Source organism: Calypte anna, chromosome 4A (assembly GCF_003957555.1).
Source record: "Calypte anna isolate BGI_N300 chromosome 4A, bCalAnn1_v1.p, whole genome shotgun sequence".
Taxonomy (NCBI): domain Eukaryota; kingdom Metazoa; phylum Chordata; class Aves; order Apodiformes; family Trochilidae; genus Calypte; species Calypte anna.
In genome coordinates, this window is record NC_044248.1 from 42,891,108 (window position 1) to 43,006,593 (window position 115,486).

At 42.2% G+C, this 115,486-nt stretch overlaps 3 protein-coding genes and 1 long non-coding RNA gene across 9 annotated transcripts; 3 read left to right on the forward strand and 1 right to left on the reverse strand.

Annotated features, from left to right (window-relative positions):
* The first annotated feature begins 513 nt into the window (after positions 1–513).
* MANBA (mannosidase beta) lies at positions 514–42,970 on the forward strand. Its single transcript, XM_030449752.1, has 18 exons — positions 514–776; positions 8,680–8,774; positions 9,268–9,373; positions 11,238–11,408; positions 14,072–14,195; positions 16,520–16,695; positions 20,065–20,175; positions 24,425–24,576; positions 25,613–25,730; positions 28,464–28,550; positions 29,085–29,252; positions 30,358–30,576; positions 31,834–31,998; positions 33,276–33,420; positions 36,360–36,502; positions 38,252–38,509; positions 41,763–42,205; positions 42,891–42,970. The coding sequence occupies exons 1-17, from the start codon at positions 531–533 to the stop codon at positions 41,985–41,987; spliced, it is 2,709 nt and encodes a 902-aa protein (XP_030305612.1). The 5' UTR covers positions 514–530; the 3' UTR covers positions 41,988–42,205; positions 42,891–42,970.
* Positions 42,971–44,419: 1,449 nt separating this feature from the next.
* LOC115598248 lies at positions 44,420–48,500 on the forward strand. The gene is made up of 3 exons (XR_003987525.1): positions 44,420–44,502; positions 46,593–46,678; positions 48,436–48,500. It is a non-coding gene; the product is annotated as an uncharacterized LOC115598248 (long non-coding RNA).
* NFKB1 (nuclear factor kappa B subunit 1) lies at positions 47,281–99,747 on the reverse strand. 4 transcript variants are annotated; one of them, XM_030449809.1, is made up of 24 exons: positions 99,537–99,747; positions 90,650–90,702; positions 89,465–89,549; positions 82,812–82,852; positions 80,283–80,381; positions 73,060–73,208; positions 71,414–71,577; positions 70,173–70,331; positions 68,538–68,642; positions 66,560–66,651; positions 65,878–66,016; positions 63,452–63,574; positions 62,436–62,525; positions 61,523–61,708; positions 58,721–58,862; positions 56,180–56,294; positions 53,992–54,193; positions 52,676–52,845; positions 51,833–51,935; positions 50,833–50,957; positions 50,020–50,086; positions 49,521–49,693; positions 49,204–49,381; positions 47,281–47,993 (listed from the first exon to the last, which is right to left on the reverse strand). In XM_030449809.1, exons 2-24 carry the CDS (start codon positions 90,692–90,694, stop codon positions 47,806–47,808), a joined length of 2,940 nt encoding a protein of 979 aa, XP_030305669.1. In that variant the 5' UTR covers positions 90,695–90,702; positions 99,537–99,747; the 3' UTR covers positions 47,281–47,805. The 4 variants fall into 4 exon arrangements, with proteins under 4 accessions (XP_030305669.1, XP_030305668.1, XP_030305672.1 ...); XM_030449808.1 differs by lacking the exon at positions 99,537–99,747 and adding an exon at positions 99,014–99,276; XM_030449812.1 differs by lacking the exon at positions 99,537–99,747 and adding an exon at positions 98,642–98,716.
* Positions 99,748–111,425: 11,678 nt separating this feature from the next.
* Positions 111,426–114,373, forward strand: LOC115598247 (formin-like protein 3). 3 transcript variants are annotated; one of them, XM_030449813.1, is made up of 4 exons: positions 111,426–111,502; positions 111,602–113,333; positions 113,411–113,758; positions 114,202–114,240. In XM_030449813.1, the coding sequence occupies exons 2-4, from the start codon at positions 113,289–113,291 to the stop codon at positions 114,223–114,225; spliced, it is 417 nt and encodes a 138-aa protein (XP_030305673.1). In that variant the 5' UTR covers positions 111,426–111,502; positions 111,602–113,288; the 3' UTR covers positions 114,226–114,240. The 3 variants fall into 3 exon arrangements, with proteins under 3 accessions (XP_030305673.1, XP_030305674.1, XP_030305675.1); XM_030449814.1 differs by lacking the exon at positions 111,426–111,502 and having other exon boundaries at positions 112,246–113,333; positions 113,411–113,524; positions 113,673–113,758; positions 114,202–114,373; XM_030449815.1 differs by lacking the exon at positions 111,426–111,502 and having other exon boundaries at positions 112,248–113,333; positions 113,411–113,524; positions 113,679–113,758; positions 114,202–114,373.
* Positions 114,374–115,486: the final 1,113 nt, after the last annotated feature.

Consider the following 115,486-nt stretch of genomic DNA (forward strand, 5'->3'; position numbering starts at 1 on the left):
CCAGGAGCTCAACCCAAACTTTAATTCCGTGCTGCGCAGCAGGGGCAGCACCATCTTTGTGTCAGTCACACTTCATTCTTACACGATTCGGCGTGCGAATTGCACGTTGTTCCAGCCCCTAACTCCTTAGCGTCCCGTCTAAGCCTTCTATCCTCTTCTTAACTTTACATCCCTCCCCTCAGCGCCATCTTCCCTTCCCCGGGGTGGATCCCATGGGCAGCTCACCGCCGCCGGGAGATGGATGAAGGGAGGGGAGAGAGGGGCGTTATTTTCCCGCCCCTTTCCCTCTGCTAACGGCCCCAAGCGCCGCCTCAGCCCTCTGTCCCTTCGTCCCTCAGTCAGTGTGTCAGTCAGTCTGCCTGTCTGTCAGTCAGTCTGTGTCAGCCTGTCTCTCAGTCAGTCTGTCCGCCTGTCTGTCAGTCACTCAGTGTGTCCGCCTGTCCGTCGTTCCCGCCCTTGTGTGGCAGCGGCGCCTGCGCGGGCGAGGGCTGTGAGGTAGCGCGCGCGCCCGCTCGCTCCTCCTGGCGGCCATGAGGGGAGGAGGAGGAGGAAGGAGCGGGGCGGCCATGAGGCGGGCAACGCCGCTAGTGTTGGTGCTGATGATGGTGGGGAGGGGGATGGTGGTTGTGGCTGCGAGCCGAGCCGGCGCCTCGACCCCGGAGGTGCAGAGCTTGCGGGGGAAATGGCGTCTGTGGAACGGGAACGGCTCGGTGGTGCTCGGAGGGGAGGTGCCGGGCTGCGTGCACACAGCCCTGCAGCGCCAGGGCCTCATCCAGGTAGGGCGGGCAGCGCCGTCACACCAAGCCCGGCCTCCCCCTCACACCCCAAACCCCGACCCCACGGTGGTGTCCCGGCTCTGGGGACGGGTCCTGCCCTGCCCTGCCCTGCCCTGCCCGGGGGCGGTGGGGAGCGACAGGCCGGGCGCTGCGGTGCCTGAGGAGAAGCCTCGTACCCACCAGTGCTGGCTACGAGGGGTTAAAAAAAAAATAAATCAAACAACAAAATCCAGGCACCTCTGTGAGACCTCCAGAAGCCAGGTTAGAGGCAGTCCTCTCACCTCTCCTAACATTGCTTCAGCCTCTGCAGGTTTTGGTGTCCTTTCCCCTCTGGCTGTGAAGGGTTCAGGAGCCTGTGTCCAGGATACTCTGTATCCTGAGGGAAGAGGAGTCCAGTCCCATATTGGGCCAGGGGTACAAGTGCAAGTCCGTGCTCTGCCCTGTGAGGGTTTTTGTGGTTTTAACACTGAACCAAGGTGCTGAGACCAGGTAGCTGCAGTATCATCACAGCCTTTAGGTTGTGTTTGCCTCCACTGGTACTTCAAAGGAAGGAAAAACTCAGTCCACCCTGTTGAAGTTTGACTCGTCGATGCAAGATGCCCAGGGATTTTAGGCATTTCTGTCCCTTAAAAATCCCTTTTAATCAGAGCCCATCAGAGCAGCTGAGATCGTATGCTTCCATGCTGTTAAATACATTTTGAAATATGAGTGTAAAACTGGTACATTTAGACCAGTCTTTGCCTTAAGACTTTTAGGAAGCTTTGTTGCTTCTGTTTACTGTCACCTCGTTTAGCTTCTAGATCTGTAAAAAGATAGTGATCACTTCCTGGGATAGATGATCAAAACTGCAGTTCCAGATTGGTAGCAAAGTAGCCTGATACCAGCATAAGTTGCTTGTTACTCAGAAACATGGCAGTAGCTAGGTCCGTGTTTAAAGTGTGATTCTCTTTTGGAAGGAAATATTTGGAAAGAGATACTGAAAGTCCTGGACATCAAAAGTGAAATGTGTGCCCCAGAACAAGGAAAATAAAACCACAGTGAGGTTAAAATAATCTATAAAACTGATAAATACATTTCTGTACATGCAGTACTGTCATACATGGAGTATTTCAGACATAACTGTATATTGTGGGCCAAATGTTACTTGTGCAGCATTTACTTAAAAAAAATACATCCTGGGTACATGCATTTTATATCTTCTATTATTTAATTGTTGGTCTTCAGGTTATTACCTTGCTCTGCACTGCCTCAAGTTAGAGAAGTATAAGGAGAAAGTGTCACCACTTCAGGCAGGTTAAGTTGAGCATTATTCTGTGTTGCCATGACTTGGGAATCTGAGTCCTAATAATAGATTCCAAACAGCGTCAGTGCCAGACAAAAGAAATAGTCAACATGAGAGAGTAAATACACTAAGGAGGGGTACACTGAGCCACAGTGATCTGTTGTATCAACATCTGTGTGCTAAGTGACGTGACGTTTTGCATATATACAACTGAGGGGTGAAAACAGCTTTTCTGAAGTATTAAAAAGTGCAGTGGGCAGGCTGACTATATACAGAGGATCAGTGAGGAGGGCTGTGCTAGTTGCCCCTGTGCAAAAGCACCTGAGGTAAACTGAACATCTCAGATGTTTGGCTGTGCTGGGAGGTGTTGCTGTAAGAAGCATGGAGAATCACTCCGTGGAGAAACTGTGACCAATGCACTGAGACACCCGAGATAGAGACAGTGAAAGACTCACATTAAGGAGCCTCACAAAGGGAGAAAAAAAATGTTATTGCTAATTTAGCTACAATGCTGCAAATTTACTTGTAATTTTAGTCATTTTAAGTATCAGTACCATGTTTGGAAATGAGGCTGTGATCATAATCTCTCATGTGCCTGGGTAGAATCCCAAGCCTGTACAGGAAAGCTTGGTCAGTTTGCTGGCCAGCAGCATGGTTCTTGCTAATGGATATATGGGTGCTGGGCTAATTAAATTCATGATGTTTGATGGTGGGCATTTATGTTTACTTGAATACAGGTATGAACTTGCTCCTAAGATGTGCTGCTATGGCCAGATATGAACCAGCTACAGCTTGGAAATTTGCTAAATTGGTGATGTTAGAAGTAGTACACTGGTGAGGAGCTGAGCTGACCAAAGCCACTTCACTGGTGTGTGTCTGGACTGGACCTGGCAGGTGCCTGGTTAGTTCCAGGCTCAGAATGAGCTGACTTCTTTCTATGTATAGAGTGTGTGCAGGTAACTTAAGATCAATTTAAACTCATTCAGTTTAGCAAAGCCCACTTTATAGAAGGAAGCAGTCACTCAAATATTTACACCAGGATAACTAAATTGTTTTTATGTAGTTTTTTTGTTTAAAAGACAGAATGGGGAGCGTACCGAAATAGAGGAGCAGCCTTAGCAGATTTGAAATGTATCACAGATTGTGTAAAATGTAACCAATTTCTGGCTCTAGTTTGTAGCATTTAGCTAACCAGCAAAGATGGGTTTTGGGGGGGAGTCAGTGACAGAACTCTTTACTGCAACATGTGGCTTCATGTGTGGCTCAGCTTTTTGTCCTGAGGTTGCTTCCTTGTGGTAAAAATGCTTATGACTAAATATCTTCAAATGCAGCTGCCTAAAATCATATTCCTATTTATACAAGAACATGCACAGAGCCTGAATTTTAGAGGCATAGAGCACTGGTTGATTAGTTTCTTCAGTGCTCATAATCTCTGGAAATTAGCTCTTTTTTGGGGGTTGTTTCATGTGTACAATTAGGATTTTTGTAGTTTCCTTTATACAAAAGCTTTGATCTTGAGTAATTTTTTTCATTTGCTCCTTTTGCTCTTTGCTGTGGAGTGTGGGGTTTTTATTCATCCCACTGAAAACATCACTAGACCAGCAATCCCAAAGCTTGCTGCTTGTAATGAAAAGTGAAGATTGGTCAGAAAAGCTGTACCAGGAAAGAGGAGAATGAAGCTGGTGGGAACTAAATTACTCTGGAGACCAACCCAGCAAAATCCATGCTTTGTTTTTTTCTGTGTCATTTGCAGAAATCATGGCAAATAGTACTGAATCCTTTACTTCTGTATCCTTGGGAATTACCAGTGTGTGGTTCATTTCCAAGTTAGGTTGATGCACAAATTATTTTTGCCCAGGGGTGCTCTAGCTGATTGCATGTCAGTGGCCTTACTTTAATCTGCTGTCCAGGGTGTACACTTGAGTTGAATGACACCTCTCTGACATGGAGGATTCATTATGCAGCTCTTGGGATTCTCTTGGCATTTTTTCTAGAGTTTCTTTACTCCAGACACACCTAAACTCTGAACATGTCTTTCTGAGCACACCAAATGCACATGTCCTAGAAAATGCTGTTGGGGAACACACATTTGAGTTTCTTCCTGAAGCAGTATTTTCTTCTGTGTTCAAGCAACATAGCTCAAATAATACTGTGTTAACTATGATAAAAGCTCCAAGCATCAGAGTATGTGAACAGGTGGATTTTTTTTCAATAATATTTCCTTAGGACACTCACTACTCTTTACATGTAATTTTTTTATTAAAAAGCACCTGAGAAATGCTTATGAGCAACAATAAAAGTCGCTTGAATAAAGTTAGTGCAGAGCAGGGGCATAAGCAGACATTTTATAGACTTGCAGAAAATCTATTGTTAACCATACATCTCTGGCAAAAAGATCTCCAGAAACAATTTTGTCTGAATATTTAATTTATTACTACTGACAGTGCAGGATTATCTTTCAGGCTCAGTTCTGATAAGCTAGACATATCAGCAGGTAACTTGTGTGTTAAATCTTTGTTCTAAAAGAGACATCCTCTGGCATGTACTGTCCAAATAATGCACAATGCCATTTCTGCTGGCAGGTGACTCCTATAAGTTTTCAGTTCTGATGAATATGGCTATTGTGGTTGGATTTTCTCATCTGCCAGCTGTTTGCATTGGTACAGAAAGGCTGTTTTGTCCTGATCGCTGTGGTTTTGATTTGTCAAGTGTGGGGGGTCTGCAACTCTGTTGCTAATAGAGGAGCTGGATGCCATTGTAGTTCCTCTCCTGTTATACAGCAAAGGCAACCACTGGACAGGGAAAGTTTAAGTGGTCATTCTTGGATATTAAACTATCTTAGAAGAGACAGAAGCGTAGGTATCTCAAGTGATATTTCTGCAGTTCTGTAAAGTGGTGTATTTTTTTGTAGCTTGTTCTTCATTTGTGTAAAATATCTTGTTGTCTTTTTTCTGACAACTTAGATTTTTCAGAGCAAGCCAGGTAACAACTGTGTTGGATGTCCTGTGGTTCTAACAGGGCATGCCAGCTGGTGATGAAGTAGTTGAGCATAAAGTGACATTGAGTTCACAGCTTTGTTAGGGTACCTCCTGAAAACAAACCACTTTAGGATGAACTTCCAAAACTCTTGTTCCAAGACCACGATCCATTCAGCATTGCTGTTAGTTCAGCTTGACTTCCAGCTGTAAATGTGTGTTTCTGGGCTTGCTGAAAACTGTATAGAAGTCCTGACTGCTGTCACTTGGGATACCAAAGAGTGTGTGGATATTGGTAAGTAAATTGTTTACCTTCCAGTCTGAAGTTGGAAACAGCAAAATCATTAAACTGTAAATCACGAAGCATAGTTTTAAAGTTTTATTTTAGTAATCTGTTACATCAGCAGGATTTTCTGATGGTGTATGTTTTAAAATACCAACACACTTGATTTATGAGAGGCAAGCATGCTAGGCAGGTTCAAATGAGATCATTAAAAAGTAGGGTAAGGCAAAGGAACCTGCGTTTGTTCACTTTATTGCATTTCATTTTATTACATGCTGATCTTCCACCTGGATCCAGCTTGTGTCATTCAGGTGTCCCCTGCACTCCTGGCTGGGTTGCAGGGGGGCCTGGAGCTGGCCCCATGCCTTCACTTGGGCTGTCAGCCTTACCTCTGATCTGTCCATGTCTCATCCATTTCCTGTTGAACAGGACAAGTTATTCCTTTATATGACTGTAGCTTTTCAATATCCCTGGAAAATTACTGCCAGGAGGAGTCTCCATCCATCTCCACTTGGCAGTGCCTTGGGGTTAGTGCTGCCAGTGTTTGTCAAGTCCTGCTGGTGTCCTGTTACCCCAACTGGAAATCACTTCCTTTTGATGCTCCCTGCCAGAGCTTTTGGCCTCCTCTGAGCAGGTGATTTGCTGCTTGCTTACAGCATTGTTGTTGGGAGCAGAGAACACACAGGAAAGGAGCTTGACTGGTTCAGAACCTTTCCCCAAATTGCAGAGAGCAGGAAAATGCAAGTCTGGCATGGTTGGTGGGAGCTAAAAATAGCTGGAGTTGTCTCCACCCCTCTATGACTTGCTTCCAGGAACACCTGGGGCTAATGAATGTGAAGTGTATTTAATACATGTGCAGTCTGTTTCCTGCCACCTTTCAAGTTCTCCCAGTGCCCTTGAAAGCTTTATCTTCTTTCATCTGTTTTTTTCTGAAGTAAATCTTTAATTTTCTTGTGAGCTGATTGACAGCTGGATGAAATTCTGTTTCAGATCAACCTGAACAATTTTACTTCTATAGTTACATCCTCCTGCACTCGAAACAGTGGCATTTAATAATGAAAAAGTCAATACTCTCACAAGTGTATTGGAAAAGTAATTTTCCTTTCTTACAGGACTCTGTTCTTGTGGTCATGCATTTTTATTGAACCTTCAGAATTGCCTAAAAGCACTGCTTGAGCATTGTCACATCCAGCAACATTTGTCATGCTTAAAATTACCAACCAATATTAGCATTTAGCAGATTTGTGTGTGTGTGTGTGTGACATATAAGCTGCTTTATTATGTTATGTAGCAAAGATATCAGGAGGTTAAGTTTTGTATAAAGGCAAACAGAACCAGGAGTTTCCCCATCTGAAAAGGTGGGTGCTTCTGAGGAAGAAACTGTATTTGTGTGAGTCAGAAGGGGCTGATGAGCACCTTCTGTGATACATCCTTTACCAGTCAATGCCCTTTGTAAAGTTTGAAGGCTCAGAAATAGAAAAGAAAATATCTGCATTGTGCTCTGAGGTTTAATCAAGCAGCTCTGCTTGTAAACTTCTGTAGGAGTCCACCTGGTGATGTAATTTCTGCCTCTGATGAAACAGTTTTACATTTCTCTCTGCTGCTAGACAACCAGCTTAGTGTTCTCCAGACAGCAGGTCTGTCTTTGTTAACATCTTGGTATCCACACGTGCATGGAAAAACACTGCAGGTTTCTTCTAAGCAGCATCTTGATCTTTGTTGAGGCACTGATGTTGGTTGTTTGACCATTAACCAAACTGGTTTGGGTTTTACAACCAGTTTGGGTCTGCTGTTGCCAGTGCATTTACATCTTATGCCTTTTGTTAAATATTTCACACACACACACAAGTGGCAATGACTGAAATTCAATATGCACATTTTCCAAAGCATAACCTAAAATAGAATAGTATATAAATGTTAAAGCAAAACAGTTGCTAAAAGTGTTCTTTTTAAGGGCATACTGTGGGTTTTCATGGTCTGACATTTGCCACTTGCCTTTCAATGTCTCAACACAGTAATCTTAACAGGGTTTCTCTTGTGAGCCTAGGTTTTGCATTTTAATATGTATTTATCAGGTGGACATTTTACATCATAATGAAAGCCTGAGAGATGCTTCCCAAGCACTTTGCATGGAAAAGTAATTCTATGGATCTCTTAAAATACAGGAATAGTTGTGGGAAGCTCATAATAACTTAACTTTTGGTGAATACACTGTATTACCAACACAGAGCTCACTCTTTGAGCAAGGTAACAAGACTTCTCCTTCCTGACTCTTATTCCCTTGTAGGAAGAAATATGACTGAGCATAGCAGGTAGAGGCAAGGCAGCAGCTTCCCCTCTCTGTGGGTTTGATATGAGTGATCTTTATATTGCTGTGGGGCTCCAGAAGAGATTATCCTGCTGAGGACACTCACTTGGATGTTATGATTTTGCTTTGCTGTGTAAATAGGTTTGTGTTTATACTACAGAGCCTGAGCCTATTAGTAGTAAAACAATTATGAGATGTGAAACAATGTTTTCCAGAAGATTTTAAATCCAGAAGTGTCATTCATGTCCATACTGACTCCTGAAATGAGGAAAAAAAAAAATTGAGTTTCAGCAAGAAGAAAAAAAAAAGCTGATTTTTAATTTATTTTTTTTTTCATTGTAATTCTGGGTATTCCAGAAAGGTCAGGGGCATAGCTGAGACCAATTGCTTTTATTCTTCCTGGGTAGTGTGACTTAAGGGAAAAGAACACATTCAGTATAAATGCAGCATTATTCTCAGAAGCAGTCATATAGTTTTATACAACAAACCAAATCGTGTTACTTCTTCTTTTTCTCCCTCCTTCCAAATGTAACAATTTCATTTAGCCTTACCACCTCAAGCCAAGAAACAACTGGAGTATTTGCAATGTTTTTAAACTGTGGACATTTGTTCACTGCTGTCCCTAGGGACCTAAAATACTTTCTTTTCCCTTAAAATCCTAGTAGTCTTATTTTCTCTATCATTATGAGGATGATCATGTTTCTGGTTGTCTCATTAAAGTCACAAGCTGTCATGATTTTTGAAAAATTTCCAGCCCAGTCATTTCTTATGTAAAAAACCACAAACCTGCTCCCTCTAGGTTGAGGGAGTGAGAATGATTATAGCAAATATGTTTTGATCTATGTAAGTCAAGTCAAGTTCTACCAAAACTTTGCTTTCACATGTTATTTCAAAGATGAAAAAGAGAAATATCAGGACTAACAAAATGAAGTGTATTTTGCATTTGCAGAGTGTCTGAAGGAAGAAGTGCTCCTCTGGATATTGCAATGCACTTCATGTAGTAACCATATTACCAAACAAGTCCTGTAATTTTCTTTTTCTTGGCCTGTTGTTAGGATCCATACTACAGATTTAATGATGTGATGTACAGGTGGATCTCACTGGATAACTGGACTTACAGCAGGACATTCAATACTCCTTTTGACATCAGGTATGCAGTAAAGATATGTCTGAAATGGTTCTGTGTCATCTTTCATGCAGAATTGCTAGTTAATCCATCAGCTTAACATCTGCTTAATGTTTTTGTATCTAACAAAGCAAATTAGGCAATAATGTACAGTTGCAAATCTATTGCAAAACAACACTTTTAGTTGCTTTTTCCTTGTTTTTTTTTCTTCACTTGTTAAAAATGACTCATGAGTTGCCAACTAAGGAAGAACAAATACTTAGGCTAATTGGAAGGCAGCCCATCTGATGGCTGGTGAGTATGTGAACATGCTGTGTTGCAGACTTGAGCACTTCAGCTGTCATCTTAATTTAAAATTTTAAAGCTATTATATAGCCACAGTGGGTCAGACATTTTTGGAAGTAATTGAGACAACTGCTGCTAAAGATAATGTTGACATTTTTCTATTGTCTGTCTCCTGTGTGTTGCTAACTGGAGGTACTCTAACAGCTTTTTATGTGCATGTTATCTCTTGTAGAAAGTGGCAGAAAGTGAATTTGGTTTTTGAAGGAGTAGATACAGTAGCACAGATCCGGATGAACAACATCACTCTTGGGAGAACAGACAACATGTTCATCAGATATGTAAGTGAGATGTTCATTTCTGAAGGTGCTTCTGTGTTTTCTTCAAAGCCCTTTTGTGCTGAGCACTTTCAAATACACATAAAAACAGGTCCTTGGCTGCAGAAAGTGTTGACCTGAGGGCTGCGTGTGTAATCAGGTAACTGAAAGAGAAGTGTACTTACCTCTTCAGTAGCAGCAGGGGCAGCTCTAGAGGTCAAGATGTCTTGTTCTGAATGCAAGAGGATCAGTTCAGCTAATAAAATAAGTCTTGCTTCTTGGGATCTGTCACAGCTCCAGGAAAACGTAAGCTTAAAGCTGTTATATTAGCTGTAAACCTGCTTACTAATTGGTATTAGCATGGTTTACGTGTGGATTCTGAAATGAAAATGCACACATTGCAAAGCTTTTGTTCCCATATTATTGGTTTTTTTTATGTTGGTCTTTTCTTTCTAATATTGAGCTTTTGGTAACATTGCCTTGCATTTTTGGGCTTAGCCTATGTCAGCATGAAGGGATCATTATAGAATGATCTTGAGAGTAGCAAAAGCATTCAGGCTAGTTTGATAGCTTTGAAATATAACATTATTTTGGGTACTAGGAAAAGGGACAACCCTTGCTTTTCTTCTAAAAGAATCATAAGAGGAAAACTGAAAAGGAAAATGTCAGTAGAATAACTGGAAATCTGGTGTCTTCATATCTCAGTGTTTAGCATTCTGGCAGATTTTATTGCAGAGGTGCTGGCCTGAGATATGAGAGCTGGATTCTGCCACCCCTCTGTGTCACTTGGGACAAACCACTTAGTTTCTCTGTGACTTAGTTTTACCATCTGTGAAATAAGAAATTTCACTTACCAAATTGTAATTATTTACTCTTTGGAGGGTATCTAAAGGGTTGCCAGTAGCAGACTGTGTAGAGGTGGGAAGTGGTATTATTTTGCCCTTCTTTCAGCAAATTCATTCCGTGTCAGATTGCAACAGTTCATCGAATGGCCTTCCCTGTAAAACCAGGGTGAACTGTATTAGATGGATTCCAGGATTACTGTGACCCAGAATTCTGCTTTGCTCACCTGTTCCACATGACCACTCTGTCTGTGGGAAGGAGTCTGTAAAGGCTGCTGGAGAATGCTATTTGCTTTGTTATTTTCTGCAGGATGCCACAGATACAATGATCCTAACTTGGCTGCTCACAAGTTGGAAAAAATTGCCAGGGCTTTTCTTATCACAGATGAACAGTGTGAAGAAGAAATGTGAATTAACCTTTGGGATGATATTATTTTGATAGCCCAGGATAATTCTGAAAGCAGACACTTAGCATTCTGTCCAGCCACACTGAAGAGGATTTTGTGAGGCAGTGAGGAAGTCCCCAGATGCTTTATTTTGTAGTGGCATAGAATGTGTGCCTGTACATTCAAGGGATGAGAGTAGAGGTGGCACGAAATGGAGCTTTACAGCTCTGCCACAGAGGGCAGCTCATTGTGGTAGGTAAGCTGGCAGTGTGTGTTGGAAGGACTTGTGTACAGCCCAGCTTTCTGAGCTGGAACAAGGTATTTTCCTGAGGATGCAGATGAATTCTGAGTGAGGAAGGATTGCAGAGCCTCTCTTGCCACCCTTCAGGCATTTCTGAGTGCAAGCAGAGTGCTGCAGCCTGCAATGGGAGCTCATTATGGGGGAAGTTGTTTGCCCAGAAACATTATCTTGCATCTGGAATGTTACTGTGTATTTCTGTTTTCAGCTGAAGAAGTAACTTTGCTTTTCCTTCAAAACCAGAGCCTGTAGTTCAAATGCTTTTGAACGTGTGTGGGATTAAAATCCCAATGTAACAATGATTATAAATCTCATAAGCAAATGTCAGTGCTATAATGACTTTTTCTGCTTTCTTGCCCTAGAGCTTTGATATCAGCAGCCTGATCAGGGAGGTCAATGTTGTCGAAGTGCATTTCTCATCAGCCATTTCCTACGCAGCAGAGCAGAGCAGGAGTCACAAAGGATACAGCATCCCCCCAGCGTGCCCTCCACCTGTGCAGCAAGGAGAGTGCCATGTGAATTTCATCAGAAAGGTGAGGGCAGAACTGCCTGGCTCTGCCTTCAGGCTTGGAATGAGGAATGCACCACATGCTGTCCTTACAGATGTATCCTGTGAGGAAACCTGCAGTGTCATAAGTAGGGCATTTTTTTCATTGCAGCTTCCTTCTCCTGTCCTCCCCAGAAACCTGTGATTTAGCACGTTGAAAATACAAGAGGCATAGGCCAGGCTTCATATCTAGGTGATAAGAATGTTTAAAAGGCTGTTTTCATCAAGGAGTCAGCAAGGAGACTTGCTGCTAAGTGCAGGACAGTGTTGGGTAATGTGTAATCATTACATTTGGATTCACTGGGTGGTTTTATATGCCAACAATAGAGTTCATGCTTGCAAACACCAGTGTAGACTGCCATGGCTTTAAAAATCTTAGTGAAGCAGCTTTGTGGGAGTTTGCTGTTGCTCATGTGCTGTGCTATTTATACTGGGCAGCTCAGGCATGGCCTGAGAAGTGTTACCTTAAGAGGGGACCTGGTCTCATCTTATTAGGGTGTTGTGAGGTGTGGTTTTTAAGCACATATTCAGTGAAAAAAACAATGTAATATGCAAGGAATAAAGCTCAGAAACTCTGATTTAAGACATGGCTTAGTTGCTGTTAAAACTTACACAAGGCAAACTATCAGTTGAGCAGTATCATGTATTTCTGGTATCTTTGCAGCAGCTAGGCAAAATGGCTAGGTGATATTTTGTAGTTTCTCTTTTTGGGTGTTTTTGCATGTTTGTCTCTACTTAAATGCCTTTCTTGTTCATCATATTTAACCTTTTTTATAAAGTAATTTTAGAGCCTCCTGAAAAAGAAAACAAAGAACAAACAATTGGAATTCTGTTAATCTAAACCTGGATGTGATTTCCTTTAAAATTTTTAATGGAAAGGTGGGCTCCTTGTTGTCCTGGGAAGATCCTCCAGGATTAAGATGTTGCCTTTATTACTACTTGCTGCTACTTTGACCTTCATTACATTTTTAGAAATTTAGTTAATTCTTCTGAGTCCACCGTGTTTCTTAGAAATCAGTGCAGGGAGGAGCTTGGAAGGAAGCAGGCACTTAAACAGCTGTAGTCTTATTTATAGAGCAAAATTGGCCAGGAATGTTTTTATGCTTTACTGAACTATACCCATAAATTTGTAAGAAAGTAACACAGTGGTTTTCCTCAAAGGAGTTTTTTGACTTGTACTTGGAAGCTGCTCCAGACATTTCCAGGAACAGTTTTAATTCAAGTAATATGGCAACAACAGTAGCCATGTCACCTCTAAAATAAACAAACAGCCTAGAACGTGGCACATGTGAGCTGACTGCTTACATTCTTAGAGTAATGGAGAGCTGTTTACAGGTTTGAGGTTCAGTGTCAACTGCAGAAAAGAGATCTAAACCTTCACAGGAGTTTGTGGCAAGATGCAAGCCTTCCATGGGCAATGTGCCTCAGTGATACAAGCATATTGATGCTTAGGACACACTATTTCTGATAACCATCTCTGCAGGATTATTAGAGATAATACACTGATCATCTGTCAGCGTTTAATTTGTTTGTTTTGTGTAAAGGGAACATTACTTTCGATCTGACTTGTTTTCTAAGAATGTGTTATCTCTGTTTTTCCACTTGAAACAGGCACAGTGCTTGCTCCCTGAAAGGCTCTTTTGCAACCTGATAGGCAGGCAGGCTGACTCCAGCAGTTCAGTGGGTAGGCTGGACTTGTGCAGTGTGGTTTCCCAAAATTAGTATGCCTTAGCTGTAAGTTATTAATCTCTAAATTTAGAACTGTAGGTCACTGTAGAAGATTTTAAGGAGATCTATTGTATTTTCTTTGGGGGCTGGGGCTGTATGAAGCTTGGAGGGCAGCTGAATTGATGTCTTCAAGGGGTTTGTTAAATGGAGGTCTGACCAGGGTTGAAAACAGCTAAAAGGGAAGCAGTGTTGGTTCCTCTCAGTCTGAACAGCATTTTGTAATTCTCACAGTTATTCTGATGTTAGAACCAGAACTAAGCTCTTTCTTAACTACCTTCCCTTTGTATCAGAGAACCATAAAAAGGAGAGAAACAGTGAAACAGTAAACATGACTGAACTACACCAATGCACCAGATATACACATATCTTTACTTGTACTAATCTGGTGTTCTAACAAAAAAATAGGGGTTTAAGTATTCCATCTATACCCACGATTTTTAATTTGATATTTTTCTTTTACAATACTTTAACATTTGTAACCATCAGTTCCTTGCTTAGTCTTTTAGGTATACAATTAAATACTGACACTACAAAGTAAGATAATTCAGTGCTGAACTGAGAGTAACCTGCTTGAATTTTAGATAATTACTGTTAGGGTTTTTTGAATTTAGGTATTTACTGTGGGTTTTTTGTTTTTTTTTAAGTGGTGGGCTAGGTGGTGTTTTGCTTTCTTACAAATATAAAATGCTGCTATACATGGATGTTGAATACAAAACTACATGTTAATTTTTATAAGTCGTAAAAGTGGGGTTCAGGTCAAGAAAGAAGAACTGTAGGTTTTTCTGGGTTTATGGAAACTGGAAAAAATATTCAGCACAGGGCTGTATTCACTTCTAGATGGCAAACAGTTTTTATTTCTGGCACAGCATCAATGTCTGTGTGAAAAACAGGGAATTGTAACATCATGATTCTGTATTCCAGGAGCAGTGTTCATTTAGCTGGGACTGGGGGCCTTCTTTTCCCACTCAAGGAATCTGGAAAGATGTTAGGATTGAAGCCTATAACCATTATCACCTGATTTACTTTTCTTCAACTCCTTTCTTTGGTAAGTAGTGTTACTTCTTCTTACTGTTTCATCTTTGGAATGCAAACCATTTTATTGTTATGCTCAATTAAAAGATTCTCTCCTTTTGTGTCTAGCTTTTAGCACACCCATTTAGGTCTTGAAACAGTTATTCAGTACAAACAATAGTGATTAAAAATACTGGAATTCAGAATCGTTTTTGGCTTGAAAATCCCCAAATAACTTCAGAGCTATATGAAATATAGCTGAGGTTAGCTCCTGTTCTCCACTTTTGAATCTTTTTTTTCTTTAATTGGTGTGTTTTCACCAAGACTTCCAGTAAATCCATCTCACTTCAGTCTCCATGTAAAACAAAGGCAAAGCTGCTGCGGGAATTGAGTTTTGTCTTGGGGAGACAAATGCACAGTGAGGAAAATTGCGGGAGGGCTGAGTTTTCCAGGACACAACGTGAAGCCCGGGGGAGAGCCGTGGTGCTTTGCAAAGACACTTTTATCGAGGCTGCAATTTGAGCAGATCACCTCCTGCCTTCCTGCCACCTAACTTACCCGACCGGTTTCCTCCCTTGACGTGGTCTTTGATTTTTCTGCTCCTTTTGTCCTGAAGGTGATCGCAGCTGTGCAAAAGTAGTTTAATTTGCTGCTGAAACTTTCTGTAAAGGGGAACACGCCTCACTGCAGACCACCCGTGTGCTTTTCTTTCACTGCCTGTTGAGCAGCAGCCTTCAGTGGAGGGAAGGCTCAGCGCAGGAGTCCTCAGCACTGGCTTGAATTGCAGCCCTTGGGAATAGAGTATGAATAAAAGGGGAAGACGTCACTCACTGGCTGCTTTTAAAGCTTCCTGAAATAGCTGCAGGTCTTAGCTAGAATTAACGTGACTGGAATTTCCATGGAAAGCCCCAGCACAGACTCTGTGTGCTCTTTATAATTTGAGTTACAGTAAAAAGTCTTTTCTGGTCCCTCCCACATTCCCACAACTCCACCTTCTGGTAGGCAGTGTCTTGCTCTCTGGAGAGGAAAGCAAACCTCTTTGGATCAGCAGAGTGATTTGGAACCTGTGCCAGAGCTTATTTAGTATTCAAGCATAATAGCATTTGAAAAATGAAGAGTAAATTAACAACTGGAATTTAAGGTGCCTCTGTGGTTGTATTGCTCATCAGATTGAGTATCACATTCTTTTGACCACTGAGTCTGTAAAAGATATGTTGTTCTCAGTTTCTGGAACACAGTTCATGCAGCTAAAAGTGGGCTGGAATTTCTCTGTGCCTTTGGAGGGACTGTAATGGCTGAACCTTGGGGGGTGTGGTGGGTGTTTTTTTAACCCCTTCCACATTTCTCAAGGTTGGTGTTCCCTGAGTAGGGCTGGGGGTAAACTTAGGAACACATTTATTGCTTTTGTTTTACAAAAGACAGTGAAGATCACATCAGGGCTGAGTGTGGTTCTTGGCTTTTGAAGAGAGCTCTCTCTCCTGAAGGAGGGAGGGCTAAAATATAGAGGTGAGAAGAGAAAGTATTAATTAGTAGGTTGTGTATACAAAAATATGTCTGAGTTCTAGATTTCCTTCTATTTTATTTCCTTTTGCTTAGATGTTCACCTATAATATTGGAACTATAGGATTAGCCAGGCTGTGTTTGTAGCTAGGTAATTTAATTGCTGTAGTTAATGGGAAATTTACACATTTATCTTGAGTACCCTTGACCCTGGCTTGCCTAATTCAGTAAGTTTTGTGAAGAAGAGGACTCTGAGCTAACTGAAGTGTGACCTCTGGGAAGTCATTACCTTGTTTCCTCCTCCACACTTAGGTGGCAGAAGGGACACAAAGATACAGCCTGTCAAGTCTAGACACAATGGGCCCAATTCATCCCCAGCATAACTCCATTCATTTTGTCTGGTGACTCTGGGATGAATTCAGCTCATTTTCTGTTAACGCTGTTTTTGTTTCGTCAGCAGAAGTGATTGTACTGCCCTGTGATTACAATCTTTCCCAAAGAGTGCCATGTTCATACGAGTGCTGACTAAAAGCAAATATAATGTCTGTGGTGGCTGGTGGGAAAAAAAATCCCTCCTAATAAAGTGACTGGTGCCATGGCCTCTCACTTTTGCACAGAACTCTGAAAAAGCCCTGGGTGGCTTTTGAATGAAAAAAAAAAGAGTTATAAATCATATTGCCTTGTTCTCTTCTGAGTCAGGAAATGCAAACACAGGTATCAAATGCAATCAAACACAGCCTGAAAATTGTTAAATTTAATCTGAGGTGTTTGAATTGTTTGTTTGATGAGAGATTGTGTTAACTAATAGGCATATAAACACAATTCCTAAATTCCCATTTTTTCTTGCCCTTCACTTAGAAAAGAGTGCTCAGCAGTGGAGTCTTGAAATCAAGGCTACTTTTGATGCAGTCAGCTCCAAGCCAGTTGCAGGCCTGGTGACTGTGAGCATTCCCAAACTGCAAACACAGCAAACATTTGGTGTGAAACTTCAACCTGGAGAAGGCAGCATTGTGCTGCTTGTAAACATCAACAAGGTAAGGAGGTGTGTCTGGAATCCTCACCAACTGCAGAATTATTTTTTTTTAAGTGTGTCTCTCTGCCTTCATGCCAGTTTTATGCCTCCCTCCCCTTCCTTACAATGTTCCTTTAACTTGAACAGCAGTTCTGACCTGATGGGATAGGAGAACAGTTCTTTTGCTCTCTAAAAATTTATGTCTGGGTGACTGCAGAGCCCAGTGACAAAAAAGATCACACACAAATCAGCACCACCAACCTCTATTAAATGAGCTTCTTAGGTAGATAACCTTTGGATAGCCTGTGTCACTTCAATTAACTGGCACTGGCTACCTTGTCTCTCCTGCTAGTTTTACTGGTCTGGTTCAGACTAGAATGTTCTTCAGTACACATGGCTGTTCCAGGAAAGAGAGGAAACACTCTTAACTTCTCAGGAGATACACTCTTTCAGGTAAATAATAGCAAAAGAGTGGTAAATCACTTGGCTGGGAGTAAGACTGGTGGAAATTCTGTGAGGTAGTGCTTCCTTACATTGGCTTGTAGTCCCTTGGGTAGACAAAACTCTGGAGGAATCTTACAGAGGTCAAGAGTGCTGTAATGAGGAGAGAACTCAACTGAAAAATTGTTATACAGCCCAGTGATGAATGAGGAAAGAATCGCTTGGTTTTATCTTCAGAGGGTGTTTGGAACCTCTGTGCTGGCAGACTTAATTCACCAACATTATTTCAGTTCTGTATAATTTGTTTTGTTGGTTTGCTTGTGGTGTGGTTTTTTTGGTTTGGTTTGGTTTTGTTTTGTTTTTTAGAAACTGTTGAGTTTTATCAAACAGATGCAATTAAGATATATAGGCTTGAAAGCTGAAGAAAATCAGTGTGTCTGTTCTACTTGACCAATAGGTGGGTGTCTTTAATTAGGCAGTGAGCCCAGGGGGGCAAAAAGAACCATGAACTTTGTTCTGGCTTCTTTCTCAGAGGGCATGGCCCTTGTAGAGCTGACTGAGCACAACTGGACCTGACCAGTGGGCAGGGTGGGAGCCCTGGCAGGCACAGTGGCTGCTGTAGCTAATGGTGTTCTCTGCTGGACCAAACAGCAAAACAGGAGCCACTGTCTGCTTTGCTGCCACAGGGCACAGTTAGAGTTGTGGCTGAGCAAGGTGCTGTGAGAAGGAATCATACAATCACCATACAGTCAGGTTGGAAGGGACCTCAGGGATCATCTGCTCCAACCCTTCTGATATTATTGTTTATATGAGATGTCCCAGCACCCCATCGAGCTGAGACTGAAAAATTTGCACAGTGAAGGAATCCACCCCTTCCCCTGGGAGACCATGCCAGTGTCTGACTGTCCTCAGAGTGAAAAATTTTCCTCTGGTGTCCAATGAGAATCTCCCCAAGAGCCACTTTGTGCCCATGGCCCCTCTTCTCCATGGGACTCCGTGTAAACAGGGAGTCTCCATCTGCTTTGGAGCTGCCCTTTAAGGAATTTAGGACTTCTGACAGTTCTGGCAGCTAATAACATTTGAGGGTCTGCCCTCAAACCTTAGTATATTTTACTGGGTGTTCTGGTTTTCTCTGTTGCTGTGTAACTCTGCACTGTTTCCCCAGTTTGAAGGCATTTTGAGTGTGTTCTCAAGTTCTTTTGTCAGTTGTTTGAGTGGAGAAAATGCCTGTGGTAAAGGGAAGCAGGGTTTTCATGTTCAAGTATGCACACCCAATGACTTGCATACTTATGTGCCTGGTTGTATTTTGACAGGACTGCATGAAAGCATGCAAACATTCAGTTTTTGTTACTGTTGCCTGACCCCTATGAGCAATGCCAAATACCCAATATCATTTCAAACAATCATTAGTCTCTGCTTTGCCTTTTCAGGGGTTACATTAAACAGGCACTGCAGTCTGAAACTTGAAAAATTATTTTGGTTTATTTAATTGCCTCGCCAGCAACCTCAGAAGAAATCTGTTAGTGGAGTATGATTGCAGGTTTGTGGGGAAGCAGAGCAGAGGCAACAGTGTTTTGTTATTCTTTGTACAAAAAAGGCTTTGCTGCATGAATTCACACCAGCTGGTTGTACAAGAAGCCCTGCAATGTGTTCTCATCTGTCTGTGAGCCCTTGCTCTGTGTGATAGACCTGTGTGGTGTGAGCTAAGGACTGAGACCTCTCCAGCAATTTATTTCTAGCTGAGGGTTTCTTGCAGAATATCTTGTGAAGTCAGGAGGAGCTTTAGAGCTCCGTGTAGCAGCCTTCCTGCAGTTGCCACACCAAGTGCTGTGTTGCTGACAGCATTTTGCTTATCAGCTCATGCTAAGCACGGGGATGACATCATTAGTGGCCAATGAGGCACCCCAGCTCTGCCAGGCAGCTGTGAACACTCCCTTGTTGTCGAGGCACACACAGATTTTTCTGCTTCCATTTGTATCTGTGCAACACAGAGGTTTGTACTTCTGCACAAGCAGTTTGGGCAGTTCTGCATCAGGGAAGCTGAAATGTTAGTGGATAAATTCATGATTGTTTCCAAGTGTGGCTAGGGCAAAACATACTGCTGGGCTGCTTCCTGGCCTCATTTCATTTGAAAAGATTGAGGCACTCCTTACATGACTCTATTCAGTGCTGATCCCTCCATTGTTTGGTTGCATGCATTATTGCTTGCTTTCCATGATTTTTGTGTTGTGCACTCAACTGGTAAATGTTGGCAATAGTATTGAGCAAGCAGGAGTAGGCTGCTGGAATTAAGATATAAATACTACTCTGTGGCTACAAGAATGAGAAAAATAAACCATTGTCATCCTAGAGGTAGGTTTTTTATGTCTGTAAAAACTGTGGAGTACTAATGATGTGATTAGAAAGGGCAGAGAAAAAGCAGAAACCACTGAAAAAAAAAGAATGAAACCTATAATTTGACTTAAAAGCTTGACATAAGTGAGGCAGTCAGTGTGGTCATATACTACCAAAGTCACAATGGAAAAGTATCACTTTTGTATATTGAATATTGTATATGATAGGTTAAAGAGTCAATGAGAAGGGGTATGATACAGGAGTTGGTGAGCAGTGTCTACTTCTGACACAGATAGTTGAATATTCTATTTCTGACACAAATATCTGAATATTCTGTCAGTGTACCTCTCCTGAAGGGTAGACATGCACATGGACACAAGATAAAGTGATAGCCTGGACTTCAGTGGAAGAGATCACACCTTTCCCTTTAAGTAATTTTCCCTTAAGAGCTGCAGCTGGAGAGATCCCAGTTACGAGGCTCAGCTGAGGCGCATCAACTCCTTAGACTTATGTTAATTAACAGAAAATAGCTGAAACTTCAGTTGCTTTTTGGGAGTCTTTTTATTCACATTCCCTTTTTTTTTTTTTTCTTCACTTCTTCTTTTATACATTTAAGAGTGCCACAGTGGAGGCTTGGTGGCCAAATGGACATGGAAAGCAAACTGGATACAACATGACTACAACTTTCTCCATGGAGGCAGGATACCAGATTGAGAAGTTTTCAAAGGTGAGTCCTTCAGCTTACTCATAGTTGGTAGGCCATTTGTGCTCCAGAGCAGGAATCCAGAGCTATTAAATATTTTACTGGCTTGCAATATGTGTGTGAAAATATTAGTGAGAAACAAATGTTTGTCACAGTGTATTGTTACCTCTTGTCCTGTAGCCTGAGCTTGTATGGATGCTTTGTATTCAGAAGGTGGCTTACAGTTAGTTGGAACCCTCAGAAAGAGGAACATGTTTACTTCTTAAGTTTTCTGTCTCATGGAAAAAGTTTTAAACTTGTTCTGTCCTGCTGATGTTTTTGTATCATGCACTGAAGAACCCTCTTAGATTTCTATAGATTATGTGGAGGTTTATCACTCAGATTTTTCTAGTTAATTTTAAAAAAATGATAAGATAGACACGTTCCTAAAAAGCTAACATACATTGATTTATTAGAATGTGATAGATGTGCTTCATGTTTAAGAAAAGTAACATCTTAAATATGACCATGAAAGTAATATCCAAGGATATTTGCATAAGTGTGTGTATCTGCAACACACTAGCTGTATAATGATGTTTGGTTTTACTAAGAACCCTGTATATGAGAGAAAACAGCTTGGTCTTTTCTCAGACTCAGCTGCCCTTAGCTTGAACTACTCTCTGGTTTCTGATATGTTCAAAATATTCTTCAAAACATTCCCTAATCCTCAGGGAAGATTTCTGGGGAACCTCCCTGTATTATAGTCCTGGGAGCTCTATAGAACTCTAACCAGCTGTGCTGGGAACCTCTTTGCCAGAGGGAAGTACCTGCTTCTGTTGAGAGCAGCACAAAACAGAATCAGAATAAAGCTAATGTCCAGGACAGGCTTGGTTTTGTTTTGCTTTTTGTATTTGAATACTTTGGCTTAGAGTTTGTTTCTCAGGATGATGTGAAACGAAGTCATAGGCAGAAAGTGTCTTGGAGGGTCTATCAAGTTCTGTTTGATAAGTTGCTTTTCTTCTTGCCATGCTTACATCAGATAATTTATTACCTCTTTGACTGCCTCATGAGGCACTTGCTTGCTTTCTTGGTTCTCTTTCCCCATCTTGCTGTATGCTTATTTCTTCAGCACTGTAATCAGAGGTTTTTATTTCATGAGGCTGTTTTAGTACTTGGATGATCCTAATATCTTGCTGTCTTCCCCTCCTTCCCTGTACACTCTCTTTTTCCTCCAGGGCTTGCAGCATGACTTCCAGAAGTCTCTCCTTTTGGCTTTCATGCTGTGTGTTAATTTGTGAGATCACTGGGGTGTTCTGTGAGCTTATTTCAGCTCCAGGCATCTCCATCCCTATTGCTTTTTCTGCTGCTACATCTGGGAATGCCAAATGTGATCCACAGATCAGTTACCTGGGTACAGAGCCTTTGTATGTGTCTCAAAAGGACCAGGATCTGTTTCTTAATTGTACACAGAACCAACTGATTGGTTTGCAGGGGCTTGGGAGCCTCTTCTGTGTGTTCCAAGACTGGGAGAAATCAGTCCTCAGGCCTCAAGGTCTATCAGACAGAGTGGCCAAGGTTTTGGTAGCCAGAAAGGCAAGTCACCAAGCATACCAGATGCTAGGTGTCTCTCCTTGCCTTTCTTTTACCCCACAAGGCAGAAGGGAAGTGCTGTAGGAAGAGGAAGAGTTGCTGTGCTGCTGAATGGGTAGCAATGGATTGGGAATGCAAAGGCACTGAACCCTGGAGGCCTGGGAATGTGAGATGGGGCTGAGGAGCTTTTTTACCTTGGCTTGTGCTGTATGGGTGGTCCTGGCTGGGTCTTTCAGCCTCAGATTGCCTTGGCTTTGGCTTAGCTGCATGACTTCCACGTGAGCATGAATAAAGCAGTATCACATTGCCTCTGTTAGGAATATAAATACTCCATTACACATGCACTCTGACACAGACCCACCCTGCCTGATGACATCCATTTAGAAGACCTTCCAAATAATTTTGAGCCCCAGCTATAAATCTCATTTAATTTTTTACCACAAAAAAGATCTGCACTCAGGATAGGAATTTTTCTCTTAAGTAATTGGATTCACTAGAGGAAGGTCAGAACTTTTTTTTGTTTGTTTAGTACACACAATGTAGCTTTTCTTTTGTAACCTTCAGTAGTTAGAATAACTGTGAAAGTTGTATGAAATATCTGTGGGTTTATGTTCTTTTTAATTCAACTCCTCATCTCAAAATGAATGAAAAATGCTAGGAATGGGTATAAGACTTGTCCTAAAAGCAAGTTCATCATCATGCTGTTCTATTTTCAGCCAGCTGTGCATGCAACAGGATCACAGTAGAAAAAGGCAGGGCACATCCATGTGCACAGAGATACTGAGCAGGGAGTCTGAAAGTCCTTTCAGTGGTCTGACTGTAGTTTTTCTCTATTTGGCAAATTCCTTTGTGGTTTGGATGCTGAGCCCCACTCACCACTAATCCACTGTTGCTCCTGGGGCAACACTGCAGGACTTGGGACCAGTCCCAGTCCCATTTTCTTATTAGTTGAAGTGGGTTTTAGTTTGAGGTCAGTGGTCTGCAGTCTCCACTCATGCATCTTCTTTGGCATGTGCATTGTTTCTGTCTAGGTATTTAATAATTGACTAAGAAGCACAAAAGAGAAAGCAAAAAAAAAAAAATTATTTATTTGTCTTCTCAACCACTAGAAATAATTCTCTGTCTGTGTGATTCTTTTTGATAAGCTGAAAGTTTAAAAAACAAAGTCCCACAGTGAGATTAGCAGTTTCTCATTTGAACTTCAGCCTTGTCTGTTGTGGAGAAGAAAGAATGATTTTTTTTTTTTTTTTTTTTTTTAATCTTAAGCACAGGTGTATCAGTTGTACTGAACTAGGTTAATTTTAGCCTGATTTACTGACAGTTGCCTCAGCTGCAGCTTGTGGCAGAGAGAACAAGCTGTGCTCTACAAGCTGACCTTTTGACAAGGTATAGCAAGTAGTTACTTGAAGGAGGAATGGTTGTTACCTTAGGGGCAGTCTAGAATAAAAAAGGTTCCTGCCCTCCTGTTGCAAACTTGTTGCTTGATGCAAGCTGGCTGAAATTTGCTATTAGCATTCCCTCACTTTATTTAATTTCCCCAGTATCATCTCATGATAAGGAGCAACCAAAAGGCACCAGAATCATCTTTCTGGTCTAGGTAGATTGAGCTGGCACAAGGATACAGAAGAAAAAGAAGTTGAAAGCCTCCCTGAAAGAGATTTTCTGTAACACTTGGCAACTGCACAGGTGCCCCAGATGGCAGCTGCTCTGCCTCTGCCCCATGGCAGGTGGGGTAAATGTCCCTACAAACAAGGCTCAGGGCACACTATTATTGCAAGCAGGTTCCTGCTCCCTCCTGACTGCTAGAACTTGCTTGCATCAGTGCTATCAGGATACCCCTCAGAGCAGCATCGTTGCTGGGAGTGAAACAAAGCCCAGAAAACCTCCATAATGATTTGCTGAGAAGTTTTCTCCCTCTGCTTTCTTTTTCTCAGCATCTGCAGCACACAATGCCAGCTATTAGGGTAGCTGTAAAAGTTTGGCTTCTGTTTCAGATGTGCTTTTATCTGGAATGGCCTTTAATACCTTACACAGAGTTAGTGGTTATTTAGCTGAACTGGTCTTTCTGAAACCTTATTGCTGACCATGCTGTTCAAACACAGCTGTGGTGGCCAGAAGGTCCATCAGTTCCAAACCAGCATTTGTGTTTGCATACATATCTTTTTAATTGCTACAGCTATTGGAAAGGTATCATATGAGGGCAGTAAAAAAAGATGTTTCTGTTTTTACTGGCTGAACCTGAAGACAGGCATTCAGGGATAAGAGTTATAGCTGAGCTCCTGCAATCTCCCTCTATAAGGAGAAAATAGCAGATAAAATGGTGTGTCTGATCTATTGCAGCCACTGCTTTCCTTTTGCTGCTCCCAGCTAAATGTGCAGCTCAGTCCTGCAGCAAGAGAACGTGCAGCTCTCATACACATATGTGTGCATACACATGCATGTTTGTGGGTGCTTTCTCTCATTCTGATAGTGACATCCAAAAGAAAGCAGCTTTATCAGAAGGATTCTTTTTAGCCCTGTTACAGTGTGTTTTAATCAAGCTGGAATTTTGAGGTGAAACCACATCTTCTTGTCTTGACAAATACTAAGCTGTTAGTGTTCAGCTGGGTCCCTTTTATAGTGGATTTCTTGATTTATTTTGTGGTTGGTTTTTTTTTTTTTGTTTTTTCTTCCTGCTTTAAACCCAAATTCCCTGTCTCCACAGGCCTATTTTCGGACAGTAGAACTTGTTCAGGAGCCTATTCCTGGCTCACCAGGTCTGAGTTTCTACTTCAGAATCAATGGCCGACCCATTTTCCTTAAGGGCTCAAACTGGATTCCAGCAGATTCTTTCCAGGACAGAGTGACCCCTGACATGTAAGCCACAGCACATGTTCTCTAAGGATGATGTTTTCCTCCTCCTGATTCTCTATCCCCCTTTTATCAAAGGATGGCACTGAGGGGTGGAACACTAATTGTGGGTTGGAGACCTCAGAGTTAGGGCTTAATTATCTTTTAATAGATTTGAATGAATTTCATGTACAATAACTGGTGGGAAAGTGGTTGTTTGCTCTCCACAGGTTACTGTCCTTACAGGTATTATTAGGGATGATCCTATTCCCTGGGGGACACACGTGGGTACTTGGAGGAAGTGCCCTTCAGCCATGCCCTAACCCACCTTGTGCAGGAAGGCATAAGTACATAGAAGCCTCTATTTTATTTTTTTTTCCCTCTCCTGGTCCAGGGTTCTTGGCTGTCAGTGACACAGCACCCCAGAGATGCAGGTGGGACAGGGGCCATGCCATACCTTGACTGGGTTTTGTTCTGGGTAGTTGGGGAACATGGGATGTTGCAGTCTGCATGCACATGCAACTTAGAGGCTCCCAGCATGGTTGAGGAAAGAACTAATGGTACCTGAACCCCTCAAAATGAAATTCAGAATCTCAGGCTTTCTCTTTTCCCTCTCACTTTCCCCCTTTTCACTGTGCATTGTGGAACTTGGGAAAATTATATAGATTTCTGAAGATGTTTTTTAAAAAAAATTAAGTCATTGGTATTTAAAGCAAATAATGTCTAAGGAGAAAAGAGCAACCTGATTAACAAAATACAGTGTTTCCAAATCTGGTTCTGCCAATATTTCTGTAAAAACACTTAACTCACATATGTCACTCCACATATTCCATAAGTGTAAGCACCAAGTAACATTTTCTGTACAAAAAATTGCTTTTTGAGAGAGCATGCAGCCTTAAAAGGTACAAAATATTGTGGTTTCTCTCAGAGTTCTAAGTCTGAGGTTGCCTGCTAATGAGGAATGTTTGGGTTTGGGTTTGTGCTGCGTTTTTTGTGTAACATTAGAAGCTTCTTAAGTGATAGAGTTTCACCAAACTTGTCTAAATCTTTTTGTGTTTGACAGATTATGGCTGCTCCTAAAGTCTGCAGCAGATGCTAACATGAATGCACTGCGGGTGTGGGGAGGAGGAATATATGAACAAGATGAATTTTATGATATTTGTGATGAACTGGGAATAATGGTAAAAACAATAAGCACTTATTTTGTTCATTTGGTTAGTTTTTAAGTGAGATAATTAATACTTAAGTTCTAGCTATCTTTCCAGAGAACAGGGTAGAGTACCAACCTGAGAAGTCAGATCAACCTCTTTTTTTGTTTGTTTGTGGGTCTTTTTGTTTTGTTTTTTTTGTTTAATTGGAATGGCTCTTGATTACTGAGATTGTCTGTTGAAACTGGAAGTGATATTTTGTAGACTTTCTACTAGAACCCCAGCTTGGATCTTCTCTTGTAACTCAGGCTTCAACTGTTCCTTCACTCGTCCTCACCTCCCTTTCCAACTCAGAATCTCCCTTTCCTTTTCTCCCCACTGCCTCTCCCCAGTTAAATTTTTCCAAAGTTAGAGCACCAGGACAGTGGCTTTAACTTCCTGTCTTCCATCTCTCTTCAGACCAAAGCTTTCATTTTTATATGCTGTACCTCTCCTAGTTCTACATTTCCTACTCTCTCAGGGAAGAAATGAGAGAAGAAATGAACAACTGAGAGACTGGTACTAATGATGTCACTGAATGCAGGAAGATGTTTACATTATAATGATGAACATGACAGAAGAATTTCTCTGGTCTGTAGGCATCATCTGGGACCTGAAACACTCAAATAGTTGTGAAACAAACAGTGTGTGGAAGGGGAGTTACTTCAAGATCAATTTTTTTTTTTTTTCCCCTGTAGCAGTCAGACTGTGGGACCCAGGAGACTTTTTTAAGGTTTACTTTTGTGAGAATAGCCCTGCTAAGGAATCTGAGTGTTTGAATATATGCCTCAGATTAAGAGGAAAGGCCTTGCAGTCTGACCTCAATGAGCCTTTAAGCCAAACTGTTTGAGTTTTGTGTTTTCAGCCACCTCTGAGTTATCAAAATGCCAAAAAAGTCTGCTGTGGAAATGGGTTTTTTTGCTTTTAAAAGTATTTCCTCCTTTATAGCAAGAGCTGAAAAGTTCTGGGGTTTTTTGGTTCCAACTTATTAAGCAAAAATATTTCACTAGACCTGAGGCTGAGCATGTAAGACCTTCTCCAAAGGGCCATTTTAAACAAGCTGTGATTGTGCCTTGCTGCAAACACTGATAATCCTAGATGAGTACCTTTGGTTATGTGAGTTTGGATACACATTTTAGTAAGTTTTGATGAAACAGTGACTACATGAGTGGAGGCCAAGTTGCAGCTGGTAACAAAATCCCAAGGAATGTGTTTGGGTTTATTCTACGGCATAAAAAGCAGGGAAACAGAATTGATACCTTGTTGCCTTCTGCTGTGTGTGCTTGGGAAAAAAAAAAAGTGTTAGATCTATTTTAGTCCTCTGAATGAGCGTCCTGATTTTCAGGGCTTCTGAGGACTTGCAGTTCTTTCATTTTTGACACTAGGCACCTAAGTAGGCCACTTAGATCCTTCACAGTGCTCAGTGCAAGATTTAGATCTTATTTAGCAGCCAAAATAGCAAGCAGATGCAGAAAAACCCTTCTTCTGGAGGGGGTGGTGCTGAAGGCTTTTGGATTTGTTTCTTCTGATGGTCTTGCAAAGGCTTAGAAGTGCATGAGACTCAAACTGTGCTTAAGGGAAAACAGTGAAGGCTCACTGAAGGAAATAGCAAAAAAAAGTTTTTTTCAGTAGAAAGTTTTGAGTCTCCAGAGTCACTGGAGGATTCTGAGTGTTCTTCAGCCATAGTTTTGCTTTTTTGTACAAAGGTGGCAGTGTAACAAATTACATTTCCTCCACTATACTGTTCTCTGTCTTCAGATTTCTTAGGGAATGTGCATTGAAAACATTCAGGGAAGTGCATGTTCTTTCTGCAAGGAAAATGCAAGTACTTGAGGAGCTGGTCTGGCTCTCTCCAGGCTTTATGTAGTGTGGTGTTCAGAAAGGTTGGGGATAATGTGTTAATTGTGGGGTTAATGACTCCTTTGGGGTTAATGTGCTCCTCAGGAGGTCTTTCCATTAATGTTTGAGATGAATTATCAGGAGTCTCCAAGTTAGAAAAATTTAAAAAGCAGAACAGGTAAACCAACAAACTTTACCCATCTCGTTGGGCTTCTTCCTTTCCCCTGCTTTGCAGTTCTCCTTGAAGTTACAAATGGAAGTTAGGAACTGGAAGGCTTCCTGTTCTCTATGGCATCTGCTTGATCTTTCTTTGAAGAGGAAAATCACTGTCTTGTCAGAGGATCTAGTTTGTTTCTGCCTCTCTTCCTGGGCAAGATTTATTCTTTTTAAGATCAGTTTGTGCATCTGGTGTGGGAGTGTTCTGTTAACAAGAACACATGAGCTTAAATCCATGCCAGAAGAATTTCTGTCTCTTTTTAATAACAAGGATTTACTGCTACACCTGCAAAATGGTAGATTAAAACTTGTTCTGTTCATCTGGAGATTGTCCCATGTTGACATGAGGGCAGTGTATGGGTTTTAATGATTCCACACAAACTGGACTCCATCTACTGAGCAATATTCCACCCAACAGTGAAGGCTGCCAGGGTCTGATTCCGAAGGGTGAATAGGCTGTAACTCTGATACTGAGGAAAACCATGGAGGTTGTGATTGTTTGGTGGTACTGTCCAAGAACAACAAATAGAATGTTTCAGTTTAATTCTTTCTGAGATAAATAGCTTCTGGCAGAAGAAAGGATTGTGCATCCCAATAACTATGTGTTTTTCAAGTATGTAAAATGACTTGCTAACAGATATTTTTTTGTCTTTTCTTTCCTTTTCCCTGTAGATTTGGCAGGATTTTATGTTTGCATGTGCTCTGTATCCAACTGACCAGAGTTATTTAGAATCTGTAAGAGCAGAAGTTTCTCATCAGGTATTTTGTCTGTGTGTGTGTGTCTCTATTCCAATTGAATTCCAGAGAAAATTTTTCACCATGACAACAGTGAAGACACTGGAATAATATCCCAAGGGAAGTTCCCTCAGACTGAAGAGTTTTAAGACTCATCTTGACAGGTGCTGGGTCACCTCATTTGAACCATATTTTTACCTGTCCTCTTCTTGAGGGTGTTGAAGAGCATTCAGTGAGTGAGCTCTGATGGTTGCAGTGTCCCTTAGCTGAGTATTTACCTGTCACATGTGGCTGAGGAGAAGGAGGTACCTCTGCATATGTTGGATATATATCAGTATATTAAAACTTTGCCCTTCTGCAAGAGTATATTACAAAAGCTTGAGCCTGATGGAGAGCTGGGGGAATAGTAAACAGAGCAGATAAAACCAGCAATTATAGTCTTAGTTTATTTAATGTGGATTTGTAATTCAAGTAGGAATCAAGTTATTTTAATTTGTTTTTATTGTGCCCCTAAGGGAAGTAATTTTGCTTGATTCCTGAACCTAAGTTGTGTTTCAGGTGAGGCGTTTAAAATCCCATCCATCAATTATTCTGTGGAGTGGTAACAATGAAAATGAAGCAGCAATTGCAAGCAACTGGTTCTCCATACCTGCTGCTGACAAAGAACTCTATATCAAGGACTACATAATGCTTTATGTGGAGAACATCAGAGAATTAGTTCTTAATGTAAGTGATCTCAAGAAATTGTATGGGGATATGGCTTGGCAAAGGGTTTTAATGTTTCCAATTGGGGCAGCTTGGGCTTTTTTTGCCTTTTTTTTTTTTTAAATCCTTTCAGGAAATTAAAACCAGCACATTATTGAGGAGTTATTGCACTTTCCAAGCTCTCGTAAACAGTTCTCAGAACTCAAGGGTTATCCTCCCAGTAAAACAAACAGAACCTCATGTCTTTAACTCTTTGTGATTGGTAAGAAAAGACCTGAAAGAATAGTGGATTGTGCTGCTTTTTACCTTCCTGTTTTTAATACCTCCACGAATGGCTTCACTTCCAGTGAAAAAAAAATTATGGGGGAACTGGACTATTTCTTCAGTTGATACACATGTCTACCTGCTTTGCTGTAGCTTGTGACTGGTAACTACCTCAGGCCTCTCTCTTACTACAAGTAAGGTGCTGAATTAATCATACCTGCAAAAGGATTCCTTCAGTGTTTTGTAGGGTACTGCTAAAAGATTTAGTGTGCTAAGTCTTCTGAGGCTATAAATAAAGGCAGCTCTGGACAATTTGACATGTAACCCCTCTTCAGCCTCATCTAGCTTCACGTGCAGAGAAAGTGCAATTCCACCATGCAAGCATTAGTAGCAGAAAACCCTGGCTTTTTTAGGGTTAAATTTAGGTGACTACTTAATAAAGAAGGGGAAAATTATGGCCTTGTTCCTGCAAAAGCAGGGCAGACAAAATGATTTTCCATAAAGAAGTCTCAGTCCTCAAATCTTAATGTTCCTTGAGTTTATTTTTCACGAGACACACTTTAAATGCTGTTCATTAAGAATTTAGAAGCATGTAAAGATAGAAAATCTCTTGATGTGAGGAGAGAATCCCTTAGAACAGCAGAACAAACAATATCATGCCCAGCTGTCCTCCAAGAAGATAAAAAAGCAGCTAATTAAGCAAGTAAAGATGATGAATGTCAGGACACAAAGGGGAATGTTTGAGGGAGGACTCTTCTCCCCACCTCACCCCCCATTTTCAAAATGGGGTCTTTTGTCTTCAGATGACCAATCACTTCATGAGGAGCATTGTGGTGGTTTTTGCTTTGTTTTTAAATCCCAGGAAGATCAGAGTCGTCCTTTTGTTGCATCCAGTCCCACCAATGGCTTGGAGACAATTAGAGAGGGTTGGGTCTCTCAGGACCCTTATGACACCCATTATGGGGACACTCACTTCTATGACTACCAGAGTGACTGCTGGAGCTGGACAGTGTACCCCAAAACTCGTTTTGCTTCAGAATATGGATTTCAGTCCTGGCCTTCCTTCAGCACCATTGAAAAGGTAAGTGAGGGTGGGCTTCCACACCTCCCTCTCCCCTCAGCTCTCCCTCAGACAGAGTAAAATTCTCTTCCTAACAAACTGCATCATCCAAACTATAGCTGGGACAAGACATTGTTAGGTGGGGTTTGGCACAAGTGGGATGGAGGGGGGTGCTAATGTGGAGGGAGGGGATGCAACTGGACTGTTTCCCTCCTCAGAGTTCCAAATGTTGCAAGAGGAATTGAGTTTAGATGAGAGACTATTAAGAGACTAGTAATATTCTCTTCAACTACAACATAGTCATGACTGGCAGACTCTTCCCTTTTGCTGTGTCTAAGGATACATTTTCATTTAGAAACAAAAGAAACTTGATAATTGCCAGAGTGTGCTGAACTCTAAAAATTTATTGATTTTTATAATTTTTACCAATTTCTTAAACAATTTGTTTCTTTATGTATTGCATGTAAGAGGATTTGGTTTTGACTTGTGTTAAATTCAGATACTCTGTCTTCTATCTTATTTATCCACCTGGAGCAGAGATTTATGCTGTTTGTCCATTTGTTTAGAGGGAAATGAAATGCAACTAAAAGGAGTTCAGAATGTTCCTTTCAGCTTGTTGGGCAAAGTATATTACCTGAGATGGAATCAGTCCTTTAATCCATATTAATAACAATGAAAATCATTCAATTTAGCCTAAAAAGGAACAAATCTAAATTAAATTATATTCTAGATACTGTAATTACAATGAAAGCTTGACAATAACTGTATGAGCTATGCTGCATCATTGTCCTTAGTTGAGAAATAAATGTTTCATTGTAGTTTTTTCAGAGGTAGGATTTTAAAATACAGACATTATTAGAATTTAAAGCCCTATTCATTTGTGTAACTTATACCTAAATGTGTCTGACTGGTGTACATTCTTCTGTCTTAATCTAGGATGTTTCTGGTCCACTACGAATGCAAGCAAACCTCTGAGATCCCTGGCCAAACTGAACCTTAGGATGAATGAGTCAAATGCCCTTGAGCCAAAAGTTGCTCTTCTGGGTTCCCCAGCAGTGTTTATTTTCATTTATTTGTACAAGGACTATAAGCAAAAGGTGTTATTGGTCCAAATAGACCAATATATAGCACTATAGAAAAATACTACCAGTTTTAAAATTGTTTGGATAATGCCAGCAGGCTGCTGTGGATATCCTTTCCTGGGTTTCCTGTCAGTTGTTAAATGTGTATTTTGCCTTTTCACTCTGATATCTCACTTTTGTTGTTTTTTTTTTTAAGGTTTCCTCCACTGAGGACTGGTCCTACACAAGCAATTTCTCTCTGCATCGACAGCACCATGAACATGGCAATGATCAGATGCTTCAACAAATTGAGCACCATTTCAAGCTCCCCCAGGGCACAGATCCCATTAAGAAGTTCAGAGATATGATTTACCTCACTCAGGTAACAGCAAGATCTTCAGTATGAGCAGCACTCAGTGCTTGTGCCATCAGATAAAACTGGTTAAAAAAAAAACAGGTTAAAACTGGGCCTATTTCAGTCAAACAGAAGATTTCTGCACTGAGGCTTAGATCTGGTTCTTCATCTGTAGTTACCTCCTGCTTGCTTCTTCCTTTGTGATTTCTGTGACTTTTAAATGGTGACTTTTTAATGCTATAAGGGAAGCTTAAAGTGCTGTTACTTTCTGTTGTGTTCCAAGAATTTCAGAGACACTCTTGATGGGAATAACTGCACATTCTCTTTGGTTTTTAATGTTTGAGAGCTTCTGTTAACAGGTTTTATATAAAACCAAAACAGCTTGAGAACTTTAGGCACCAGTGACAAGAGAGCAAGGATGGATAATGCTGTGAAATTGAAAACAGGGGTAAAATGTGCACAGTGAGGTCCTGACTCAAAAAGCTCTGGGAGTTTCTGCAGAATTAAGTCTGTCAGGGCCTTGTTAACAAGTTAAGCAATTTAAGAATACCAAAATGAGGATAGCTAAAAAGACAAGCAGAATAAATTTAGCTCTCATGGCTAACTAGAAGTGTTACCTTTTGAGCTGTCCTAAAGAGTAACTTATTCCTTTATTTTGAGACTTTCTTTTAATATCTCCCCAGCCTAGTAATATACTTCGTGAAGAAAGTAACAGGCTGTTTGGCTTCTGTTGGGAACTTGGCCAATGAAAAATTCTGAAAAGTGTTTTTAAGGACAAGGTGGTGAAGGAGAGATAAAATGAGATGAAAACAGATTACTCTTTCAGTGCACAATTTTGACTGTGTAGTGGGAATAAGTGTTCCATGTTCAGAGTATATGAATGTGGACATCATGGTAATATGAGCCTGGAAGCAGGGGAACATACCTTCATTTTCCAGATTTTAGTGGGTTTTTTATTTACATTGATTTAAACCAATATCCATTTTAAATTTATTTTTCTTTGCCTTGTCTTCCATTTGCCTTTCAAAGACCCTTTTAACCAGTGATCTTCACTGGATGGAAGGCATGAAGTAGCCCTCACACAGAGTTTCTCTAAAATTATTGCTTGTAAAGCTGTTGGGAGCTGTTGATCCCAGATCTTACTCAAACAGAAGCCTGCTGCAGTGTAGGTGTGTAGCTTTTAATGCTCAAGTTTGCAGTTCTGTGTCCTTGCTGTGAAGCATGTGTTGTATGCTAATATCTAATAAGTGAAATACAAAATAAAGTACACCAACTTTTTCTCTCTCCTGTGTTTGTTGCCCCAGGTGATGCAGGCTCAGTGCATAAAGACAGAAACTGAGTTCTATCGATTGAGCCAAAGTGAAATAATCAAGGGAGAAGGACACACAATGGGAGCTCTCTACTGGCAGCTCAATGACATCTGGCAGGCACCTTCCTGGGCTTCCCTGGGTAAGTTTTGTGACAGCCTACTAAAAAGCACCAATTTTTGTTTTTCCTCATCTGGAAGTCTTGGGATAAGAAGTAAGACCTTGCTCACTCTCTCTCTCTCTGTCTTGGGCAACCTGGAAAGCTTTGAACATGGTTCTGTCCATCCTTTAGAAATGCTCTGTAGGATCATCATAGTCTGTGGAAGTAGAAGAGGGTGAAGAGAAAGCAGTTCTTTTCCTATGGAAGTTGTGCTGTTTAAGTTCACCAACAGCAGCCACCAGCTCTTACCCTTGTTTTAGCAGTGTGTAATTCAGAGAAGTTAAAGGTAACTCCTGCTAGACTCAAGGAAATAATATAATTGAATCCAGACAAAGTTGTGATGATTAAGATTGAGGGCACAACCTCCTTGTGAGATAAACCTTCAATTATCCTTGATTTTCTCATGTAGAGCTGGATCTTCCTGAAATTTTGTGGGATATATCACTCAGGTTTTTAATATTTTTTGCCAGTTTGATTCTTTTAAAAGTAGAAAAATCAGTTGTTTTAAAATTAGGAAGTTCTAAGAAATTCTGATTCTAAAAGAGGCTGTCCTATGATCCTTGATTATATTACTGACTCAGCTGTGCAGATGCATGTACAGCACCCAACCACCCTGGTGAGAATGGCCAGAGAGGGTGCTAGTGGGACAGGAGAGGCAGAAGGAGCACCCATGTATAATTACAATTTCCATAATCTCAACAAATTTGCTTGGTTTTGTTCCAAAACCTCTCCTTTCAGTAGTGCATTGTCAAACAAAACCTGCAGAACTGATCCTGTTCAAAGCAGGCTGAGGTTTAGTATCTAAAGGCTGAGCATTCCCTCTGTGTTCAGCTGGGGGAGAGATGGTTATCTCCAGAGTGGGACTCATTGTGTCCTTAGCTGTCTAAGGAGGAGGGTGAATTGTGAATTAGCTTCTCCATCCTGCTTTTGATTTTCATAAAACTTCATTTGACACCTCTCACCCAGCATAACTTCTGAGGAGCTCTTTGCAGGAGAAAATTTGCTGAGATTTGGTGTCTTAGTGTCAGGTGAGATGAGTAACTCTTAATTATTCTGCTAATATGTAGATGTTACTCTGCTAATATGCAGTTTATGCACATGGTAGCTCCTTATATGTTACATTTACTTTTTAGCCTTTTATGACACAAAAATGGAGTAATCAGACAAGGTCACTTAGGCAGTAAAGGAGAGGGCAGGCATGTGTGGTGGCTGTTATTCACATTCCCAACATCTTGTCTAGAAGTCACTTGGAAATGGAGAAGCTGGTATGTGGTAGGACTTGAGTAGATTCTGTTTCAACTTGAGTTATTTCTCACCTACTCTGCTTTTTAAAAATCTTTATTTAAGAATTCCATGTGTGAAGAAATATGAGTACACTAGAAAATGTTAAGAGTTAGTGTGAAGTTCACAATCTGGCCTTACAACAAAGTGCCATTTGGCCCTACTTTAGGAAAAATTAGCCCACCCCATCCTCTGCTTCTTTCTCTGGGATGTGTTTCTCCCTCTCCCTTTTTCTTTTTGTTTATTTTTCCCTCTTTATTTTTCATCCAAACAAAGCAAGCAACCAAGGAAAACAAGCCAGTAGGAGAAACAGGCTATTTTATTTAAATGCTAAGGCAGCAGCCCTACTGTAGTGCTTATCTTCCTGGGCTTCTAGACTTGTGCTAGGAAATGGAATATCCCAATCTTCATGTTTGTGATTCTTCCAATGGCTGAAGCTCTCAGGCTTTAAGTGCCTGAAGACAGAAGGATGCTTGGAAAAATTTATCATTGTAAAGACAGGTGTATTGATAAATGAAGTGATTGTGGAGACTGTAAATGTCTTCTTTAAGTGCAGAGCTGACATCATTGTAGAAGAGGATATCAAATACTTGAATTATTCATATGTTGTTGAAATTAGTGTACAGAAAGGAAGCTTAGCAGAGATACAGCTGTCCCTTTGTTTTGTTCTGTTCCCTCAGTGGCATGAGGAAAGGTTTAATATTCATTTAATTAGGCAGTGTGGTGGAGGGATTTTTGAAATGCTAATGGCTGAAATTATGCAAAACTTCAGAGAAATTAGTTTTATTTGCACTTCAAAACCACATTTCTGCATCTTGTTAGATGGCACAGTAGTAGCACTTGTAGTGCTTCTTGTTTAAATCTGGTATCTCACAGAGAGTCATGGAGAGGCTCACATAATTCCCCATGCCAAGAGGAAGTGTTTTCCTTGGGAAGTGAGGAGGGAAGAAGGTAGCAATTGTTTCTTCTTTTAGCTGACCTCTAAGGCTTGGTTGTGACTGAATAAAAACACAGCATAGCACTCCTGCCAGTACAATTTAGTTCAGAACTAAACAGCTTATGCAGAATTGGGGTTTGGTTGTCAGCAGGTTGTTGTGGAGCTGATTGTGCCATGTTGAATGCTTCAGCATCTCTGTGCTGTGCACTGACATACACCTGGAAATTTACCTCACACAAGTGTCACCTTGAGGGGAACCCAACCCAGTTGTCATGAGATTTCCTTGGACTGAACTGGCTATTGTTGCAGGTTTGATATTTTGAGCTGAATCTGAGCTGAAACCACAGGCTTCTGTGAAGAATAATAGCTCTGAATAAATGAAACTGAGGTGAGGGTGTTTCTGAGGTTGTATTTAATGGTGTAAGTCTTTCTTTAACTGAATAACACCATAGCAACAATAGGACCAACACTTGCAAAATGTGATCTTTTGGTGAAGCTCAAAGGACGGCTCATGAGAGATCATTAAATCCCTTCCTTGCTTGGAAGGAAACAAGAGTAACCACTCATTCTCTGCACCTCAGAGGTGAAAAAGGGTGGAGAGGGATATTCTTTTGTCACAGCAGGAACAGAGAGCACAGGAAGGGATTGTGTGCAAGGTAACCTTGGTTCAATCTGACTCTTTCTTTCTTTTAACCCTTTATAGAGTATGGTGGTAAGTGGAAACTGCTCCACTACTTTGCCCAGAACTTCTTTGCACCACTGCTCCCTGTGGCCTATGAAGACAAAGGTGTGTTGTACATTTATGCCATCTCAGATCTTCATGGGGACCACACGCTGACTTTGAGGGTAAGTGGCACCTCCTTTAGCACTCTTGTGTCACTCCTGCAAACATGTGGGAAGCTGAAAGGAGCACATGTTTGCTTTGACAAGTTTCAGTGAGTCCAGGCTCAAACAGAATGAGAAACAATTCTTATCTTTCATCTTCTTAGGGGCAACACCATCCTAAAGGATAGTAGTGTGTACTGCTTCATGGTCCAAGGGATTAACTAGCATGAAATTAACTATTCTGTTAAAATCTTAAAGGGATTGATGGGTAAACAGAACACAGTGTGAAGAGAATGGTTCCTTGATATTTAATAAAACTGTTCTCTGGTGGTTAGAACTGGATTAACTGGTGAAGTTGAGGAGGATGGGGAAGGGATCATAGCATTGCTTGCCAGTGCTCAAACTGCCCAGATTTGAGAAGATCTAGATGATTTTCTGAAACAAAACACTTGTACTTTAACTGCAAGGTCACCTACACAATGCCACCATTTTACAATTGATGCTTTAACTGTTTCCTGATAAATCTATAGGAACTGATCTGGTTTCTTAGGCAGTATTCAGGCTGCTGAATTGTTCTGTAGAACACAGTCTTGCTTTCAAATTTGTTACATTTTGTTGCTGTTGATTATATGGCAGTCAGATCCCAAATTAATTTAGGGGTCATTTTGCACTATGAAGTACAATTCCTGACATAAAAGGTGTCTCATGTGAAAGGACTGGGAAGAATGGAAAGATAGGCCTAGAGGCTGGGAATGACTCACGAGTCATTTTGGAACTATTAGGATGAGTATGTCAGTTCCTAATTCACTGCCCTGTCTGCTGGGCTGCCATAAAATTTCAGATTTATTGGGTTACTTAAATATATTAACATAGAGTATAGAAAGTGGTTGCCATTTCTGGATGGATAGTCAGTGCTTAGAGCAGGACAGCAGTCAATGAAATTGTTTATTTCTGCTCAGAATTGGTGTAGAAGGCCTAAATTCAGATTGTCTTAACTTTAGAGAAGCATTGGCCATAGTGTAGTCCTGATAAATGGTGTGTTTCATGCTTCAGGAATAGCTGAAGCTTAGAATTTTTGAAGTTAGCTAATATTAGTTCCTGACTGCAGACCCCTCTTTGGGTCTAAAATAACCTAATATGTCTGAAGGGAGAGGATGCTGTCATTCTTATTAAGTGCCAATCTTCCAAATTATACACTTTTTATTTAGGATGAAGGCATCTTAATGCATGTGTGACCTCTGGAAAGTATATTTTACTGTATTCATATAACTCCCATAATCCCTTTTAAGATGAAGTAGCTTGCTTCTCTTTAATGATGATTGTGCAGAAGGTCTGGATTACCCAGTTGGGTTACACCAGGTAACACTGAGCAATCTCAAGAAAATCCTTTGTTTGAATTTTTTCAGTCAGGGAGGGGAGGAAAAAGAGTCAACAAGTAAGTCACTTACTAATTCTATTCCCCAGCACTCCCTGGGCAGAAATTGGCAACCCCCTCCTCTCCAGCACCCTGGAGAAAACAAGGTGCAGATCAAGAACAACAGATCCAGACTGACTGAAACTGCCTTCTTGTTAGGTTTCTATAATGATGTAATTATTATGCTGTATCCATTCTTTAAATCTTTGTGGAGTTTCTTGCTAGTTGGGAATCATCTGGTACTGTCTGGAGAAGGTACCTTGTAGTGAGCAACCTTGAAAGCTAGGATGCTGGGTTCTCTTCACAGATGTAGCTTTCATTCCAAGCTTTCTGTGTTCTCTCCACATGCTTGACAGGTTGTTGTGCACACCTGGAGTTCTTTGGAGCCAGTCTGCACCCTTGCCAAAGAAGGTGTGACTGTTAAAGCACAAAGTGCTGTCCCCATCTACAAGGAGTCCATAAATGACTTGCTGGAAAGATGCAGAAGCTGTACCAGGGAAAGCTGTGTTATTACTTTCTGTCTTGTGGGAGAAGGTGAACTGCAGAGTCCTGTGAACCATCACTTCCTTTCATCTCTAAAGGATGCTGTGGGATTAGAAAAGATTCAGCTTAATGTAAGCATCAGTCATGCTTAAATTTTACTCTCTTGGATTTTGCTACCCTTACTGCTTTGAGATGTTTGCCTGCCATGCCATGTCTGATCCCACTGAATGTTCTTTCTCCTTAGCTGGTGCAATTCTAGCTTCCACCTTAAGTTCAAAAGCAGATCTTTTGTGTGTGTGTTTGTGTGTCACTGTATGCATATGTAAACATGAGGAGGGGAGATTTAGATTGGAAATTAGCAAGAAGTTCCTCACCATGATGGTGGTGAGACCCTGGCACAGGTTGCCCAGAGAGGTGGTGGAAGCCCCATCCCTGGAAGTTTTTAAGGCCAGGTTGGATGAGGCTCTGAGCAACCTGGGCTGGTGGGAGGTGGGGTTGGAACTGGATGAGCTTTAGGATCCATTCCAACCCTGACAAGTCTGTGAAATAACACTGGTTTAGTGAGATTTGGTGGTTGGGTTGGTGGTTTGTTTTTGGTTTTTTTTTAATGGATTTTGTGTTTGTTTTGTTTTAAATAGTGCAGTGTCCATCTCATTTGTTCTGACTGTCTTTCACCTGACTGCTGCAGCATTTCTTTTCAGTCTTTTTTATCCCTAGATAGCAAACAGCACCATGGCAGGTGTTTTGGCTTGCAGGCAGTGCTGTGTATCAGTAGTGGGTGATGCTGGTTCAGTTGTGTTACTGTCAGCAGTATTTCCTCCTCAAGGAAAATACATAAATGTTAGGTAAGAACTCAGTTACCCCCAAACTGGGATGGACCTGCATATCATGAAACCAGACTGAACAGCCCCATTGCTAACATACAGTACCACATACTCCTTTTCTCCTACCAATCCCTGCCTTCCAGCCAGGGGTTCTGATTTGCATAGCAGGGATTGTTCCTCAGTATCTGACAAGTGTGTCAGTACTCTGAATAGGCACAAAAAGCATCTGTGTTGTGTAGCACTGTCATTTAGTCTGTTTGCTGCTTTTTCCTAGATTTCCCCCCCTCCTAGCAAGCTTGCTCTGTATACAGAGAGCAAGCAGAGTGTCTGTGTGTGTGTCTGTGTACACACAGAGTTTGTTAAGCCTCACTTTTTAGCATGTAAATCTCACAGCATAATCTTAATCAGTAGCTTGGCAGGACAGGGACCTGTGTGTTCTCACATTTGACTCCCAAACTGCAGCTTTGCTTTTTAGAGCAAACTGAAGAGGGGGTGATGGTAACAGAGAGCTTTAATATCTTTGAATCTGGACCAGTATAATTGCTTTACAAAAGGAAAATGGGACAGATTTTACCCTCTTATCTCTTTCATGGCAGCATGGCAGCCTCCTGAGTACACAAAAGAAAGAAGTCAGCCTGGTTTTTTGTTTTTTTTTTTTTTTCAGCTGGTGGCACAATCTGGAGTCTGAGTCATAGTGGGGGTTTTTTTTTGGGGATGACATCATCAACAGTAAAAGCTCTGCAACTGAAGCATTGGGAAATTTCACTCTTTTTTCCCATGACACTGTTGTCACTGCAATACTAACTAATAAGGCTAGCTAAAAAGGCTAAATCCAAGGTCATTATTTTAAGGAAGTATGAAGCTGTGATTAAAAACATTTATTGTGATTTGTGGGAAGCTGGTGCTTCTGTACTTAGTTACTAGTAAACTGACTAGACTTTGAAATATATCCTAATAGTGCTAATCCAAGCACAGCTCTTCTAATGTTGCTTTTAAAAGCTGTGAAGACTTTAGTGTTTCTGCAGAAAATGTAAAAGTTGTGTGTTTTTCTTAAAAATGAGTGGTTTAAGCAGGGGATGATTTCTGTACTTAACATAATTTGTCTTCTCTTTATATATAGTTGATGGTTATTTGATAATAATTTGATAATAATGATTAAGCATATTTCATTATAGTGAAATATAGAATGGTTTGGGCTGGAAGGGACCTCACAGATCCTCCAGTTCCAACCCCCTGCATGGGCAGGGACATCTCCCAGTAGACCCAAGCTGCTTCAAGCCCCATCCAACCTGACCTTGCCCTGAGGGGCAGCCACAACCTCTCTGGGCAACCTGTTCCAGTTTTTCAGCACCCTCACACTAAAGAATTTCTTCTTCATGTCTAATCCAAATCTCCCCTTTTCTAGCTTAAAACCTTTACACCTTGTCCTGTCACTTGGAAAAAGTCCCTCCCCAGCTTTCTTGCAGGCCACCCTCAGGTACTGGAAGATGCTATAAGGTCTTCCTGGAGGCTCCTCTAGGCTGAATGAGGAGTGCTGCATCAAAATGCATCCTGGTTGTGCTTTAAACCTCCCCAAGATTACCCACAGAGCTGGATGTAAAACATCCCACCTTGTCCTGATCCTTCAGAGTGTGGCTGCCTCCTAAATGTAATACAAAGAACTTGCTGCCACGTTCCATTAAGATGAGGTGACCGCCTGTGTCACTGATTTTTACCATTTTTTGCTTCTGTATATTCCTGTTACTGATGTAACTGGAGAGGGACAGCTACTTTAGGAGTTGTGAATTTATAGGTTGTGTGATTGTGTTGGTCAAGGGACAAATCTTCAACTAGAAAGTACAGGACACCCATCCTAAACAGAGGTCAGATTACCACTAGTTTGGTTATTTTCATAAGAAGATGGCCTTTTTCCACAATCTTTGTTCTGCAGAAAGGCTGTAATAACACTTCTAGTTTTTAAAATAACGTTTGTAGTTTTTGCATGATTGTTACATACAAATCCTTTTGTTCCAGAAGGGGTATCCATAAGAGGATTGCTCAGTGTGTTTTACTGACAGGGAGAGTTCCATTTACTACAGGGAACTGCTTGGGAGAGTCCAGAGCAGAGCCTGCAAGATGCTGAAGGGAGTGGTGAGGAAAGGCTGAGGGAGCTGAGGGGCTCTGCAGCTTGGAGGAGAGGAGAGTGAGGGGTGAGCTCAGTGGTGTTTATAAATATGGAAAGGGTGAGTGCCAGGAGGATGGAGCCAGGATCTTCCCAGTGATGCCCAGTGACAGGACAAGGGGCAGTGGGTGCAAGCTGGAGCATAGGCAGTTCCATAGAAATATGAGGAAGAATTTTTTCCCTGTGAGGGTGAGAGAGCAGAGCAGAGGCTGCCCAGGGAGGTTGTGGAGTCTCCTTCCCTGGAGACATCCAAATCCCACCTGGATGTGTTCTGTGTGACTGCTGGAGGTGACCCTGCTCTGGCAGGGGGTTGGACTCCATCATCTCTCCAGCTCCCTTCCAACCCCTAACACTCTGTGATTTCTGTGTTTTATTTATTTTATTTATTTTTTTTTCCAGGCCTCTGTATCCCAACAAGATGACATTTATGAATTTGTTCTTCAGACCACTGGAATTGCTCCTTTTGTTTCTCTGGATGTAGGGAGCATAAAAGGCAGATTTAGTGATAATGGCTTCCTGATGACTGAAAAGAAAAAAGTGGTTGTATTTTACCCTTGGGAACCCACCAGTGTTCAAGACCTAGAAAAGTCACTAACCTTGACCTCTCTGCTGGACATTGTCTGAGGATGCATCATTTCCTTCTAGATAAGGAGTGAAACAAAGAGAGGAAAAACTTAAGAGGAATTTGAGTAAAGTTGAAGTGATGCACAATTTGAGCTGACTGGAGAACGTGCTGTCTGTTCCTATCATGTGTGGTTTTTAACTGCTGGTTCAATGTAAAGGTACCAACAGCAAACCTGGTGTCTGATCTGTGTGGTGCAATGAAAGTGAGGCTTTCTCAGGTAATGGGAAAAAATATATCCCATGTCTAGAATGGGAGGGGTGAATTGGTGCAAGAGAACCACTCTGAGCTCTCCAGTTCTCATGGGACAAGTTACTGGGTTGTGAATACATCCTAAGACACAGCAGAAATATGCACCTCCAGCCTATGGTTGTTAAAATCCAAACTTTTCCCAGTTTCACTGTGCCATAAAATGGAAGTTCATGTTAGGATACTGGCAAGGGCAGGGAGTGAAGCTGGGACAGACCCCACAAGGATGCCCCCATTTGGAGTACAGACGTATCAGGGGAGCACTGGTCCTACCCTTTGAGATCTGTGCCTGCCTCCTGCAAGGTGGGCTTCCACACAGCCATGAAACCTGGGCTGTCTAGTGAGCCATCAGGCAGATCTGTTTGCCCTTCTGAAAGAGGAATTCAGACTTGTTTTCTTCTCTCTCCTCATGCAACACTGAGCAACAACCTCTAGAGCTCTGCATCTCCCTTTGCCTCTTCCCAGAGGGCTGGGGGTGTAGTCACAAACCTTTTGCTTCTGCTTGGAATCCTGCATGTGTCACAGGATGAGATATGCCTGGCCATGGGAAAAGGAAGAGGTTGACCTAAGGTGAGAAGAGAAAGAAAGGAATACAGAGAAGAAATGGTCATGTGAAGAGGACCACAGAGCTGCAAGTGACTGCTGTTTTGTCCTAGTAGGTGCATAGTGCAGGGGCTGCTGTTCTCACTCCAGACATTGCTGCTTGGCCATTCTCTTAACTCCTGGCATTCCTCATGAGTGGCCTTTTCCTCTACACTTGCCTTCCTGTCCTGCCAGAGAGGAGTTGGCCTGGCTTTGTTTGTCAGGCAAGTTGTGTCATAATTCTGTTATGGGTTTTTTGTTGTGCAAGTTAAAAATATGGACATCAACAAAGGAAAAAACATCTTCACTTTCCATATTTATGTGTACGTTCCCCATAGAAGACACTGTTGGCTCATGATTAGACCTGGTGGCACATTAAACCCCTTAGTCCATACAGAGTAATGGTGCTTCACCTTCTAGTATATTTCTTATTAAGTTGTCTTTAAAAATATTTAGGTGTCCCATAAAAATGTCATCTCACTTTGGCACTTGATACAAAGGAAATCAGCTTGCTTCAGCATGGGGGCTGCCACAGCCATGAATAAAACTTAACATTTAGAATATTCAGACATTGATAAAGGAATTCAAAGGATATCAGAGAGGCATCCTGGGCCAAGGCTACAAGAAAAATCCTCCATTTTTTTCCATGTCCTGGGATCAAAGCAGCAATGGATTCGATCTAAGGTAAGGATAGAAAAATGTGGAGAAAATATGCAATAAGTGAAATTGATAAATCTTGCTGAAGTGCATTAAGAATAGTCTGGTTGATGTCTTTCTCTCACTTTGATGTAGAAATGCCTCTTCCAGCAGCATCTAGATAAAATTTCAAAATGTCAGTTAATAATGTTAAATAAATAAACCTGACAGAATAACTTGTGTCAAAGAAAATCAAGAGGAGGGCTCTCTGTAGGCTGGCGATAGTTGTTCTTTGTGCACCTCAGAACATGAGTGAAGTTTCAGAGATGGAGAGAAGAACTTTTATGGCTTCTTGCAATCCAAACCATGAATTTAGAAAACTGTCACCTTGTTTTAGTGTGTCGTGAATTTTAGGTAAAATCATGAAAGAAACAATCAGGTACATGATTAATCATTGATCAAGTGGCTGTGCATCTAGTTTCTGTCAGCACTCTTATGCAGAAGAGCATTCTTTTATAAAATTTTTTTGCTGTTGCTTTCTGCAGTTACCAGATTGGCATTAAAAGGTTCAGAATATTTTTAATTATTGTTGTTTTTGAAGACCAGGAGCTCCCTGAAGAGAGGGTCCATTCTTTCTCACTGGAAAGCTTTAATAATAAAGGTGATTTTATGAAAGATTAGTAATTGCTTAAGCTCAAAACAGAATTTAATGTGGGAGGTGCAGTTCCATTATTGTTTTAATATCCTTAACATGTTCTTTTGGTTTCTGGGTGTTGGGATAAGTACATCACTACCTTGTGTAACCATTTCCCTCTGTACTTTTGCCATTGTTTACTGTGCTGTACTTGGTTACATTCTTCTGCCTTTGTCACAGATCAGGGTGAAGATAGGAACAGTGCAACAGTGAAGAGACCTTCAGAGGATCCATCACTCCCATCTCCATTCCCATCTGTAGCCATTCCAGTGCTGTTGCAGCTCCCTGAGAGCACTCTGGTACCAGTTTATCTGATGGGCTGGGGACCAGCAGCCAGACATTAGGAAGAGCATTTGGTAAGTGTCATGGTGCTTGTCCTTATTGTCCTTAAATTATTGGTGGCAGCAGTAGAGGGGAATGGCCCTATCAATATTCTTTCAGGGTGCAGCTTTGCAATGTTCTGTCCACAGGATCACTGGGTTTGCTTGTGCTGATGGATCTTGTTTGCCTCTGGGCTCCCTCTGGGGTGTTCCTCACAGATGCTAAAACACAGCATTCACTTCAGCAGGAGCCATGAAAAGTGCCCTTCCAGAGCACAACTTGAGAGCAGGTTTTGGAGGAAAGCTGGATGGCATTGGCTGACTTATCCTAAACCTGGTCTCTGGCAGGGCTTTGGCTCTGACCCAGTTCAGGACCTGCAGGGAGAATGGGATTGTGTCTTTGTTGGTACTTCCTGCCACACAGATAACTTCTTTTGCTCCAGTTTGCTGGAGCACTTCCTTGGAAGCTTTTCCAGATTTTTCTACGTATTTTCCAGGAAGGAAGCACATGTCTGTATCTTAACTCCCTCTCTAAGCAAGTGTTCACAGCTTTCTGTCAGTCTTTGTTGTTACCTGCTGTTTGAATACCTTGGGTCCTGAGCATTTTTTCTGCCTTAGAGGCTCATCTTCTTGTAGCACTGCTACTCCTAGCAGTCCCCCATTTGGTTTTGGACATGTGTAGCAGAGATGGGTGCAGAGGAATAGGCCAGGGAGTTTCTTCTTCTCCACAAATGACAGTTTGGTTTTGTAGCTTAAAAGCCAGGCTTTTAGTTCAAAATCACAGGTTTTAATCCTTACTCTGTGAGGGTAAATTGAGTCATCCAGGAACGTGAGGTTTGATTGTTTAAGGAGATGTCCCAGTCCAGGAGTTGGGTTTACACACCTCTGCCTTCCAGATAGTGAAATGAAAGCCACAATTTAGTTAAATTAGAGTGGAAAAACGGAATTCACATGAAAAATATTGAACCTTTAAATTACTTGGTGGTGTTCCTGCTGATATTGAGCAAAAACCATCTGACTGTAGGAAACAAGACAGTAAAGACCTCTGAACATCAGTTTTGATCATTAGTGTGCATCAAAAGAGAGGTGTCTTGGGTGTGGGCAGCTACAGCCAAGGAAAGCTGGCACAGGATGAAGGGAAATGGCATGCTGAGGGCTGGTCAGGAGAAAGGGAGCTCATCTGGGTGTTTGCCAGGACCTGTTCTTGGGGCTGTCCTTTAGGAAGCTGAGCTTGAGAGTTCTTGTTGGGCTCTGTGATTGCAGAGTGACTCAGTATTGCTCTTCCTTTGCACAGCTTTCTTACTGTGTGGCTGGCTGGGGACCTGCTGACTGGTGAGAGGAATGGCTTTGGTAGAAGTGACACGACCCCTGTGTATTAGAAACAACTGGCCTGGGGATCCAGCCAGGCTGAGGAGTTGTGTCATTTGGAACAGAAACTGTTCTGAGAGAGCTGTCTGGTGGCCTGGTGGGGAAGCATGCCATAGTCAGAGGCAGGAGCTGAAAGTTTCAGTCTTCTTTTCATGCTGGTGAAAACCAAAACTTTTAATTCTGGCCTCTGGTACCTCTTCACAAACATGGAAGGTGGCTTCTTCCAACCTAAACATCCTGTATTTAATGGTCTGTTTGAACTAGTGAGAATACTTTTAAATTGATCTTTTTTATTTCTAAACAAAGAAGGCAGGGAAAGAAAAAAAAAGGAACAGAGCCTCCTAGGTTAAATAGACTAAAACTAAGATGCTGAAAAAAACAGCAGGAGCCAGATTGCCATTTAAAGCACCTGAATACACAGGGCCCAGGGAATACAGAGCTGGAATGCCAAGAGAACACTGTACAAGTACATTAATTAAGCAATGTCAAAGGCACGTGGGTTTTTGTTCTTGTAGATGATACATACAGTAACTGAAAGAAAAGAAGGGCACTGCTACTATTAGGCGCTGGATCTCTGGAAGTAGTTGATGTATTCAGTAATTCAGCTGGATAGAAAATTATTTCACAAGTTGGTTATGTTGTGGTTTGTTTTTTAGTTTGTTTGGGTTTTTTTTTCACTAATCACTGTTTAGTTCATCACAGCAACTCCTGCTCGAAATGTAACAAATCTCAAGGTTTATCTTGATTTGCTTTCTCAGGAGTGACACCCAGGTTATGAAGACTGAGCTGAGCCAAGACTAACACTGTCCATGTCCCATCTTTGTGCCAAGGAAATGGGCCACAGGTGAGTGACAGTGGCACAGTGCTGCTGGGTGCATTTTCAGCATGAAATCCAGTGCCTGTTGTGTGTTCTGTGACAGTCACAGTCTTGGGATTAACATGAGACAAGAAATACTGCTCAGGAACACAGAGGAGTTTCTAGACAGCCCTCAGAACTGCCTCATCAGAGTTTTGCTGAGATGTTAAATATTAAATAGTTGGTTTCAGTGGAAATGATTCTCTGCTGCCATCGTTACAAAAAAGGGACAGTCAGAGGCTTTAGTTACAAAGCTCAGCTGCTCAGCAGTAACTGATGCTCCTGGTCTCCCACCATAAAAGATACTTAACCTTTAACACTGCTTGCAAACCTTTATTTCTTGTCCTACTTGAAAAGCATCTGTTATAAATACCTAAAGGTGATAACTCTTCAATAACTGTTGAAAAGATAAGTAAAATTCAAAGCAAATGTAGACATGGGGTGTCATTTTTGGTTTTTATTATAAAAGTAAAATAAAAATAAGCATTTAAAAAGCATTTTTTAAAGGAACAGATATAAAAAAAACTATTTACAAACAGGAAAATGCCGAACTTGAAAATAATTTTGAATAAGAGACATCAAAATTAAGTTTAAATACATTATTTGAAATATACAAGATTATTTTTTTAGGTTTCTTTTCTGAGTTGTCACTGTTGTGATTAAAGTAATGATTTTCTTTGCAAGCTATTTTATGAGCTTTTTTAAATTCAGCTGTGCTGCAAAACTTATGAAGACAGCAGCCAGAAACTGTATTCTTTGTTTGCCTGTGTCCCTTACCTCTGTTTATTAAGTGAGTTGGTGGTATTACACATTAGCAAAGAATGACTTTTGTCTGTAGAAGAAAATCCTCCCAAGCCACAAAATCTCTTGTCAGTCATTCACAGTGTCCAGTCCTGTGTATCAAAGAGCCCTGGATATTGTGTATGGGTTGTAATTAATCAAATTAAATGTCCCTGAGGAAGGAAGCCATGGCCAAGAGTCCCTGGTGGTTCTGGTTCCTCTGGGTGGTTCCTTCAGCACACTTTTGGCTGTGACTTCACTTCCCTCTGGTCAGGATGACACGAGTGTCATTGTTAATGTTGCATTTGTTCTGCATATTGCTAATTGGCTATTAACTAATTGGCTATGTAATTGGTATGCACTGAGCTTCCATGTCCATAGCCCAGGGTGACTGTGCCAAGTGGTGCTGGGGATTTGCTGCTCAGAGAGTCTGAGTAAGAGAAGCTGAGTTTTTGGAAGGAGGTCTCCACACCACTGTCACAGATGCTTTCATTGTCCTGAAATTTGCTGTTGTAAAGCTCACCTGTGGGGGAGAGAAACAGGAAACTTTCTGTTTGGTGTTGCTTCAGTAATGTTTGCTTTCAGGAAAGCCTAAGGAATGCACACCAAGGAGATAAAAGTTCTTCTCTGGGAAAATAACTTTAGATGGTGTGATAGAAAAAGCTGTGCTAAATATTTTCATTGACCCAAGTGTGGGAGTTGATGCAGTGCTGAGAGATCAGCCCCAGTTGGAGCTTGGAGGGGGATGAGAGGTTTGGTGCTCTGCTGACACTAATGCTGTCACTGCACCAGTCAGGACTTAGCCCAAGTGTTGTAGAAACAGGACAAAACATTCTTTGGCTCTCAGACTGTGTGAGTGTGCAGCTCCAGGATGAGACCCCTGAAACTTCTTCAGGTTATTTCATTTAGAGATTTCTTTTTGAGACACGTCAATTACATGTCAATTTTTAACCATTTTTATCTAGTAAGCAAGCCTCAAGTATGAAGCAGCTGCCATCTGTGCAAGATCTGCAAACAGAGTGCCTGACTGCAAGAGAACTGTACCTGAGCTGCAGGTATGATGTGGCTAAACTGTGACATATATGTTAACATATTGGAGTTCAGCATTATTTTTCTAAATAAGCATCTTAAGCAAAGTAGCCCAGACTGCTGGAGGTTCCCTGTAACCTAAACCACCCCCCATTTCTCTGCCTATAGAACACTGAGGCATTTCAGAGTGCCACACACTGTGGAAGGAGAAATTAAATTCCAATGTGTTACTGTACAAGTGTCTTTTGACTTTTTTCTCCCCTCTTCCATCTGGATTTAGAAAACGAAACCAGAATATTCTTTTTTAAATCCAGATAGGAGAGGGGAGAAAAAAGTCAAAAGGCACTTGTACAGACTTGGGAGATTATTCCCTGGCTTATCTTTTGACATCTATTCCCAGTACATCCAAAGAGTTACCATCAGGAAATGGCAGACATCTGGTTTTAAGGAAAGGGAGCCACTATAATGACAATTGTAATGCAGAGCTGTTGATTCCAGTGGTCCATTCCCCTCCCCTCTTCCAGGCCTAGAAGATGTCTGTGATGACCAAGTCCCACTGCAATAAAACATTTCTGAAACAGGGCAGCAGCTCAGGCATTGGATGTAAGAAACAATGCCTTCTATCAGCAGTGCAGTGTGAGGGGGAAGGGAGAGCTGAAAAAATGTTTTAAAGCAAGCTATTGATGTTTTGCTGCCAATTTTACCTGTCCCTCCATTTGCACAGGTGGGTGGGAGTGAGGATGGGAGAGCTTCTGCTGCATTGTCCTCCTGGTGAGATGGGCTTTCTGAGCTGGACAGTGCTCTCTCAATGACTTCAATGGCTTCTGTGTAATCCATTTGTCTCAGAGCAGCAATCAGCTCTTGAATTGTACCACCAGAAACCTAAGAGAGAGAGGACAGCAGATGCTCACCATCATTCACTCTGTCTGGAACCACAGGTCTGCACTGTCTGACTGTGCAGGAGGACAACACTCTTCTTGTCTCTGTGTTCTTTCTTTACAACTTGTTTCAACCACCTTACCTCATAGTTATCCAGCAGAGTTTTTGATGGAGAAGGGCTCAACCTGAAAGCATTGTTCAGGATGCCAAGACCCAGTTTTTGTGCTAGAGTGGACCAGTTTTTGTCAGGATTGGGTGCTTCCAACAGTCTGTAAAGCTCCATCTTGGAAGTTTCATTGAGGTCTCTCAAACGTCCTGGGAAAGAGAGAACTGTTAGGTTACTGTTATTCATACAAATCCTGCACCAGTTCATTGCTCAGCACAAAGCCAAATTCAAGAGTATCTTGGTGTCCATCAGTCCCAGTCTTTACTCATGTATTACTGTAATACTCAAAATTTACTCCCTTGTATTCTTGTGACTCACTTCTCATCAGGACCATGCTTATTCTGAGAATGAGTGGGTGCCTCTCCTCCCTCCCCAGTTCAGTTACAAGCTATTGCAGGGCAGTGGTTTCTTCATGTGCACTTTCAGTACTCAGTTACTAGAGGGAGAGTGTTAATTCTTCTTTTATAGATGTTACCTTGTGTCAGAAAGTCCTCTGCAATCACTGCTGACTCATAGGGTTTGCCATTTAATATGTCATACACCTAAGGGAATACATTAAAGTCAGTATTTAGCAGGAACCTGGTTAATATCCAATATCTTGACAAGTCTCAAGCACTGTTCTACACAGCCCTCAGTCTATCTGTAAATAGGGAATTTTTTTTTCTGTCTCAGCATCACTATGACTGAAAATACTGTGGAAGACCTGTGCAAAGCTTGAGGGGTAAAAATCTTGATAAGCTGCTTTAGCTGTGTCACCTGGCAAGTGTCCTCTGGTACAGAGGATGTCTCTGCAGTCAAGTGGCAGCAGCAGTGCCTAAGTGAGGAGTTAGTGCCAACAAGTGACCTGAAATAAAGCCTGGGCTGGATTTTCACCTCCCCCACTCCATGCTGACTGCTTGTGCCTTGCACTAACACCAACCCAACTGTGCACACTCAGTGTGCTGAAACATGAACCTTGCTCCCTGATCAGTTTTGGGGTAGGACACAAAAGTGGAGAACGTGCAGCAAAGAAGCCCCACTAGAGAGTGTCCCACTCTCAAGAGAGGCTTTCAAACTCAGGCTGCCCAACCAGATCAGTATTTTTCTGTACTGCAACTATTTCAAGAAGTGCTTGTGTAGTCTTCTAAATGGAGCTTTATTCCAATGCTGTTTCATGAGGGTTTTGTTGTGGCTGAATTAGTTTAATTTTTGGATGACAAATGAGTAGCTTGTCACAGTTGATGCAGTGAAAAGAGTTGGCTGAGAGCACTGAACTATCATTTGTGATTAAAGAAACCAGACCATGTACCTCACAGTTGGCTGCCATATCCAGTGGGGTTGTTCCAGGCACAATTCCTTCATCATCATCTTCATCACCTCTCACATCATCTAGATCAAACAAGGGCTCGAAGTTCTCAACATGAGGATTGGCACCTGGCAAACAAGTGTGCAGAAACATTCCTAAGGCTTCAAGTTGCTTTTCAACAATACCTAACATAAAATATAATTTAGCTGGAGTAGCTAAATTAGAAGATTTGCCACTCAGAACTTTGCAGACATATTTTAAGTCAGCAAATAACATTATTAACTAAAGCTGAATGCTGTGACATCTCTGTACAATGCAACTGACCATCATAAAGAGGGGAAAAAAATGACAAGCAGAGTGTCAAGGCCCAAAGAGTGAGCTATGGCTACAGAAACTGACTTCCAGTTCCATTTCTGGCTCACACAGTGCATAGCATCTAAGTGGTGAAGTCATTATCTGGGGCTTCTTTTTACAGTGTGACTCTGACTATTATTAAAAGACCAAGCACACAGAGCAATGGGAGGCCTGGATTTCTGCTTCAAAGGAGAAATCAGTTTTAGGTGTCTAAATAAAAATGAAAAAAATGGTCCAATAAGTATTCAGAACTAATTCTTCCATGGCAATATGAAGCAGGAGATAATAACAAGCTCATGTTTCAGTGACTTGGGTTTGGTTGTTCTTAAAGCAGTTCAACAACAATTACCCCAACTGTATAGTGAGGTCTATTCTTTGCTTCTTCAGCTATAAAAACTACACAGAAAATACTCAAAAAACTGCCAAGAGTGCTAACATAATTTGCTTTTTTAGCCATTAGATGGTGCTAGAGCATAATACAGCATTTAAACTTAGGTCTTCTCTGAGGAAAACCAATCCTCCTTGTTTTTAACATCCATTTCTTCTGCTCATCAAGCAAGTTCACTGGCACCTTCTTTTCTGCTTGGACCTTTTTAACCTAAACTGTCCCTGTGAAAGAAAACTGTCCAGCAATTGTCCCATTCCATACCTGCTGCTTTGAGAACTGCTGCCAGTTTTGTAGAGCCCCTTCCAGCTGCTATGTGAAGTGGGGTTGTCCCATCATATGTAGTGCTGTCCACATCTGCATCACCCTGGTTTTATTGAACAACAAAAAGGAAAGTGCTAAGTGTCTACACAATGCAGCTGCAGACTCACATCTGTATAAACATTGCTTCTGTGCAAAAAAAATAAATAACAAAGCACCACTCCATGCTTGTTTGCATAAAAACTCTTGTCATTGTCTGCAAAGAAGGAATTGCAAAGTAATGACAACCATCTGCCCAGGAACAGATGGTGGTTTGGTTGTATCCCCCAGGGTTGGAGCAGGAGGCACAGCATATAAACCCAAATAGGTCAGGTAGAGAAAAGCCACTCTGCATCCCATGTAACTGCTCTGCCATCTGCTTGCCCACACTCTCAGAACTGGGGTGCACAGAAGTTTGCCAGGTTGGCTGCACAGCCACCAAATGAGAGGGGAAAAAAATGCAACATCCTGGCATCAAGGTGTTGAAGGGAGCTGAGAGAAATACTTCTAGATGTATCCAGCTATCTCATTCTGCACAATAACCAGTGGATTGTTGGGGAGATTGCCAGGGTTCCTCAGTGCACATTACACTTTTGTGTCAGGGACACAAACTGTAAATTCCTCAAGTTGGACAAAAGTTTCACCAGCAATACTGAACAAGGAATAGTGAACACCATCAGTAATAATTTTACCATTACACCAATTGAAGTAATTAAGCCAATAACCAGGAACAACCTCTGAAGCACCTCAGAAGTTTCAAGACTTTCTAAATATGTGAAATATGTGAGAAAGAAAATCTGCCCTTACCTCCAGCAAAAGGCAGCCTGCCAAAGGGATGTTCTCCTGCTCCACAGCTAAATGCAGTGCAGTTCGTCCAGATTTTTGTTCCTGAGCATTGACACTGACTCCAGCAGCAATCAGCTGTTTCAGGCAGGACATGCTGTTTGCCAGCACCACCATGTGAATTGCACTGAGACCTACACAAAACCAAAGCCATCCATCATGTCCATTAATATATGGAAAATACAGAAGTGTCAGCATGATGAGTTTTCAAGTGGCTGCATCTATGAGGACTGTGAAATGAGAGTTCTGTATTGGAAGTGACATTTTTACCCACTTATACACTAAATATGGTATTAATGACAATGGTCATCATGCCTTAATTCTAACCAGTTGTGTTACTGATGGGGAGACAAAACCATGCTTTAAAAACAAACAAAACCAAAACAGATTAAAAGGTGGAAAGGAGAGAAGCCTTCAAAAGAAAATCTGCATCTTGGTATCAAACAAGTAGGACTGGCTTCATCTGCTACAGAGCACCTCTCCTAGAAACAGTCTGGGGAATAATTGCTATAGCATCATCCTCCTGTAAGGTCACACTGCCATATCACCTCAAGACTGCCTGCACCAGCTTAAAAAGAGAATAATGTATTGAAAAAACAATCAAACACCTACCCTGAACCAACCCAACAACAACAAATCCTGTAAGGAACTTCACAGATTTTTTTGAAATTATAACCACTCTTTACCAACTAGTAAGTCACAAACTACCAGATAGGAAACTCTAAAATAGTTGAGAAAGTGGTTTTGAGAGAATTTCATTCACTAGAAAGGAAGAAACATTTTCTTCTGTAAGGATCTTCTTAAAAAGCAGTGGTTGCATGAGGCATTTCAGGAGGAACACAGTGCTTGAAGTTTTGTGAGATTCAACAGAATATACAGTAACAAAAATTCAAATCCAGTCTCTGTCACTTTGCCATTACCATGTCCCCTATAACCAGAAAACCTCTCTGACTGCTGGCACATGGAGGCCAAGGACAGCACACACAGAACAGGGAAAGATCACAGAATGGGTTGGGTTGGAAGGGACCTTAAAGCTCACCCAGTCCCAACCCCCTGCATGGGCAGGGACACCTCCTACCAGCCCAGGGTGCTCCAAGCTCCATCCAACCTTGGACACTGCCAGGGATGGGGCAGCCACAGCTTCCCCGGGAACAGGGGCTCACCACCCTCAAGATGCTATTCCCAAGGTCTGTATCTGCCTGAGTAGAAACACTGAGTTGTCAGGAATTGTGGATTGCTTGTCTGGTAGGTAAGCATAAAATAAAGGCATCATTCCATACCTTCCCCATTGAAAAGATTGACCATTGGAGAGATCTTCTTATGCCTGAGGAGCAGACTCAGTATCCTGTCATCTCCTTCAGCAGCAGCTAAATGTAGGACAGAATTACCATGGCGATCCAGCAGGCTGACATCTGCTCCAGCCTTCAGCAGCTCTTCTACCACCTCTGCCTGCTTTGTGATCACTGCCAGGTGTAAGGGTGTCTGGAAGTAACAAACAAGCATGAGAAGATAAGCAACAGCTACCACAACTTGTACAGAAGCCTCTTAAGCCCATAAAAGCTCCAAGCATGAGAAGATGTTACTCCACTCCAAAGCCAACAGCAATGAGAAGTCTGCATACATGGACTTTTTCTTTCCTACTGCATCCTACAAACAACAGGATTTCAACTTGCTGCAAGTAAAAGCTGCCTTGCCAGTGTCAGCAGTCAGACTTGGAGAGGAACAAAAGATGTGAGCTGCTCTACAAGCTATTTTTGCACTGCAAGAGACTCAGGAAACAGAAAAACTCCTGTGCCCCTGCTTCCCAGCCCACAGCCAAGCTCATGCCACAAAGGGAGTACATGTGCTTTCCAGAGCCTTTGGCACTGAGCTGTGCTCTAATTTTGCCCAGGAATTATGGAGTTTTGCAGCCGTGGGCTTAGGATTTCCTTGCCCCCTCTCAAAAATAACTGCACAGAAAAGCAGCAAATCTTGCTGTTCTCTGCGTGTGTGGCACTGCAGTGATGCAGCACATGCCTAGCTAGCTGGTTCTATTGGCATGTTCTCCAGATTTGTGCAAAAACACCTGCAGCAGCACCCAGAGGCCATCAGGCCAAGAGGTTTTCAGTATTTCCAAAGGTTGGTAGTATTCTACATTCCTGACAGTCTTGCCAGTGAGCAGCATCAAGTAGAACGTGCTCAGAAACGCAGGTATTTGAACAGCAAAACATTCCAGTGAGCTTTGGGGAGTGATATTTTCAGTGCCAAAATAACCTAAAAATTGCACAAGATTCCATCTCCGTGTCCTGATCCTTGGATTAACAGAAGACTATAAAAAAGACTAATTCTAGCTCTGCACAGTCAGGTTGTGTTGGTCAACAGATTTGCAATTAAAATTGCTGAATCTATAGGGTAAATGTCTGATTCAGCTTTCAGAGTATCTGTACAAAAGGAAAAGTCTACCTCAAGCCTACATTCCCTCTCACCACTGGCTGGAGGCTTAAGTAGAAGGTAGGAATAGCTGTAGGTGTCCTGGTAGTTAGACATTTGTTTCTTGTGTGGAGCACAGCTTTGGTTCCTGTTTGTATTAAACAGAGGGCACAGAATTCCATTCAGAATTTTCTGCTTCCTTTCATCAGCCTCTACATTTCCAACTTGTTTTATATCAGCATAACAATAAAATGCAACAGGCAAAAAAAAGTCCAGCCCTCTGGGACCATCTGTGTAGAATAAACCCTTGCTGTTCACAGCAAAAGAAAAGGCACAAATGTCAGAGTGCTGCTGTGGAACATCCAGCTGGTAACCTTTGGGACAACAGAATGATGCACAGAGTTGAAAAGTTCCTCTTTTGCAGGCAGATTTCCATAGCTCTTTTTAAAGCTTACATTACAACACACAAAGCTCAGGCTCTGGCATGGATGAAGCAGAGGAGACAGAGCTGGGTCTGGCAGAATTCTTTTCCTCCTAGGGACAAGGGGGATAGGGTTTCTCCTCTTTAGCTATGATGTGACTCTAAAAATGAAAGAGCAATCTTGGTGCACACGTGATGGGCACAAATACCATCAGGGCTATAGGAAGGGCACAGTTTGTTACAGCTTCCACAGATGACTGATGAAACAGCAACTGACTCATGATCCTGAGTTATCCTACATCAGAAAGGTCAAAAGAGCCCAGAGCTGACACACTCTAATCTGTACTGCTGGCTTCATAACAGAGAAGCCAAATAATGAAGACATGAACTGGAGAATTCCATATTTTTGGCCTGTTCTATGAATAATCTCTGAAGATGTTTCTGTTAACATCAATGGGAGCTGTGAACTAAACCAGTGAAAAGATGCTCTTGCCCCTTACATTACATCACTGTGTTTCTAAACTCATCACAGTCTGATCTGGGCTCATCATAACAAAGAGAAGAAAAATAAAAATAAATGCAATTTCTTTTTTGCTGGCTGAGCAATCAACAAAACTCATAGCACCACAGCTGAGTACCTGATAAAGGTCATTCCTCATGTTAATGATGTCATTATAATTCAAATCAGGCATCACTTCCAAGAGGTTTTTCACCAGCTCAGTGTGAAGGTGGATAATTGCTAAATGAAGAACACTGAAACAAAAAAAACAGATTAAAAAAATCAAACTATTTTCAAATTTATTAAGAAAAAAAAGGAGAGAAAAGAAGAGGAAAGGGAAAGGGAAAGGGAAAGGGAAAGGGAAAGGAAAAGGAAAAGGAAAAGGAAAAGGAAAAGGAAAAGGAAAAAGAAAAGGAAAAGGAAAAGGAAAAGGAAAAGGAAAAGAAAGAAACTTGTAGACCTGGCTGAATTTTAACTGAAATAAACACTTGACTCTGAGAGGCCATGATTTCAGCACTAAATATCAGCACCTAAATTGAACCCCAACATTAAGAAGAGCTGCTCAGAAGGCAACTTGTGTTACTGTGTGTAACACAATCACAAAAGCAGACTCAGGATGTTTTTTGCTGGTCCTAAGCATAACTTAATTACTAGTCTAATAAATACAAACTCTGCAGCAGGAAAGAATTGTTTAGAACATGTCTGAAATCCCCAGGGTTCTTTGCTCTTTTGTTTTTTTCAAAATTTGAATTCTGCAGCACATGAACACCTTTAACTGTCAGAGCCTTCCTCCAAAATTTCCACAGGCCTCTCTGCAAGCAAAGCTGGGTTTCCCTTGGGGGTTTCCCCAGCTGTGTGGGTTTTGCTTTTCTTAGTTCTCAAACAGAAAAATGAGTGAGGACTCAGGCCCAGTGAGTCACAGCCACAGGATTTGCAGCAGCAGCCCAAGAGGGCAAAGGAAAAACCTGTTTTGGGACATGAGGGACTGCATAACAAGACACTTCACCACTTCTCCCAGGTTAATGAAATGGCTCCTCTCCTTTCCCCTGCTCCTCTCCTGAGCCAGGTCCTTCACCACCAGCCTGAGTGGCTGTACTTGTACAAAAAACCCCCAAAACCCAACAGAAACCAACTCCCAGGAAAAAAAGCAGGCTGTGAATCCCAGCACCCCTAACACCAACCAGAGCTGGAGTTGTCCTGGTTCTTTGAGAGTTCACTTCAAAATCTCCCCCTTTGTTTTGAGGCAAATCTTGCCAAGCTCTTCCTGAACAGATGCTGGCAAATTTCTGAGCTCATCTTTTGAGCAGCTTGCTGCTGACACACAGCATCAGCAGAGCACACATCGTGTGTGTTATGCTGCTCTACAAATACCTGAACAGGCTCAGATCTACACTTTGATCAGGAAAATAAAAAGAAGTTTCTTGCCTTTTGGGGAAGCATAGAGTCATCTTGAAATTGTGACCAAGTGCATTCAAAACCAGAAGATGCATTAAAAAGGGGAAAAATAGGAAAGCAAAGCAAGTGGCTATCTCTGATTTTGCAGTCCTTTTATCAGTCATCTGAAACCTATTTTCACTGAAAGCAGAGCCTCTCAGTGAGTAATAAACCACTGGGAAACTGTCTCAATTTTCCACTCAGCTGGACACATTAAGGCTTCTGTGGCTTCTCCTGTATGCAATACTGCAATTTACAGAAACATAGGGGATTGCACAGGAGCTGCCAGCTGACAAGTAACAATGGGATTAGTTTGCTTATTCAAGAGATTATACTGACAGGTTTTCAGAGCCACTTTTGCTGAATTTTCTTTTAGGTAACTACTCATCATCATTTTCTCACTGTATTTCCCTCTCCACATCCCATAGAACCCACAGAGCTGTAGAGGAACAGAATGGATTTCTGCTCCAGCTCAGGTTACTGAAGGACTGATAAGCAAAGGAGAAGCAAAGAGAAGTCTGCCACAGACATGCTTGCAATACCTTGGAAGACAAAAGTACAGTACAGATGAAAGCAGGAGCAAAATATTGTCCTCTGGGAAGAGCTTGGTGTTGGTGGGAAAAAAGCAGCATGGACTCTCCCCAGCTACTGGTTTTGTGTCTGCCAGTGGGCCTGTAACTTGCAGCTTCCTCTACAAACTTCAGGACTGACACAGAATAAAGAACAGGGCACTCTCCTCCAGTACAAAGCCAAGGTTCCCCATCAATGGTGAGTCATGAAACAAGCACAGCACCTCGTGCTCAGTCAAGATTTTAAGTAAAAAAAAGGCAAACAAACTCACACCAAGCTCAGTGACCTGGTAACCCTCTGATAGGTACCCAATCAATAAACTAGGCACTGAATCACTGAACTTTGTGGGGTGAAAGGCTTTTCTGCAAATGCAACAAAGTTCTAATGCAACCAAGAAAGCAGTCTGTTTGTCTATCCATCTGTCTGTCCATCCATTCATCCATCTATCTGTCCCTCTATCTATCTATCTATCTATCTATCCATATCTACCCATCCCATCCATCCCTCCATCCCATCTATTTAAATTGCTGCCCCAAACAGCACAAAGGAGAGTATTTCTTTGACAGGAGCAGTGCTGTAAGCTATGGTCAGCACTTTTAGGGGACTGGATGAGTTGGCTGCACCATCCTGCCACCCAAGCCATGACTGTGAGCCCAGTGAGTGCAGCCCAACTTACTTGTCCCCATTATCATCCTGGACAGCAGTGAGGTGGCGCTGAACCGCCAGCAGCATCTTCACATCTCCAGTTGCAGCATAATCAAAGAGAGCATTGCAGTGGCGCCTGGCAAGCTGCATGGCCTTCTGCAGGAACAGCCCATCTGCAACACAAAGTTTTGTCTTCATCAGGTTGGTTGTTTCCCTTGCAACACCACCTTTTCTTTTTTTTTTTTTGACAGGCTGCCAAAGAAATAGGAATGTGGTTGGCCGAGTGCTATTTACAGATTCACCAAGACAGGCAGCTCCTGAGAGGTAAGGACAGAGGGAATGTTCCCTTGGGAGAAACATAATGTGCATGCTGAGCTTTCAGGCAGCAGGAATCCTGGGAACAGTCAAACTCTGGAAACTGCCTCTCATTTGAGTGGGACTGAACTACCTGCATTGATGTGCACTTGTGTGTGATGGGATAAAAGGAGAAGGAACTTGGATTTGCTTAGATACAAACAACATCTAAGGACTCTTCTCCATGCAGCACTTTAAAGACCCTCCCATGGAGTTCAGAGTATAGTTTAGACTTGACCTGTCAAATATTGCACATGAACTCACAGAAAAGCTATGCCATGAATGCAGGGCTTTGTGTCTCCTCTCTGACTTGAGCCATGCAGTCTCTCCTGCTTTACAGGAGCAGCACAGAGAGTCTGTTCACCTGTTTAAAACATTTCAGTGTATATAAGTGTATATAAGACTTACTATTTCTAACATCTTGATATAAGAGCTATAAAATGTACAACCACTAAGTTTTCAAAAAGCTGCATTTGTCACAGTGCAGAGGCAAAAGGGAGAAAGGGGAGGAAAGAAACTAATCTGGAGAAAAAAGTCACTCTAGCTGCTTTGTCACAATACCTTTGTGGTTTTGTATCAACAAGAAGCTAGCAAAAATGCAACATGAACTTTCAAACCACAGTCATCTTTCTGGGAAGCAGTATCATCTGAAACCAGCCTCTATTTTGAAAAGTTTCCTGTTTCTACAAAACCTTGTAGGGTTAGAATTTACTAACAGCAAACCAGTACAACAGACTTTGTCATTTAGAGCACGCATAGGGAGAGAATAACCCAGGATCTCCAGCTACACAAACCCAGACAAAAACTGGGTTAGAAATGTATCCATGAACATGTAGCATCTGTGAGCCACAGATTGACTCAGCTACCCATGAACCTTACTGTTTGTTCCAGCCAATACATCAGCTATGGTGGTTTCTATACTATATGCCCAGGCTGATACACTTATTTTTACTCTTTACCTCTTAACACTAAATATATAGCATTAAACAGATGTTATGTTCAGAAGATATACCCAGGGTTAAATGTTGTTAAGCAGTTCAGTGTTTTCTCATTATGGACATCTACAAAGTCAAAAAAACTGGATGCAGAACCTCCCTGGTTTCTCATATCAAGCATACAGAAAAGATTCCCTGCAAAATACTGCAAGATAGCATCTTTTAGTTTAATACTCAAATGTTCTTCTTTGCTGCAGTGGCCACTTTATGAAGCCTGTCTGCATTTATTCTTCATACAATCTGGAGCTTGGAATTGGTTCTTTCCATGCCATTGTAATAGCTAAAGAAAGTCCACTTCTTGCCTACAATTCTTCTGTCATTTTCTGGTCATTCTTTAGAAACCAGGTCAAAAATTCAGGCCCTTCCTTGACAACTGCTAAGCAGACAGTATTTTTTCTTCACATACCAATATTTCTTCACATATCATATCATATCATATCATATATAACATATGTCTTCACATATTAGAAAACCATATTTTGCTCTCCAAATCAGTCATGGGATTTATCACAGCCAGAACTGCCAACAGCCAGTGTTTCAGCTTTCCTTAGAAGCACCATCCTCAGGTCACAAGAAGCTGCACCTTGGAGGCTTTTACAACTAGAACCCACCTGCTACGAGGCTTTGCTTTCCCAAGCCACAGCTTATAGTGTTGTAAATAGCAAGTGTCACACTGATAAACTCAAGATAATGTGCCCTCATCTCTCTGACCAAGGAGGGAAGTGGTCTAGATCATAGTGCACCTGGTAAAAAGTACACCAAAGAATTCCTTCCTGCTTAATTCCTCCCACCACCGTGTCTCTGTTAATCCAGCTGCTGGGTTTTCATTCCTTTTATGAAAAGCATGACTACTCAAATCCTTTAAGAAAGTGACCATCAACTCTCTTTAAGAACAATCCAGGAAAAGGAAGTCTTACTGTCTGGGAAACCATGACTTGTGGTGGTACCCAACAATGTTGTTGCTGTGTATTTGTCACTTTGGAAGAGATCCATGGACATTTTCAATCCAAACCTTTACCACTACATTGCATGCAGTTGAACAGTAGAATTACAGGGAAGAACCACTGCAACAATCATGCCCACATCCATTTACTCATCCATTAAAGTCTATCAATTATCAAAAGCCAAGTCAGCTGCTGAACTGTATATTATGGGTGCTTTTACTGCTTTTAGAGATCTTGGAACACCTCTTACTATGAAACAGTGTTAAATGTGCCCACCAGGCTGAGCTCTCTCATTGCAGGACAAGTAGAAGTTCAGTTGCTCAGGGGCAGTACAAAGGTGGAATATTACCTACAGAACAATGTCTGGGGTGGTACCTTGGATTGGAGGGAATGGAATCCCTCCTGTTTCCTCCAGGAGGCATTATTATTAATTATTAATATTTTGAAAATATCAAGCAGAAATTTATGGAGTTTCCAGACCTTTAACAGCAGTCTTGCCCAGACAGCAGCTTGATTTGCCCCAATTACTTGTTTGCTTACCCTGCCACCTGCAATCTGCTTCATTAACTTCAGTTTTACAAGCAGCATCCTCCTCATCCCCATCCCCAGCAGTTCTGCACTCATTCTTCTCCATAGTTTCCACTTTCACATCATGTTTCGCATCCCATTTGTCACTTTGTTCATCAGAGCTCTTCCCACCTCCTTCAGCTGTGCTATTTGATAGCCCTTCAAACAGAAAATTGTGTCATTAGTGTCCAATGCCTTCTTAGGCAAGTGATAAAGCTCTAGTAGCTATCACCAAACACCAAGGAACTCCATGCAAACATTTCTTTGACACAGAGGTTACAACTAAACACTTAGGAATCAGAATACTTCAGAGGCCAACACACAGGGAGAGGCTTGCTCTGAAGTAATGTTATGGTTTTGACAGCCTCTGCTTCAGAGAGAAACTTTTATCCAAACCAACAGATATATCTTCTCTTTCTGTGGTACAAGAATGCAAGCAAAGTAGTCCCAGGGAATCTAGCAGAATTATTCAGACTTACTTTTCTTTTTCCAGCAGCAAATTCATTCCTTGGAAATTTATTGGAAATAACTACTGAGAATTCACCATGTAGATCTGAAATGAGTTTCCTAATTTAGGAAGCCAAGAATGCCCTTATTATGAACTTTTTTTTTCCATTAGCTTTTATGTTGTTTCTCTGGGTACTGCATAGTACCAGCTTTTACTTCAGACTTGGGAGAGAATTAAAGAGAAGGAGGGAAGCATAATCTACACAAACCCCTCTGCTGACAGAGGTTCTAGGGAAAAAAAAAAATAGGATGCTCCCTCCCCAGCATGCTTAGCTACACCTGCATGACACTACAGCTCATACTGCAGAGAAAAACAGATGGGTCAAGCTCAATTCAGCTGTTTCAAAAAGGACATTTTTTGTTTATCAGAACATGTTACCATGTTTCATTCCAGCATTGGATTTTGTTGTGCCAGGGTGGAAATGCATTCCTCCAAAAGCAGAGTATCCATATGAAGGATAACTGAATCCTGAAGAAAGGAAAAAATATTAAGAATTAATATAATTAGACCCTAACACAAGGAAAACACCACCTAGAAGAAAACTGAACCTGAAGAGCTGAAATTTTGTTTTCTACACACTTTCTGTTTTATTCTGTCTGATTAAGACAAATTTCCCAGACTCAAGGTGAACTGCCCTCCACCCCTTCAAAACTCCAAATAAATTCTAGGTAGCTGATGAGTGACACTCCCCATCCCAACATCCATAAGGCCAGACAAATGTATAATCACTTGTATGCTTCATCTAAAACTCAAAGGAGATTTCACAAACTACTTGTACACTTCAGATCTCCACGATAACAACAAATTTGTACCCTGGTGTTATGATACAGATGTACTGCTAGCAATCAATGTAAGAATCAGGAAGCTGCTCCTCTGATCCCTGCTCTAAAAAAATGGGCTGCAAAACTCTTGTGGTTCAGGTGTTTACATTGCTGATCTTCAGGTTTTTTCAATGCTCTGCTTCAAGAATCAAAGCAATTCTCCTGTGATCTGGGGTCTCAGATATGCTCTGGCTTCAACAGACAGAGCACAGTAGAAAATGTACTAAACAGTATCTCTAATTTCTTAATAGTTATCTGCACTAACAGGGTTAATTTACCAAATTCCACTCCTGGTCCCAGAAATAATCAAGAATCTGTTTAATTTTAAGCAGCCAAGACAGTACTTAGCTTACATGAATTTCAGTGCCTTTAAAGGCTCCAGGAAGAGCTAAGGAGCTGATGAATATTTAGAAAACAAGGAGATGAAATAAGTAACACTGGTATAAAGACAGGAGGAGTCAGGTCTTACCTACCTAGGAGACAAAATCAGCCTATTTTAAAAATGCAAATGAAATCTGTCCTGCTCTCAGAGCAGAACCCCCTTTCCCTCTTTTCCCAATCCTGCTGCCTTACCAGAGCCAGCACTGCCACCTCCCCCTCCATACATGCCACCACCTCCTGCACCACTGCCTCCTCCATAGCCATCAGAGAAGTTTGGCATGAGCTTCTGCCTCTTCCTTTGCACTTCTTCTTTATCTGGGTTACAAGGAGCAGACAGGACAAGGAGTTACTCTCACTGGTGGCCATGCACAGAACAGGATGCACAGACAGAAAGCACTGCTCAAGTTTATAAGGGAAAATGTGGGGTGCTGTAGAGGAGCTGGATTGTCCCCTAGCTCTGAGTAGCAGAATTATTTTGCATGTAAGGGAGCAGTGAGAGTTCCTGGGAGAAACAAAGCAGGGGCACAGCCCCAGCCTGACCAACAGCATCACTTGGCCCACGTGGCCTCTTCAGTTCTGGCAGCTCTGACACTGCCCTGTGCTCAGGTTTTTGGGGACACATACAGAGATTCCCTAGAGGGCCCAGAGGTCCCTTCAAAAGTGCCTGATGTACTTAGAGGCCTGGAAAGTAGTGGTCCTAAAATTCTACCTGTAAACCAGCACAAGTGCCCCAAGCCCCAAAATTGTTCAAGAAAAATTGGCTTTGTTTTCATATAAACTCAGGCTCTTCAGCACATCACAAGGTTCTTTGATTTTCAACAGTGCAGAGTACCTGCAGTGCCCTTTGAAGTTTTGATTAAGGGTAAGGATGGCAAGAAATGGTGAAAGCAACCTTTCCTTGAAATGATTTACTTCAAATATCAGAAGAGCCACTAGAATAGAGAGAGCTTGTTTTCAAATCATGCTGGGCAGCAGTAGAAAAAAAGCCTAAATAAGATTTTATACTGTAAGTACAAAATAATACCTAGCTGGACAGCAAAATACAAAGATTTAAAAGAAGTACCCAGTGACTGGGGAAAGTGAAAATGTCATGACAAGAGCTACAAAAATAGGGATACAAACATTACAGAGGTTAAAATCAGGTAAAACTGTTGAGGAAAGAACAGAATATCCTTCCTTCATTAAGCAATCTAATAGTTTTCAACAGCCATAGGATGAAAAGAAATTTCCATGCACAGTCATCAAATGAGATAGCCTAATCCATGAAAAGTACAAGTGTGTTATTTCCAGGCATAGATGATCTGTAAGTATGTAGCATGCACCAGGCATACTCATACTGGTAAGGAGAGAGAACTCTAGAGAGCAGTCTAGTCAGAGAAGAACAAACAAATCCACATACATGTCTAAGTTTGTGTGAACACTTGCAACAAGGGAAAAAATGGTAATTTAATGACGAGGTTGTCTAAGGGATCCAAAAAGGCACATAATACTGAAGTGATTTTACTGCATTAAGAGGCACAGAAGAGGTTTGCTTCAAACCTGGCAACTTTGCCCTGCAGTTGTACACTTCACTTTCCATAAAACTTGTCCAAGAGATTCTTGAAATCATTACTGATCAAAATCCTCCAGCAACTCTGGAAGTTTTTGTGAGTGCTTTCTGCTACTTGATAATGGGCATGAAGTAGATTCCCTGGGACAGGAACCACTCCCCTCCCTCTTCTGCTCTCCTCAGCCCATTATCACTGATGTGCATGTGTTTTACAGACCTGGGCAGGGTATTGATTTCAGTGTGGCTCTAAGCTAAGCACTGAATATTAGGATTTAACAGCTTAACCTGCTAAGCAGAAAGATTATTGTCCCAGTACAATGAAACACCCATTCTGGCTCTGGCCTTCAGGGCATGTCCACATCACTGACATTACTGATATTTAAAACCATGACTGCTGCTGCCATGCAGGTCAAACATTTCAAATGGAGACTTTAAAGGGCACAGGCCTGCTGAACCTCACTAACTTAGGAAGCAGGCCTGATGCCAACTATTCTACTCCTGCTAACTGACTTCTATTTTAACTCCAGAGACTGAAACAGTGCTTTCCCTGCTCCCACAGGTAGTGTTTTGGGATTTACTTAACTAGTACAGGCAAATGGAAAATCCAAAACCATTGGTGAAATTATGGCATGATAGTCAAAGGAGAGAGTAATTTTTCCTCCATACACCAACCTCTCTTTGGTTTAAGGTTTCAGATGAAAGTACTGACAGTAAAGTGTGCTCAGATACTTTGCAGAAGCTCAGAGGAAGAGAGAGCCATCTGCTGCATCCACAGGCATGTGAGCCTGTAGGAAACTTCCAGGGAGTAAACCTCCCTAAGGACATAACCATGAATTTAGTGCCTACCAGTCCAACAAAAAACCCTACACACCCATAGCAGAGTTACTGCCTTCCATATTAGCTCTGCACAAAACAAGGAGTCAAAGATACCATTTCCTAAAAACAACAGCTACAAAACCCAAAAATAAATAAACAAATCTCCCATCCAGCAAGGCCTGCCCTATTAAAAACATTCCCAGGAAGCCTGCAGTTTTTATTTCCTATATACAAAACAGGTTTAATGAATTACCTTTGATTTCTGGGTAGTAGAGGAAAGGCTTGGGTTCACTTGTCTCTAGGTCAGATTTCCGACGCAGCTGTACAAATACAGATGCTGGCTTTGTGATGTTAACATCTCTGTACTTGGGTGTTTTGAACACAATAGCAAACTGTGAAGGAAGCAGTTACAAACACATCAGTCAGGGCAGCATGGGTTTGGACAACTTTGCTTTCACACTTGTGTTATTTTGTGGGAGTTGGTCCACACCTTGGGAGGCAAAAAATTCTTAGCAAAAAGCTGCGACAACGACAAACTCCCATCTTGGTTTTCATCTGCACTTCTGATTTCAAGTCCTTCAGCCTTTTGGGAAAGACAGAACTGCCATGTGAATATGTAGTATTCATTAGTACTCTTTGTTTAGCATCTACTCTGTTGCTTTCTCAGTAGCTCTGAGAGCTTTTTATGTCTCTTGTCCCAGCTGGCACATGGCTGCATGTTAATGCAATGGGTCCATCTCCCAGTTTCCTCACCCTGTATTCCTAACCTCTCTGGTTCCCTAATGTATGTCTTTAAAGAGCAATTAAGACTGCATTAAGAAGTAAAGAACAAAAGAAGAGGTGAGTACAGGATAGAGATGCTTTTAACTTAATTTCCTAATTGTAACATGGAGATGAGAAAAGCATTAACACATGGTAAGTGTTCTGTTCCTTACCTGTCTATGCACATCTGTAGGAGAAAAGTCTCCAAAACCTTCCCACATACCTCCATTCTCATCCTCTTCATAGAAACGTATTTGAATATCATCTGCAAAGAGGGAAAGGAACACTTCTTGAGATGTTTGTGCATTTTTTTAACACTTGGGATATTTGTGCATTGTTTAACCTTTGGCTATGTTTATGTCAGAAAATAACACAGTTATGTGGATGATAATATTACATTAATAATAAATGAGTTTTCTCCATCTTATGAAAACATCCTAAATAATCCAGTTTTTACATCAATTTTAGATCAGCCTAATTCTAATGACTTCACTGAAGCTGCTCTCTATTTACCAAGCAGTGAAAGGAGAACTAGGTTCACTACCTCTTCCTATTCTAAGGCTATAAACCCTTCCAGAGGAGCTTTATTTGGAACAAACACCTTGGGAGGGGAGAACTTGAAGCATGAAACGTAGAAACCACACTCTTCACTCCAACAGTTTCAGTTCAAAAAAAAACACAACAAACTGTAGCAAAACCTGAAGTACCACAGCCCCAGTTCCTCTTGCTGCTGGCAGAGTGCCACCTGGGAGAGACAGGGAGGCTGTGAGCCAGGCAGCAGTCACCCCTCACCCCCAAAACCCAGCACAGGCCAGAAAAAGGAGATTTGGCTCCTGCTCCTCTAAACAGATTTCCTTCTGTTCTCTTCATATTTATTTATTTGTATTTTCAGGAGAAGCTGGGGAAGACCATGCCAGCCTAACTCCTTTGCCAGCACTCCTTGGGAGAAAAAAACAACCAGAAAACCCCTCATCTCTTCGGGTGACTGACTGGTGCAGGACAAGCTGTTGGAGCAGACAGACTGCCTCCTCTGATCCACCACCTGCTAGTCTCAAGCTTGTGAGCCACCACTTCCAGTCCTGCTGTCCTGCATGCTCAAGTTCCTTCAGGCAGGAGGCTCCTGTGAGTAATGAGGTCAGGGGAAACCCCAGCCTGGCTGAGGGGAAACCCCACTTCAGGGCTTCCACTGAGTCAGACATTTATTTATTTATTTGGAGCAGAAGAGTGATGTTACAGCTCTCCTGATAGCAGAGCTATATACACTACTAAAAGAAAACAGTTTTTTCAAAGCCCCCAAAGCCCTCTCTCTTTCCTAAGTGGTGGGACAACATTTCCAAAAGAGAGAGGTGGGGAAAGACAGCCTGTAATGAAGAAGGCAGTGGGATTTTCTCAACATGTGAAGGGACTGATTGCAAACCAGCTGAGCAAAAGGCACCTGCTCCACCAGGCAATCTACACCAGGGAGTCCCAGGTATTACCCATAGCTGAAAAACACAAAAGATTTCCCTCCCTCACATTTATTCCTTTTTAGTTCAGACCAAACACTACAACCAATCCTATAAATCATTATCTTCCTATCTAAAAACCAAATCATTCAAATCCACACTGCCTGATCCAGACACATTCAAAGCCATGAGCAGAGATAACAACAGTGAGTCTGTGAGAACAATCTGTTTACACTGAATAATCTCTGCCATTAGCATACAAGTAAAAATGAAGTTAGGAGCAGCAGTGCTGAACACATTCAATTCCTTCTGGTGGCTAACAAAGAATGCTCATTCTTGCTCTTTATAATCAGGAACTTAATAATAAATCAGAAACTTTGGAAGAATTCAGAGCAGGTGTTAGGTAAAGGAGGCATCACCCAGGACCCACAAAAAAAAGCCATCCAGACCATAGGCAAGGGCAGATATTTGAAAAGAACAAAGTTGATCACACAGTCTCTGTGGAAGCAACACAAGCCAGATTTGCTTTGCAACAGACTTATTTCAATTTATTAATTTTCTGGACTGCTGGCCTGACTTCCAAAAAGGCTGAGTGCTTACAAATCCTCCCGAGCTATCAGAGCAGGGGAACATTAAGGCAGCAAAATGGGCTTCAGGTGGGCTCCAGCTGAACAGCTGTTGTGCCTCAAATACTCAGGCCTCTTACCTTTCTGAACCTTGTCACAGAGAAGGTAAATCTCCTCCCCTCCTGTTACACACCCTGCTGTTCTGTCCATTCTGACGATTTTTAAGTTGGAGGCATTGGGAGCTTCTATTGAAAGGAAAAAAAAACCAGAACACCAAAATGTTTACCTTTCCTAACAGTTTTAGACTTAATAAAAAACAAAGAAGCACACCACAGAGAAATGCAATAGAAAGACAAGCCCCCAAATACAACCTACCTAAATTTGTCTGTGTTTTTTTAAACATAATATAGCAAGTTTTTCAGCTGTATCATCTTATCTGTGACTGAACTGTCAACTGTAAAAGACCCTGGCCATGCTAGCACTATTACTGCTCTAGCACAGCAGTGAACTGCATCCAGCCCAGTATTTGTCACCTTTATGACAAGAGGACACAGTTTTTCCTTCCCTGCTTTCCTGCCAGCTCAAGAGCTGCTCCCTGTATCTCACTATTTGAATGTAACATGTGGTGCTTTGCTTCCCACTGCAGCTTACATGAAAGCATTGCTAGTCCTTGGCCAGCACAACAGACTCTGATCAAACAAGGCCACCTCGATGGGACCTCAGAAGAGGCATCAATGGATACCTCCTGGTCCTCAAGACACAGCTATCACCTGGTAAGTAAAAGCAGCTATGATACAGTTATGTTACCACAAGTTGTGTCTGCTCTGTGGAAGAGGTCTGAATGGTGCCCATGAAGAGTATTTAAAAAAAAAAGGCAAAAAAGGCAAAAAAAAAAAAAAAAAAAAAAGAAAAAAAGAAAAAAAAAAAAAAAAAAAAAAAAAAAAAAAAAAAAAAAAAAAAAAAGAGTCAAAATACTAGAAAAATCCTTTGGAACTAACAACCAAAAATTCACCTTGGGTGCTCAAACATGTGCAAGATGGCTGTGCCACACCACTGCATTCCCCACTTAATAGCAAGCAACAGACTATAACACAAGTTACATTTATTAACTTTTCATCTAGACTTTATCATTAAAAAGTAATGACACAGACATGACTTGCACAGAAAAAAAAAAGGTGCTTTTTCTAAGTCATTACAGAATGGAAATTCATATACAGGAGGGAAACCTCAGGCAACAGAAAAGGTTCAGGTAAGATGAGAAAGTAAAAAGACACAGGGGAAAACATGAAGTGTGACCATTCAGAGGGATGTAACAAATGCAAAAAAAAACCTGACAGGTCTAAAGGAAATGGCCTGAGAACTGTGGCTGTGTTAGTCTCACAAAATGAGGACAGGCACACAGCCAGCACATCTGAAAGGAGTCAATTTCTCCAAAAAGACTGAAGCAAAATTTATGTTTTCCTTCCATCTTGTGTGACAATGCTTGGTCACAGGCAGCAACTGAAACCCACACAATTCAAGCACTTAAAAGATTTTCCAAAATCCTCATGATAAAAGTGGCATGATTAAACATGCCAACAGCAAAATAAAATCTTCCTTAGCCTCTATTAAAAACCAGAATGATACCATGTGTATTTGGATACACCTGGGGCCAATTACCCATGGGTTGGTACTTTTATTGATCAATTGAATTCACATACAACAACACCTACACATCAAATATGTACAAAAGCTTGCCCCTTAGTAAGAAAGTAATTAAAGCCAAATATACTTACTGCTGTCATATATTGCATCTGATATAACAGGATCAAGTTTTCGTGTGAAACTGCCATTACTGTCAGGAAGGAAGGCTGTGAACATGAGCCTCACCACACTGAGATCCATCTCTTTAGTCTGCTGGACTGCTGCCTGGTGAATTATCTCCCTCTCTCGTTCTGCAATGGGTAAGCAAACAGATGAATTAACACAAGAGGGAGGGGGGCCATCCCAAAACAGGGACTATTTTCCAAACATGACTATCAAAAGGCACCAACACTGAGGAAATGTTTTCCTTTTTAATTTAGTATCCATCAGCTTCTCTGTATTTATGCAGAGAGGAGCAGCTCTTCACATGGTGCTGCATTCACCTTTCATTTTGTGCATTGGGTGTTATTTTAGATGGGATACACAATTGAGACACATGGAAAATGACTGTTTTCTGCTCTCAACCTAAAAAGGTAGTGAAAAGGTCAAAGGTCACCACCAAGGCTATCTAGCCACCTGGTACTGCAGTGATCAAGAGAAGCCTGGCCCTTCCATGCAGTACCTGAAAGCAAAGCAGACCACAGGTTCTGCAGGGATGTGGGCACAATGCACCTGAATGAAACCGTATGCTCAAGAGAAGTTACTTAAGTATAATGAAGTTACACTGAAGTTACTCTGTTAAGTGTATCTTGTCTTGCCCCCTGACAGTACCTGAAGGGTTTACAGGAGAGCTGGGGAAGGACTTGTACAAGGGTATGTAGTGAGAGGAGAAGGGAAAATGGTTTTAAACTGGAAGAGGAGAGATTCAGGTTGGACATCAGGAAGAAATTCTTTCCTGTGAGGGTGGTGAGACCCTGGCAGAGGTTTCCCAAGGAAGCTGTGGCTGCCCCATCCCTGGCAGTGTCCAAGGTTGGATGGGGCTTGGAGCAGCCTGGGCTGGTGGGAGGTGTCCCTGCCCATGCAGGGGGTTGGAACTGGGTGAGCTTTAAGGTTCCTTCCAACCCAAACCATTCTGTGATTCTATGAAGAATGCAAAGTGACTCATTGTTCAACTCATTTAACAGGGTAAGAGCAATGAAACACAGGTGCAGAAGTGGGTACAGGCAACTCCATCCTCATGTTTGTTTTAAAAGTAAAGCTCTTCCAGATTTCCTAAAACACAGCAACAGCACACCAGCTATTTAAGCACATACCCACATCTGAGGCCTTTCTCTGGCTATGAAACTGTTTTCAGTAGAATCCCAATTAAAACCAGACCATTGTTTCTACATACCAGTTAGCTGTCTGTCTCCACATCCATCTGCCTGCAGATAGGCCAGTTCAGGATGCACCAGGAGTCCTGGGTTGTATCCTTTTTTGCAAGCATCAATCATGCGTGATTCCAGGGTTTCAAACACTTTCTTCTTGGTGACATGAAGTATCCCAAGATTTGCAAACCTGCCCAGTTTTGACAGAGGGAAATATTTTCTTAGTGCTTTATGTCACACTTGCAGCAGTCTCTCTCTTACCAGAGGCAGCCACACAGCTGGAGTCAATGGAATGCTTCTAAAGGCTGACTTAGGCACTACTAATTCTTTAGGACAAATTTTCCAGCAAGAAAAATTCAGCTAAGCTTACAAAATATGTAAAATGTGCACCATTATCTGGCATCATCAATTGTATTGGTACACAGGATTTTCCCATTGCTTAAGTGGTAGACTCACACCATGGATAATCTGGTTGTCACACTTTGTTTGTTTTGCCAATGACATGAATATATCACTGTATGGCTGCTATGCTGTGCAGAGCAACTGCTCAGAACAAGCTCCATCCATTCAAAATTATTTGGAGAACAAGCTGAGAAGCTAAAACCAGTGCAACAGTTTCCAAAGGAAACGTTTTAATTGAGGTTCTGGACATTCAGCAAGACACTTCAGGTATCTACTTGAATAAAAACTTCCATAACAGAAGATCTGCTCTTGTAAAAATCTTCTGCCACATTTAAAAATAAATTGCATCTGGAAGCATGAAAACAAGACAATAACCCAATTTTTGTGGGGGTCAATTAAGGACAGGAAAGCAGTTTCTAAACATCTGATGAAAAACAAGACAGGTTAGGAAATGAGCCAAACTTTTCAAGATGAAAAGAAGCATTGCAAATAAAGCTATTTAAATTGTTGTGCTTGGTAAAGTTAGTGCACTGGGCTTGGACATCAAAAGTTACGGTTTAAAAGAATCTGTCTCATGCAACCTTCTCAGCTTCTTAAACTTCATCTTCTTCACCAACAAAGACATTCTTGAGATCACAGAACTGAAACTCACAGCCAGCATGAAACCTGATCTAAGCCTGCAAAGGTAGACAGGAGCCTCAGCTCCCTTTACTGATACAAACAATTATTCTTTTAAATTAAACAAGAACAGACCTACTACAATTTCACTATAATCTGACTGCTTTAAACTTAAAAAGTTTGACTCATTTAGTACTTTCAAGTTTATACGTGTCTTGCATTAATTTCAAATTTACCCTGTTTTCTTAACACTTTTCACTGCATTCCTATTGGCAGATTTTGGTTAAAAGTAAAATACCAACCAAAATGATAACCAAAGCTTTTCTTCAGTAATTTTACAGCCCCTTCTCTTTGACTGAAACTACTTAACATTTTAAAGAACAACCCCAACTTGGACTGCACACCAAGAGATTGAAACTCTACAAATCCTAAGTGAAAACTATTTGCTTAAACCTCTTTATCCTGCTTAGGGCAAAATCTGCAAAGGTAAACAGCAACACTGTTTATTTTTCTATTTATGATACAAACAAAACAGATCAGAGCAGGAAGACCCATGCTTAACCAAGATGCCTCTTGGTAGTGTTTTTGTCTTGCTTCTCAGAGTGTGTATACTTGATTCTCTCTCCCTTTAGGAATGAGTTGACAGACTTACCCTACAACCATATCTTTAGGTCCTGCATTAACTGTGCAGACTCCATCTTCACAAAATTTCCCCACCAAGCTGTGAGCGTGTAAGTGGACGTATTTTCCATTAGTAACTAACTGGACAATGACTTTTGCAGGTCCAACATAATTGCAGATCTGTAAATAAATAGGAAAACAATGGGGGATCAGTTGGGTTTTTTTATTTAATGGAACAAGGAATGATTCCAGCTGACCACCTCCTGCCAGCTCAGTTCAGTCAAACACACAGGGTAGAAATGTGTCTGCATTTTCCTCCTGAAACACCAATGGCAAACAAACTCTGCCAGATCATAACAAAGAAATGCCAACACTTTTCTGGTAATTAAGCTAAAAAACACCAGAGTGGTGATCACACAAAATTAAGAAACAGAAAAAAGCTAAACAAAAGCAACCTTCTTTTTGCCAGATCATGAATATCAGTTTTAAATTCTGCTCTGTTAATTCCACATTGCTCTCTTAAATTCCAAGCAGTACACTGACTTCACCACAAACATTGTTACATGCTGAGAAGCATCCAGTACATCTATGTACTTAAGTAAAAAAACCCCATGTATTATTTTGCCCCATTTAAAAACACTTCAAAAAGTTATTTTTAAATATTATTATGGTTTTAAAACATTTTGGCCTCATTACAATGACTCTTCAGGTAAAGATTTTCAACTGAATCAGTTTTACACTCACAGGTGTTTTGTTAGCTCATTATGCTACAGCAACACACATTTCCCAGTCCAGCAGATTTTTTCCTCAAGTGTACAGGAGGATACATGCTAAATCTCCACCTAAGATTTTGCAGGACTGGAACTATAATAAACTGGGTCCTTTAGTATAGCCAAAACTTCTTTCCCCTGTTACAGTTTCTAATAATCATGCATTTTTAAAATAGCTTTAAAAACTGAGATGGCAAGTAATGCTTAAAAAACAAACCTAAAATTATTATTAACTTACCTTACTGGCAAGTTATTTGCTTTACATCTAGAGTTTATAACCTTTTTATTGTTTATGACTTTATTTTCTTTCTTTACAACTAACACTCTCCAAGTCAGTTTACACACCACTTTCAAATTCTGCTGAATATAAGATGATCCCCCTTTTAAAAAAGCAAACATTACTTTCCCTTCCAGTTCACTTAATTAACCCTTTTATCAAGGTTGGGTTTTTTCCCTCCTCCTCTAATTTCTTCTACTTTGCCTTGGGCAAAGTTCTTTGTATTACAGCAGCTTATAGATGTAATCAACCAAGCCATTAAAAGGATCACGATAAACATTAAAGTGATGAATCAGTGATGAACTGAATACTTAAGGTTATATTGTTGATAAAATGCTGATAACCAGGGATTGCCACGATTTTACCACGTTATTAAGTCCTGCTAACTTCCTTCAATCCAGTTAACCCCTCTCTTGAACCCATTCCATCACAGGTGAAACACTGCATACATACATACATACATACATACAACACATCCCCTCCCTCTCTTCCCATTCACTGCTAAAAGCAAAAAAAAAGAATCCCAAGTATGAAAAAGCTGTTCCAGGAGAAACAGGTGTGCAAAATTCCTTTCACTGCTTACTGCCTGCTACTTAACTGTTTAATAATAACTCTGTTAACGTGCATTTTACAAGCAGCAGTGTATAAAAACATAAAAACATGGGGCAGTCATGTCTCCTCCTTCTTCCAAATTGTTAATACCTCCTGAGCTGAAATGAGTTGTGTCTGAGTTGTGCAGAATAATCAGTACTCACATTTCTACCATTACCAGCAGAGAATGCTGGGAACCCAAAGTAACTTCCATTAAGTCATTTGAAAATAAAAATAATTGAGTTTTGGTGCTCCATTTCATCACCACTGAGGGGGGGCTTCAAAAATTTTTTAATTCTACCCCTTGCTAAGCAAGCCCTTCCCTGCTATCAAGTTCCCAGCACAGCTACAGTGTTATCTTCATTATGAGTAAGGTGCATGTTCTGGTAGCACATCAGAAAAGTTCAAGACAATCCTTCATCAGCTGTAGAAACCACAGTGAAACTTTAGGTAGGACTGCTGCACGTCAAGGACTTTCCAGCCTCTGAAAGCAGAAGATGTGAATGCAGTGGTAACCAGATTGCAATCTCCCCCTGTATGATCTCAGCATCATCTTTGTAGTCTCTCTCAGGGGAAAAAGAAAAGAGTTTTGTAAAATGGAATACCTTATGTAGATCATAAAGCAAGAAATTTTGCTCATCTAGTCTGATGTCCTACAGTGTTAAGGCTACAGAATGTCCCTGAACTGTTTCTTACCTATATTTCTACTAGACTGACCTTATACTTGATTTTGAGGCATCCAAGTTATCCCTGTGCCAAGAGAAAGCAGACTCAGTGGTTAAATGTCCTTATCCTATAAATTAAGTAGGAAATAATTTTTTCATTGGCTTGAATCACTGACACCACAATTTCAGAATGACTTATAATGTATTCTGGCACTCAGGTACACTAAAAACTACCCCCTTTTATGTAAGAACTTAAGAAACACTGAAAGTCATTAAAAGGTAGATGGTTTATCACTGTGAATATCTATAAAAACCTAAGAACTAGGGTGTGGGCAAAAACATCTACTCTCCATGAATGGCAGATAGCATGTGGGTACTGTACTGCTCCAAGTCCGAGCTGGGATCTGAAAAAAACAGCTACTGAACTTGAAATTAAAAATTGGGGACAAAAAAGAAAATTCTTGGGAAGAGCATAGCTGTAATACTTGATTACATCCTGTACTGCAGCAGCAGTCTGCTGATCTAATCTGATCAAGTTAAAAAGCTGCAGGCTCACATTGAGCTGCTGCTTCTGTTTGAGAAAGATTTGTCTGAGAGATTAAAAGGAGCCTGTGAACTTGAAACTGAGTCAGTTTCAAAACAGGAGTTGAATGCTTTTTTTCAGTGATTTCACATCCTCCTCTGATCCAGACCCCAAGTCAATTTTTTTAGTTTCTGAAACTTTATGAAAACTTGATAAGAACGTTTTCCTGCTTCCAAGATGTCTTTTACAGTTACTCTTACAAGCAAGAGCTGAAACCAACTGCTCAGTGACAGAAAGCAAATGATGAAAAAGACTGGAAAGCCAGCAACTAGGAAAATATCTATTTTTCTTCCTAATCACCCTGTCCTGTCTAACCTCCAAGTTGTGACAAGTGATGCCCTCAACACCATGCCACAAAGGGGGCATCATTCACTCTGTAGAAATGGTGTTTTCACTAAGCAGCATCTTACTATTTTTTTTTTCTCTCATCTTGCTAGTTCAAGACAAAATATTTCAGGTGTGATGCACATCACTTCAGGCAACTGAATACTTAGAGGTCTAAGAATAAGCAGTGTAAAGTACTTGGAACCAATGGGAACTGAATACATCTTCTACTCCTCTGAATTGTGAGGTCACTCTCATGCCAGAAATCCAGTTAGGTGCTCTGCTTCAGGAGCCCAACTAAAGAGACACTGTGCATCATATTCAGTCAAATTAATCATATTCTGCAAAAAGCAGAGATCTCACTGAATTTAGTTTTGGATAATCTGGTTTTTAAGTACAGGTTTTTAGGAAGGGTAAAGAGTTGTAACAGAAAGTCTGCTCTTTCTTGTCTCATGTTTATTCCTTAATTCAGCCATTAAAAGAATTTTTAACTTGTAATCAGCAGAAGGGGAAAAAAAGCAAATATGCTGCTCCTTTCTTCACTAAGAAGGTTCATCAACAAAATAACTTGCCTAATTTTCCATAAATTTCCCTCTTGAATTTGAAGTATGTGCTGAAATCCCCCTGATTTCAATAAGAATGCTTATCTCCAAACTGAGGAATAATTCAGGATAGCCCCAGGATATGACTGGATGGGCAGTTCTCTGCCTGGGTTCAGGGCTGCCTAACTGGTTCCCAAGCTGTGCTGGCACAGTGTCCAAACCGATTGGGCAGAGAGCAGGATAGCTTGGCACACCTCAAACCAATCAATTACTCAATTACCAGCTCGCAGAAAACGTGCAGCTCGAGTTTGTTTGCAGCCACCCACCTGGATTTGCCCCCAAGGAGCTGAAACTCCAGGACATTTCTTTCCTTTGCGCCGCTATTTTTGGCAAATTCTTTTCACACTCAAAATTGGATCAAGTCCTTGGGTGTAAAACATTAATATGCCTACACTGACCAGCCTGAAAAATCAGGACCCACATGGTAAATGTGTGAGAAGGCCAGAGGAAATTTTCTGTACAAGTTTTCTGAGTTTTTCAAATACATAAACCCAAGCAAATTATGACTTTAAAAATGCAGATAGTTAAGTAAGCTGGTGGTACTATTAGACAATGGAGTTTTATTCCTTCTTCTTATACCATTGACTGTTTTTTTTTTTCCCCTGGACAATTTGCTAATGATGAATAAGCAGCTCAGGAGATTTGACTTCAACTGTTTTAGATTGTAAAGTCTCCCAGTGGTGTGTTACTTCCATGGGGCAGTCAAAAATGGAGATGTAAATGAAGAATTTTAGGTAGCTTTCTACTGTAATCACAACACTTGTCATGAAATGTAACTGAGTGTATTCAGTATCTACAAGTTCTCTGCTCTCCTTAGCCACATGCAAAAATAATATAAAATCCTCTGAAAATGTAACATCTTTTTGTACATGATATTAAGATCACTGTTAAAAAAAGACAGGGTTAAAGAGAGGAGCATAATTCAATTGACCATAAAGATTAATCCCATTTTTACTATGATAAAAAATACTACTCTTATCTAGACTCCATTTGTCAGGACTGTGCTCTTAGGTGAAGTTTTAAACCAATTCCACTTTGCTGGCCAGTTCAGATGTGTGTTAAGATGGACACTGCAGAACTGCTACATTAACTCCTGAACTATCCCATTTCTTAATATACTTAATGTACAGGAGGTGGTTAAATATGCAACTAACTACCAAAACATCTTGTTTAGAGACACAGCAAAGCCTTCAGCATTCCAGCCTTCAAATGAAAGATACATCTTGCTGCATTCCAGCTCAGCTACAAGTTAGGGACGAGGTGTAGGGAAAAAACTGAAGGGTGAAGTTGGAATGTCCACGTTATGCAATGCACCCATGTCAGATAAATGTTTTCTTTTTTTTCAATGCATATTCCTACAAAAAGCCAGTAGGGAACTACAATGATTTTTTGTGCTCTGAAGATGTCTATTTTCACAACATTCTGTGGTAGCTCCTGGGAATTACATCAGGATTCTGTGCAGAGCTGGCCAAGCAGAAAAGAGATCCCAGTGTGAGATTCACTGACCATTGGCACGAGTTAAAGATCCATCACAAAACCTCCTTTTCACAAGAGCCAAGGCTCATGCTCTGCCCTTCCACAGCACTGCCATCCATGGAGGTTTTATGGTGAAAACCTTGGCAAAAGAATAAAACAAACCCAAACCAAAGAAACGAAAAACCCAAAATAAAACAAAAAACCCCAATGCAATAAAAAGCAGTCTTCAATTGTGCTCACCTCAGCTATGACAAGGTGAGCACCCTTTGACAAAACACAGAGAAGAGTTACAGGAAAAGGTGTGAAGCACTTCTGTCTTTACTGGCACAACTTGAATCAAGAACAGGCACTAACAAGCAATGGCCTTGGGGAATTTACTCGTTGTGTTCCCTTGCCAGCCTCTCCCAGCAGGTGTTGCCATGTGGGATTTGTACTAGGAAAAATCCAGATGCACACAGTAGGACAAGAGGGAAGGAGGGGAAGGACGTGTGTGTGTGTGTGTGTAAGCTTTGGAAGAAATTAAAATCTGATGATCAATGAAAACAGAGGGTTGGAGGGAAAGCCAAAGAACATTTTGCTTTCTAGTTCACTCAGGAGAAATTCCTGTGAAACTCTTTATTACACATCTCTGTCATGCTATCGTGCATCTCATCGCACCCTTATAAACTATAATTTGTATGATTATCCATGCAGATTGTATTGGAATCCAAAGATCTGTCTCAATCAAGTTAAATTGTTTTATATCTGAACATATCAGTGCAATTTCATTCAGAGGTTCATTACCGTGACAATAGGAAAGGGAAAAACAAGCAGCTCCTTTGCCTCAACTATTAATTTTCATAGGAGTTTTGCAAGGCTACATGAACTCAGCTTTCCCAGCCTCTTCTCAATTCACAAGACTAACACCCTAGGCTATCTCAGCCAACTCTGATTATTTTCCATTGAGTCATGCTCCTACTGATTCATTCAACTGCTCCAAATTCCAGCCCTTCTGGAGAACTGTGGGAGAACTACACACAGACTGCTGGAAAGCTGAGTGGTGGCACACACCAAGACAGAGGCTGACTGCTGGTCACTCTTCCTTCCCTTTCTCTTCCCATAAAGAAGACAGTAAGAGGTAGCACCAGAATTAAAAGACATTAACCCTTGTCTTCATAAGGCAATCTCTAGTGCAAAAGTTCAAAGAGGCAATGCAATAAAAAGACTTTCATCAAGGTAAAAAAAAAAAATACTGAAAAGGCACGGTGTTATCTTTTCCCCACTTCCATGGAAAAAGAATTTGCTTCAAGTACCATAGGCAATGAAAGTTCTTCTCTAATCCTAGAGTGATTAATCACCCCTGTTATAATCTTCATACTGTGCTAGCACAGAATGTTCCTTTGATTAATGCCCTTGATTTTTTTTCCAGGAGAAAAAAAAGAACCAAAAAGTTTTCAGCAAACACCTGAATGTAATGCTCCTCCTATTAAAATGAGAAGCTTTCTGCTGACTTTAAAGAAATCCAGTCCTTAAGAACAGAGTATTCTGGAGATACTGAATACAGGAGTAACATGAACAGAAAAAGAGAAAATAAAAAAGAAAATTTGGTAAATAACCTAAGACTGAAGTGGAATAACTGACCAGCCTTCTGCACAGCAGTTTGTAGAAGTGGAGTAATTGAGCAGCTCAGGCCTTGCTTTATGCCAAAACTACACCTTAAAGAAGAGCTCCGTGAGTCTTGCACAAGGGCAATGAGGAGGTAAGTAAAGGAAAGCTCACTGCTTAATTGCTGGCAAATAAATAGGGTGCCAAAATAACTCCACAAACCATTAGCTTCTCAAACTTAATTCCATTTTGAAAGTGGGGATTGAAATGCAGTCAGTCTGGAGTAATTTCATACAAATTGAGGTTTATATGCAGTAAAGTCCTATAACCATACACATGGCACTTGCACTCAGTCTGCAAAAATAATTACTTCTGTACTTACCTTGACCTGAGGGTATGATTTTTTGTTCTTCTCACTAGAAGCACCTGGAAGTCCACCATGTGAGGGCCCTTCACACACGTATCGGAAACGAAACCCCCTCTGTGGAAATACAGGAAAGAAAACTTGAAAGCTGTTTAAAAACAAAACCAAAAGCACGTGAGAGCACATGAACACACACAGAAACAAAACTTTCCCAAACAGCCCACAAAGAGCAAAGTTCCAACTGTTCATCCCTGAAATGGTGTTGGGAGTGCTGGCTGAGAGAGCACCAACCACTAAAGACAAGAATTCAAAGGAAGATGATGCAGGAGCCCATGCTCTTTCTCCCATCATTGCTGCTGGGTAAAGTGATTTGAAGCCAATAATAAGCAAGAACATTCAAAGCACCATGAAGAACAAAGCAGGAATAAACAGAAATTCTTCCTTCTGGGAAGAGCATATAAAAGCTGTATCTCCAAGCAGAGTCCAGAAACAGCACAGAAGCTTCAGAGGACTTTGAATGGCTGGGTTTTCATCTCAGCTACATAAAGAAAGGATATTTTACAGGGAACTGCAGGATAATAGCAACCACTCCAGAGTACAGCTGTCTTTTTATTCCATTTTTATTTGAGGAAATAAAATCCCATTGAAAAGTAATCTAGAAAGCACAAAAGATGCAACTCTTAGACAAACGTATTTGGTAACTCTCAATCTACTGACTGCTTTACTTCAAGTGGCTTCCAACTCTGAATTTCCAAACTGCACCACTTAGTATTGTACCCTTTGACAAGATAAATTCAGTTTCTTTCTAATAGTGTGAATTCAGTTTGTAATCATTAGCTTCAAAACTTATCTCACTACAGCCTTTTCAGCTTAGAAATTTGTTTCCCAGCCAAAAGGAAAAATCTTTTATTCAGATAGTGACCAGACCAAGGAGTTCATCATTAAGCATGGATTTGCCTTGCTAAGGGGAACTGAGTGACTGGTTGCATTACAGGTGAGGTGCCCAGCCTGAACCCAAGCTGTCCAAAAGGCAAAGCAGCCTCTAGAGTCCTGATGCACAGGATGACGCAGTCTCTCTTCACCTCCATGCCTTTGGTTCAACAGAGCCAACAGCTGTGTCTGAACTCTGAGTTGTGATCAACAGCTCCATGTCCAAAAGGAGATGAGTGATGAGTGGTGCCCTTCAAAGCTCAGTGCTAGAAATGGTGCCCTTAACACCTTCCTGGCTGTGTGCACCATCATCAACTTCCCTTGAGCCTCATGAAGTTCCGTGAGGCCAAGTGCAAGGTCCTGCAGAGGAGCTGGGGCAATCTCAAGGACAAGTACAGATTCAGTGGACAATGGATTGAGAGAGCAGAAGGAGGACTGGGGGTGTTGGTTTATTAAAAGCAAAGCATGAGCCAGCAATGTGCACTTGCAGGCCAGAAAGCCAGCTGTGTCCTGGGCTGCATCAAAAGAAGTGTGGCCAGCACCTTCTCTACTCTGCAGTCCTGTATCCAGTTCTGGAGCCTCCAGCATGGGCAGGACACGGGACTGCTGAAAGGAGTCCAGAAAAGGGCCATGAAGATGATCAAAGGGCTGGAGCACCTCTCCTGGGAAGACAGGCTGAGAGAGTTGGGGTTCAGCTTGAAGAAGAGGAAGCTCCATGGAGACCTTACAGCAGCATTCCAGTAGGTGAAGGGGGTCTGGGGAAAACTGGGGAGAGACTTTTCCAAGGGCATGTAGTGATAGGACAAGGGGTAATGGTTTTAAACTGGAAGAAGATGGATTTAGGTTAGACATTAGAAAGAAATTCTTCACTGTGAGAGTGGTGAGACCCTGGCACAGGCTGCCCAGGGAAGCTGCAGATGCCTCCTCCCTGGAAGTGCTCAAGGCCAGGCTGGATGGGGCTTTAAGCAACCTCATCCAGTGGGAGGTTTCCCTGCCCATGGCAGAGGGGTTGGAATTAGATGATCATTGGGATAACTTTGATGCTGTCAGAGGGGCATAAGTGTTTATTACAGTTACCAAAAAAGTAACATTCAAGCATTTGTCTTTATTTTTTGAGGGTTACTCGAAACAGCCAACTGTGCTGAAAAGAAATCTCACAACAGTTTCTTTAAGATGACAAAGCCCAAGTCAAAAGTTCCTGTAACCTGGGAACAGTATGAAATGTTTTTATTTTTTTTTTCAGAATGTTTTCAGAAGTATGAAACAAATCCTAAAAATCTTCCATGTTTGATCTAATAATTTGTATTTCAAAATACCAGGGCACAGGAAGAGACACTTCTAAGATGAAGAGTCTACACTTGGCAAGACTTTTTTTGAAAACCTCAGTTGTTTTGGTTTTCTTCTCATGGCACTTCCAGAGAGACAAAGATGAAAACAGACAAAACAGGAAACCAGGTAACTACAAAAGTGAGGGAAAACAGCTTGTGGTTAAGTGCCACATTTGTTATCAGAGTGCAACCTCTAGTATCTTTTTTTTCATCTTAAGTCATAATTTTATTCAAAGCTGAATATAGTGACATAGCTACTTTAAGCATTTTCAAAATACAGTGTTCTTACCTGTTTTGGCTGTTCTATGATTTGAAGATAGGGTCCATCTGCTAACATAAAAGAAAGAAAAGTCATGATCAAAATTATATTGCTATCACTATGATGTAAGCTGATGTCCTTGAACACAGAGATAAAATTTTTGAAAGCATCTGAGCATCTCCAGAACTCAGATTTTCATGAATAATCACTTGGCAGTCAGTCATTTCCAAGTAAGACCAGGGGAGTAAGAAGGGCAACTCTGATCACTCAGTTAAGACTTGCAAGGGTAAGAGGAGGATCCTCCCTTTGCCACTGACAAGCAGCCTGGCCTTTCTGAGGGAAGGTTAACTTTTGTGTTTAAACCCCTTGGGCTCTAAAGAATACACTCACAAGGTTTTGGCCCCGGGGCATCCTACTGAATAGGTGCTTTTGAAAGTGGAGAGACAGCCAATGGGAAGCTCTGAGGGATGAGAGTATAGGAGGAATTTAGGCTGTCTCAACATGCCTTAACAGTCAGAACTGCTTTAAAAAACACAACAACCCCGGAATTGAGAAGACTAAACAATTTACATTCTTTTAATGATTTCAGATGCACTTCTAATTATACTGTTCTGTTGTGCCTCTAAAAACACTGAACACATTCTATTTGACTACAGATGCAGGCTCACATGAGACCCATCTTTGAGCACGATGCCAATACATAGGATTATGTCCTAGTAAAATTCTGTCTGTCTTTCAAAGAAGGCTTCTTTAAACAACTTTCAGTCTTGCACCACTCACACCATGAATCTCATTCAAAATTCAGCAGTTTATATATCCTTTGAGCAGGCCCTAAGTCCAATGAGAACTTGGTGCAGCCAGAGTGAAGAATTCATTACCTGATCAAAGCTGAGCTTCAACTCTGATCAGTCAGATTATTTGCATCAAGAAGAAAAGCACTCTTTTGGATGGCTGTGAAATACCTCTTAAATTGCAAGCCACTCCCAGAGTCTGAAAGCAACAGTTCCAAGAGGTTTGATTTATATCCTGCCTCTTGCTAAGCAGAAAAGAAAACTGGGATTTCAGTGCTAAAAACTCAAAGCAGATCCCAAACGACAGCTTCACTACACAATATGTTGCCAGTTATATTCCTGTTGGAATTAGGCATCATCACTTATGCTCTGTTAAAGGAATTAATGTTAAGTAATCAAGCAAGCTCTCTGGGACAGGTGAAACCTCCAAAGCAGAGCAGCAACAGCTTTGTGGCACAGCCTGGAGCATCCAAAGCATCCTGTGCCCTGCCAATACCCAGATGTGATCTGCTCCTGCTACCTCAACCAGGGAGTACTTGGCCTCAGCACAGAACTACAGCCATGCAGCAACTTTAATTTGCCAGCAGGACTAATGCTCACTGCTAATTAAAAACAGCAGAGGATTAATTCATCTATAGTTTACAGGATGGCTACATGTGTCCTGATCAGCTCCTCAAAACTTCAACTTGAATAAAACCTTCTTGTCTTTAGTCAGCACAGGTCTTCACTGAACAAGCTGCTTTCAGAAAGTTTTGATAAACATGCTAATAGATGGAATTAGTATTTTGCTGTTGAAGTTCACTGACTCAGCAACCAAATCAGTTTCATGCCACAATTATGTTGCAAATGCCCTTCACAACTATTTCACACATAAAGATCATTTATTTGCCACATCCAGTGCTCTTCCTGTGAAAAAGTAAACAGTGCTACAGTTAAAATCTTGAAGTCATGAAAAGCAACTGCCTCAAGACTACATGTGCATCATCTTACATTAGAAAGCATGAAAACCAGTTTGGACTTCAGAGGTTTTAATAGAAAGAGTCTTATTTAGCTTTGGTGTGGTTTTATGTTTCTGTTTTTCTAAGTAACATGGGGTCAAGATGAGTCAAGTTGAGTTTAAACACTATAGGGGCACTTCAGTAAATTTAAGACTTCTGTTCACAGGTCTCTAACCCTCCTCATTATTTAGGCATCTAAAATTTTACACTTCAACAATTCAGAAGCCTTGCTCATTTTGGGCACTGGCAACAATAATCTACCTGAAGTACAACTGTGTAGTTCAACTTTCAACCAAGTCTCCAGGGCATAATTACCAAGTTCTTTGGCTGCTCTCCCATTAGGAATTAATTTTTGAGGCACATACTTTGAATTAGCATGGGCACAAAATACTGCTGCCTTCTCTTAAAACATGAGCCAGAAAAAGACCCAAGTTCCAACTCTTCCTCAGCATAAGGGAATTCAGATTCCTAAGAGAGGGATACAGACTCTATTGGCACATCCAAGGGCAATTCTTCATACTGCTAGAATGGTTTCACCTTGCATGCTGTGTGTGAAAACTCAGGAAAAATGAAAACTTAGGACTGTGGTTCTTATTCCCCCTTGGAAAAAAAAACTTATAGGAAGCCTACAAATATATTGAGTTAAAAAAATAAATTCAAAGTATCCAATGCTAGGAAAGCACAAAAAAAAGTGCAGTGTAAATGTACAAAGTCAAATTAGAGTCCTGTTGTCATTAATCCAGATCACATAAATACTATACCAGTGTATTTAAAACAATTTTGTGAGGTCTTATTTTAACCTTGGGGTTTTGGGATTAAACATTTTCTTTTTTTTGCAATGACTAATTCTCTGGTATAGCAGCTGAAGCAGATCCAAGTAACAGTACAGAGAAGGCACTCAAATGCAAGGCATTAATTACATCTGGAATGCTCTTTAAGAATGAAGTAGCAACATTCAGGGTAACATCCAAGCATAAATGACACATGATTTTGACTATAAAAAAACATTTACTTAGAGAAAGGTTCCATGCAGCTGTCTTCACTAAACTCTGAATACTTTCCAGAAGTTCATTAGACAGACAGCCTGGCATTGGCTATGAGTGGTTCCTTTTTTTTCCCTCTCATCCTTTCCCATGGAGGAAAAGAAAAGATTTTTAGTGTTTTGCACAGGGAAGGTTTTATATTTCATTTGTGTTAGCAGGCATCTCTGGTGTAAGCAGAGAGTAGGAAGCTGATGATGTACACCTTGTAAGAGGCTCTGATGATGCCAAGGATTGTGGTGACTTTTTGCACCTCAGTTCTAGGCTGGAAATTTGCTTGCTCCAAGTTCCTGTTCCACAACCAACTCTTGTTTAAAACAGCCACAAAAGGAATACTACATGGTGCACAGCTGAAGTTCTACTTGAGCTCTACTGGGAGGCTGAGATGGCCCATGCTGGTGGAGCTGGGCTCCAAAACAGGGGTGACCCTCAAGTTGCCAAGTTCTGACACAAGCCCCCCTTGCAGTTTGGTGCAGTCAGGAGGGCAAAACCTGCAAATAAAACATGCAGTCCTCCAGCCTGGAGGGGGTTTGGTGCCACACCAGGGCTTCCTTCTCTGTCTTCTCCCTGCCATGGAACCACTCACATCCCACTGCCCCCCCCCTCCAGCCTGAGTCACAGTCCCACTTCCCCACTGCTTCTTCAGCTGCTGCATTTCTTCATTTTCCTGCCTGCCTGAGTCAGAGGCTCTCCTGCATCTTGACACTCCCACCACTTAAATTCTTTCTTCCTTTGGGCAGGCCTCACCCTGCGCTCACATTTCCCAAAGGAGTCCCCATCTTAAGGCTCCCTCTTGGTTCCTTCTTCCCATCACAGCAAAGTCAAGAAAAAAAGGGGTCTGTGAGGTTGGTGGGATACCCATGGAAGCCTGGCAGCATAGCAGGACCACTGGGGTCCTGTTTTTAACAGCTTGCCTGGCACCTGAAGCCCCTCATGTCATCTCCAACCAGCTGTCATCAAATCCCCCCCATTCACCTCCTCTCCATTGCCTGGCACCCCCAGAACAGCCCTTGGGGGTATTGTTTTGAACACATGGCCCAGTCCTGCAGTTTGCACTGTTAGGACACTTCATACAGAGACATCCTGATGAATCCACCCATATAGCACACATCTAGAGTTAGATGTAAATGCAGAACTTGAAGCACTTAACCAGCTACTGCAGCTTTAGAGCCAAAATAACCAAGCCTAATTTTTAGTTAAAACTGACAAGAACAAGGCAGAAGCAGCAGCAAGTGAAGACACTTGAGCACTGACAGCCTCAGTGAGAAAATCCCTGTCCCAGCATCTTAAAGGTTTGCTACCACTACTGTAAATATTAACAGGACATCTATTCCCAGAAAGTCCCCCAATTCCCCAGCTATTTGCTGATTCACAATGCTGGCATGGCATGGCAATCCAGTTATATATTAAACCTGCCTGCCAGTGTAGTAAGTCAGGCACTGTATTTACGAAGGCAGAGCTGGAAAGATGTAAGCACCACACCAAACCATGAGAACCAATGTCTTTGGTTCTCTCCCTAAAATCATCCAAGTGTCCTAGAGAAAACTCCTTCTTAGAACACTTACTTCACCCTCTCTATACCTTGGATGGAAGTACTTGTAGAAAGTCCTGTAAAGATTTTTTAATGCCCTTGCTGTGTAGAAAGAAATCATTAGTTCTTGCTTGAAAACAACTAAAGCATAATATAGAAATTATTATAACTGAAAAGCTAGTCAGTGGTAATAACACACCCCAGCTTCAAGCAGGGGAGGAATTAAGCATTATAGTGGTATTACTCAAGAAACAAAATCCCTATGGCATTATCAGATTCATTAAAATTAATTACTTCTTCTAAAAGGTATTATTAACTTTTTGTTTGTGATAACCTGAAAGCCCTGATCCTTTATTAAATCCCATTTTATACACAGGGAACTTGCCACCAGTAGTGCAACAGCAGACAGGAGCAGTGCCATTAAAAAACCAGCCTTTTCCAAGCAATTTTGCATATTAAGGGTAGAGCTGGACTTCCTCCAGTTGGAGTTTTCCATGATTCAGAATTCAGTGAATTTTTTACTTCCCCAAATGGTTTTAAAAAGTTGTTTTCTACTTTAGACAGCACGTAGATAGCTAAAAATCAGTTTTGCATAGCAGAATAATTTATATGGAATGAATCTGGTGTGAGTAAAACAGAGTAAACTTAAAATATACATGTGAGAGAGACCATTACAGGGAAATCAAAATTCTATTAACCTTGTTTGTTACACCTTGGTATAGCAACCAACTCATAAACCCTTTAATCCTACAGAGAATAATCCCACTGAACATTTTTATCTGTCTTAATAAAAACCCACTGCAAACAAACGACTGCAACATGAATTTGTTGGATATTTGTCCATATTTGTCACCAGCTTTCCTCATCAGAACATTTTATCTGGAAACAAGATTATCTGTACCAGATGTGTTGCCTGTTTCTTCCTTACTACTACTTAAGTCAGGAAAACTGAAGTATGGTTCAAACCAGGAAACACTGAAACAGTAATCAGGTAATTTTTATTTTTATTTATTTATTGTTTACTTTGCATTTCTTGCTACCTTATTGCATTTGTTGTTACTTAAGGGTGAAATTTTACCCATGAAGTAAAAAGCTAATTGCTTATTTCATTTTACCCTTCTCATCTTCACCCTTCTCATCTTCACTGCTGTCAAGTGCATCAAATACTGCAAACAGAAGTGATTTGTGTTTCTTAAAAAAGGAAGCTATTTGCAATAGAGAAGATTCCTGCAGCATCCTGATATAACAGCATCAAACAGATCAATAACAAAGCTGTCATGTTAAAAGACATGAATAGCAATATTGGAGATATTAAGGAAAACCTCACACAGCTAAATAAATTCTTATTTCCTTTCTCCTTTATATTAGCTGTTCTAATAACCTAAACAGGAAAAATGGAGTTTTCTAAATTCAGGCAAAAAATAATACTTATAAACAAATTTAATAAGCAAAAGCAGACCAAGGCTGATGAAGCAGCTGATAGCTGAAGCATTACTGATCTGGAACCAAACTGGAAGGAAGAACTGCATATGGGTTCTTTGCAGGACACTGTTTGCTTATTTTCAGTGGTTGGTTGCACAATTTGACTCTGAACTATCAAACTAGTGTTAGTATTCAGGAAATTGTCTGGTACTTTATTACCAGATTTGCCACTTTACAGGAAACACAGAAGTCACCAAGAAGGAAAAAGAGATGTGAATGATACAGGAAGTTGTATATACTCTGCATTTTATTGGAGAAAAGCAATCGCTGTAAGAATTATTACAACAAAGGAAACACCAGTGAAAAAAAAGTAAGTACATATTGCACTCCACACACTGGCAATACAAACATGCAGGTCCCTGAAGAGGCAAATTTAGAAAAAAAATACAAAATCATGCATAAAACCGGGTTGTTCAAAGCTCTCTGGTGACTGAGAACCATTTACTTGATTGAAACTTTCAGTTTCTGTACAAGCCAGAGGAAAATCAATTTGCCTCACTGCTGAAAGTTGCATGAGGGTAAGGAAGGGTGTAGGGAGTGAGGGTGTAGGGAGTGAGGGTGTAGGGAGTGAGGGTGTAGGGAGTGAGGGTGTAGGGAGTGAGGGTGTAGGGAGTGAGGGTGTAGGGAGTGAGGGTGTAGGGAGTGAGGGTGTAGGGAGTGAGGGTGTAGGGAGTGAGGGTGTAGGGAGTGAGGGTGTAGGGAGTGAGTCTAGCTGACAACCTTAGGATCTGGTATTATGAACCAGCAGAGTGTAAACAAAAAAGCCTCTGAAAGGAATGTCCCAAAACAAAGTGGAAGAAACAGCAAGACAACAGCCCAACCAAATAGCAACAGCTCCTACCTGTTCGTAGTGGCAAGTCTGAAGTGATGTAATTTGTGTTATTAAATAATGCATTCATCCCCATTAACTGATCCATAGCAAACATCTACATTGAAAGAAAACACAGACTTTGTTACTACATATATATATACAGTTTCTTAAAGCATCTATCAGCAAAGAATTTCCAAGTTCCCTTCTGCAAATATTGAAACTGCAAACACCCAAGTACAGTACATAAACATTTTATATCTATTTTATTTTTGCTTGCAGGAGCAGAGCAAGCAAAGCTGGTAGTACTGACCAAGTCTGAGCACTATCATGAAACTCAGCATTGTTTCTAAGCACATATTTTGATTAAATGCACTAACAGCTGTATTTTCAAAAGAGCTTAGATGGTAAATTCTGAAAGCCTGACCATAGATGTCTTGCCCATCCAATTCTGTGATTAAACCCCACCAGGTTACATTCCTTATGAAAATATTTCCAGACTCTAATGTAAGAAACATTATACAGTAATGAAAACAGTATACACAGGTTAAAGCTTAATTTATTTTTTTTCCTTGAACACTGACATGTCTTAACTCAGTGTATTTGTTGTCAGGTATAAATCAATCTTCTTCCAAAATGGAGCAAGCATAAAGGATTAAGTGGTTTCTTTCTGGAAATTAAGGTGAGTAGAAATTCTCTGTTCTTCACTCCAACCATTCACTTAGTTCAAATGAATCATGAAATGACCCAGTGAGATCAGACAGAGCTAGGCCTACTGATCTCTGGGACTGAAGGAACATTTTAGTCATCAATGTCAAGGCAAATTTCCCAAAAAAGGATACAAATGGGCCTTGTAGGGCATAAGGGGTTTTATTTCCAGATAAAACCCAATGCTCACCACAGAACAGATTTCAGAGCAAATGTCACAGGCAGACAGGGCATAAGAATAAGTATTTTTTCAACAGCTTCTTTCAGCAGGCTTGCCTTTCCTTTTCATTTCAGCCAGTTCATCAGTGGCAAGGAACTTTACAGGCCACATAAAACTGAACTTAAAGAGAAAAAACTCCCTAAATTTCCCCAAGCCTGATTTCTGCTAACAGCTGGAATGCTTTTATGTCTCCATGCTGTAAAGGCTAGGAAATGACAGGACACTGTGAGGAAGCCAGAACAGAGCTGGGGGAGAATACAGGGATACTGAAAAGGCACAAATCCACTTACCTGGGGATCAGACACCCCCATAATATAGGAATCTTCTCCTGCCATTTCAAGTCCTGAAACACAAAAACATAATCAGCACTCTGTTCTTTTTTCAATTAATGTCAATGATTTCTAAAATACTCTTAAAATTCCTCAGTATGTGTAAGGTGCATGCTAGGGATACAATAGGCTACAGCCTGGAACTTCCATTGCCAAAGTCACTACAAATTACAGCCAAAGTCCTTAAGTAAAAATGTGTTAAAATCAGGTATTGAGTTGTTTCTGCCTTTCCTCTGACTGTTCTGCCATTGGAGTTCAGGCAAAATCATGATCATAGTTCAGCAACAGCAGGACTCTACATTTTTACCCAATAAAAAGACTTCTGAGAAAATGTTCATTAAATCCAGTGGTTTTCTTGGGAAGTACTACTAAATGCAAGGTAAGGAAGCTCAAGAAAGAACATTCACTATTTTTTCTTTAAATAAAAAACAGAGTCAAACACTGACTACTGTTGGACACCTTTATTTCCAGGGGTCCAACAGTGGTGACAGTGACAATTATGGATGCACAACATCCCTAACCCTCTCCCACAAGCTGACATGCAAGTGCTGGACAGTGGGAAAGTTCAGCCCAGTTTTTCCAGGAACAGTATCAAGCCTGGAAGTTTGGATAGGAATTTATTAAATCTATTATAAAATACTATTCCATTCTTGTAGTCATAACTTAGAAGACAGAAATGTGCAAATTTTATCACCTATGAGAAACTAATTCAAATATTAATATTCCAGTTATTTCTGAAAGCATTTAGACACCTCACCACTCCATGCCTTTTAAAAAACTAAGACTTTAGGCTTCATTATTTTTATCTCTAGCTTTGTTCTCATACTGACCTAAAAACCTGAGCAGTAAATATACTAACTAATTAGGAAGGGTTATTATTACTCTAAGCAGGAAATAACATCATTTTAATATTATCCTACATAGTTGAACAACACCTCCCCCCACTCCAAAAAAATAAAATTTGAGCTTTAAACCTCAAATGTTTCCATGTTTTAAAGTGCACCAGTGCCCTAACTGATTAAGCTAACATTTCACATAAGACCAGGGGAAAAAAAAAATTAAAACATGACCTATGCTTCCTTTCCCAAACCTTCAAAGAGAGACATGGTGAAGCAGGTCTCTACTTTTTATCTGTGTGTTTTGAATATAAATGCATCTTAAAAAAACAATTTGCAGAGGTGAAGGATGAGCAGTATCACCAACTGCCCTACCTCACAAAACTCTGATGCCTGGTGGAAACTCTCATCAGCCACACATCTCTTATTAGATTTCCTGTTCTTTGAGCCAACCAACCAAAAGCATAAACAAAACCACCACAGGTTGGCCATTATATTTGCCAAAACTTAGTGCAAAATGCAGCATCAGGATATCTGCTGTTATGTCTGAAAATAAGAAAAAAAAATTTCATCTCTTTTAAAACTTGTCCAGCATTTTTTTATATTAGTTCAGTATTAGGGGTTAGGTCAGATTAATATTTCATGGCAGAAGGTTTGGTTATAGTACAGATCAGCTTCAAAGGCCAGAAGGTAAAGCAGATTCTGTGAAAGGTACCCTGAAGATCCATATGTCAGTGAATCAGGATCTTTATTACCCAGAGTTCATGACACTTGAACTGGAATTTGCCTGATGGTTGAAATAAATTTCTCTGTTGAAGAACATCTGTCTCTTACTCTGAGACATTTCATGTCAACCTCTTCTCACCTTTCAAGTCTGGGATTCAGCAAGTAAGGCTCGAGATGAGAGCTCAACTACTGCAGTTCAGCTGCCTTTATACACTGAAAGCACAGCTCTCCTCACAAGCTTTCTAGCAAAGTGGGTTTTTTCTCTTTCACTTGGCTTTCATTGCAGTTTGCCTGTTAAAAATAATTTTCTGTAACAGGACACTGAATGAAAGTAGTGAAATTCACTGCAATTATCAGCTTGTTTATTTTGCTTATTAAAAATAGCCAGGAATAAGGATGAAACAGAAGCAAAGACAGTTGTGGTTTATATTATACTTTTAGTATATTTTTGCTACATCAGAGCTCCAAAACATGGCAGAGCAGGAGATTGCAGAGAACTATGCACTTAGGAAGAGAATCTTTTAGTGGCAACTATCCACCCCTGAGCCTCACTTCTGTATCCTTTGCAAAAACATCATCTGGTATCAGTAGAGAGACAACTTTGAGAGATGAGCATTCCCCAAATGGAGATTCTGGGAAATGGGTTGTGCAAGAGTTGCTGCAAACTGCTGGGTCAGGGCTGGGAGCAGGGTAAGAGTTGCCAGACAGATCTCAGACAGTATCTCAGATCCTGACAGGACTCAGCTACTGCTCCAAGCTGGTTTGTCTCAAACCTTCACCCCTGCAGTGTCTTCAAAGCCAGGATGCTGCTCATGCATCCGTGCCTGGTCCTTCAGCCTTAGCTCTGGCCACCTCCTCTGAATCCCATATCCAGCACTTCCCTTATAATCCAGATATTTTTCAAAAAGCACTGGGAGTACAGCTCCAGAGCAAAAGCTTATGATGCAATATAATCCTTAAAGAAGCAAAAGGGAGGAAAAAAGGAAGTTTGAGAACTGCTTTTTCTAACTTCCCAACACAGCCATCCATAAACACAGGCTTAGGTCTTCTGCTGCTCCAGAAAACACATAAGCTGGGTCAGGAACCTGCCTGGGTCAGGTTAAATGGGCAACCCATTTGGTAAAGCTGCACTTTAACCACTTTAATTCTTTAAGGTTAAAAAAAAATATAGTTTTCTTAAGGAACATAAATCTCACTCTTGTTCAAAGCCATGTAACAGCAGTGGGAATATTGCACAGGCAGGATTCCAAGCAGGAATTCCAAGCTGGCACTCTGAATGCATATTGTCCAAACCTGCTTAAAGCAGGTCTGCACAGCTAAGCTCTGACAGCTCCCAGCTCCCTGTGCTTCCAATACTGTTCCTATTAATGAAGCTGCTGCAGAAAAAAATCTTCTGGAGAGTGAGGAGAAGGGATTGACACCCCCCCTCCCAAAAACTCATCCAGCAAAACCTTAACACTGGAAAGGTTGTTACAAATCTTTAATTTATTCACATTTGTTCTCAACTATGCCTTTGGATTGCCTCCACTTTAATAACTTATGCTGGTTTTGCAGCTCCCAGGTGAAGGTTAAAACTGGAGTAAAATATTTATCACTTTAGATGAATGCTGTCCTGATGAAGTCTGGAAAAAACTGGGATAATGCAATATTTTGATAAGTTTAAAAAAAAATGCTACAGACAGCAAGTCCCTGAATTATTCAAAATAAAAGGGAGATGGAGTTAGGCTTTTCTCAGTGATTACCAGTGATAGGACAAGGGGTAATGGGTGTAAATTGGAGCATAGGAGGTTCAAGTTGAATATTCGAAAAAATTTTTTTACTGTAAGGGTGACAGAGCCCTGGAACAGGCTGCCCAGGGAGGTTGTGGAGTCTCCTTCACTGGAGACATTCAAAACCCGCTTGGACACGTTCCTGCGCGATGTACTCTAGGTGGCCCTGCTCTGGCAGGGGGGGTTGGACTAGATGATCTTTCGAGGTCCCTTCCAACCCCTAGGATTCTATGATTCTATGATTCTATGAAAAGGTGATAATCAGCTATAGTATTCTGAAATATACAAATAGAACCAAAATATTAAGGGAGCATCACACATATTTTCACATTATTGGCACAGATAAACAGAAGCAGGGAAGGAAAAGCCTTTTAAAAACCATGAGAAGTGATTGCTAAGTGCTCAGACTGACAAGGTGGCTCAGCAGTTTTCAAGGGACTTCAACTCGAGTCCTGTGTCCAGTTCTGGGCCCCCCAGTTCAGGAAGGATATCGAGGTCCTGGAGCAGGTCCAAAGGAGGGCAACCAGGCTGGTGAAGGGACTCGAGCACAGACTCTATGAGGAGAGGCTGAGGGAGCTGGGGGTGTTGAGGCTGGAGAAGAGGAGGCTCAGGGGAGACCTCATCACTCTCTACAACTCCCTGAAAGGAGGTTGGAGCCAGGGGGGGGTTGGTCTCTTTTGCCAGACGACTTTCAACAAGACAAGAGGGCAGGGTCTTAAGTTGTGCCAGGGGAAATTTAGGTTGGAGATTAGAAAGAATTTCTTTATGGAGAGAGTGATCAGACATTGGAATGGGCTGCCCAGGGAAGTAGTGGATTCTCCTTCCCTGGAGATATTTCAAAAGAGACTGGATGTGGCACTCAGTGCCATGGGCTGGGAACCACAACGGTGGTTCAAGGGTTGGACTCGATGATCTCTGAGGTCCCTTCCAACCCAGCCAGTTCTATGATTCTATGATAACTCAGTGATAAAACAGACTTGAAATTTGAAGTCTGCCTTTAAATGTTAACAAATTTACTAACATCTCTTCTCCTATTTACATTTTCAGTAGCTTGGAGCATGCCTGTTTTGAGGAAACTGTATTCTCAGCACAGTACTCAGCAATGCCCAATTCCAGCAAAAGCAACACACAAGAGTTGTATTTTTTCCTTCATCTATTACAAAGGTATGTAAGCTGTGAATAAAGAGTATAATTCCTCAGTATACAAATGGGAAAAGGCTTGCAGAGAGGTTTGCAAAAATGCAGGGAGGGCTTTTTATCAAGCATACAACTTATCTCTGCAGCCTGTTTCTCCTCTGCAGCCTCGTTGCAGCTACACTACCACCACATAACCCTAAATGTTTGTTTTTCTAATATGACAACACAAATTGCCTCTTGTTATTACCCATGTCTGCTTAGTACTTCCTGTTGGGTGGGACCTGGGAGTTCTGTCTGTGTGTTTTTAAAATGTAAAGAACTGTTCAGGTTAAAATTCTCAAATATTTTCAGTCATGAGCAGATGCATTATTGGGCAATAGTGCTAAGACTACTAAATATTTTGGAAATTAAATCAATCACAAGTATTGAAGAAACTGCTCTGAATTAGAACTGCTGGTTGCAGAATGATTGGGTGCAGAATAATTGTAGGAAATCTCCACTCAAATTTATTGCATCAGGTACTCTATTTGAAGAAAAATTCACAGCATGAGTGAATTCACTTGGCAAAAAGTAACTAAACTACCTAAATGGTTACTTTATGAAGTATGTTTACAAACAATTCTGGGGTTTTTTATTCCTTTTCCTAATGTCAAAGAACTAATAAGACCAAAGGTGTCATTAACATATAAACTGGTTTTTTTTTCCAGCATATTGTCAGAATAAAATTAGGATGTTTTTGTTAAGACACATTCAAACAACTTAAGACAAAGGAATAAGCAGTATTCAAATATATGGCAAACACACTCTGGTGTATATACATAATGCTAAGTTATGTAAAATACTGAGGTTCAACACAGAAAAACAACTCTACACTGTAATTCAGCCACCTGGGATGGTAATGTTACTTAAGCTAACCTCAAGATCATGTTAAAATACTGCTATTTTTTTCCTACAGATAAAAAATAATTGCTAAATAATCTTTAGAAATAGTTCTAATTCAGACAGATTCCTTCATCAAAGTCAAAATTTAACTTAAAAGCCACACATACTCATTTCATAAAGCTTAAGTGTCCTGAATCACTAATACCAAACAGAAAACCTTTTTTAGGGTGAAAATAACAGCATTTCTGAGGAGCCAAATAATAAGGAAACTTAAGATTTCAGAAGTGCAGCTGACATAAGGTTTGCTGGATCAGCAGACACTTAGGTGTAGGTTCTGGGGTCTTACTGAAGACACAGTCCCTGATTTAATGAGCAGTGGTGGCAGGAGAGGACTCACAAATTAGCAAGGGCTGTTCCCACTGCAGTCACCAGAGTGAGCTAAGGGATTCTCACAGCCACTGAAAACATCACATGGCAGAAGTGGTCACTTAAATAACACTTGGAAGTGGAGCCAAATCAACACAGTTGCAGTTACACCATAGGCTTCAAATCTACAGGTGCCTTTTAATTCTGTTTTTTTACAAAGAAATTGTAAACCTCCTGCAGCCTCAGTCTTCTCCAGGAACTTATGACACAGCAAAATACTTCGGTTAAACTAGAGAGTCAAGAAAATACCTGCTCTCTTTGTTTTTATTTCATTTCTGTGTTAATCTGTGTTTAAAAAGAATTTAAAAAAAAAAAAAGTAAGCAACGCCACACACACCACACAACTCACACCTCCACTGCTCTTGATTTGGTGATACCAGCACGGTATCCATGGCATTGGAGGAGGCAGTAAAATGCAGGTGGTTTAGGTTAATTTTACATTTTAAATGAAGGGGAAAAAAATGCTTTTCAAAAGAAAAGAAAAGTTGCAAGGGGAAAAAACCACTAGTAGTAGTAACAGTTGCTTCCTCCCCACACACGGGATGTCACAGCTCCACCTAAATTCTAAACAAAGGATTTTACCTTGAGACTAGAATAATTTGAAACATCTTTTAAGGCTTTACACTTCCTAAACTGTCATCAGCAAAACATCTATGATAAATGAAAGCACTGAAGAGGACTCACTGAATTATTTCTCTGCTCAAAACTGGATGCAAATTTAGTGCCTCGCTGACCTAAGGGCACAGTTAATGACAACTGTAATTATGATGTTATCAATGCAGAACTTCATAAAAGGTTTGCAGCTTATGTAAGGGTTACAACTTCCACTCCTAAAATACCCGTGTCAGAGCTCCAAGTGACCCAGACCAGGAATTTTTTTTATTATTTTCTGTAACATTCCCTCTTTCGGTTTTATAACAGTTGTGCCATTTTGTTTCTGAGAACCAAAGAGAAACTATCAATGTTGGGAAAAAAACGACAAAAACCAACTCCAGCGTTCTCATTAGTTACAGGCTGCTTTTTCCTCTTTCATTTTCTCAAACTGCAGCCATTCCTGTAGGTTACAAAACACTGCAAACACGATGACGCCTCACAATGACGTCTTGGTTAATGCTTTCCTGGAATGGGCAGCTACCTTCTCCTTTGAAAGGATAAAAATCCTCTCAGATATTATTTCACAAGCTGGGACTTCACACAACACTGACTCTGGGTGTCAATAAAATCACAGAGCTGTATTCAGCTCTGTCCTGGGCCTTTTGACAGTGGTGGTGTGGCACCTTATAGCACATGAGGCAGAGGATGATACAGCAGAGAATTCATCCACCAGCTACTAATATTCTCTGTGAACTAAATTAAGAGAAACATGCAATCAGCACTTTAAAAGTCATTAAAAAAAAACAAAACTTTTTTTTTAATGATACTCTTCAGTAAAGATATTGAGCAACTTAAAGCAGGAAGTTGAAATGCAGCACCGAAGTTGTTATGATCCCTCGCCTAAAAAAAAACAAAAAACAAGCCCTATTCTGTAAATGCTTACAGGCACTCCTGTTTACTTATTTGGATAAAACTAGGTAGCAGCACACTGCATTACAACACAGAGCTCAACTCTACTACAGTTCAACTACAACACTCACATAAAGCAAGTCCCTTGTGTTTCTTTTTAGAAGGTACCATCAAAGCAGAAATAAGTACAAAAAAATATAAATTAAAAACTGCCATGATGAAAAGTCGTGTTTTTGTTGATGTAGCTTTTGAATATAAGATTCAAACGTAACATTCCTTATCACGGTGAGAACTTCTCAATCTCACAGCTCACCTCTACACTGCCTCTTAAAACAACTCAAACATTTAAAAACAGCATTTACCCGAGCTGAGCTTTCATACTTTTCCATTTTACTCCGCAGCCCCTTCACAAGACATCCCAGCTAGGAAGACCCCTGTAACACCTCAACGAAACGAAACAAAACAAGAAATCCTGCTTCATGCTCGCAGAAAGCAGCAAGCAGGGAGGAGGCGGGCGGCACTCTGGGCACCTACAGAGCGCTATTTTTCAAACCTGCACCGGAGAGGTAAGGGAAGCGGCAACCGCGCTCCTCGGAAACCCCGCACCGGGAAGCAAGGGGTGTCCGCCGCACCCCGGGGCTCACAGCCCCCTCCAGCCACCCCCGGTAGCCCACCTTCCCCGCTGGCTCGCCAGCCCGGCAATCCCTCCCGGCCCTTCAGCCGCAGGTCCGCTCCCGAGCCCAAGTCACAGGCGAGAGGCTGCCCGGCGCCACGCGTGAATCTGACCCCCGAGAACACGCTTCCCAGCGGCAAATATCCCCTACCCCCGGTGGGGGGAACCCGTCCCGCCCCGCTCCGCTCCCCACGCTGCTTCCCCCCCTCTCCCAGCTCCTCCGGAGCAGCGCGCAAGCCGCTCCCATCCCGCTCCCGCTCCCATTCCGCTCCCGCTCGCACCGCGGGACGGGGGGAAGCGCAGCAGCGCCGAACGGGGGCCCGAGGTGAGGGCAAGGGGGGGAGCGGGGGTTCAGGGGTCGCCTGAGGCTCACCCGGGGCAGGGCAGGGCTGGCGGTGCCTCCTCCTCCTCCTCGTCCTCTGCTGGTGGCGGCCGCGCGTCCCTCAGCGCTGCGCCATGTACCCGGCGTGACACCGCCCGCACCCAGGCTCGGGGCGGACTTTTCCCCTTCCTTCCTTCCTTCCTCCCTTCCTCCCTCCCTCCCTCTGGTTCCGCCCGGCCCACCGCGGGCCCGCTGGCGAGAGCAGTCGAATGGTACCGGCCTGCCGGGCCGCCGTGTGCGTACCCCCTCCCGCAGCCGCCCGCCGCACTTCCTGGCTGGAAATTCCCACTGAGCGCCCCGGCTGCAGCGCGAAGGGGCGGGAAGGGAGGGGCGGGGCGGGGAATGGGGTGGGAAGGGGGGGATAAAGAGGGGAGGGAGACGGAGCAGTCGGTTCTGACTGCTCGCTCCGCTCGCCAGACGGGGGTTCTGGAGAAGGAACCCCGCTCGGGAAATCCCTGGGGCAGGGACAGGCCGTCTGAAGGTGCCAGCTGGTTCATCCCGGGGGAATTCCTACCGCCACAAGGACACTCCTGGGGGTGTTGTCCCTCTTGCGTGGCTCACGGCGAAGTTCTTAGCACTGGTGTGGAGTCAGGCGCGACTTGGTGGGTGGCTGCCAGCGTCTTCTCGGTGTTTGAGCCGTATAAAAGGTTATGTAGGGAAGAGAGGTTGTGATACAGCGAATTTAAGCCCAGTTAGGCAGTGCCTGGCTGCTGGGTGGATTTCGTGGGCACTTCCTAGAAGGCTGTCTGCTGGTTGACTACCACCTGTTGCCCGAAAACAGAGAGTGCAGGTTGTACAGCACCATTTTCCTGCGGATTTAAACAGCTTCTGACAGAGCAGACTGCCAGGGTGGTTAACTTCTGTTAAACGGTGCCAACCATCAACAATAGACTGATGTTCTTTATACTGAAACCTTCAGTTTATATTACAGTTCCCAGGTTTCCCAGGCACGTTTAATGTAGGGTGAAGAAAGTCAGATAGTTCAGCGTTTAATTGGCACAAAGATGACATCAAATATTTAAGTTCACAATATCTTTATGCTGAGTGTAAATGCCTGGTTTGCTAAAAGTGAAAAGTATCTCTAAGCAGCAGCCACCATGATTAACCTGATGTGTGCTAGCTCAGGAATTCAGCAGTGAATTCAGAATTTCTAGCTCAGAAATTCAGCAGTGCACCCAAAAAGCACATGTGGGGGACTTTATGCTAAGGCTACAGGACCTGGGACTTCAGTAATTATTAATTAGAGAGTTGAATGAGATTTGGAAAAAAACTAATTTATAAAAAGGACTTTAAAAAAAACTAGTTTATAAAAAGGACTTTAAAAACACCCAAAACAAACAACCTATACATGGATGAAATTATGAGGCTGTTGCTTCTTGCACTGAAGCAAGGAACTGTAATTCCAAGCAGAAATGGATTCAAAAGTAATAGGGTTAAATCATAAGCCACCTGTTGACAGGGATAAGAAGGAAGAGGTGTTTTTACAACAGAGCTATTACAGCCTTTATAAGATAAGTGATGTCATGGAGGAAGATGATGGTGCTGAAGGTTTCCAGTCTATCCAGATGGTAGCCAGTTTCTTTCTTGGAAAGGGAATGGATTCAGATGTTCCACTTTGAGCCCCATCTCTGGACTGGAATGAAAAGGTACCCATTTAAAGTCAGTGCTGAGGCTCTGAAAGGGAGCTTAGAACTAGAAAGGGTATTTGCTGACTTTTGATAAGAGAACTGGAATCTCACAGGGGTTATGCACACATAACCTATATATCAGGAGACAGTTCCCTTTATTGGGATGGCCACTCATGCTCTGGGATGCAGCTCTAAAAATGCATTCCCTCATTCTCTTCCAAGTCCAAATTGGGAATTGAGAATGACTCAGCTTTTCTGAGTTAAACATTTTTTCCTGTATTAAATAAGGTTACTCTCTATATACTCAAGGCTTTACATCAAACTTTTATTTGCAAGCCCAGTTCACTAAAGCAAGCAGAACAAATGAGGAGACACTTGAGCCTCGGAGCCCTTCAAGGAAGAAGTTCAGATGGATTTAAACTATGAGGAGTATTTCAAAATAAGTTTGATTTGAAAGGAAAGGTGCCATGTCACAGCTAGTCAAAGGCATGCTCAGAGGGCAAAACCTGTATGAACAAGTAGCAGGAAATCAGACGAGGTGGAAAACTTCCAAAACTTCAGGAGACTTACCTGGTGGATTTGTTTCAAAAGGACACATTATCAAGCACTCAGGCTCAGCTTTCCCTGTGAAAGCCCTATCAGCTTCCTCAAACACCTAGGTTTTAAAAGGCAGTCCTCAGTTACAACTGAAGCATCAACTTGCTTTTCTTATAATTTAACTCCAAAACAGAAATGTTATTTCTGCTGAAACCCACAACAGTGCCAGGCTGTAAGCCCTTAGCCTGGTAAAATTATCTTCACAGGATGCTCTAGGTAAATGAGCTGCTTTAAAACACTGGATTAAAACACTGGATCACCTGAAGAGCCTGAAATGAGGAATCATTTCTCTATTCCTGCTTTCACCCACTGGAATTAAACAGATAATAGAAACTTAGGTCTGAGTGGCTTGCAGTGATAAAGTGGTGCCTCTTTCCTGGACAGCACAAGTTTGCAGTATCCCCATCAACACAAGTCAGTATCAGCTCACAAATGAAGAGCAGACAATTAAAGGTGAACCCAAGGAAAGAAATGTTTCTGTTGCTGGTGAGGGCTTTCCAGCCATGCCATGCTGAGGTCTCTGGCAGTGAGTGGATAGGAGGCAGGGCTCTCACTTGCCCAGGCTGTCTCACCTTGGTAAGGTTGTGTACATTTCAGTTTCCTGATATGTAAATGCCATCTGGCTGCTGTGGCTGTGATCTGCTGGGTTTGCTCTGTCCCTTTCAAAGGCCAGAACTCTTTGGCCTCAGTACTTTTGAATCCTTGTAACTGGTTACTGTTTATCTTCAAGAACAAGGTGGTATTTCTGAGAATTAAGCTTTATTTCTCTAGGGGTGTCTGAAAACAGATCAACACCTATGTCTGACAGATTTTAAAATAATCACTCGCCATTTAAATTACTGTTCTTGAAATGGAAAAAACCCCTGGTGTTTATTGTAATCAGGATCTTTTCATTCCCTTTGACCTAGTGGCTTTGATACTAAAACAGGAAGAGATGAGGGAAAGTCTAAAATAGCTGCTGAGCAATACTTCCTTTTAAAGCTTTCCAGATCCCTTTCTCTTTAATATTTCTTTACCATCCAGAAGCTGTAACTTACAAACTGGGTTGCCTGCAATAATTGTCAGTGATTGAGGGGATTGAGTCCACCATCAGCAAATTTGCAGATGACACTAAGCTGGGGGGGAGTGTGGATCAGCTGGAAGGCAGGAGGGCTCTGCAGAGGGACCTGGACAGACTGGAGAGTTGGGCTGATTCCAATGGGATGAGGTTCAACACGGCCAAGTGCCGGGTCCTGCACTTTGGCCACAACAACCCCAAGCTACAGGCTGGGGACAGAGTGGCTGGAGAGCAGCCAGGCAGAAAGGGACCTGGGAGTCTGGATTGCCAGGAAGCTGAACATGAGCCAGCAGTGTGCCCAGGTAGCCAAGAAGGCCAATGGCATCCTAGGCTGGATCAGGAACAACGTGGCCAGCAGGTCCAGGGAAGGGATTCTGCCCCTGTACTCAGCCCTGGTGAGGCCACACCTTGAGTACTGTGTCCAGTTCTGGGCCCCTCAGTTTAGGAAGGAGATTGAGGTGCTGGAGCAGGTCCAAAGGAGGCAACTGGGCTGGTGAAGGGACTCGAGCACAGACCCTATGAGGAGAGGCTGAGGGAGCTGGGGGTGTTGAGGCTGGAGAAGAGGAGGCTCAGGGGAGACCTCATCACTCTCTGCAACTCCCTGAAAGGAGGTTGGAGCCAGGGGGGGGTTGGGCTCTTTTCCCAGGCAACTCTCAGCAAGACAAGAGGGCAGGGTCTCAAGTTGTGCCAGGGGAGGTTTAGGTTGGAGATGAGAAAGAATTTCTTTCTGGAGAGGGTGATCAGGCATTGGAATGGGCTGCCCAGGGAAGTAGTGGATTCTCCGTGTCTGGAGATATTTAAAAAGAGCCTGGATGTGGCACTGAGTGCCATGGGCTGGGAACTGCAATGGTGGTTCAAGGGTTGGACTTGATGAGCTCTGAGGTCCCTTCCAACCCAGCCAGTTCTATGATTCTATGATTGTCTTACACTCCAGTCCTCCTGCTGGTTATCAGTGTTTACCCAAGCTCTGCTGTTGGCATTGCTGTCACCTCCCATGGCTTGAATCCACCAGGAACTTGAAGACAAATACTTAAAAGCATAATTAATCTTTTAAGGCAATGCTATAATTCTGAACCAGGACACGTATCAAGCTCTGAAGCAGATAGGAGAAAAGGTATAAAGAAAGCTCTAAATAGCCCAAGTCCATATGCAAAGATAACCAATTTGAACTGCAACTGGGGGAGGGTCTGGAGTTCAGTGAATCTGCTGCTGAAGCCCCACATTGCAGCATCTGTGAGGAGCACTCTTTTTAATCCCTGTTTTCTGGTGGATGATGACCTGTCCTCAATTCATCATGTATTTCATCAGTACTTGAATGGGCACAGCAACCCCCTGCAGACCTCAGAGCAGTGTGATGTCCCTGCAGGCACACAGGTTGCATCCCACACAGAACTGCAAATCATGGACGTGGGATCCCAGGTTACCTCCAGGCTGGTTCAGACCTGTAAATATGCTAAAAGACTCTATTTCTAGTGTTTTGGGCAGAAGCAGGAGATTTCAGTAGTGATCGGCAGTTGGGAGCAGGGAATAGATTTAGTAGGCTTATATAAGAGAACCATGAGACTGTAGCCATGGATATAATTGTAAGTGTAATTAATAGAGAAAGGGGAACCTTACAGAAGTAACCAAGAAAAGGAAGGTGAAAGAATTATAAACAAATACAGAAGTGAATATGAAACCTTGAGTAGGGTATTGCTAAGGATAAGCACTAATCTGAGCAATCTAAATAGGGGTGATGCCTGAGTTTTGTGCATGAGCTACAGGTAGAGGTAAATAACAGGTTAGCACAGTCCTGTGCTCCAAGTGGGGAGAAGATCTGGATGGAAGAGAGTCTATTAGGTTGCCTTTTCTGTATTTTCTCTTCCTGAGTCCTACAGTTTTCTTGCATTAATAACTGATAGATGCAGTTATGAGTTTACTTTTATTTCTTCTTCCACAAAGTCAGCCTGCCAATTAATTTAGAAAATAGGTATAGGCATAAACACTCACCTTAGATGTACAATGACTTTAGCTCTGACTTTAGCTCTTTTTTTTTTCATGTAGGACTGCTCAGCATTTACTCTTACAGCTTATGGGACCATTAGTGGAACGTAAGCAAATTGCCACAGCAAGCAGACTTGCAGTTCACACTTGTACTTTCTGGTAATAAATCTAAGAATCTACCAGTCAGTTCTTCAGAATCTGGACCTGAACCAGACTGGGAGTCATTCACCCTTCTGCTGCTCAGCTCCTGAACACTTGGGCAGCCACTGAAGGCAGAGGGATGGGTTTTGTCACTGGAGTTGAGTGGCAGCAGGTTCTTACCAGTGCCCTGCATTCATTCACTCCTTTCTCTTCCCACCCACCTACCCTGGGTTAGGACTGGCACTACACTATGCTCAGTATTTCCTACATGAGTGGGTCAGTTTCTTTTCACAGCCTTTTGCATAGCTGGAGGGCATGGACTTCTCTCTGATTACCCCATCACACCCTGGGTTGGGGGCCCAGTTGTTTTCCCAAGAGGTGTAAGTTCTGGTTACATGGCTGGAGCTGTAGAGCCTCAGCAGTGTTTGTCCCAGTTAGCTCATGCAAACCAGACCTGCTCTTTGGTTTGTTAATAGTCACTAGTAAATAGTTGAATATTTAATATACACTCAGTTCAATTGATGAGGTTGTTTTGGGTCCCATGTACTGGACAGGACCCATGTTAACACTGTAGAGAAAGCAGAACTGAGCTAACTTGATTTTCTATGACTGCTGCTTCATGCTGTAGCAGCTCTCAAAGGCATCAGTAAAGCATCTCCAGACAGCTGAGCACTGTACAAATGTATAGGGAAGGGATTTCCACTGGCACAGAACTTCCAACATCTAAATGTACAATGGAGAACAGACTGTGGAAGCACAAAGTGGCACTTTCATCACTCCCTCCTGCAGTGATTTGTTTAAGTCTTCTGCTCAGCTCTTGGTAGAAGTCAGTTCTGATTTCCTGAACTGCTTCTGTTGCAAGTTTGAAGCCTTTACCATCTTTTTTTATAGTCTTCTTCAAATTCCAGTCTTGGAATCTCTGGATATGTGGCTAGTTTTCTCTCAGGTTTTGATGAAAACTTAAAACTTAATGTTTAAAAAACCCTCAAAAGTATCAGTGTTCAAATGCATGTGATTCTCTTTAGGCAAGTCCTGTGTGTTTAGGGGCTTTATTTATAATTCTGTGATGATGGGTGGGGGCTTGGTGTTAACAACAGTGGCTGGGGAGCCAAGACAAATCACTGGTGTGATGGATCAGACCTTCTAAAAATACAAGAATATAAAAGAATATTTGGAGGGCAGAACAAAAGGCAAATTATCTCATGGATTTGGTTTCATAAAAGCTTCTGTTCTCAACCTATCCCCCAGAGCTCTGAGGGCTAGAAACAGTTTTTAGGAAATAATTCAGTACTTAAAGCTGCAACATCAGAAGGAGTACAGGTGCTATTGTGGTGAGATGCAACAGGCTGATGAGAAACAAGAGAATATGGCATTAAAAGAAGAGCCCTGTGGCAGAGCAGAGCTTCAGACCTCAGTCTGAAGGGACTGAGGGTCCTCAGCCTCTTTTCTACTTTGCACAAGAAAAGTGATAATAAAGGAGGAAGCAGAGGGTTCTCCTTATTCTAGTTTCTTTCTCAGTTCCCCTCTTGATTTACTGCTTGGAAGCAGAAGCCTGGATGATGATGATGGGACAAAGCCTTTCAGTCTTTCTCTACCTTGTGTAATAGCATGATGCCAAGGCTTTTAAGCAATAAATAAACTTCCCAGCACTGAAGCCAGAAGCAGTGTGCCCAAGCAATTCTCTGGCTGTTCCCCAGCACATTGGCTTGGATGCCCTCCTGCTTCCATGTCCTGCTTTGCTTTCCAGGCTCAGGATCCCCACACAGTGCTGCACCACCTTAGGTACCTGCACTTGTACAGACCCAGGGTCTCTGTGCTGCTGGGACCTGACCTGAAAGTCCATGTGATTTTCTCACCTGAGGGCAGGGAAATGGAACTGCAAAGTCTTCAAATGTTGCTGTTTACCCAGACGTCCAAACAAGAACATGAGGCTACAGTTTAAGCCCTTGGGTGTATTTACAAGAGCTCTTCCCAGCTTGAAGCTGCGTGCTGCCAACAACTGGCTGCACAGGAAGACACTCCCTGAGATAGCAGAGTGGGAACTCAGGGCTGCCTGTGTTCAGATCAAACTCCTGGTGACCTACCTGGGGGTAGGGCTGGCAGCTGAGGGAGGATTTCTGCCTTCTCTGCTGACTGGGGAAGCTTCCTCACAGTGGGCTGTAAGTAGTAAGGCTGGGCAGCATCTGCCAAACCATTCAGGTATTTTCTTGAAGCAAGATTAAATTGGTCTGCAAGAAAGTGAGTGTCATGGGAGCTGCATGGGAAATGCAACAAGGGCAAGTGTAGAGTCTTGCATCTGGGAAAGAACAACCCCATGTACCAGCATTGGTTGGGGAGTGAGCTGTTAGAGAGCAGTGTGGACAAAAGAGACCTCTGGGTTCCTGTGGACAGAAGGATGACCCTGAGGCAGCAATGTGCCCTTATGGCATCCTGGGGTGCATTAGAAGAGGTCTATTTAGTAGATTGAGAGAGGCACTTCTCTCCCTCTAGTCTGCTGTGGTGAGGCTGCATCTGGAGCCCAGTTCTGGGCTCCTCAGTTCAAGAGGAGCAGGGAAGTGCTTGAAGGAGTCCAGCACAGAGCCACAAAGATGATCAAGGGAGTGGAACATCTCCCTTATGAGGAAAGGCTGAGGGAGCTGATTATCTTTAGCTTCGGGGAGACTAAGGGATGACCTCATTAATGTTTATAAATAAGTAAAGGCTGATTGTCAGGAGGATGGAGCCAGGTTCCATCCAGTGGCCAATAATAAGAGAAGCTCATTCATGAACATTCATGGGTGAATGTTTCTCTCTAAGTTCAGCTGGGTCTGCTGGAGCTCTGGCAGTGGTCTGGACAGGTTAGAGTAATATTCTTGAGACAACAGTGCTATTCTTATTCTCAGGATACAGAACAAAAGGCCAAAGAAATAGGAGAGTGAAAATATGTCAAAATAAATCTGAATCACTGAGAATCTCCTTTTCCTCCCAGTTGTTATCACTAGATAGATGAATATGCCCACACTATCACATGATCTGTATATGCCACACTCCCAAAATTCATATGGCTCTGGAGCTCACTGCATCTTGTTCCATCCCATGCAAGTAGTTGGAGGAGGCAGCTGTGGCCATTAGAAGAAACTCCTCTGTCATTGGAGGATACTACAGGACCTGCTTGATTAGAAAAGCTGGACACACTGATACGTTTACTTTGAAAACATTTGCCCCCCACTGAATCCAGCTGCAGATGTGTTCTTGGTACTTCTGCAACCAGACCTCAGAGTCCTACAACATGAGAAACTCTGACTACCTATGGAAAGTTTGGTTTAAATGATGTGACTGGCATCACACAGAAACTCTGGCATGGAAGAGGAGACATTACAGCTCACTTGGTCAGGATTAAGGGTAGAATCCTATCTTTTCCAGCAGTTACCCCCTTGTTTGTTATAATCCTCCTGGCCTTTGCCAGGAAATTCATGGAGGCCCTATGGAAAACAGTCTCTTGAATATGCTGTTCTTGTCCCCAGCAGCCCCATCCTGACAACTCAGCTTGATACAGATGCCCTGGAGTGGCACCTTTCATTCAAAGCAAAGCAATTTTGCTGAGCTTTTAAACTGCAAATAATCTCTTCTTAATACAAAGTTGTCATTAACAGCTGATCAGTGCTAGTTATATAAAAAGCTGCAGTCATAATGTAAAGAAAAACCTGTGGTGAGAGCACAAGTCTCAGAATCTGGGTTCTCTGTGTCAACTTTCAGTGCAAGTTCAGAGGAAAGAAACTGGTACCACTTATGTTGAAGGCTGGAGAAAGGGTGGGAAGAGCTAAAATAAAGGTAATATTATGTCCAGTATTCCATGGAAACCTTAAATGATTTTCCACTTTGCAAACGAATGAGCAGCACATGAAGCAAACAAATCTCCAGATCTTGGTTTTGCTGACTTTGATAGCAGAACATTTCTTCTTAGTCCTCCCCTGACAGGCAGTAGTGTGCATGAAGCACCTCTGGTGTGAAGCATTAAAACTGAACTGCTACCACAACTCCTGAGCTACCAGGAGTTTCATCGAGCTGTGCCTTCTAGATGAGTGGTTTTAAAATGTTGGAAGAGTCTTGAATAAAACTGAAACAGGAAGAGGCAGGGTAATATTTAATCAAAATATATATGACTCATCTTCCACTCTCTATCAGTATTTTCTGTCACATAAGCAGCATCTCTAAAAGGAAAACAGTGGCTCTCTGAAAATGGAGGTAGTGATTCCCTGCCTTAAAGATGCTCTGCTTATGGACAGCACAAGTTGAAACAGAAATGCTGAGCAGGAATGTAAACCCAGAACTTGGGCTACAGAGCTATAAGTCTCAAGATGACCTACATAAAAAGTCCACCCCCACTAACTTGCATCCAACAGGACCCAAGAAGTGTCAGGCACCACTGCAGCTCAGGCATTTATTGGTACTTTGATACTACTGAGATGGAAGCATTCCATTCATCCTCACCCTTTGTGAAAAAAAAAAGATTTCTGAGGTGACTGATTGTGTCTCCCCACGGTGTGAAGCATAGCCATGACCCCTTGTGGAGTCATGGCACAGCACCACAAAGGAGGATGCTGTCAGCTCAAGCTGTCAGGAACCTCCTGGTTTCCTGAGTGAGGATCCTGCAGTGTTGCTCAGACTGGGATTCATGTCTTGAACTGAACAGGTCAAGAGATTTATTTCAGTGGAGAAGCCTGATCACATGCAGTGCATGCCCAAACCTGTTGCAGTTCTTTACCCAGGGGCCAAACCCAACCACAAGTGTTTCTGTTTCAACACCTTACCCCTTAACAGAAAAGAACAGCTATTGAGATTTATTATGTTTGTTATTAAGTTCCCTTAATAGCTATGCAAAGTGCCTCTTTTCTATGCATATATCAAAGCCATATCATCCTGAAAAAAAATGTAAAAATCAGTTCTGACTCCTTTTAACTCCTGCATGTGCTTCTCTGCCAAGACTGCTGGAAGGGTGTGAGCCAGACTCCTTGGAATATGGGCAATCAACAGAAAGCTTTGCCAGATTCTCACTCCCCATTTCTAGAAAGGAAAGCTCCCATTGGTTCTGGGTTCTGAATCTTTTCCATTTTGGCTTGTATGGAAACACTTGAAAGATACACTAAAGAAGAGACACAATGGAAAAAATGAATGAGTGGTGCCTACAGAAAAATTGCATCTAATTCATGGAGACCACCCAAAACTTAGTCCTGTCCTGATACCCACAGAAGAAATAGATGTGCTCTCTTTGGAACAGCCAGCTTAAAAGGAATTTGGCAATTTGAACAATCTCAAAAATGCCCAGATTTGGTGATACTCACATCAGACATTCATCAGGTGAATACTTCTCTGGAGCTGTGAACAGCAGCTCTGGAATCTCCAAACTTGCTGAGGGAGATCTGAAAGACCCTAGGCAGCATGTCAGGCTTCCTACAGCAGTCTGAACTAGCTTAAAGAAGGCTGGAGGGAAAAAATACAGAGGAAATTCTGAGTAAATTGAGACATTATTTATCACTGTCTGTCTTGGCTGCACAAGAAAGGAGATGAACTTGACAGAGAACAAACAAAAAGAAAGTCCCAGCGGATTTCCACCTAAACACAAACCCACACAGGCAGCTGGGTACAGTGCTCTGCTTGCCACTGCATGAAGGTTTTCCAGCAGAATTAAATGCCAGAAACTGCTGCTCAGACAGAGGGTCACAGAGCTAAGGAAATTGCCCTCAAAATAACAGCTTTCCAAATGTGAAGTAGATTACCACAGGGAAGTCAGGGGATGCTTGGGGATACCTGTGAAGGCACTCAAGTCACCTAATAAGGATCTCATCACCTGGAAGGAGGCTACTTTGGATACATGAAAAGAGACCCTGAACATGAGTTTAACAGGAGTTAAAAACTCAGTTTTCTCTACCTGCTACAGGGTATGGCTTGCTGGGAAGACAGTAATAACAGAAAATATCCTGCTGTTTTGGTTTTTTTTAATTACAAATGGAATCTCTGGGGCACTGGACAACAGGGTGAGTCTGAGTACTGGCCATGTCCTCTGCAGTGAGCTGGTGTGGTGGGATGTGGAAACTTCTGCAGAGCCTTTCTGTTTCTCATGTTCTTTGTGGTTCTGCTCTTGTCCTTTGTGATTCTGTGGGCAGGAATGTATTTCAGCTCCTGAGGGATTCAGGGCTAAGCTCTGTGGAGAAAATGTTAAATTGTGATCCTGGCTCCTACAAGAGATCATCTGTAGCCTGTCAGTGATTTTTTAGGGTGTGTGGTTAGGGTTCACCAGAAGTGAAGCCCTGACAGTAAGGACAGGAAACTTGTGTCCAGGGAAAGCCTCAGCCCAGAAAAAGGAGCAGAGCAATCAGACTGAGTGAGCCTGCAGGAGATTTGGTGACAGAAGGACCAGTGTGCTGCAGGCTGATGTGACAGCATCCTTGTGAGAGCAAACAGGTAACTGATAGTCTGGAAAAGACTAAATTATGGGGTTTCTGTAGGGTATGCAGAGAGACAGTGTCATTTCCAGCCCTAGAGACAGACTTTGGAGAAATGCTGGAGAGGAACTGCCTCCTGTGGTAGGATGGGTAACAGTGACACACAGTGTTCTGCAGTCAGATTTAGGCTGTGATGTAGAAACCCAGTAAAGAGAGGAAAGCAGAACCTCCATACATCACTTTCTGAAATGTCCATGCAGCACCAGTCAGATCTGCAGAGCTGGCTGCAATATCCAGGTGAAAAAATGGCATGAGAAAGGAAGCTGGAAAATCATTGGGAACTGGCCATGGAAAATGTGAGAGGTCTTAGCAAGTGCCCAAGGACTCCATCCCTTCAGCTGCTTCAGCTGAGGATCTGCACTAAGTCTTCTCCACCACAGAAACCAAGGTGCCAGAAGCTAACAGGGTTTGATCTGTCCTTAGCTGTGGGGTCAGGGCACTGCAGGACCTGGGCCACCATCCACAGACTGGGCTGTAGCCAGACTTTACCATTCTGTTTCCTTCATAGCTGGTACAGAGAGAATCCTACACAGAGAGAATCCTAAATTAAGAAGATGAAGGGAACAGAGTTGTTCCCTTATACCTCTTCCAAGTAAGTTCACCTCTTTTCAGTGATCTAAAATGGATATTTCTTAACAAACATAGTACTCTTAAGAGACCTAAAATTGCTCTGTAACATTAATTAATACAGGACATGAAATGCAATGGATTTATGAGATCTGCAATTCACAGCTGGATTCATTGTGTACCTCATTATAACACCTACAGCCTTACTGTCACCACACAGCAGCTTTGGACAGCAGCAAAATTAGACTCTTTTCTTCAGGGTGAGTTTTGGAGTCAGTTTGGTCTTTAAAAATTTTGAAAGGTCTGGGAAAAAGTGGAATATAGATTTTGTGTTCTGAAGTGTTGCTCTCATCTCAGGAATATCTTATTATTTCCCCCCTGCCTGCCAACTTTGGGTTTGGGAACTCCACATAAGTTAAAAAAACTTTTTTTGTTTTGGAACATACTTGTAGTTGATACTTGTGTTGGTTTTGATAAAGAATCAAGAAAATCATATAACCTAGGTGGGAGTGTGCAGTAAGTTGGAATCTGTCAGCACAGTTGGGTGGCTTGGTGAGTGCAAGGCTCTTTTTAGGCCAGTGCTAGGAGTGTAGAGGAAATGTCTGCCTGGAAAAGAAATCTAATCGAGGCAAGAAACCTGGTGAACAGCTATTTGATACCAAATATACTGCAAATTATGATAAGGCATTATGTCCTGTCTTTGAAATCAGTGTAATGGGGTTTGTCTTAGGAGTGGAAGAACCAGTGGGCTTCAGATGAGGCACAGAAGTGAAGTGAGTGTCTGACTCAGTTCTGAGCAAGGGCTGATGAAATGGTGCTGAGTGTTTGGTGTGAAGCATGAACTGGTTCTGGAGCAGCAGCTGATGTTTGCAGCCAGCCACAAAGTTCTCTCTGTCACTGGGACTTGTGTCACTCTGTCCCTGGGTACCTCTCTGCATGACCATCGCATTCCTTATGCAGTCGGTATTTACAGCACAGAGCACTTCAGATAACTCGATAACGCATTCTCTTGCTTATCTCAGGGTTGCTATGGTTACCAGCTTAGCACATCCATCTCCCTTATAGGAAAGGGATTCCCTGTCCCTGCTGCCTCCCCTGTCCCTTTGCCCCCCCTGTCCCTCTCCCGTGCCGGGGGGTCCCCAGCCCCTGTTCCTGAGCTCTCCCCGGGCTCTCCCAGCCCCGCATCCCGTGTGGGGTTTCCGGCCAGCGCTGAGCCCTGGGGATGGGCTGAGCCTTGGGGGAGCTCCCGTGCCCCCCATTGCCGGGGCTACGGAGCCTTTCCCCTGCCCCACACAGAGCTTCGGTTCGTTTAGCTTCGGGTCGGGTCGGGTCAGTTCGGTTCGGTTCGGGAGAGAAGGGGGCGTGGCCAGGGCGTTGGTGGCCCCGCCCCCCGCCTCTGATTGGCCGCCGGGTCCCTTATCCCCGCATGCGGATCCAGCGTCCGGTCGCGGGCGCGCGCCGCCGACTCTGTGTGTCCCTTGTTGTGGTGCCGGCTCCCGGCCCGGTCCGGGGCTGGGCTCTGGCACCTGTCTCTGTCTGCAGACCCCCCTTCCCAAAATTTTTGGGAGGGGGGTCCGTCTCCCCGTGTCTTCCCCTTGTCTGTCCTTATGTGTTTGCACCACTGCCCCCATGCACGCCGCGACACAGGTGAGTGCTGCGACACAGGTAAGTGCTGGGCTCAGGTAAGTGCTGCCGCCGCCCCCCTGGATGCTGCCGCCGCTGCGACGCTGGATGCTGCTGCCACGGATTCACCACTGATTGATTTCATTGATTTACTGATTCACTGATTCACTGATTCAATTGCTGATTCAATGGCTGACGAGCGCGGGCGCGGTGCGGGCCTTCCCGACTACACGGTACGTACCGTTCCCCCCCCCTCCCCTCGCTGCCCGCACTGCTCCTCACGGCGCTTTTCTCTCCTTTCCCCCCGCAGCTCTTCCCGGGACCCGGCGGAGCTTCCCCTGGGAGCGGGGCGTCGAGCCCCGAGTGTCCGCGTCCTGCGGGAGGATCCCCCCCGCACCTCCGAGCGGAGCCGTGGCCATTGCAGGTGGGGAAAAACCTCCCGCTGCCCCCCAAAACCCTCCCCGAGCTGCCCGCGGGCTGTGTCCCTCCCCATCCCCCCCTGTCCCCTGCTGCAGGGTGCGGGGCTCGCAGTTTTGCTCAGGTGTTCTCTGCTCTTTGTTTTCCTGACCGAGTCCCAGGTGGCTGCGGCGCCAGGTGCGGGACCCACACGGAGCCGGAGGAGCTGGGAGAGAAGGGGACGGAGCAGCAGCGCCGGATGGTCGGTGGGGAGGGGATGGTGCGGGGGGTGCGTGGTTTGTGTTGTGCTGTGTACCGGCAGCGTGCTCTCCGCTTTGTCTGTGTGCCCGCGGCTGCTCCGCACCCCCACGGACTGACCCTTCCCTTTTGCCCCCCTTTTTGCCCCCCTTTTGCCCCCTTTTTGCCCCCTTTTTTGCCCCCTTTTTTGCCCCCCTTTTTTGCCCCCCTTTTTTGCCCCCCTTTTTTGCCCCCCCTTTTTTGCCCCCCTTTTTTGCCCCCCTTTTTTGCCCCCCTTTTTTGCCCCCCTTTTTTGCCCCCCTTTTTGCCCCCCTTTTTTGCCCCTTTTCCTGCCCTTTCCTCTTCCCCCTGCTGTGTGACAAAAGGGCCCCAGCCCCTGCCCCAGGGCTCCCTCCCTCTGGTCCCTGTCACACAGGTCACTCCAGCTCTCCTCTCCCTGCCTTTCAGGTGTCCCTGTCCCCCAGCACTTGATGGCAGAGCAGAACCCCCCTGAAGCACCCACAGCTCCCACCCCACTGGGACTCCCTGGGGCATCTGCAGGAGGAGGAGCACCCAAGCCCTTCAGCCCTGATCCCCTCTGGGCAGGTCAGTTCAGCTCCTGGCTCACACCCCACACACACCTCTGCTTCTGACACCTCTCCTCACTCTGCTCTGCTCTGAGGCCTCTCCTCAGCCTCTCCCTCTCCTTCCCTCTCTCTGTCCTTTCTCTCTCTCTCTCTCTCTCTCTCCCCTCTCCCTCGTCTCCTCTGCCCTTTTCACTTTTTTCTTTTCTTTCTGCCTTTTTTTCCCTCTGCTTTCCTCTGCTTTCCTCTGCTTTCCTCTGCTTTCCTCTGCTTTCCTCTGCTTTCCTCTGCTTTCCTCTGCTTTCCTCTGCTTTCCTCTGCTTTCCTCTGCTTTCCTCTGCTTTCCTCTGCTTTCCTCTGCTTTCCTCTGCTTTCCTCTGCTTTCCTCTGCTTTCCTCTGCTTTTTTCCTCTGCTTTTTTCCTCTGCTTTCCTCTCTCTTCTTTCCCTTTTTTCTTTTTCCTTTCCTTTTGCCTTGTTTTCTTTTTTCTTTCCCTTTGCTTTTTTTCTCTTTTCTCTCTTCTTTGCCTTTGCCTTTTTTTTCTTTTCTTTCTCTTTACCTTTTTTTCTTTTCTTTCCCTTATTTTCTCTTTTTTCTTTCCCTTTGCCTCTTCTTTCCCTTTGCCATTTTTCTCTTTTCTCTCCTCTTTACCTATTTCTCTCCTCTTTGCCTCTTTTCTCTCCCCTTTGCCTCTTTTCTCTCCCCTCTGCCTCTTTTCTCTCCCCTCTTTGCCTCTTTTCTCTCCCCTTTGCCTCTTTTCTCTCCCCTCTGCCTCTTCTCTCTCCTCTTTGCCTCTTCTCTCTCCTCTTTGCCTCTTCTCTCTCCTCTTTGCCTCTTCTCTCTCCCCTTTGCCTCTTCTCTCTCCTCTTTGCCTCCTCTTCCCCCTCTTTGCCTCTTCCTCCCCCTCTTTGCCTCTTCCTCCCCCTCTTTGCCTCTTCTCTCTCCTCTTGCCTCTTCTCTCTCCTCTTTGCCTCTTCTCTCTCCTCTTTGCCTCTTCTCTCTCCTCTTTGCCTCTTCTCTCTCCTCTTTGCCTCTTCTCTCTCCTCTTTGCCTCTTCTCTCTCCTCTTTGCCTCTTCTCTCTCCTCTTTGCCTCTTCTCTCTCCTCTTTGCCTCTGCCTTTTTTTTCTTTCCCCTTGCCATTTTTTCTTTTCCCTCCCTTTGCCCTTTTC

What these genes read in the sequence shown, in the direction of transcription:
- MANBA (XM_030449752.1), top strand. Translation starts at nt 531, where the DNA reads ATGAGGGGAGGAGGAGGAGGAAGGAGCGGGGCGGCCATGAGGCGGGCA. An exon ending in ATGTGAATTTCATCAGAAAG is followed by an intron (nt 11,409 to 14,071) that starts GTGAGGGCAGAA and finishes TCTGTATTCCAG; the next exon opens with GAGCAGTGTTCATTTAGCTG. An exon ending in TCAGAGAATTAGTTCTTAAT is followed by an intron (nt 29,253 to 30,357) that starts GTAAGTGATCTC and finishes TTTAAATCCCAG; the next exon opens with GAAGATCAGAGTCGTCCTTT.
- LOC115598247 (XM_030449813.1), top strand. Translation starts at nt 113,289, where the DNA reads ATGGCTGACGAGCGCGGGCGCGGTGCGGGCCTTCCCGACTACACG. An exon ending in CGGGCCTTCCCGACTACACG is followed by an intron (nt 113,334 to 113,410) that starts GTACGTACCGTT and finishes TTCCCCCCGCAG; the next exon opens with CTCTTCCCGGGACCCGGCGG. An exon ending in CGGAGCAGCAGCGCCGGATG is followed by an intron (nt 113,759 to 114,201) that starts GTCGGTGGGGAG and finishes CCTGCCTTTCAG; the next exon opens with GTGTCCCTGTCCCCCAGCAC.
- NFKB1 (XM_030449809.1), bottom strand. Translation starts at nt 90,694, where the DNA reads ATGGCAGGAGAAGATTCCTATATTATGGGGGTGTCTGATCCCCAG. An exon ending in TCATAGAACAGCCAAAACAG is followed by an intron (nt 80,382 to 82,811) that starts GTAAGAACACTG and finishes GTATTTCCACAG; the next exon opens with AGGGGGTTTCGTTTCCGATA. An exon ending in AGGTGGCAGTGCTGGCTCTG is followed by an intron (nt 62,526 to 63,451) that starts GTAAGGCAGCAG and finishes TCCTTTCTTCAG; the next exon opens with GATTCAGTTATCCTTCATAT.